Source organism: Rhamphochromis longiceps, linkage group LG1 (assembly GCF_057381845.1).
Source record: "Rhamphochromis longiceps isolate RC_006_pf linkage group LG1, R_longiceps_female_GT1.1, whole genome shotgun sequence".
NCBI lineage: Eukaryota > Metazoa > Chordata > Actinopteri > Cichliformes > Cichlidae > Rhamphochromis > Rhamphochromis longiceps.
In genome coordinates, this window is record NC_140557.1 from 24,473,304 (window position 1) to 24,585,932 (window position 112,629).

The 112,629-nt window shown below is 39.7% G+C and overlaps 7 protein-coding genes across 13 annotated transcripts; 4 read left to right on the plus strand and 3 right to left on the minus strand.

Annotated features, from left to right (window-relative positions):
- Positions 1-1,060: 1,060 nt before the first annotated feature.
- On the plus strand, positions 1,061-3,078 carry LOC146678770 (chemokine-like factor). Of its 4 annotated transcripts, none has more exons than XM_085402879.1 (5): positions 1,061-1,400; positions 1,553-1,683; positions 2,141-2,296; positions 2,407-2,502; positions 2,774-3,078. In XM_085402879.1, exons 2-5 carry the CDS (start codon positions 1,603-1,605, stop codon positions 2,873-2,875), a joined length of 435 nt encoding a protein of 144 aa, XP_085259005.1. In that variant the 5' UTR covers positions 1,061-1,400; positions 1,553-1,602; the 3' UTR covers positions 2,876-3,078. The 4 variants fall into 4 exon arrangements, with proteins under 4 accessions (XP_085259005.1, XP_085259013.1, XP_085258990.1 ...); XM_085402887.1 differs by having other exon boundaries at positions 1,587-1,683; XM_085402864.1 differs by having other exon boundaries at positions 1,536-1,683; positions 2,774-3,077.
- A 145-nt stretch (positions 3,079-3,223) lies between these two features.
- Positions 3,224-11,621, plus strand: LOC146678771 (CKLF-like MARVEL transmembrane domain-containing protein 3). The gene is made up of 5 exons (XM_085402851.1): positions 3,224-3,500; positions 7,086-7,241; positions 7,371-7,466; positions 7,550-7,667; positions 9,279-11,621. The coding sequence occupies exons 1-5, from the start codon at positions 3,384-3,386 to the stop codon at positions 9,305-9,307; spliced, it is 516 nt and encodes a 171-aa protein (XP_085258977.1). The 5' UTR covers positions 3,224-3,383; the 3' UTR covers positions 9,308-11,621.
- An 892-nt stretch (positions 11,622-12,513) lies between these two features.
- On the minus strand, positions 12,514-32,369 carry cmtm4 (CKLF-like MARVEL transmembrane domain containing 4). Its single transcript, XM_085402839.1, has 4 exons — positions 31,587-32,369; positions 23,113-23,289; positions 15,280-15,378; positions 12,514-14,942 (listed from the first exon to the last, which is right to left on the minus strand). The coding sequence occupies exons 1-4, from the start codon at positions 31,770-31,772 to the stop codon at positions 14,778-14,780; spliced, it is 627 nt and encodes a 208-aa protein (XP_085258965.1). The 5' UTR covers positions 31,773-32,369; the 3' UTR covers positions 12,514-14,777.
- A 2,470-nt stretch (positions 32,370-34,839) lies between these two features.
- On the minus strand, positions 34,840-46,732 carry dync1li2 (dynein, cytoplasmic 1, light intermediate chain 2). Of its 3 annotated transcripts, none has more exons than XM_085402907.1 (13): positions 46,576-46,732; positions 45,744-45,817; positions 45,196-45,312; positions 44,833-45,063; positions 41,156-41,319; positions 39,809-39,902; positions 39,521-39,656; positions 39,277-39,388; positions 39,095-39,154; positions 38,498-38,542; positions 38,254-38,371; positions 37,514-37,642; positions 34,840-36,723 (listed from the first exon to the last, which is right to left on the minus strand). In XM_085402907.1, exons 1-13 carry the CDS (start codon positions 46,659-46,661, stop codon positions 36,707-36,709), a joined length of 1,383 nt encoding a protein of 460 aa, XP_085259033.1. In that variant the 5' UTR covers positions 46,662-46,732; the 3' UTR covers positions 34,840-36,706. The 3 variants fall into 3 exon arrangements, with proteins under 3 accessions (XP_085259033.1, XP_085259026.1, XP_085259042.1); XM_085402900.1 differs by having other exon boundaries at positions 34,840-36,728; XM_085402916.1 differs by having other exon boundaries at positions 34,840-37,428.
- An 11,231-nt stretch (positions 46,733-57,963) lies between these two features.
- LOC146678774 (uncharacterized) lies at positions 57,964-62,665 on the plus strand. The gene is made up of 2 exons (XM_085402932.1): positions 57,964-58,167; positions 60,437-62,665. The coding sequence occupies exon 2, from the start codon at positions 60,445-60,447 to the stop codon at positions 62,101-62,103; it is 1,659 nt and encodes a 552-aa protein (XP_085259058.1). The 5' UTR covers positions 57,964-58,167; positions 60,437-60,444; the 3' UTR covers positions 62,104-62,665.
- Positions 62,666-85,641: 22,976 nt separating this feature from the next.
- On the minus strand, positions 85,642-93,508 carry nae1 (nedd8 activating enzyme E1 subunit 1). The gene is made up of 20 exons (XM_085402944.1): positions 93,391-93,508; positions 92,859-92,962; positions 92,714-92,774; positions 92,601-92,631; positions 92,414-92,485; positions 91,827-91,906; positions 90,691-90,800; positions 90,366-90,475; positions 90,211-90,273; positions 90,031-90,094; positions 89,859-89,950; positions 89,670-89,729; positions 89,441-89,574; positions 89,230-89,305; positions 88,546-88,585; positions 87,907-87,993; positions 87,702-87,794; positions 86,453-86,567; positions 86,312-86,361; positions 85,642-86,216 (listed from the first exon to the last, which is right to left on the minus strand). Exons 1-20 carry the CDS (start codon positions 93,438-93,440, stop codon positions 86,107-86,109), a joined length of 1,602 nt encoding a protein of 533 aa, XP_085259070.1. The 5' UTR covers positions 93,441-93,508; the 3' UTR covers positions 85,642-86,106.
- Positions 93,509-94,926: 1,418 nt separating this feature from the next.
- ca7 (carbonic anhydrase VII) lies at positions 94,927-104,145 on the plus strand. 2 transcript variants are annotated; one of them, XM_085402966.1, is made up of 7 exons: positions 94,927-95,156; positions 95,669-95,866; positions 99,235-99,353; positions 99,629-99,724; positions 99,865-99,927; positions 100,039-100,194; positions 100,834-101,816. In XM_085402966.1, exons 1-7 carry the CDS (start codon positions 95,120-95,122, stop codon positions 100,846-100,848), a joined length of 684 nt encoding a protein of 227 aa, XP_085259092.1. In that variant the 5' UTR covers positions 94,927-95,119; the 3' UTR covers positions 100,849-101,816. The 2 variants fall into 2 exon arrangements, with proteins under 2 accessions (XP_085259092.1, XP_085259084.1); XM_085402958.1 differs by lacking the exon at positions 100,834-101,816 and adding an exon at positions 102,398-104,145 and having other exon boundaries at positions 94,928-95,156.
- Positions 104,146-112,629: the final 8,484 nt, after the last annotated feature.

The following is a 112,629-nucleotide window of genomic DNA, read 5'->3' on the forward strand; positions in this document are numbered from 1 at the left end:
GGATTAGAGTCTCTGCCGGGGTGATTCTGGCCCCCGGGCCTTGTGTTTGACACCTTTGCTGTAGATGGTGGGTCATTGTCATTATTGTATACTACTCAAACACAGGAATCCAAATTGAACACAGCGTCATCTTGCTGGGTGACCTTTTTGTTCAGGTATAATACATACCGCGCCCTGATGGTCTCCCTAATCGGTCCAGCCACATACATGCAGTGGGATCCACCAGAGCAAGCCTATTGCACTTCACAGCATGCAGAATCCAAAGGTAGTGTCACAGCCCAGTCCAGAGTCTGTGTCCCAGTAGGGCAGAACTGTTTTGGTGGCATAAGGGGAAAGGGCTTCATACACTATGTGCTCATAAAGGATTTGTTCCTGTAGCCAAAAATATCTGATGGTAATTTCAAGAGTCAAGATTAGCTGTATTTCTCACATACATAATTATACAAGTAAAATCTGCAGTGAAATGCTTATGCACCAATTCTAAGGAGCTTGGAAAGAAAAGCGTCTGGACTTCTTTAAGTTTCCTTGAAGACGTTTCACCTCTCATCCCCTCTACCTAATCCCACGAGCCAAGGTGTAGGTCACAGTCAGCCGAGGTTTCGGGTGAACCCACTGTGAAGCCCAGCTTCACCCTATCATGTGATTTACTGACTTCAAATTGCCCAGGATGTGATTGGGCGTTAAGGCATCTGGGAAGGGATCTCAAAAATGGATTATAGATGACAGACAGTTGGTGTTGTAAGCCACCACCTCTGTTCAAAGACGGTTGTTCACAGTGGACATAGATGTCTTCTTTCACTCCTCTTTCAAACCATCTGTCTTCTCTGTCCAAAATGTGAACATTAGCATCCTTGGAAGAGTGACCTTTGTCCTTTAGATGCAGATGGACAGCCAAGTCTTGTCCCGTCAAGGTGGCTCTTCTATGTTGTGCCATATGTTTATGAAGTGCCTGTACAGCCACTTCATAAACATATGGCAGCTTGCGGACAGCTTGGGGACACTCCCATAAGACCTAGAATCCGGGATTCTCCACCAGTTGCTCTTAGAACTGAAAAAGCTTCTCAGATGAGAGGTGAAACATCTTTAGACTAGGATGACCTGGATGACTGAGAAGCTTCACAGACACTTATGTACCAGTCTGGCTGAGAATAAATAAGAGGAAGACATAGCTTTTTAAAATGGATTAGCCAACTGGTAGCACAACCATAGTCCAAGTATGAGTATCAGAGTAGTCAGGGTGTAGGCTTATTAGGTCATGGTTTGACTCTGCATTTAACTGCTGAAACAGAAATCTTCAGTTATTTCCTGTTGATGTTCAACATTTACTGAAGTTGATGAAGATGTTAATTATAATCTTATCCATCCTAAAAGCAAATATGATGTGTTACCCACAGTGTAAGGTAAGTGTAAGGTTTCTGTTGGAGCCAGAGCTCATTTTTACTTGTGTTTTTTCCCCCTGAGCAGTTATAAGTAGCAGTAAGTGTGAAAATACAGTGTCTATTCTTGTGATCAGTCATTTTCTATTTCTATCAAAGGAAATTGCATGTTTCAGGAAACAGACTGAGCGAGTTCTCTGTTGAAATCAGATCATCATGCTGTAGAATGACAACAAAACAGACAGCAATGGAAGTGGACACTGCTTTTCTCAAATCCAGGAGGGGGATTGTGAAGGTGACAGAGATGGTGAGATATTTGCTTATATCCTAACTTTGGACATTTGGCGTAATGTGGTGTAAAACAGCTGATACATGCCGTTTCGCTGCCTTGTGCCTGTTAAAAAGGGGGAACAGAAACAGAACATGGCGCAATAGCTTCACAATGCTATATGCTTTAGCTGGTAAATGTTAGTATGTGATTTAAAGGCTGTTGCTGAAGTGGATCATGACCTGTTTAATCTTTTTAAATGTCATGAGGAAAGCTTCTCAAAATGACAGTTCCTGTTTTTCTCTCTAAACTGAGAGGTGCAACACGTTGCAAAAAAAAAAAAATTGCGAAGCAACCAGTGGACGAGAAGGAAGGAGACCTCACAGTACACAATGCAGTTTTAAAATAAGCTGTTATCAAACATCACAGTGTTTTTTTCTTGGCTCTGTTATCTCAGTGACAGTTTCTCTTTGCAATCTCCCCCTCTCTGCTGTAGGTGACTCTGTTTGTGGCTTTTGTGTGTTTTGCTGTAGCCTCGACACCCAAGTACATCGCAGCCACAGCGTTGGAGTTTTTCATCACCTCGCTTCTGCTGGTGCTCTACCTGCTCAAACTCAACAAGAGGCTGACCTTCTTCTTTTGGCCTCTAGTTGTAAGTGATGTGTTACAGCTTTGGACATAGTGAGAGAGAGTGAAAAAAAAGTGTGACTGCCTGTTGCATGTTCAAGCTCTTGTTCTTTTCTTTTTGTTCTCCTTCTTCAGGATGTATTGAATTCAGTCTTTGCAAGCGTTTACTTCATCACCTTGAGCTTGATGGCTATGACTTCTTACATTAACACAGGCATGCTGATTGGAGGGGTGAGATGTATTTAAGTGTATATACAGTATGCTCAGTAACATTAAACCTTCATGCATTGGCATAGATTCACTTCTGGAGCACTACTCTAAGTTTAAACAAGCCTTTACCCCTGAATGACTTGTTTTCTTGTTTCTCAAAGAGAGGCGAGTCCTTAAAGTTTGACTGTGTAAAAAACGTAAAAACACTCCCAATATGAGTAGCCTACATACACACGAACACACACATGTGGAATGCAATGGATGTATGCTGAGATGTACCCTCTTTTTGCAGATCATGTGTTTCCTCTTAGCTGTGCTGCTGTGCGCTGAGAGCTACATTCTGTTCAGTATCATCACATTCAACAGGCCGAGGACTGAAACGCAGAATACATAAAACAGACGAACTGCAGCAAACTAACGACAACGTGTGCGCATGAATGACCCCAACCCGCTAACTGCTTTTGCATTCTGTGCGTAGTTTAAAGGTTTAGCTGTAGAAGTGTTTGTTAGTTTATTCACAGGCATATTTGATTCTGTAACTAAGCATGGTGTGGCTGTTTAAGATTTCTAAATTGTAAAGGGAAAGAGAAAAAAAAATATCAATAAAGATTTTTTTCTTTGTGACATCATGAGTTGTATATTTCCGCCGTTGTGTGCAGCTGGGGGCATCGCATTTCACATCTGGAGAAAGCAGATGTTGCACTTCTTTTTTTCTGGCGCTCGCGCTGCATTTCCGAGCTTGTCATTGTTTCCGCTTCCACCTCAGAGAAGCCTCACGCCTCCTCATATCTCATTTGAGTGTGTGTGTGTGTGTGTGTGTGTGTTTATTTTGCACTAAAATCGCTGCAGTACTTGTAGTTTGAGCAGCCCGGAGCTCGAGGAGAGTTTTTCTTTTCATAACAATGGGGGACATCGAGGCTCCCAGCTCGAACCGGCCGCCCCAGGCTGTCCTGAAGTCCATTCTTCCCAGCAAAGAGTTCGTCACATCCAGGAAAGGAATGCTGCTTATTGCTGAAGTGGTAAGAAATGACCCGATGAGCCAGGCCAGCAAATCTGAGCGCCAGTGGACCGTTGTTTCACCAAAGGCGCAGAGTTGTGGGTAGTTTCTGGCAGTTTTTGCAGACACTGCACTGTGTTGATTTCAGCGCACATTCAGAAATAACTTTAAAAGCTTGGTTAACTGTCATTTTAGGTTCACTCGGTTTCCGTTAGGTCTCCTTTAGAAACGGAAAGAACAGTAAGTTTAAAGCAGCCGTGAGACAAGCTTAGGAAACTCTGACTGACTTTATACTGGATCGTACTGGTTTGGATGGACACGCGGTGAAAAGCCTGAGGTAACCACTGTTGTCCACGCTGTCAATGATCCAAGTAAACCACGGTGTAATTCCAGGCTCTCTTTTGTGCACAATTCATTTCAAGTTCAAATATATTGAGAAGAACTTGGGTTTTTATTGTCGATTTCAACAAACCAAATACTGAAAAAAAACTTGCGCCATGGTGTTAGTGTGAGATTACCAGCATCGCGAGTTATTTGTGGGAAGGGTCTTCTCGCTGCAAACCCTCAAACTGTGTCATGTGACATTCGGCTCATGCTGGGCTGTGAGTGAGCAGTTATCTTCCCCGCAGTCACATCCTTTTCTGTATGTCGCCTGGAGCACAGCTCTACACTCCCACACAAAGCGCAGTCTCTTTACTGCTGCTTCACAGCGTGGAATGGCCTGTAACCCACGTTAAACAAGACCCAGATAGTAGTGTGCAAAAGTCTTTAGCCAACCCTAATATCTTTATATTTCCTATATTCTTGAAGGAGCCAGAATTTGTTGTGACCAGTAGTGCCAGGCTTGTTAAAAGTTTTTCTTTGGAAAGCCCCAGTAGTTAAACATTTTCAGATTTATTTTACTTAAACCACATAATACTCAGCCAAGAAACAGTTGTATCTTTAGCCTCTTTGTTATTAGCAGCCTGTCGCAAAAATACATTGTTTCGATTTCTGTGGTCGAATCTTTAATAATGCCAACGATAAGACAGCTTGATAGAGATAAAATTAAATTTTTGCACAAACAAGGTGATTCTCACAGAACTATTGGCTGAAAGCTTGGCATATCTCAGCATGATGTGCAGTGTGTCCTTAAAAAAAATCTCAGAAAACTGGACAAGTGGTGGACAAATGAAAAGAGTGAGGTATGCCAAATCATGCAAGAGGTGGACTGAAAATCAGTGGCAACAGGCCTGATGTAGTGTTAATACCAAACTTGATATTTTTGGTTGTTTAAATGGAAGTGGGGAGGAGAGAGGTACAACAGTGAGTGTCTGTGAAACAAAGTGGAGGCTCTGTCATGGTTTGGGGCTGATGTTGGAGAACCTGACCAAATTGGTGGAATTATGAAGAGAGAAAAGTACCATTAGATTTTGATCCACCATCTGCAAAGCATGTGACTGGCAACACCTTCATTGTTCAGCATGACGATCACCCCAAAACACAGTGCAGTAAAATCATACCTGGATAGAAAAACAGACAATGAGACACTATCAGTCCTGGATTGGCCTCGCAGAGCCTTGATCTCGACATTTTTGAAGCCGTGTGGGATCATCTTGACAGAGAACAGAAAAAAAGCCAGCCAACATCCAAAGACTTAAAGAAATGACAAGAAAGCTTGCCTAAGAGAGTTCAGCCTGTTCTTAGAGTAAAGGTGGCCATATCAAATATTAACCTTCAGGCTTGTTCGAACTGCACAAACTGTTTTTGCCTTACATACTGTATTTCCATCTAAATCACATTTTGCTAGCAAAATATAAAGAAATCAAGGGCAACACAAGACTTTTGTCAACAGTAGAAGTCAGAAGTGTGTCCTACTTGGACTGTAGGTGAGATACCACGCCTGGTTTAGGCTTATTTTAGGAGATTTGTGATATACTATGCAGCACTTCTGTTCAGTGAGTCCATTCCTAAACTTTTCACAAGTGAAGCATGTCAGTGCATCTCGCTGTATGTGAGTGGTATGCTTTGCAGGATTTTCAAGATTTTAAAATCTGTTTCTTATACTTTCCAACTCTTTGCTTATTTGATTTTTGAAGCAACTGTTTAAATGCCAAACAGTTAAAAATGTTTTCTCCTTCACCTCAGCACCACAAACAATAATCCACCGGTATAAAAATGAGGGCCAAGTCTGAATGAAGGGTGGCCTTTTCAAATGTTACGTTTTTATCTCAGTGGTAAAGGTATGATACGAGGTATGAAGCTAAATTCATTTGCTTTAAGTTGCTGTGTAAGCTAAACGTCCTTGCAGTAGTTGGGAAACCTTTGAATGAACTCACACATCTGTGTGCGATTGTCTTTCTGATTAAAAAGATTTCAAATAATACGACACAAGTCCACAGTCGCTGAACTCAAATGTTACACACGAGGCTTCTAAAGAAAATAGATCATACCATAATACCACTGTTGCGCTGCTTGGACATATCAGGCAGGCTCATATATGCATCTGCTGAGCATGCAATACTGTACATAGTGTGTCAGACCACTGTGTCTTTCTGTGTAACCACAGGGTCTACATTTAATGTGCAGTAAAAGACAGGACTGTGTAGTGTTTGACATGTTTCCAAAATGCAAACAAGCTGTTAATAAGAGGCACATGTTGAGGCAAAGCGTGCCACCTAAAGATTGTGAGGCTTCTCAGCTCGGTACGTAATGCATGATGGATGTTTTTGAGAGGTTACAGATTCACACTCACAGGAAATAAATGTCTTCCATAAATATCTCATGGCATATTTGAATAATTTTTCTTCTTGGATGTTGTCAGTGTTTAGAATGAAACTGGCCAGTATAGGTTGGAAAAGATTTGTTAATTGATAATCTATTAATCAGTGTCTTTTTCCCAGTGATTCTTTTTAATTTAACTGTAACGTTTCTTTTTAATTAGTTTTACATAATTATAATCGAAACAATAATTTTTTTCTTTTTTACTGACACGAGTCCAGCCACACTGTAACAGAATATATTCAAAACTTTACTGTTAAGTGTTGCCTTACAGGAAAGTTTTACATCGCTCGGTAGCAGCATTTTTATAGCTGCAGGAGTTTGGGTTTAGAGTTCCTACGATCAGGCTAGTGTGGGAAAACTGACTGAGACAAAGACAAGATGGCCGTGGCTGTTTGAGATTACAGCGTCTGGGCTCGCCTTCATTTGTGCTGATGTGGTGTGTCCAGCTCTTCCTGTGGGGAGCTTCAAAGACAAGGCGGGCTCGGCCGTCTCGTCTTTATGATTAATAAAAACCAATAAAACATTTTCCTTTATTTTAGCTGCGTTTGTTTTGTGGATGTTTGCACAAGCATACATGTGGGAGGCATACAGAGAAGGGTGACGGAGTAGAAGCCTGTGTGAATAGCTTTTAACAGCTGTATCTCCTTACAGGAAGTGGGCCTGAAGCTGTAATTCACACAGACTAACAGCTTCGGGGCACTGCTACAGTTCATTATTTAGATCTGACTTGGAGAATCCTACTTGGAAATAACTCCACACCATCTGGCGTCTTAAACTTTTTATTTCAAATGCCAAAGAGTTGTCTTATTTTCTATTTCTCTTTGTTTTGTCTTGCTCTTTTTAGGGTCTGTCCTTTATATCATTCGTGTGCTTCGCTGGATCCTCGGCAGCAGCATTTGTGACCGTCCCCCTGCTGGCATTCCTGGCTTCTCTCTTCTTGCTGTTTGGTTACTCCACCAAATTCAACGAGAGGTTTAAAGGTTTCTGCTGGCCTCTAACGGTGAGAGCAGCTGTTTCAGAAAGAACCTTGAAACTTTGCCCCGCATGATCTTGCGGCGCTAAATGAAGAAATTAGTCGTGTAGTGTTTGATTGTGTCTCTGAATCAGCTCCGGTGTTTTTCTCTCAAAGGATTTCATTAGATGCGTGACTGCCTCCATTATCTTTTTCATCATCTCAATAATGGCAGTGTCCAGATACTCAGACGGTTCCTCAAAGGCTGCTGGGGTAACGCTGTCATCATCATCAGCATAGTCCATAACTGAATACATTTGGCATTGTATTCACAATGTATTTGCCTCTTTTTGCAGATATTTGGGTTCATCGCCACCATTGTTTTTGCCGTAGATTTTTATTTCATTTTTAATGAGCTGGCCAGTTTCTTGAAGCAAGGAGGGGAGTCCAACGAGGAACCGTCAAGACAGCAAGGTAACAAAGTCACCTCATGTACATATAAGTACATGTTTAATGTAGTTTCATAATAGGAGAGAAAAAGGTAAAAATAAAATTAGTTTTTATGCAGGCTCTGAGTACAGGTCCATTCACTGGTCACTTTATTAGTTACACCTTGGTAGTTGTGTTTTGGACCCTCTTCTTTCTTCTTTGTGGCAAATGCTTGAAGCATCCATCAGATGATGGACACTGTAGTTATAAAGGGATGGAAATGATCAGCAATAATACTTGATAATATTTGTAATTCCAAGCAGAGTTATTATAGTTACATTTTCTAGTTAGTCTTTATTTCATTTCATTTTGACTTTTTGCTTGTCTCAATCCAGTCTCAATCCAGTTACTTTCCAGAGTTGAACTTCTTGTTTCAGTTTAGCTTTTATTGTTATAAAATAATGAAAACACTTAACGGTTTGAAAGCAGTTGACTCACAGTCTTGTAGACAACCTGAATCTCAGTGAACATATCCATCATCGCCTCATCAGCCAAGTCGTTATGAAGTTTTTAACTAAACTAAACTAAACTAAACTAAACTAAACTAAACTAAACTAAACTAAACTAAGCTAAAACAAAAACTTTGATTTTTCATTTTTTCACATCTAGTTTTAGTTTTTAGTTTAGTTTTAGTAAACTATAATGAACTTGCTGCTAATTGTGCCAAGAAAATATCTCCCTCACCATTACAGATCCAGCACCAGCCTAAATCGTTGATTCCAGGCAGGATGAGTCCATGCTTTCATGTTGTGTAGAGACTTATCAGACCAGCCAGCATTTCTCTAATCTTATATTGTACAATTTTGGTGGTCTGGTGTCAACTGTAGCATCAGTTTCCAGTTCTTAGCTGACAGGAGTGATACCCAGTGTGGTCGCCTGACCTTTGGCATCAACAAGGCATTTTCAGCCAAAGGATATTTTCTCTTTTTTTGAACAATTTTCTGTGAAACCTAGGGATGATCTAAATAAATACCAACAACCATAGCACATTCAGAGTCACTTAAATCAACTTCCACCTCACTGTGAAGGTTAGCAGGTCACCTTGACAGCGGGCTGCCCCCATGTGATTGAACAGGTGTACCTAATAAAGTGGCCAGTGAGAGTATGTGCCTTGGAGTGATTATTATTGCGATTTGCCACTAAATAAATAAAACTGAATTGAATTGAATGACACACCTGGACCTGTAAACTGTTCAGGTAAACATGTTTTTAATTGCATGCTTTCAGTGCCATAACTGAAGTATTTTGTTTCCACACTGAGGTGGCAGCACACATTCAGAGATGGATCATTTATAAACTTCACTTTGATGTCTGATCCCACTGTGCAAAGCATTTTGTGCAAAGCATGAACCAACCCTTTCAACAAAAAAGTTTCATTTCATTCCTTAAAGCGTGCACTCTGTTAATGAAAACAAAACTGGCACCCTTAGACAGTTCTCTATGTTCAAAAGATAAAAAATGCCTTTCTCCAAGTGCACCACGTTTTGTGCGCTTGTTATTTTCTTCCTTATTGATGTAGCTCGTCCACAGAAAGTGCACCCAGAGAAGTGATACTCCGTCTGACGCAGAGTTTTCTTCTCTTTTTTTGTTTTGTAGATGAATTTTCAGACTCTGACTCAGACTGAAACTGTGGGGATCTTTGGCAGAAGATGTGTGATCATGCAGTCTCAACCTTTGTAGTAAAAATCAACACTGCCGAGCAGATATTTGCAAACACCTGCCTGGTTTTGTGCAATAGAGTTACAGAAGGACACTGTGTATCAAGGTCAGACTCATTGTTGGTCAGTTTCAGGTCGCCGAACACGAACAAAGAAGGTTTTAGTGCAATTCACACATTAGAAAAAATACTTTTTAAACTGATGCATCAAACACGCCAGCCTTCTGTTTTATTGGTTGTTACACAAAGTTTATAAAACATGTTCTTTTCTTTTTTCATGTTCAAGTTTACTTCCAGTGTCTTAGATCATTTGCCACAAATGTAAGAGCTACTATCACTCCAACACTTTCCTGAAGCTGTGAAACTGTTTCTGCTCATGTTATGGAGAAGCAGTTATTAACATCAAAATGTGCATGCATTATGTCTAAATCAGGGGAAAATGCTCTAGCCCTGTTTACATGTTTGCACACTAGAACACTGCAAAATGCCTTATTGAATAAATGTTTACCAATGTACTAATAATGTAATGATGCTGTAACAGGAATTCAGACCAGGAGGCCTGCTTAATTATCCTTTATTAAATTGACAGCATGTTTATAACCCTGTTTCCTATAAAGTTTGCACACTGTGTAAAATGCAAAGATATACAAATCATTTAAACCCTATATTTAATTTTAAGCATCAGATGCTGCTTTCAGAATTCTTCTTATTTACTTGAAAGCAGTAGGCTCATTTAGAGATTGATTACAGCAAAGCTTTTCCTAAAAAAACTGTAAAGGGGGCGTGTTTACAACTCAGCTGCGTTGCATCTGCTCTGTAGTCTGTTAAAAGGGACCTAAGGAGTCAACTTGCTATGCTTTTGGAGATAAATTGCTTTCCCTTTGTTACTTTCAGAAGCTTAACAACTCCTTTGTTGTATTTTTGTTTTCTAGTGCTCCAAATGTTTTTAATAGATGTCAGATCTGGTTTACAAGCAGGCCAGTTCACCAACCAAAGTCTTTTAATAATGGATTGCATTTATATAGCGCTTTTCAAGGCACCCAAAGCGCTTTACAATTCCACTATTCATTCACTCTCACACTGGTGGAGGCAGCTACAGTTGTAGACTGACAGAGGCCCGGGGAACGAACCGGCGACCTTCCGGTTACAGATGTGCTTCCCAACCCCCTGAGCCATTAGGTTGCCCCTAATTTAATATGTATGTACAGAATGTGTTTTAGCCTAGTCTCGCTTAGTAATGCACGGCAATACCTGACACAGCTGGATGTAAGAATGTGTTACTCCAAAACCTGATTTATCGTTCAGCATAAATGATGCCTTCACAGATGTGCAACTATACCACTAGGGGAGCCCATAGGCCTGCCCCAGGCTCCCTTTTGACTTTATTTTTCCGATTGACTTGAGTCTATATTAAATGAACTATGCTTATAGAATGCAGAAACATTTTTTGCCGCTTGTTTGAATGTTTTTTTCTTGCTTTGTGTGCTAAATTTTTGATTATTAGTGTCTACCCAAAGCCCATGCATCGATTTCCATTATAGAACTAAGGATCACAAACATTCGGTACAGGTTTCCAGAGATGCTCCTAATGTGTTGAGCACCAAATTTCTTTCTGGATTGCACAAATTTACAACATTTTGCCGTCTATTGTTGCCCCTGTAATGACAGCTTTGTAACATTTTACTGGCATCAAACTCAAAATGAGCTCATGTAAAAAAAACAAAAGTTGTTTTTAAATTAAAAATCTAAATTAAATAAAGCTAATTTTGGCTCGTGCCTTATTTAAGAGTGGTTACCAGAGCACGTAGCAACGCATGCTTGATTTGGTAGGTCTCTTTTTGTTTTTTTCTTGTTGTAACCCCAAAAGGTTTGTGTCTCCTCCTTTTCAGAGTTTGAATGAGTTACAATCAGTTTCATTCTAATTTGATTCACATTTTTCACAGTGTTTTGACATTTTAGGAAACAAAGTTATAAAAAATTTTGTAGCCTATATTACAAGAAGAGAATGGTTGGCTGGTTACAACCTCTGTCCAACTGTGGTAGATTTATAAAAGCCTATTTTACAATCTGAGGATAACCTTTGTTTATCTTATGTTTATTTCCTCATATGAGTTTCTGTGATGTGCTTGAAGACATTAGAAATCATGCTACTTTGACACACTTACTAAGGTAACACACTTTGTCGACTTCCTGCTCTTTTGTTGTTTGTGTGCTATTTCTTCATATGTGCATATGTGTGTGCAGTTTATTAAAACCATTTAATGCAGTATTACTTTGAGAAATTCTAAATATCTGCTATATAAATCATTGTATGTGTTTTTTTTATTTGCATGTGTGATGTATGATTTCTCTCCATCCACTGCCACTACTGACAAATTAGATGCACTAGAACGCCACAGTGACTGTTAATGAAATCTACACGAGTGCTACAGCAGCACTGAATTAAAAACAAATGACTGGGAATTGGCCACCATGGCATTTCCCGCATTTTTCAGTGCGGTAAATTTTATGGATCTGTTACAGCTGTAGCTTCATGTTTTAAAGTTGAGTGGAAATAAATGAACAAAATGAGAAAAAGACCTTGCAGGTCTATGCAAAATAAGAGCTAAGATTTCCATGAACCCGTCTGCAATGATGTTATAGATCGTTTATACCCTGTGAAAAGCAAGAATGTCAAACTCATTTTATATTGTGGGCCACATAGAGTTCACTTTGATCTTATGTGGGTTGGATCGGTGAAATTCCAGTTTCTCTGTGTAAAAAGTGTAACTGTGGATTCACTCATTGAAATATCAACACAAACATAAACAATTTAAAAATTATGTCTCAGTTTTTCTACATGGTAAAGAAATGCTGTTGTATTAAATAAAATAAGTCGTTCAGCACGACTCTTCAAGCTTAGATTGTAAGAAATAATGTGTAAAATTACAGAAATCTGTAATTTAATTACTTTGGTGTAATGTGACTGGCCATGGGTAGGAAAAACTGTAAACTGTGTTCTTCTTCACATTTTCCAAAGTCATCCAGCGGGCCTGATTGGGGTCTTTGCTGGGCAAATTCCAGCCACCAGACCTTATGTTTGACACCCTTGTCCTAAACCTTAACTTTAAACAGGCTTAAAAAGGTAACACGGGTACAGACATTGTGAAAGTGCACATTTCAAACATTCCCAAATGGTTTTAAATGATTTATTCTTTCCAAGAAGTAGGAGAACCTTCAGTTTATTTGAAACATTCGAACAACATCCCCACACAGTACCATTTTATAAACGGGTACCTTTGTAAAACCAGTGTAGATGTATGTTGCCTGCTTGTTTAGTTTTTGTTTGGTTTTGGATTTTTTTTTGCAAAAAAAAGTTTGAATAAAAACCTGTCTTCATTTCAATAATGTCATTATAAACCAGTGTGAAGTCTCCACACTTCTTCGTGATCGGATCATTGTTTGCCGTTTATGTCACGACCTGCAAACCAGCAGAAAGCCTTTTCTTTCTCATAAATACAAATTTCGTAACATATTGCAGCACAGTCGTACACAGAGAGAGCTGCAGCTTGATAAGCGTTTGACAAATATGGTCGGTTTATATGACCAAATAGCATAATGCAATAGCGTGATTTTGTTGCTGTACAAATTCTTAAGTGAACATGGTAATAGTATTACTCAAAAACAAATCCATCAAAGTAAGTTACACACACATAAATACGAACAAGATTGTCTTCTCATACGTCTATGTCAATCACCAAACCAAGAGAAACAGCATTAAAACATAAGTTATTTAAAATCTAAGAAATGCCTGGTTAATCAAGCATCTTCAGGGCATTTATTAGTCTTAATTTAAAAAAAAATCCACAGTCAAATACATTTCTGGTCCTTCACTTATAAACACACTAATGTAAAATCATCTGACTATACACCCGATCCACTGACGCAACAAAAAGATACATTTCATATAAAGACCAGAAGAGGGGGCCATAGTCAACTTGCCCGAATAAGGTTCAGGTCTTAACTGTAGTGTACATTAAAAGAAGATCAGATGCTAAATAAGTAGACAAAGGTTTAACTTCCTGTTTACTTCAGGTGCACTGACCAACTGAAAAATATTAAAGAGAAATCAGTATTGGATGGATGGGCTTTGCAGAGGCTGCTATAAGGGTAATGAAGGATAGGGATATCATAATACATGAAATGTGGGATAATATCATTGTAGATACATATACAAACATTTCAATCAACCACAGATTTGCTAAATGTACCATGTTTCCACCCCACAGACTCATCAAGTCTAATATTTAGAAAGGCATTAGGAAACACAGTGTTTAGGTCGAGGCACCCTGTGATTTTTTTTTGTAATATAGGAGGGTCAGTACCTGAGAAGCAGTGTCTAGGCTAATGACATTGGTCTCAACCACGCCATCTACTGATGTTTGCTTTAAAATTAATCTCACTGATGTACTTTTAAGATTTGTGTTACCTGAAGTGTTGGACGTGTGCAAAATTAAGATACGGATTACCTTATCATTGCTTGATATAACCTCCTCCAGGCTCACAGTGTAGACCTAACACACATCTATAAGGAAAACTTTTTAAGCTCTGCTGAAAATTATGTCCCTGTTATTGTGTCAAACCAACTGGACTGGACTGGTTATTTTTTCCCCATTTTAAGTGTTGTGGACTAATGTAGTGAATGTAATCTGCACTTACTCCATAAATGCTGACAGCAAATGCAGCATGGCAATAGTGGCTAAAAGTCATCTGTAAAAGTAAGATGTGTAAGATTAGCCAAGACAAGGACAAGGAGACTTTCATGAGCGCATGTATAATTAAAAAATTAAATGTCAGGCTTGCTCAAAGGTAGAAGGTAAAAGCTGTGAGAAAGAACAATGAAGTCATGGTTGGACTGCAGGTTAGGGTTTGTTGCTGGTCCGCTGGTTTCTTCATTTCATGATCACATTTATTACCACAGACTTCAGCGGCATGACATAAGCAGACTGTACAAAAGCTGACCTTGTTTTACTGGACTTCATTCACAGTGAAAGACAAAGCGTGCTCAAAAGTCAACACATATACTGGAGCCAGAGTAGGTGCACAGCTGGGGAGAAGTCAGGCTTTCTTTTTGTAGCCTTTCAGGGGAAGTTGTCCTTCAAAATGCTTTAGAAAAACATGTAGATGAAGGGTTTTACAAAGCACACCGTCAAATGTGACCAGGGTTTTCTACTTAAGTGTTTATGTATCAGCAGGAGCAGCGAGGACGGCTGCTGAACAAAGCCACGGAGCCTCATTCACAGCTGAAGTGTTGTGATGAGAAGTCAAAAGCGTGCGGTGAGCCGAAGGTGGCTGTCTCACTGGAGTGGAAATACTGTTCTGAAGGCAGAGCTGTTTCCATTAGAGTCAGCTGCTGGTAGCATGGCTTTCTCTTAGTCTTCCTGATTGTCTGCCAGCACTCATGCAAGCTCAGGTCGTGGCTCCACCTCGCCACGCGATGCCGTGCGTGCCCGAATGTAATCGCTGGCCTGAGTCACCCCCTGACACCCAGTGCCACGGCGCCACTTCCGCACTGCCAGGAAGGTGTTTATTCCGTACACGACAGTCACCAGGAAGCCAAAAATCTGCACACAGGTGGAAACGGGAAGCAGAACCATTTACGTGTCAACAAATGTCAAAACTACGTGATTACAGCTCAATAAGCTGATGAGGTTGTCTGATATATCAAAACTTCTACAAGTGCATAAATTAGTGTAATTAAACACATATACAGAACTGTGCAGTGGTAGGAAATTTAGCAGCCTGGTCAGTAAGAAACAAAATCTATGGACATCATCAGTCAGTGATGCTGCAGTAAAGTAAGGCACAAAAATAGCATCCATATCTACACACGTTTATGCTTCCTTTGTTATAGATCTAGGCAGGATGCTACTGGATGAAGTTCAAAGAGTCAGTACTCACCACTGCTGCTATTTCAGCTCCAGTGTTGTGATTGATGCAAGCAAGCACAAGAGATGACAAGAAGAAAAACAGGGTGCTGGCACCTGTGTTAACGAGGTCCTACAGGAAGACAAAAACAAAGATCACAGCTCTGAATTAGTGATGTTATATAAGACTGGGATCACCTGTGATTTAAATCAACAACAATGAAATGTTGAACACAGGATGTTTTCAGTACCTGGCAGTTTTGGGCAATACTAAAATAACATATGAAGTAAATGTATATTTTGATAAAGTACATTTTAACATGGTATGTTCCCCATTGTTTGAATTTATTTGAATGCATTCACGTGTGGTCTACGGCTCCACAGGTCCTCTTTGGTTTTCTCTGTTACGAACTTTGAATTCTTGTTGTTTTTTAGCGTTCTGTTGGTTCTCAGGTTTTCATTGCTGTTTATTTTTGAGTACTAGTTCCTTGTTTCAGTTTATAAGTATTTTCATGAGTATTCTGCATTAGTCTAAGGAGCTTGGAAAGAAAAGCGTCGGGACTTCTTTAAGTTTCCTTGAAGACGTTTCACCTCTTATCCGAGAAGCTTCTTCAGTTCTAAGAGCAACTGGTGGAGAGTCCCAGATTTTAAGTCCCCAAGAGGGACAACGGACCCCTTGATGATCCTCTACCTAATCACATGAGCCAAGGTGTGAAAACGGGTGTAGTGCACAATCAGCCAGGGTTTCGGGTGAACCCATTGTGAAGCCTAGCTCCACCCTATCATGTGATTTCCTGAGGTCAGATGGCCCAGGATGTGAGTGGGCGTTAAGGCATCTGGGAAGGGATCTCAAAACTGGATTATAGATGACAGACAGTTGGTGTCATAAACCCCCGCCTCTGTTCAAAGATGGTCGCTCACAGTGGACATAAATGGCTTCTTTCACTCCTCTTTCAAACCATCTGTCTTCTCTGTCCAAAATGTGAACATTAGCATCCTCAAAAGAGTGACCTTTGTCCTTAAGATGCAGATGGACCGCCGAGTCTTGTCCCTTCAAGGTGGCTCTTCTATGTTGTGCCATATGTTTATGAAGTGGCTGTTTGGTCTCTCCACTCTTCACTGAATTTCCCGGAGGAACCCACCCGAGGGATTAATAAAGTTTCATCTAATCTATCTAATCTAATTTAAGTCTGAGCATTTCCCGCTACACTGTACATCATACACTAAGTTGCTAAGTTTGTGTTTAGGAGTTTTATCTTTGAGATGAACCAGGTTTTGTCTGAGTGTGTGGCTGGGCCTAAAGTACACTGGGATGTCATGTTTGGAGAACTCGCCCGAGTTTCAAGCTCCTTAGACTACGATGACCTGGATGACTGAGAACCTTCACAGACATATTCTGCATTAGTTTTTTGTTCTGTTAATCCTTCCCTTGTGGCCCTTTATGTCAAGTCGGTCATCTCTGTGTAGTTACTTCCCGGTTTTTTTTGGTAGTCTTTTGTAACCTGTGCTTTTACATTGAGTTCTACTTCCCTTGTCTCATCATCCTGATTTGTTCCTCCTGTGTTTCCCATCTATTTTCCCCTCACTGACAGATGACAGGCTCAGTTCTACAAATTTGACACAGAGAGGCACAAGGGCAAGACTAATAAAAGAATAGACTATACAAAATAAACCTGAAACAGAATAATCATGAAAATAACCAGAAACTAAAAGAAAAGAATTAGGACTCAAGATATTTAGAAACATGGAAAACAAGAATAAACAACAATGAACAACCTGCGAACCAACAGAACGTTAAATAATAACAAGAATTCAAAGTTCGTGACAGAAAACCATTGATCCAAAACTCCCTTGTTTTTCCAAGAGTAGTTGATGATTCATTTGGAGTTATTCTTTGGTGCTCCTTGTCTTCTTGTTTGTTTTTTAACCTCCTGTTGGGAAGAATTGTACGGTCGTGGTAAAAAGAAAGTACACCCCCTATCAGTTCTAAGGTTTTACATATCAGGACATATTTCTTTCTTTCCATGTCTTGAATACAACCTGAGCTGAATGACAGCACATGACACACTACATCATCATGTCATTACTTATTTAGCAGAAACCAAGCCATGATTCAGTAGCTTGTAGAACCAGTTTTAGCAGCAATAACTTGAAGTAATCATTTTCTGCATGACTTCATCAGTCTCTCACATCGTTGTGGAAGAATTCTGGCCTGCTCTCCTTTGCTTCATTTCATTGAGGTTTGTGGGCATTTGTTTATGCGACGGCTCTCTTATGGTCCAGCCACAGCATTTGAGTCTTGACTTTTTTTTTGCAATTTCTCTGAGAATGGCACAGTCTGACTTTGGGATGAATTTGCCTGGATGTCCACTTCTGGGAAGACCATCGGCTGTCTTACCTGTTACCACTTGTGAATAATCTTTGTCATTGTGAATGATGGACTTTAAATTTGTTGGATTATTTGGCCTTTCCAGATTGCTGGGCAGCTTCTCTGAGATCATTGCTGATCTCTTTCCCCCTGAACGCTCCAGGCCAGCAAACTGCCAAAACCACTGCTTTTATAGACCCTCTTAATCCCCATGGAAAGGGTGTGCCTAGTTTTGTTTTGTTTTGTTTTGTTTTAGTTTGTTTACATGCTGCTTCTGCATTTGGCTCAGTTTTTTTGTTTAATAAATAATGACTCAGTGTAATCTTGATAGATAAAACCTTAGAATTAAAATAGTGTGTTCTTTCTTTCACCATAATTGTACCTGCTATTTATTTCTACACAACATCATTAGGATACTTGTTATTTTGGCTATTTCTAGACTTGGTAATAAGAAGGCAGAATTCCTGAACTTCCCTCTTGACATCCTTCCTCTTAGACCAACCTTGGGTTATAATAACAAATAAAAAATATCCACTCCTGGTGTTTTAACATAAAACTTCAATTTAATCTACTTAAAGCACTCACGGCAACAAATATCCTACAGCTGCCTCTTGCTTTTACATTTAAATAACTTTTAAAACAACAAAAATACATTTTAAATCACAGCACAACATGTTTGTTACCCCAAAGCACACCACTGAAATAACAAACTAATGTAATGTGAGCTCAAGATAAAACTGAGCTGTCTGAAAGCTGCTGCCAGTGATGTGCATTAGTTAAACCCCACAAGACTAATTAAAAAAAAACTGGCACAATGTAGCCTCCTATTAGTCTAAGGACTGAGCACATTGTGGCTGATGTTGTATACTGAACAAACAGAGCTTGTTTGCACTCTTCTAACCAGCCAGACTGCATCCTGGTGCTCCATATCCAAAAACCACAGGAGAGCAAAGAAGCCAACAGCACATATTTTTTTAAAAGCCACCTAGCACCTCATTCATTCAATTCAAACAAACACTCAGTCCACACATGTAACTAACTCCATCCCCCACGTTTTTACACATAGGAAGTAATGTGAAAGAGACAGTTGCTTTTCAAGTACCGCTCTCCTGTTCTTGGCACGCCAAACTGTGGGGAGGGGGTTAATATTGAAGGGCTCAGCGTGGCTGGGGCACGGCCCTCGTGATCAGAGGCGTGATTATAATCATTGCAGACATGGTCTCTCATATGACACGCATGGACCATACAATAGCAAAGTCAAAAAGGCTAGCTGGTCGCAGACTTACACATATGTGCATGCACATACCTCAGCAGGGCATAAAAAGTGAGATAATGTGCCACTGATCTCGTGGTTTAATCAGTAACATAAATACAGAACCATATCTCTACATGTTAACTGGGAAAGTCAATGAACACCACAGTTATGATCTTAACCTTCGACCGTAATCTTAAACCCACTTCAAAGGTGCACACTCAGCGTACTGCAAACACTGCTCGCATTACTCATGCACTCCCATCCAGCTTGTCAAACTGGTTAAACGAGACACAGCCAACCAGATATTCCTGTTCCATTGTGCTCTTTCATGTGCACAAACGATTTTGCGCGTTTTCATGATGCCACTTCAATCCCACAGTCAGTTCAGTTGTTTCTCAACCTCTCTGCTTTACCTTCGCCCAAAAGTCACAGATCACACATGTGATTATATTCTTTCCTGAATTTTACCATATAGGTCCAATAGAAAAATGTGCATGTAAACAACTAGCATGGAATTTCACAGCCTATGAAAAATTTAAAGTCTCCATCTCGAAAGTTGCGCTCTATCTGACCAGCAATAATGGTAATTGCCTGAATGCAAACATTTTACCATGAAAGGAAAAGAATAAAGTGGGATTCTAAGTGACTGTTGTCTCTACAGTGCTGTTTGGAAATGCTGTTTAACAGCTTACTGTAGTGGAACAACTCAGCATCCAGTTGTGGGCTTCCACCCTGAACTACTTACTTCATTCATGTATTAACTGTGATGAGATACTCTCTGTTCTCAGAACAAAACAACCAGAAAATACTGGCAGGGCAATCGAACGGCCACTCTCCCTCCAACGAGAGAATAACAACACTATTATCTGTCTCTCCCTTTGTGTCTTTAGTTTTGCCTCATTTCTGTCCCAGAATCCCCCTAGCATGACCCACAGCTATTTGGCTGTGAATGAGGAAAACAATGGACCGAATTATCTGCCTTCAAAAACTAAATCCTCGAGTTTAATTTAATCACCTAAAGTTACAGAGTAGCTTTACAAAAGAGTCCTAGGACTGCATTCATTTCCATTTGGAAGAAGGGGAATAGGGTCAAGGCCTGTGTTTCCCCCTCTGTGCTGCCAAAGTCATCACAGAGGGGGAAGTGGAGGAGATGGGATCGTATAGCACGTAATTGTTAGATTAAGAACCCTTCTACTGAGAGTTTGTAGTTGGGAAACAGAAAAGTCAGCATAAGGTTTAACAGTTGGTTAATACTGTGAAATGCTCACTCGTGGTAAAATTCCCAGGGGACCAATGTGACCGGAGCAGCTTTGACTACGATAGACATAAACAGCGTGTGGCTGAGCCCACACCGTGGAGTGCGCCCAAGGAACGTGGGCTCGTCAGCTAAGCAGTTTGGAGTGAGAGCAAACACTGTTAAATCTGCAAAGTAACACGTTCGGTAAACCTTTGTTTGCAACATTTTGCTAACCAAAAAAGTCCTTCATATTTGACAAATTCACCTTTATTCTTTTGCATAACAGCATAAAGTCCAGCAACACCAGTGTGCCAAACCACAGGCCATCAAACTCCAACCTCTTTGTGTGAACCCAATGCCAACTCCTGAGCTCAGGCTTAAGCACACAAACACACAGTGTACATGCTAATTAAACATTTCATTATTTAACCATTAATCTCCTAAATGGAAAAATAATAACCAGGCAGAAGTGACAGGAGAAACGCCAGCGGGCTTAAGACGAAAAAGAACAGGCAGTCTTGAAAAGAGCAAACAGAAGGATTTTGGATTATATGGACAGTAATGGTTACAGGTATCTGGTAAAAGTTCCTAAATCAGCACTCTTAAATTAGCCCTGGCCTCTATGGGACTGTAAAACGCTTTCATTCGGTGTTACTCTGCCAAAAGCAGACGCCAAAGGCACACCCTCTCTTCATGTTTGAGGTGGAATACTGTACTAAGGATACCGTAGAGCAATCTGATAGCTGTGGTTAGATCTGAACATCTGGCTTAGCATCCACATCTTTACTACAGTATGTACTGTAAGCTGGAAGTATGGTCAAAGAAGTTTCTTCTACACGTGTCTGTAAAAGACACTTGGCTGCAGATCAGAACTCACCACCAACTGCTTGTCAGGCAAACAGTGAGAGGCAGCCAGTATCTCCTGGAGAATACCCACCAGCTCATTTTCTTACAGCTGACAGTGCACATCCTGGTAGCAACATGGAAACTGTAATGACTTTGTGCTAGATTTTATTCTAGTGCTAAATACAGAACAATATTCAACAAACAGAAGTTCAAGTAAAGCTTGTTTCAATTTCTTACTTTAGAAAGAAACTAAGTTTAAATGCTTTGTTTAAATAATAAGCTTAAATCTCCTTGCATAAATGCTAAAACAGAACAATCATCAAGAAGATAAAAAAAAAAAGTAAATCCGTTGGGCATCTTTCTTTGGCTTTAGACAACAATTCTGATGGCAAAAGAACTAAACGGGACAGGCAAAAAAAAGAAGAAGAAGAAGATAAAAAAAAGACAAAAAGGAAAATCACTGCCTGGCTAATATTAGCTAACCTGGCTAATATTAGCTAACCTGGCTGATATTAGCTAACCTTCCTGATATCAGCTATTGGTAGAGCCTGACTGATGTAAGGTTTTTTAAACTGATATTGATGGCAGACAGCCACCATGCGTTTGTGTATTTTTATTATTATGCATGTTTATTTTCAGTCAAGCAAAAAAATGTGATTTATCAGCTGATATTTTTTTCTCTTAGGAAACAAAACAGAAACAGATTTCACTAATATTTGCTATGTGTATCTATTTGTGAGTCCTTACTAAGATTACACAAGAATCCTGTTTAAAAACGAATCTTGTTTTAATAGTATGATTTGCTCTGTATAGTTTTTATTATCATTTATTGGTTGAGCAGGCTGAGTAAATCAGCTGATACCCACTATTTACCAATATACTGGAATGTGCATTTCTAAATAACATTTCTAATTAAAAAAGTAGAGATGGGAGAAACACCCTCCAACAATGGTGTGAGTGTTACTGTTGTTGTAGTTTGTCCACCAGAGGGAACTCAGCAAGTCATGTTTGGATTACCAGAAGCACAACAACCGTCTGATCCTAGCATCTAAACCAGTAATCCACGACTTGTCGTTATAATAAAACAGGATCATTTTTAACCCACACTGCCATATCATTGTAGTAAAGACTGCACTTAACAACTTTTAAGAAATGTTTGTGTTCTGTGTCTGAAAGAAAGAAATATCAGCTGCTATATCAGACTTTTAAAAACAAATATCAGTATCGGTGAATCATATATCTGTCAGGTTCTAGTGAAAGTAAACATAATAACAAGAGACACATCAAGCCATGCCAGCCTCGCTGTATTTTACTGCTGCTTAACAGCTAAACTGAGTTAAATGCTAACAAGCCTCTTAAAATGATAACAGCTCCTTAAATAGAGCTAAAAAAAAAAAAAAAACGTACAGGGAGTCTTTACTGCTGCTAATGTAGATAAAATTAATAACTGTACTGGTCACTGGTCTCAAGAAGAGTAAAAACCCAAAGCTTATAAATTTAATGCCATGTAAACCTTTACCTGGACCACTGCATTATTATCATAAGGTGAGCATATCGATAGATTTACACATGCAGCTAAGCATTAAATTATAAGCCAGACTGTCGCTAAATATGACGAGAATAATGCAAAATTACTGCTGTGTAAACCAGTAAGGTTTCAGAGGGCAAATTTAAACCCTACTCTTCTAAAATGTCATGTTGCCTGATTTTAAATTGATTTTTTTCAGGATTAACTTCTATATTTGGGAAGGCCTGAAAATGCACAAGCCTCAGGGGAGTCTTCAGGAGTACGATGACCTCTGATGCTGAGGAGTGTTTTGACTCTGCTATCAGCCACAAGGACATGACAACCGATTGTAGATAGTGAACAGACATAACATCTTTCCATATCTGGAGAGTAAGGGGGTTCATGTGTGAGATTAGAACTTTAAAACCGGATGCCGATGCCGGCTGTAATGCGTGCATGAAGATGAAATTTCATAGTGAATTTATCTAAATGCTGTACTATTCATCTGTATCTCCTGAGGAATTATCTCTCCTCAACGGCAATCCAAGTATCATCATAAACTGCATTAACATTAGTCATCCTGTTCTTTATTTAGAGGTTCAGCAGTACATTAGTGTACATGAGCTATGTTAACACTCTGTAGTGTGGACGTACCGTGAGGCTCCAGTTTACGTGGGGCACCTTGGTGTGGATGTTGAGGCAGAAGATCAGGAGGAGGACTCCTGTCACCACAAGAGCACTGCAGCTGACAAACTCAAAGAAGTAGACCCCTCCACAGGGGGAACACATCATGATAGTTTCTATGCAGATGAAGCCGATGAGTGAAAGGACCTGAAGTGAGAGGGAAGACGACAGGAGAGACAAGAGTTAAAATAAGATACAAATAAGATACACTTTGTTTATTCCACAGGTTGGGAACAGCTTATCTCAATAAAATAAATACAATATCACAAAATCAAATAGCCTGGAAAGATAACGAATGGAAAAACTTAACAGAAAACTGAAAAAGTGCAGTGTTCAAATGAGCTTAATAAGAGACATCTAACAGAGAAATGCAGGTATCGTGGTGTGAGATGGTAAAGATTTTCTGTATATGTCCTTGTGGCAGCAAAGCTGAACCAGATGTTAGAGGAGGTCTTTAGCTGGTGCAGAGGGTGGTCAGGATCTATCAACATCCGTTCACCACAGCCACAGTCATGCTGATGACCTCTGCATTGTTAACTGGGGAATCCAAATACTGTATTGATTCAAACTGGATCCAAACAAGAACTGTAACGATGGGAGAAAATTCCCCCGACAAGCGATATGGACACAATCCCAAAGCTAGAAGTTCAGTATTCAGGCCATAGACAAACTCCTTTACAGTACTGCACAGGACTACGCCGTCTTTACTTATAACTGGTACACTGATTGCACATTTTATCTTATTATGTGCAGCAAGGAGGTGCTTTGGTTAGCATTGTCACCTTATTGCAAGAAAGCTTCTAATTCAAAGCACAGCTGGGGTTTATGTGTAATTTGCAAGTTCTTTACCAAAATACCAGCATTTATATGTTAAGACTTCACTTTATAATCCATCGTTTCTGCACGCCAAAGACAACTGCTGGTTCTAAATTTGGCTATGGATGACAGGTAGATAAAGTGCTCATATATGATAAAGCACTGCACAAATTTATGTTTAAATGTAGTCTCAAGCACTTTGAGTGCTACTATATCACATTTACCACTCTGAAAAAAATCCTGCAGCCAGGTACAGTCACACTGTCCAGGAAGCATGAGTGTGGTGCTAATAGTGCAGGGATATATTGAGTATATTATGCCAACAACAGGTTAGATAATTCACTGGCTGATTAGTGAATCATCTCTAAAAACTAAAAACTAGGTCAGCATGAGCAGTCTGCATTCATTATCCTAGAATGGAGTTCATTATTCAGTCTCTTTTCTGAATAACTGTGGGATCCGTCAGACCTTTGACAAAATATGTCTGACCTTCATTTCTGAAGCTTGGACAAATCTGACAGTGAGTCTTACCAGCGACGCCAGTTAACAAATGATACGCCAGCACATTAAATACAAAGTATATAAAAACTTAAAATATATACATGCCTAGTCAGTATATTGAATATAAGCATAAAGAATACTGTAAGTTATTTCTGTAAGATTATGGGATTGAAATGTCAAACTTTCCAGTTCATAAAGCGATTGTCCTATGAATAGACCAGAGTCTGTGATCCCATGAGTTCTGCTCCTGGCAGTTTGTGAAGATGCCCGCTTCCAGCCAACAGCCATCAACAAACCACAGTATGGGAAGAATTCTGCTACTTAGGTGTTCTTCTGCCATCTAGACCCCGACAAAACCACACACAGATTGCCAACTGCCTAGGAGCAGTCCAAAACCAAGAGGCATAGCAAAACCATGAAAATGCAACATAATACCGACCTGAAGTAGCTAAGAATCAGTTTTCTAATTTTATGCAAACTGCAAAGGCCAGTTTTGCATGAGCAGACGTGAAGGATGTGATAAGAGACTCCAGTTTTCCTTTCTCTTTCATTTACAAATGTTACCCCTGAAAGTCTACGCAATGTTAGTGAAACTTCACTCAAGGTCATTTAATGCAAAACAACAGCAATCACATATCAGACATATGCAATTTACAGATCGAACACAATCTGTTTGACTAATAATTCACACACAGTCATCTCATCCACACTCAACAAAATGCACTCAAAAAAAAACAAAACTTTGCCAAGGAACAGCTTCCCACTCCTCAGTGTTACTTGGAAGATATCCTTTGAGCTGATAAAACATCAGCTTGCAAGCATCAACCCAGCAGCAAAGCGCAGCGGCATAGCTGAGTATCGTTAGTTGGTGCTGCTTTACTGCCTCTTGGCCTGGATGGTTTTCCATCATTGAAGCAAAAATGAATTTTGATGTATTGAGATATAATAAGAGCCATCGCCTACTGTTTGCATCTGTGTTTTAGCAAACAAGACCTATTCAAAAAAAGATCTAAGAAGCACAATGGCTTGCAGGATCTGTGCTTCATTTACTGTATGCGGGTTGGTTGTGAATCACAAAGCCCATATTTGAACATGGAAAAATAAATACTAACTTTCGTGCTAAACAGTTTCTGTTAAGATGATTTCGGATTATTGTAATATTCCATGCAGGAATGGCTTTTTGTCCAAGTTGTTAAAACATTAAACAAGGAGCTGCGCTCAAGTAGCAAAGCTTGAAAGGTAAGATCATTTTTTGCTTTTCAAAGAAAGTTACTGAAGAAACTGGGTCAAGTTTGAGGCAGGTATTTTTTTTATTTCACTACTTGTCATTACTAACAAATCTAAGCAGTTTAAGCGCAAACAGCATCCCCTTTTCTTTGGCTCTGGCTTATTTTAGCTACTCAACTGTCTCTGTGTCTTCTGTTGCAAAAGAAAAATGATCACTTTAACAGCAGATATTTGTCCTTTAACTACATTTTACATTAAAACAAAACATTTATCAAAATAACATCATGTACAGTAGTTTATACGAGTATTGAGCTAACTCGTATTTATTTTTCTTCCAAGGAGCCAGGCACTTGGGATTTCCATTTTTGGAGGAATTTTGTTGTTGTTGTTTGTTTGTTTACCTACTCCAGCTGATGAACCAGTGCTGTGTCTGCACATAACAGACCACTTAGCAAAGAACCTATTTTAAATTGTATTTTTAGCCACTTTTGTGATAGCCTGTCAATTTGGTATCTCTCAGCATCTCAGTATGATGTGGAGTGTATCAGTATCCGTATTAGTATCTGAACGTTACATCCTTAGGAAACACACAACAGAAAAAATCCAACAGAGACCTGACACGCGACCTGAGAGACGCCCCTGTCCCGGTCTGGGAAAGGATGAGTGTCAAAAAGCCATTCTTAAAGAAGGAACGCAGGTAGGAAAGGCTGAGGAAAGCCAAATCAAACAGGATCTGACCTGAACATCCGGTCTTATAAAGTGACGAGTGCGAGTGCACGGGTCAGAAAAGGGGTACAACAGTGAGTGTCTACAGCCATCTGTAAGACACGGTGGAGGCTCTATCGTGGTTTGGGGTTGGATTTTAGATCTTTAAAAAGATCTAAAAGATCTTTAAAAACTTTTAAAAGATCTTTAAAAACTGATGGACGAATGAACGCAGAAAAGCACCATCAGATTTTCATTCACCATGCAATATCATCTTGAAAATGTCTAATTGGGAATGGCCTAATTTTCCAGCTTGACAGTGAACAAACACACTCATCTAATGCAGTAAAAATATATCAGGATACAATAAAGGTGGTCATACCAAATATTGACTTTCAAGCTCATTAGAATTGCACCAACTCTTTTTCTCCTTATATACCTGTACTTCCACGTATGTTTTCACGTGCTTCTAGAAATCACTGCATCTATTTCCCATTTTGCTGGCAAAATATAAAAGAAGGAGGGATTGCTCAAGACTTTTGCAAAGTACTGTAATCTCTGAGTCACAATTGCAGCTTCACAGTGTTGTGCGGGTCACATGAATAGCTTATTAAATCCCACAACATTTAATAAATTTACCCACATTGTGCTTGTGCTGGCACACCCAGTCAGTTCAGGCACATTAATTTAAACAGCCATCCATTTTATTTTAACTGCTTATCCATCGCAGGGTCACAGGGAGTCTACTCCAGTATCCTGCTAATGCAAAGACCATTTAAACTTTAGAACCGTCATCTAACCTGACATGCACGGCGCTTGTAGCACAAAGCTAGAGCTTAGCTAACTTGTGGGACTAATTAAGTAAGGTCCATGGTAAATATGTGCATGTAGGATACTGAGCATTCAAAGAACTTCATTCATTTAGACAGCATTTTATTCTCGACTATCCCACACCAAGTGCAATATGGGGTCAATTCGGATTCAGTATCTTCCCCCATGTGGGCTGGAGGAGCAGAGGGTCAAACTACCGAACACGCGATTAGCGGACAATCTACCCTCCCTTCTGACACAGCCAGTTTCTTGGACTCTCGATTGTAGATAAGTGTTGGTTAATCAGTGAGATGAAGCTGAAATAAAAGAACTATCTCTACCACTACACTCCTACACCTTGTTGGCCACCCATCCATCCATCCATCCATCCATCCATCCATCCATCCTCTTAACTGCTTATCTAATTCAGTGTCACGGGCCGGCCTGGTGGGTGGGTGTTATGTTACAAAGAAGCAAAGAATAAACTTCTAAATGCTCAAACATGTATGTTTCTACACTAGCATAACTAACAAAGAGCAAGTCTAGCAGATTTTATCTCAGAAAACGATCATTTATTCAACCCTGTTTATCCTGTTCAGTGAGCAGAGCTGTTGGATGACTGGCACTGGTAAAGCATAAGGGGAAAACCCTCCACAGTTTGTCAAACTCCAGTCTGATCATTTAAATCTCTGTCTGTGACATTACCTCACAGGAAACCGAAAGGAAGAGAAAATAAGTCGACTGGGCAGACTATCGTTAGGACAACAGTTGAATTGTGTGCAGTTGCCGAAGCCTCATTAGAGTGTGTAGCTGGATAGCAGCCTGTCTTTGACTGAAATACAACTGAAAGGGTCACACCCAAACAGGAATGAAGTGCACTGCACTGGGAGATGATGTAATGTCTCTCAAAGAAAGCATATTACTTCCTCCATGCCCCTGTGTAGCAGGTGTCAGGCAGTCACAGGGGAGGAGGCGGAGAATTGCAAGCACCACACTGGATAATTTTGTAAGTATTGATTATACGTCAACCTTCTCTCTTGTTCAGTCTATTCATCACGCATCGTATGTGCAGGAACAAATGTGTCAGCTTTCTTTCCCTTCTTTCTCCTACATGCAAACAAGTCCTTATCTCAGGGATTTAGCACATTATTAGTTGCCTTAAGGACATCTTGGATGCCGATCCCCTTCTTATACGCCATCTGTTGTGAACAGATAATTAAAGGAGGAGAATGGGAGGCTTTATTGTTGAAACTTTGCAACACTATGTGCAGGACTTCCACACTGTACTACTTCATGCAAAAAAAACACCTTAAAAACGACCCAAAAGATTGAATGTGCTTTAGCAGGAGCTCACAGTCGGGTATGAGATGGAAAATTTACCCTGAATGCTGGTTAAATTTCACCCCAGAGGAAAAGTGTGTTGCTGCACATATGCAACAGCATACATGTCTCCCCTCGTGCCTGCACAACATTCCTGTTGTCTTTATGCCATCCTGCAAGATCCAAATAAGTCGTGTTTCAACCACACGAGAGTAAAGCACATGGCGTCTCTCTCGGTTAAGCGTGTGCTGACATTTGGGAGCATATGGTAACTTCATTACACAAGATTTGGAGAAAGAACACCTCTCCTTAATATTTAACCTCCACTTGTTAGAATATTACTTTAAAAAAAGGGCAGGATACACACCATAACAGAAAAGCTGTTATTTATCATGAAGGCATGAGCCTTGCTGGGAAACAGTGTGATTGATAGGTGTACTATAAGGCCCAACAAGGTATCAAATTCCTGTCACTATGTCGACGTGCATGATGTGAATATCAGCTGGACTTTGTTGACCCGGTCACAAAGAGACAAAGACAAACCTGCTGTCAGGATGGGCGCACCTCGATCAGGTTACCTGCCACTGAGAGTTTGTACTGCTCAGTGCAGGGCCAACAGCAGCAGCATCACATGTATCAATTCACCCAAGATATGACAGGTGACTGGCCCCCTTAAAGCTTTGGCAAATGCATATTTGTGAAAAAAAGGACGTATGAAAAAAGGAAGGTTTGAGGGGATTAAACCCAACTACTTTAGTGTCTTTCAGCCATTTATTCAACTGTTTAACACAGAATTCAGTCAAACAAATTTATAAAACAGGATTCCACTTATAAAGCCCTTTAGGTTGATTGGACATAACAGATAAAGGCTGCCGTCAGCAAATCTATTCTTACTTGCCAATAAACAGATGGCAGATAACGAATAAATACCTAGTCGATACAGACGTCCCAACCATAAACTGGAGCATCGAGTGTACTGCTGACAGTAGACTGCTGCCATTTGCTACATGATGCCCTTTTGCAGTGCATCTCCTCCACATTGTTTTGCTTGTTTTTCCAGCTCTGAAAGATCATCACTGCTCCTTGGCTGGCACAGAGTGAAACAATTAGAGGAGAGAGCAGTAAAAATGAAAGCCGATGAAGCCATTAATGCTTGGCAGGATGCCTTTAAAGGCCTCTTCTCTCAAGGCCTCCTCTAAGGCACTGAATATAAACTTGGATGACTTTGACTGGTCCTCTCCTTGTTCACAGAGGAGAAATGTGGCTATCTGAAACTGCAAAAGTACTCCCACGCTTCTGAAGTCTAAAGTACAAACTGAAGATTATTAATAGATATGAGATGACGCTTGTTCTCTTGTACCCACAATGCCTGTAATACAGATTCTACTTCAAATACCTCAACTGATTTTTTTAATGAGTTATTTATGCGCTATTCATGACTTGGCCTATTTTGGGGTATCACAACTAAGTACTTTTTCTGGAATAGAGCAAAATGAGACTTTGAAGTATCACAGATATTTTTGTAAACAAATCTAGAATTATTTTTAGGGCAAAGTCTTTGCACAGATGCTTGTGTTTAGACAAAACTTAAGACATAAGGAGTTTGGCTTAAATTGTTAAATGAGAAAGAAACTGCTATTCAGGTAATCTACAGGCACACCTCCCAAAAAACATACATAGCATTTTTCACTTTGCAGGAGCAGAATCATATATATATATATATATACATATATGCAATTACATTAAAACCACAAAACCAAGCACCTGGATGTTTGCACAGGTGGAGAATGTAATTTTATGGTGTCTTATGTCTGGGCAGAGGATGTGGCTCTGTGGCTAAAAGTAAAAAAACCAAAAGAAATTAATTAACCAGCAAAGTCTAAGGCAATACTCAAACATTTCCGGTTTGCTATGAAATGCGTGAAGATTATAAATCTAATACTTTTAAGTTACCGCCTGCTCCAAACTTCTCCCACGCTGATGACAGAAGGATTCCTAGCCTTCCTTCCCACATACAGGTAAACATCACAGGTGTGCAACAGACTGTGAACTTCTCTCAGACCACTGGGACACTCAGCCACCCACAAGCTAAAAAAAAAAACAACCTTAAAACTTTTTCTGCATAAGTTTTTAAAGTATTGCAGAGAAACTGCCTCCCACATACATTGTTCTCCTCCGTGTTGTTGGGGATACACTCCAACATGTGTATGAGTGTAGCCCCGTAGTGAATTTTTCTTGGCAGAGGAAGAAGAGAAATGGTCCCAGTTTGATAGATGTTTCCTCCTCTGGTGAGTTATCAGATCTTTGGGACCCTTTCATTGTGCTTTGTTGTTGCCTCTTATACCAGTTCAGACATCTGGTTTGGGTGAACTGATTCAAAAATTCCATCAGAAATGTGTTTTCCACTGACTACAGCGTGAAAAGAAATGGTGATAACACTTTTTTATCCTCAACAGCAACTGAATGGGTAACACATACAGGTTTTCCCAGGTGCCTCACCGAGTACAGCCGTATTTGCACACGTGTTTAAGTGGTCTGGAGCAGCAAACAGCCACACAGTGAAAAAATGGAACTACTTGCAAATATGCAAGTGGTAACTAAAAGTTATCAAGACGTTCAAGGAGTGCAAGTGGCAAATGGCAGACATTATTAAACACTATAAATCCCTCTGGAATAGTACCCTATTATGTAGGAGCCATTATCCATTCAAAAACAAGCTCGCCTCTATACATTCACTAGTCATGGGGTGGGCATACTGTTGAAGTGACCTCTAGTAGGGATGCAGTGAAGGTTAAGCCAGGACCGGTGTGGCTAACTTTAGAATGAAACCTCGGGGTTATTATTGCACATAAATAATAAGTAAGGTATTAATGCTTAGCATACAGCGAGTTTAACTATAGCTGCACTTTATCGTGTTTTGCCCCCTGGAAGTTGAGTTTTCCTCCACATGTTAGTTGCTGATCAGTAGAAGTTATGCACCAACGGTGCGTCACAGCTTGGCCACTTACAGGAAGGCTGGACATCTCTGAGTATTACTGCAACGATGTCGCCATGCTTTGACTTACCACTTCAACCACCTTTAAAATCCCCAAGTATGACTTGAGGTACTCCATGTCGCACACTATCCCCCCAAAAACGTTCCGCGAATGGACGGGCTCGGTGGTGGGCTGGTAGGGACTGCTGGCCCCGGAGATCATGGAAGTGTTGGAGGCCTCGCCGTCAAAGCCCTCCGTCTCCTCGGTGGTCCTCATGATTTCTGGAGAAGCTGAACTCTTTTTTTTTTTTAAGAGAGAGAGAGACAAATGGAAACCGACGCTGCCAGTCCTCCTGGATCTACCTCACTGCGCGGCTTATGTGACAGAGAGCACACTTTGTTCCACGCAAGCTGGGAGCAGATGGGGAAAACAAACCGGACAGTCCACTTCTCGTAGCCACCCCGAGGTGAAACCGCAACGGTAGTTGCTCTTTAACATCGCGTGCAGGACTGGTATAGGATCAGTGCAGCCACCCCCTCCACCTCCAGGCGGTTCCTCCCGGTTCCAGTGTTGCGCCTCTCTAAAACAGCCGCACTTAGAACTATGTTAGGTGGGTCACTTGTTCGAGTCCTTGTGCCACTCACTTTACCACGGACGACTCCGGTTAGTTCGGCAGATCGGGGGGAAATGCCTGCCGTGCTGTGAGACCGAAAAACATTCACCCATTGTGGCCCAGAAGAAGCGAGAGAGATCCGCGCTGTCTCCTGTTGTAAACTTAATTATGCAGCCTCCACAGCAGCAGCAGCAGCAGCAGCGCGCAGTACGGCTGCGTACGGACGCCGCTGTCCCTCGCTGTGGATGGAAAGCAGGCTTGTCTCCGCCCTCCTGAAAACTGCACATTCTTCAGAGTAGGCTCTGCGCCCGGTTTAAGTGCTCCCAAACAGCCTGCAAAACGAATCCAGCCGGAACCACGCCGACAGTACCGAGCCCTTCTCACACACTCACATTCGTCGGTGTGACCGTGCAGCATTTGAACACCAGCCAGGCCTGGTGACACGATTTCTATTTTCCCAAGGGGATTACAGTGTATGACTGCTTGTCTTTATATGGAGTTTAAAACCCACTGAATATCACCATCATGATCCACATAGCTTTTTTTTCCTCTTACGTTTTATATGTGAACATGTCTGATACAAAATACAGACATATTTCAAATTACATGTTGCCAATTCTCTGCGTATAAAGCAGGTTGGTTTCACCGAGTTATTAAAGAAGTCAATGCAGGTTAGAAATCGTACCATATATGTAAAGTTAGTCTAACTTCAACAAATGAAAGGATAGGCCTAATTTTTTTTCAGGGGCATAAGCTGTGCTGTAGAGCCCCCCCCCCCCCGTACTTTACTGCTCTCTCGTGGCGCTAAGCAGCATTAAAGGTTGCCTAGGTAATTGCAGAAGTCCAAAGATGCTGGAAATAACATTTGGAATAAAACATAAAAAACCCCGACACTATGCATGTGACTGGTGTAATACATTGAATTACAACTACAGTATAAATGTGTTGTAACCCTGAACATGGTGAGAAGTTATCACAATGTTTTAGAGATAAATGAAGCACTTCAAAAAAAAAAAGAGCGAAATAAAATCTGAAATATTGATTTATTTTTGTCCCCTTATTGTCGAGGATCAAGAAAGAAAAATTTCCAATGCCAAAAAAATAAATAAAAAAAAAAAAACATTCTTATAATATAGGGTTAGGATTAGGGGTATGTAGATCTCACAGGTTGATGTGTGTGACTTAAAGTTGTAACCGTTGCTTTCTCATCACACACAACTCTAATCAAATGTTGTACAAACACACACACACACACACACACACACACACACACGGAAGCCAACAAAAGTTTGGATTCTTGGTTTTATTGAAGCCAGGGGTCTGATAAACATTTTCCTTATCTTTGTCGGCATAATAAGCTAGAATCCGCATGGCAGCTTGAAGGCTACAGAATTTGTGTTACAGACATACAATCAAGCTTCTGAATTATCCCAGGGCACCAAAGTGCAGCCAGCCATGTGCTTACAATGTTTTGATATCCTGAATACAAAAGGACTGGAAGCAGAAGCTCATAGTCTCGTATAGATGTAGACTGTCGATAGTGGTCGAAGGCAATTCAGTTAGGATGAGAAGAGGAAGTTGCTTTCCACTGAATTTGTGTACCAGAAGAAAACAAAAATCCATCTTGGGAGCAAAAAGTAATCCAAGTCCAACTTTCAAGCACAAGCAGCAAGAGAGCACTTCATTCCACTCAGCTAAATGCCAAATTTAACAAGTGTGGCCATATTGTTGACAAATTACAGTTCAAACTTCTTTTAAACATAAGTGTGATATGACGAATCTCTGTATTCTGAAACAAAATGAAAAATCCTGACCAAAAATGCCAAATGTGCAAACAAATGGGGGTTTATCCGTAGTTTAGCTACAGTGAAAGCTGTACTGGCAGCAATTGTTAGAGGATTTGTATTAGTTACAATATTGCCAGCAGAAATGTGTTATTCCATAGTTAACCACAAGGGGCCCATTTAACAACCTCAGCAGCAAAATGGCAATTTCTCTGTTAACATCTTGTTTCATTCTGAAATGAGGCAAGGCAAAAAGAAAAAGATGCACTCTGCATCTGCAGCTGTAGCAACAGTGTCCAAAGAAAAGTGCTTATTCCAAAATGCGGCCATGCTGCTCCTGGCTGTTCCGAAATTGTGCTTCATCCACGTCGGCAACGGGCCCTCGAGTGCACGTTTCCCCCCAACCAGTCACAAAAACAAAGCAAAGTAAAAACAATAAGAGCTTCATTTTGTTCAAAGTAAACCCAGAACTGCTGTGCTGAATCACTGTGACAATGCACGAAGCAGACGGTACACTGCTATTCCCTTACAGAGCGAATGTTTGAACAAAAAACCTGCTGACTGTTCAAAGACCAGTTTCAACAGCCAAAACACAATTATGGTACGCCCCCTTCTGTCTGCTGAAACTCCAGACACGGCTTAATAGAGAAAGACATTTCTACCATTTTACAGGGTGTTACTTAAAAAAATGTTATAGGCCAGTCTGAGGTTTGGAATGCAAGGGCTCTATGCAAGAGTTGGACAAAAGAAACAAACAAAAAAAAGGCCGCTGGTTAATCTTATGGATGACTACAAATGCAGATAATATGCATCTTTGGTTCTGTTCCAATTCACTCCAGTTTTCATTTTTCTTTTTTGGCTATTTGTAGCAAATAGCTGCTCTCCTATCACTTGCCATTCATTCTGCAAAAGTTACTGAAATACACCATCCATGGGATTAAGTAGGGCCTTGTATAGAGATTTAAGAATGAAAATGTACATTTCATTTTGATTATGGTATCATGAAACCATAAATATTATACAGACAATTTGATATGGTACAGTATAATTTTTGATAAAAAAAAAAAAAAAAAAGCATAGAAATGACACAAGACATTTAAGCAACCCCTTAAGGACACACAAATTAATTAGGAGCTTTCCCGTGAAGGCAGGGTGCCTGTTGTGATAAACTGTTAGCTGTACATTGAAGGCAAAGGTTGTCATCTTAAATGGGCACTAAAAAGGGCCGGAAAAAACAAAAGACCTGATCTGAAAAACAAAACAAAAACCCCGAACCAAAACAACAACAGGTTTTCTACAGGGATGAGCTTCTACAGCTACTTCACGTAGAAACTGGGAATGTTTAAACTGACATGCAAAACACAGCGAGAGCAAAACATGTGAGACCAGAGGACGACAGTGGTGTCTAACACTGAATGTTAGAAAATCTCATTTTGTTCAAACCACAGCAGGTAATTTTGTGTGTGTGCCTGTGTGCTTTGGCTGCAAATGAGTGGTTTCAACCACAGTAAGTCTGGGGGACCCAAAGGTTCCATCGTGTGGTTCCTTCTCAGTATCAGCAGCCTTACAGTTTTTATGAAGGCATTCAATCTCTAAACATTATGAACTAGGCCACAGAAATCGTATTTCTGAAGAATAGAAGCGACCACAGGCTTGTTGTACATTTAAAAAAAAAAAAAAAAAAAAAAGTAAAACGAAATAAATTATTTGGATGACGAGAAATTGATAAAAAAAACCTTTGAACCGATGGTGCTACAAGTGCGTTTCCTCCTGTACAGACAAGCACCTCTACTATGACACAAACAGCTAACTGTGCGAGGCACTTAGGAGTTATAGTAGGAAAGATGCTGCCCCATCCCCTCCCCCAAATATACCCACCTGTAGCTAAAGAAGCAATTCTGCTGCGACCTCTAACTTCTTGTCAAACCATTTTATTCAAAGAAGCTATCTTAAGAATTTGGACAAAAAAAGCGCTTTATACAAAATCAAGTTAACCTGAATAATTTTTTTTGTATTCGTATTTACAGAATCCTTCGAGATGACTAGGGCGACTGATATGCTATCCGCTAACTGAACATGTCATATTAGTGTCATGGTGTCAGTGGCATTTTTACATGTTACGATGAGCCTTTTCTTTAAACCGATAAATGGTGCACAACATGAAATAAAAAAGGAGGAGGTTTGTATAAATACATCAGTATCATATCCAACATTGTTTTGTAAATATTACATATGCTTGCAAGTATTTGAATTTATTAATGAATATATTTAAATACTTTTCCAAATGCAACCAAATTCCTTCAGTATGACAAGCGAAACCAGAGGAACCAGTATATTGCCACTCTTAAACCTATGAGTAGAGTGTATGAGCCCAGAATCTGGGGGGCCTTCAGCCCAGCAGGTCAGGCTGACTGCCAGGGAGTGTGCACACATTTCCCTAAACTTACAAAATAACATTTACAGTGGAAGAGAGGATAGAAAAAGCCAAGCCTTCAGCACTTATTTCATTAATACCTCCATTTATGTTCTCTTTCTCTTCTCATCTCCACTCCCTCTCCAACCTTCTGATAGCCTTTGAATCTCATTCAGTGAAACCACTGTGTGCTGACTGATACAGGCGTTAGGAATTTGGTCAATTTTTTTTTGTTTTGTTTTTTTATGCTCACATGTACATATATTTTTCCAGAGTATTAACTGGACGATGCAGCTGTTTTTGTTGCCTTCACGCTTCGTTCTCTGTCTGCGGTGGTATATTGTTAGCTGAAACCATGGAGTCTTGCTTGCGAGTCATCCGGTCCAACTCAGCCTGGACATCAGTCAAACCCGGCTTCTGCCCTTGGAAAAAAAGACAGGAGACAAAGCCCAAAAGTAATCTCCTGTAGCTTCTGCGCCTACTCATAAAAACAGCTTTCTATGGCAAGCAGATGGATGGATGGATGCGGTTTGAATGGTGATGCGTTCCCATGCTGGAGGTTGGTGGCTTGCTGCCACAGTTAACATGCACACATGCAAAACTAATCATCAGACAAAAGGAACATGCATTATCCTGTTGCAGAGATGTTAACACTGCTCAGCGCTGGAACAAAGAGTACATGTTAGTGTTCTCAGGCAGAGATGAGTTATGCAATCATTTCTCTCATGTTTCACGGGGTACAATCAAGCTATCGCACAGCCAATATTTGACTTTGTTACATTTAATATAACAAAGAAAAAAATGTTACCCAAGTTAAAAAAAAAAGATTAATTAATAGAGCTCAAAAGCGGCAGGACAAGGCATGGTGTGAGTGAGATGCAGTTATGATGGGTGGGATGATCAATACAGGCCTGCCACAAGTTTCCTCAGCTGTCAGAAGTTCAGTCTAAGGACAACTTTTTTCTCCTGCTTTAACCTTCTCACTCAGGCTGTAGAGATAAATCTCCAGACAGCAAAATGGTCCACAGTCTCTAACAAGTGTTTGTAATTTAGAGTGCACGCACTCTGTAACACACAGCATCCTATAATCCTTACTGCTTTGGTAAGAGATCAACTGCTAACCTATGAGAGAGAAGGGGTTAAATAATCGGCAACTTCTGTTTTTCACTGAGATCAGAGGTGAAAGCACTGGAATTAGAGGTTGTACCTGTTTTCTTGGCAGAGCCTTGCACTCCAGCTCCCACTGCTCCAGCTCCTGGGCTCCCAGGGGCTCCAGTCTTTTTACTCAACAGACTGTTGAAGAAGTTAGCCAGCACTCCCTCATTGGCAGCTCCCGCTGTAGGAGAAATGAAATGGTGGTGGTGGTGGTAAGGGAACTTGTTTATAAATATACACATATAATCCACTTTGTTTTTCCCCCCAAAATAAGTCTTTCTTGTGTAATTGAAGACAAAAGCTCCTCACTGCCCATCACTGAGTGGTGTTTGGCACCAATATGGGAACTATTTATCTTTCTTTTCAAACAAAATATTCTACAATATTTTATTTTGAAAGAGTTATGTTCCTACAAACCAAGAAAAAAAAAAACTATTCAATATAGTTAATAGACTGACATTAAAAAATTAGAATACACTAAACCCTGACTGTATATATAATAATGGGAAATGTGTGACCTGAACAGTTCCACCATTGTGGGAATTCTTGTAGTGTTACCTCTAGAGGGCAGTACTTCACAACTTGCTCAATGTTCATACAGCAAAAACATAAGTGAAAATCTGTTCTTTTTCTTTGATTTCAAATAATATGGATGACAAAAGAGAATCTTTAATACCCTTTCTATCTCAAAAGTGAGTCTACATAACAAAACATCAGAAATTAGGGTGTACTGGAATGTAAAGTGTGATTCTCATTAATTGACATTTGAAATTGTATTCCTTTCAAACATACGTTTCATGTTAGGGTCAGGCTTCTTGACAGAGGTCATTGGTGAGCCACTGGCTACGGCTGTCTGTCCGGCACGGCCTGCAGGCCGTGGAGACCCTGAGGCTGTCCGTCCTGGAGACTCCTAAAACACAGGCACCAGAATAAAAGCGTGGCCACAAAAAAAAAGCAGCTCACGTTTTTCTATCCAGAGAAAAAAAGAAAAAAAAAAGAATTAAATTTCACATTTGAGGAACCTTAAGACACTTACCGTTGCTCCTCTTGTTGGTGTGGCTGGCTGCTTTGCTAATAAAGACTAAAAAAGAAAAGAAAAGCTTGAGTTAGATGCAATTTCTGTTATATTACTAGTATATCAACAGGTTTTCCCTATCCTTTATTTTCAGGTAACATATTTTGATACAACTTCTTTCATTCTGAAAATATCAAAGACAAATGTATGCAAGAAAACTGTGACAAATTAATAAATAAAGGGGGCATTTAGTGCAGTAGAAGGAACTTAAAGCACTGGGCAATACTAACCTGCAACTTCAGTTACGTTTTTTTAAAATTGTCTTCCTGGTTTATTTTTTTCTCACAAAATAGGAAGTGAGGGTAATGTTTCATATCATGTGACAGTTTCATATCAACACGGCTGCAGTATAAAACACTGTTTAACAGTGAAAGCAGCAGATCACTGCAAATATGTTAGAAAGGACTGATCCTTTTTTTTTTTTACCAGTGAAAGATATCTGACCTGATTTTGAGATCCTGCTTAGATCAAAATCAGAAACTAACAACAAACAAACGCATATCAAGCTCACTGGCTGGTGACAGAAATCATGATAAATGGGGAGAAGGCCACATCTACCTGCTGCTTCATCAGGAAAACCTGCTCATCCTCTGCATTTATCTCTTTGTCATGAACCAGCTGTTAAGAAGAGCAAAGGAAACAAGAATGCCATTAAAAAGGAGAAGAACAGAGCAAAAAGCTCTGGAATACTTCTGCATTTTTGTAACTTTTACGTTTGGTCAATATTTGCATTTTTATACCTTTCGTACTGGAGGCTTTGTGATAAAATCTTCAAATGGATCTTCTGGTCTGACTGTTGTGAAGTTTTCATGCAAAATACCAATTTTCTTCTCGTTATCCCATCCGGATGGACTAAAAGAGAAGGAAAAGATTTTTAAATTGTTGTTCAAAAAGATCTGAAGACAGATGCCAGCACAAACTGTTTGCTAAAAATATGACAAACAGGTTTTAATATTTGGGACAAGGTTGACTAGTTTTACTTACATGAACACTGCATCCTTCTCCACCACTAAGGCTGGTGTGACGAACTGAAAGTCATACAGTTTATGTACTATATATTTGTAAAGCAGATCCAGGTTCTTCTCCTCTTTGACTGAGGTATAGATCAGACCTGCTCCATCTGTTCGGTTAAGTTAAGGCAGCAGTTGTTGGGTTAGTGTCATATATTAATTGATATTAAGCCACATACAGAAATTCAAGGTATGGCAGAGCTCAAGAGTAAAAAAAAAAAAATTAAATAAAAAAAAAGACATGCATTAAAAACAAGGATACAATGTAAGCAAAATCGCCTGATGTGGGATTGGATGAAGTCGAAATGCTCGTCTCTGTAGTCGTGCTCCTTCTCTAGTACGCTGACTGCATCACACTTAAGAATTGAAGCAAAAATTATTGATATAAAGAAAGAAATAGAAGATTTTAGTGGCAGACAATTAAAACCAAATAACACACTGGTTTTTAAAGTTAGTCAACCATTTGGCCAGCCGTCTAATCTGCGATAACAGATATCTGAGGGACAGATAACTGAGCAGAGTAGAGTGGTACACTCCTGTGAGTGTAGGCGAACTTCTTGTTTCATAACCTTTTCTCTGAGAGTTGGAGATGTTGTGGGTTGGAGAAGAAAAGACATTTTGAGTCTTTTGAAATATCTTTGAGATATCGAACAGACATTTTATCCAGATTTAGTAGTTTTTCCTCTGACAAGAGCTATTCAGAGGCCCCAATGATAAAAAAAATTAATTAATATAAAATAAAAAAAAAGGCACATTCCCCATGTTCCAGCCACAGCTAGCATGTGAAGCTCTGCTGATGGCTACCTTGTGCTTTTCAGCACCCGTCTTTGCCTAGAGGATTAACAGGCAAGTATAATGGTAACTTTTTATTAGTAAATACTGCCTCACAAAGCACAGCATAAAAGTAAGAACACAGATAAATGCATCAGTGGGGATGGTCTCCACATGGGATTTTAGGCCAAATATGCTCACTAGTGTGGGAATTCAATCACATAGAACAGCTAGAAGAACAGATTATCAGGGTGTTAAAGAAGGTTTCCTTTGCCTGTTTATGGCAGACGACTCAGTCCTAAATAGAAGGAGCTATTGATCTCCTGGCTGTGATACAAAAAGCCAGTTTAGAAAATCTATAGATCACGAACACAGGTGGCTACAAACAAAAATCATGGCAGCAGCCAAGGACAGGATGCTTCTGGCATTATCTAGAGATTGTCCAAAATAGCTTAACCTAAAACAGGTATCCTTAGACTTTTCTGAGGACACAGTTAAATTATCAGCATGTTAAGAAGCTCCTGAATGAAATGCATCCATGCCCTCAACAGAAATCAAAGCCTCGCTGGGGAAATAGATTGTACGGTAAGTTTAACTCCCAAAACTGAAACTGTAGAGGCACAGACGCAACAAGTAGCTTTTTAGATGACCAGCAGCTGTTCCTTCTTGTGTAGTAAAAGAAACAATGTTGTAATACATTACCAAGATTAATTATCATTAAGATTCCAAGTTTTGGCTCTGTTACATCTCAGAAACAAGTACTTCTAAAAAGCTTTTTATAGCAACATTTGTAAACGGCTTCAAATGTGACATTCTGGTTGGTTTAAGCGGTTTATACCTTTGTGCAAACTATTAGCACTGGAATGCCCAGGTTGTGCGTGAGTGTGTTTTCCCCTAGTGGTAACACAACGTCCTCATCCTCTCCTGCTGTTGGGGCTCGTCTCTGTGGGGAGGATGGGGTGGCATCCTCTGGTTCTGTGTACTCTTGGAAGGCTTTTATCACTAGAAGACAAAATAAAGGGGAAAAAAGGGTAAATTGTGTGTATTAGTGAACGCAAAGCTCCAGATCTATAGAAATAAAGAAAATTAGTTCAGTATTCAGTGTCTCGACCCACTGTTTTTATTTTTTCCTTTCCATTCTCCTCGCCTGGCATCTAGCACTTCAGCACTGACAAAAAAAGCCCTAAAATATAAACAACACTAAGGTGACAAATGTGGTCTGACCTCAGGGACTCTGTAGCACTGACAGCATTTTATAGGTGCACATTATCTTTGCTTGTAACTTTGGAAAGAGCAATGAGCCACTTGCAGCTTCTTCAGCACTATAAACTTTGTTTTATAGCAGTTTTAATTGCTGTGCAAGGCCTCAAACTGTGTTCCTCAGATTAGATCATAGAGTCAACACAAATAAAGCTTAGTGGTATATCAGGATAAGACTATGTCTGCCTAGTGACAGTCTAAATTTAAATGTTCACACAAGTAGTCACTGCTGTGTATACATTGTGTAGCATCACAGAAAGAAAATTACAATGTTACATTTCCAGTTAAATAACATGCCTTGTTCAAAAACAGAAAAAGACATCCTTTATTTTCCTCTTGTGCTGATCCCAGCTGTCCAGACATTTACAAAGCTGCAGTGTGAAGGGTGGGGGTTTACGCAGGAAGCCATGGCCTATTTCCTCAAAAGCTAAAGCCAGATTGACTTGGTGTTTAGAGTCAAGCCCTTTACTTTCAGGCAAAGAATTTTATACAGGGGATGAGAACTGGTCTGAAAAGCTACGAGAACCCTTCTTAAGATGCACAGCTGCACAAATCCAGTACGTATGCACAAAAAGTTCATAGGCCAAATGGGACTACCAAAGGATCCAAACATTCCAAAATGTAGTAAATTTATTGAAAAAGACCTGATCACACACTTGGTCAAAGCAATGATGAATGCTGTTCACATTATGCTTGGCCTATACTGGAAGACTTTGAAAAGATAGATTCAAGCCTCAAACCCCTAATGCTTTCATATATAAAGACAATGTTTTTTTTAAGTCTGAGTTTTAAAGGCATAGATAAGATAAGACAAGACAAAATAAAAGACAGCAATACTAAACATTTTGATTTTATCAGAACACAGGAAAGACAAAAAAAAGCCTGAATTAAGGCAGCTTCAAGTTTTATGACAACCATGCATGCAACACCCGAGATAATGTGAGCCGCGTCTCAACTTTCCTTTGTTTGCAACACACACACACAAAAAACCCCTTAAAAGTTATTTGGTACAACTGATTAAGGCTGAGAATATTGTAAGTAAATGGAAAGAAAAAATATATTACTTTGGGCAGCATGTACAGAAACATGACATTTTGCAGTGATTTCAAAACAGCAACATTTAATGCTGAAAGGAGAGATGATTGGTGGACTGTCACTTTAAAATAAAAACATTAAAGAGACAGACTTTGCCCCACTAAGACCTACTTATCTGTTCCACAAACAAGGGTGAGGTCAAAATGCATCAGCGGTCTTCATTAAGGACTTTTCAAATACTTTGTGTGTACTACATTTTAAGTACTGCAAAAGCACCAATCAGTATATATTCTTTCTAAATTCGAAGGTATACACTTGATGTCAGTAAAAGTTCAACTTCAGCTAAAAATAAAGTAGTCTTATGGCCAGACTAATTTCACCTAATAACATTTGGTCTTGGATGCTATTGTTAAGTCAAACTGAACTTCTACAATGCTCTTCAACTGTTTATTATATACAAAAACTGCCTCAAAACATAATTACTGCAACTGCAGATAAACAAGCCTATTACTAACAGAAGTCATGGACGCAAATAGTTTTCCATTCAACGAGCGGTAGAGAAGCAGTAGGTTTATCCTGTTATTTAGTTTGAGATGATTCCAGCAGCCAGCCTACTTTATTTACAGCAGAACAGAGCACGAGTCAGAACGTCCAGCCCACTGAATTTTGAGTTACGTCCCTTCCTGTCCCTGACGCTGCTGTAAGAGGGGAGGAAACCATGATGCAAGATGACTGCAAGACTCCCTGGACAAAAGCCACTCACACACTTCCAGTCTGTCGGTCTGACTCTCACTCAAACACTCGTGGTCACACGTTTAAAATCTGACTAGTCCTCACCATCTGCTATTTACATTATCGTTTACATGCCAGAAGATCCTTTATTTCGTTGAGAGGCCTTGGCTAAATTGGACAGGGATCATCAAAAATGAAATGTTAAGAGAAGTCTGACAAACAAGTCAGTCACCCAAAACGGACCAAATAGTAAACACAACACCACCACCACCACCACCAACAACAGTAGTCACAAAACAGCAATCCACACAGGGTATGAGGTCTACATTCCAGGTAGGAAAGCTTTCTGCTACATTATATCAGCCAATTGTAATTTTATTCCAATACAACTACTCAAAGCGAAAGCAAACTTGTGGGCTAACTGAAAGTCATTAAACCAATTATTAGTGGACAAAATGACAGAAAGCAATTCAGTGCGCTTTAGTCATCAGTTATTGAGCAGCTTCTCTTTTCTTTTTCACACGTTTTTCTGCAGACAAGGCTACTTGTGTTGGCATGTTACACAGTGACAATCTCTCTGAACCTGTGCTGTCAAACTCATCTAGCATATAACCAGTTTTACTTCTCTGTCCAATCTCTTTTGGCACTTTTAAGAGCAAAAGCAGCAGGCAATGTTTGGGAGCTGACAAGAACATTGAGCAAACCCTGGAGGCTGAAATAAACTTATCTGAATACCAACAATCTTTCAAAATACAAAAGAAGCGTTCATAAGCATGAGATGCCCCAATTCTAAAATTAACAGGAGAACAACATCTGAGTGCATCACAGTCATTGATCTGCAGAACTTGCCTCCAGCAAGAGCACACAGCTGAGGATCATGGGCCTCTCTGATGATGACCTGGAATCCACCTCAGCAAAGTGTAATAACATACAGTCCTTGCCTTCGATGCTATACAGCAACCAATCAGCAAGGAGTCCAGCGGTTATTATGTAACACTACCATTGCATCCACCATGGGATGCTTTAGGCACATTTGTTTTTTTCCTTTACGTTTTCGCCTTAAAGAGTCAGTTCAAGTCAGATTTTTGCACTTTGATATATGAAGGAAAATGACCAGATTATAACAAATCGCCATTTCAATAAGTGGATCTGCTTCAACAAAACAGATCTATTTGGAGATATGCTAGTTATTGATATTTTAACAATCTGAATGTGTCTTTTGAAATGCTCAACCATGACCGATGCCAGCTACTTGACCAAAATGTACACATTTCTAATGCTGAGGTTTCAGGGGATGTTAGTTTTTCACTCTATAAGCTACGTGCATGAATGCAGGTATGAATGTAAAGCTAGATCAACAAGAGTGTATGTGTGTGTGTGTGTGTGTGTGTGTGGGGGGGGGGGGGGGGGGGGGGGGGTGTTCTAAATACAAGCCTTGCGTTTATTATTACTGTATATGCATTTATTATTGGTGTATATGTAACTTACTCTTCTGCTCCATTTCTCTCATGTTCTCAGGTGGAATCTTGAGCTTGTCCACATGGTCGCGCAGGACACTGGCCCACTTCTGCAGCGACTCCATAGTGGTCCAAGGTCGTGACATATCCACAACAAACACAGCTAGACAGTCAGGTAGCGACTGAGCAGTAACAGCAAACTTAAGAAGGCCTTTGTGGTATAGGTCCCCATCCAGGATCCACACATTACAGCGTGTAAGGTCTGCAAGAAGAAAGTAAAATGCTAGTTAAACACAAGCACTAATAATAATCAGTTTTAAGGTGGAATTATTTTATAAAGGTTCCTGCAGATTAATGACAGAGACCACATTCAAGGTTCATCAGTGAATCTCACCATCCCTGTCCTCATCGTGGACACTTAAGTACAGATACTCCAGTCCCCTCCCCTTCTTGTTGTGCTCAGCTCCTTGAAGTTTGGCCATGAGTGTCGTCTTTCCTGAACCATCCTCACCTGCAAAATATTTTATTCATAATACAGATAAATAGATTATATTCGTGTTATTTTTAAACAACAAATTATATGACATAAAAAAATGCACAAATGCATTTCCGTTCCTTTCAAGGAGGATGTCTAGGCTTTCCACAATGTACACTCTCTCACACAAACCTGCCTGATGAGAAGCAGCATTTCTCACATTTTCAGAGGGCCTGTTCGAATAAATATGACCCCACCCAAGAAGAATACCCTATATTCTTCTGTTTATTATGTCTGTCTTTAGTTCAAACCTCAGCCCGGGGTGGGGGTTAAGCAGCTCAAAGTGCAATTCAGAAACGTGCAATCATTAGATTTTGCAGCTGCTTTGCCCTCTTCTACCTCTCAGGGTTGACCAGCACAAATAAACTGCAGAAACTTCAATTTTCACACATGTAACCAATACTCACCAAATATCAGGATATTTTTTCCTGAAGGCAATTTTGAACTCGATCTAGTTGAAACTTCACTCAGTATTGAGGACCTACAGATAAGAAAAAGACAGGTAGATTTTTATATACAAGTCACACTGACTGTGATCAGACTGACAGCAGCTCCTCATCTCAGAGCAGTCAAACGTGGTGTCAAAACTGTTAACCGGTAACTAGTTGGACACACCTTAACTTCATTGATTACGATCACTTTTTGACTCTTTGAGCCGGTCCAATGATGACTCCAAGACAGCACAGAAGCAGGAAATGATAATTCGTTTCCATTGACCGGTACGACAGAATTAAGTAGCTCAATCCTGGATCCATGAATTTACCGAGGAGCAACTATTATCTAAAGACGCTATCATGTTTTTTTTTTTTGTTTTTTTTTTGCGTTTCTCTTTAAGTTAACGGGTTTCTAAGGTTTACGTTACTATTAGCTTACTGTATCCTGCATCAAGACGCTAACTAGTATTTAGCTCTTATCTTGACATAAACTATCAAGGTACTAGTTATTTGAATGGCGCCCTGGAAAGTGTCTAACGTTCACTGTATTAGTAAAACTCTGCTAGGTAACTACAAGGCAGTGTTAGCTTAACATCAGGAGGAGCAGCAGCAAACCTGCTAGCCGATGTTAGCTGATCTGCTAACAGACTGACCGCTCATCTTCAGTTAGTGCTAACGTTGGTACTAGCCGGGCCGGTGTTTGATAGGGAAAAACCGGCAGTGACAAAGCAGAACCATGGCGGCTGTGCTGTTCTGAGAAGGCCCTGCGGAAGCATGAAGTCGTTAAAAGAGTAGCAGGACTTGCCAGAGAGTTTGCCCTTCTTCCTCTTCGTTGTTGTTGTCTCCTGTCCCAGCTGCGCCCGGGAGCTGTTTCTCCAAAACGGGAGCCATCTTCTCTTTCTACAACCACAAAGGCAAGGCCCTGCTGCTTGGCCACCAGTAGCACCGCCTTCATCCGAGTGGCCAAGGGTGCGTTACATTCTTCGTCTGCCGCGGCCCGCCGGAACCCCGTGTTTCTCCTCTGCTATTTCACTTATTGTAATGTGCTTTTATTCATTTGTTTAATATTTATTATTGATGAGGACCGCCTTTATTGAATAAACTAAAACTTTTATTGATATATATGAGTGTAAAAAAGTTTGCACAGATCAGACTGTTTTATGGCACTGACATGGGGTCAAAATATCTAGTTGTCCTTCTGGCCACGTTCCAGTAAGTGACGTAATGGCAGTTTTTTCTTTCTTTAAACAGCTGATGGAGAACATTGTGATATCAATAATTGACTCGGGGCAAACATTTTACTGGTTTCTGTCATTTACACTTACTATTCGGTGTTAATTTAACCTATAATTCCTCGTTTTTAGCAACAAATGCATAATGAGTGTATATTTTAAAAATATAAGTATTACTGATTTTACCGAAGTTTTAAAGTGAAAAGTGAAAATATAAGTTATACTATTTGATTGATCAGGGTTTTATTATCATTATTATCATTATTGTAAATACATTTGTGTCCAACAATAGTGGTATTTAGCAGGTCTCCAGTAGATGATGCTATTGCTCAGAAATCCGTCTTCACCACGAGGTTATTACGGTTAACCAAAATGTAAAAATAAAACTAGATGTGGAAAACGGGCATTCCAGTTAACTAAAATAAAATAAACGCTAGAATTTCAGAAAAATTAACAGATAAAATTAACTGAAACGGTTTTGCGATGTGATAAATTAACAAAATGAAATAACAACATTTAGTAATGGGATTTGTTAATTTAGTAAAATATGTTAGAAAAAAGGGCTTTGATGGACATGTTTACTGAGTTTTTAAAGGTCTCCAAGGCTGTGAGTTAACTGCTTTCAAAAATATTTTAGATTTTAACACCGATACCGATTTTCCAGTATCAGTAGGTATTACAATAACACTGAACTAATAAAAACGAAACTAAAACTAAACATTTTCAAACAGTTAAGCTACACTGAAACATGGAAACTCACTATGGGAACTAACTTAAACTAAAATGAATTGAAACAACAAACAAAAACTAAATGAAATAAGATCTCTGTCTCCACTAACGCTTTGGAAATTCTAATAGTGAAAAAACAAACTTGCTACCATTTCTGTTTGATTTATATGGTTACAATTGGGTCTAAAGGCCACAGCCACAGCACAAGGAGTGATCCAACAAAGGCTTAGATTGGGAAGGTTTTGTTGATCATTATTTATCGATCTGACATCCCAAAACTTAAATCAGTGGGTGGGAGAAGATGCCGTGTACTGTGCAATGTGTACTCTCATCCAAACTCCTGCAACTCTGAGGCACATCTTTACAAAAACCAGCCTGTCCCGAGGCTGCTACACCTGTACACACAATCAGGTCTTGCAACAACTGGTGATTATCCTAGAAGGAAAGTGAATAACCACAAGTGTCTTCGCTCCCCCATTCCCTGGACCATCAAGCATCTGGTCATGGTCGTCTTCTCAGAAGATGTTATAGTTCCTGTAAGATATAGTTGGAGAGGCAGATAAACTTAAACTATGCTGAAACAATTAGCTTACCAAGGCATCCTTGTGGATGTTGGGTGACATCACCCTTCAAGAGGTGTTGTTGGAAATAAATCAACAAAACACTCAGGATTGGACCATCACCTACCTGACAACCCCAATGAAGTTGTTACCACTCTTCCACTAAAAATACCAGGCAATAAACAGAGCTGATGTTGTGGTCTGTAAAGACTATTAATGACCGTGGTGTTAAAAATCTTGAAATGTTGAAAGGCCCAAAGGGCTGCTCGGGCTTCCCTTTCAGTTGTATTATACTCACACCAAGCAGGAGGAAACTGGGTGACCAGTGCCGAAGGAATCTTCCTGTAACAAAACAGCAGTAACTCCAACTCCACTAGAGTCAACAGACAGCTTGAATGGTGTGCAAAAGTCTGGAGCTGACAGAACGGGGGTGCTACAGAGGAGAGCTTTATGGTTTGACAGGCCTCAAGCCACACTACAAGATACTGGTTTGGGCAAAGGCAAAGGCTGAACACAAAGAAGGACATGACACAGGTTTAGATTCCGATTAATACCATTTATTAATAAAATGTTGAACAACAAGGCTTTCTTTGTGAAAGACTAGAGAAAGGGAGTTTAGGAAGAAGCCACATAAATCAGCTCAGCCCGCATACTTCACAGGTCACTTGTTATCAAGGGAGATAACTGGATCTATGCCTTTAAGATCTATTACCTTTAAGGCATAGAGCTCACATGTACATATGATTTAGAAAATAAAAATGCCAGAGTAACATAATAACAGTATTTATCTAGAGTTCTTACATATGAGCAATTCAGGATTGCCAAATAAGAATGTTTCAGTATCAGAATAGATGATTGTTCATAAAGCGCAGTAGTAGCCTGTTTGAATTTGTCATATGAGGAATAAAGCACCCCTTTGTATTCATCTGAATGGCTGAGGCATAACACTAAAACTCACTTACTCATAACTGACCCCATTTGTTGTCACGGTCCTGGGTCTCTGGCCCAGCGTTTTCAGTTTACGTTTTGAGTTCTTAAGTTATTCCTTTATTATGTTGAGTAATTGGATTATCTTTTGGTTGCCTTTAGTTTATTTATGTTTCACTTAGGTCTTCTGTGATAGTCTGTCATGTTTCTTGTCTTCTTGGCCATGTTCAATGTCAATTCAATGTCCTGGATCCTGTGGACTTTCCTCCTCTGACGGCTAGCCCTCGCCATCCCGCTGTGTCGCTGAGGTCTGCGCCATCTCCACCACTACGCCCCCGGAGCCGCGGCGGGCAACCCGACGCTGTGGTGCAAACTCACCGCGGAGAGCTGTGCTTTACCCCGGCTCCTCGGAGAAGAGGACCCACGGCGCGGCTACCTGGGAGTCACTCACGCAGTCCGGCTGGCGCATCTCCATCTGAACACCCCCGGTGTCGCGGCGCGGGCGTCTCAGATGGCCAACAGCCCTCGGTGGCACCTCCTCTCTCCACGCTGGTCCTCGGGGATTCCATCATCAGGAACGTGCGGATGAGGGGGGCGCTCACGCTGTCGTTCCCGGGAGCCACTGTTGTTGACATAGTGGACAGAATTCCCAACATTCTGGCATCCCACCCACAGGTTAACCGGCTCATCATCCACATCGGCACCAATGACATCCCCAAACAGCAATCTGAGCTGCTGAAGTTGGACTTCCTCGAACTCTTCAGCCTCCTTGGTCAGTTGCAGGTGAGTGCTTTTATCCCTGGGCCCACCCCCACCTGTGGCAGAGGGATAGGCCGTTTCAGCCGGCTGCTCAGTCTTAACACCTGGCTTTCCTCTGCCTGTATCTCCCACGGCGTGGGTTTTATTAACAACTTTGATGCCTTCTGGGAGAGGAGGCATCTTTTTGGGGCAGACGGGCTCCACCTCAACGCCTGGGGACGCCGTTTGCTGTCAGCCAATTTGGCATTTGGCGTACAGCACTCCCGCACATCGCCACTGTCTGCCACTGACTGATGTTCCCCTGGTCCCAGCTCCTATATTTGTTCCACTTTTAACAGTAATACACAAAACTCTGGACTAGGACCTTTCTCTCCCACAGTCAACACAATACCCGTCATAATCACAAACAGAGAGCAACAGAATTATCATAAATCCAGTAACTCCAAAAACATTAATAACCTCCGGCCTCTTCAAAAATATCAACATCCATCCAACTCTATTGTCAAAAATCCACCAGTCTCAATCAGTATGGCACTTTTAAATGTACGCTCTCTATCGAACAAGTCTTTTATTATCAATGATTTAATTTTAGATAATAAACTTGACTGTTTATTTTTAACTGAAACATGGCTGGGCTCGGATGCACCAGTTGTTCTCACTGAGGCCTCCCCACCAAATTTTAATTTCTCTTTTTCTATTAGAAGTGGTAAGAGAGGTGGTGGGACTGCATCTTTAGCCAACAACACACTCACCACCAAACAAATTTTATTTGATCATTTTACCACTTTTGAATTCCATGCTATTGTTTTCAGCAGCCCTCCAGTTTTATCTGTCACAATTTATAGACCACCTAAAGACAGCGCTGCTTTTATCAAGGAATTCTCAGAATTTTTAACAAACATACATTCAAAATATAATATGATAATTTTAACCGGTGATTTTAACCTGCACATAGATAATCCTTCTGACCCTGCAACAAAAGAATTCTTAAACATTCTTCACTGTTTGGATTTTATCCAGCACGTCACGCAGCCGACTCACAACAGAGGACACACTCTGGACCTGGTCATCACCCATGGGCTGTCCACCAGCGTGTCCTCTGTTGTTGACTTGGCTGTCTCTGACCACTACTGTGTGTTTTTTAACATCACCGGTTTTATTCAGCGGAAGACCTCGGTGCGAACTGTGAGGAGGCGCTATCTAACCTCTGAAGTGGCTGCAAATTTTACCAGGGTTTTAGTCAAATGCCCCCCTGTAATTTTACCTGCACCCTGCGATTTGATTTTTAGTTATTTTAACAGCAAACTGAAGAAAAGCCTTGACTCCGTTGCTCCACTCACCACCAAAAAGATTAACGTAAAACATACATCACCCTGGAGAAACGAAGAAGTCAAAAAACTCAAAAGAAATTGCAGGGCAGCAGAAAGGAGATGGAGGAAAAATAAAAATAATATCAACCATCAAATATTTTCCGAGCAACTTAAAATGTACAATAATACATTAAGGAAGTCAAGAAATTCATACTTCGCCAAAATAATCAGTATTAACAAAAATAATCCCAAGGTCCTCTTTTCCACCATAGATCATTTATTTAACCCTGATTTTAAAAGCTCCAAAAGAACCCCCACAGACTCGCTCTGTGAGCAGTTTGCAGACCACTTCAGGGGAAAGATCAGCGCCATCAGATCTGATATTTTATCTAATCGCGATATGATTGTAAACACATCTGAGGGCTCGATTGTACCTGAGGAGACACTGGACAGCTTTGTCCTGGTTAATGCTGAGAACTTTCAGAAGGTTTTCTCCACAGTGAGACCCACCACATGTCTTTTAGATCCAATTCCTTCTTCACTCTTTAAAACACTTTATGGATTTTTTGAGGCTGAGCTTTTATACATGATGAATTGCTCTCTTCAGTTGGGTGTCTTCCCTGCTGCCTTTAAAACGGCGGTGGTGAGGCCCCTTCTGAAGAAGAGCAATTTGGATTGTAATGATTTTAATAACTACAGACCTGTATCCAACTTACCATTTTTAAGTAAAGTCTTAGAAAAACTTGTTTTTACTCAGATTACTGATTTTCTCAATGATAGACAGATCCTGGAGATATTCCAGTCTGGATTTAGGGTGAACCACAGCACAGAGACTGCTCTCCTAAAGGTTTTAAATGATCTTAGATGTAACTGGGACGCCCAAAAGCTCTCAGTCCTGGTGCTACTGGATCTAAGCGCAGCCTTTGATACAGTAGACCACGCTATTATTTTAAACAGACTGAAACACATGGTAGGCCTCTCTGGTGCTGTACACAACTGGTTCACTTCCTATCTCTCTGACAGATCTTTTATGGTGAGTATGGATACATGCTCCTCTAAGATCCATAAAATGACATGTGGCGTGCCTCAAGGGTCGGTTCTAGGCCCTGTACTTTTTAATTTGTATATGTTGCCTCTCGGCAGTGTCATCAGGAGGCATGGAGTGAACTTCCACAGTTACGCTGATGACACGCAGCTGTACATCTCCGTGTCTCCTGATGACACCAGACCAATGGATGCCCTTTTTAACTGTATCTTGGATATAAGATCTTGGATGGCAGAACACTTTTTACAGCTTAACCAGGACAAAACTGAAGTTTTAATTGTCGGTCCTGAGGCTCAGAGAGAGAAACTCTTGTCTAAATTAGAGGCATTTTCACTATGTCCTTCGCTACAAGTGAAAAACCTGGGTGTTATTTTTGACTCTGAGCTTGGTTTTATCCCACATGTTAAACATGTAACCAAAATTGGATTTTATCATCTAAAAAATATAGCCAGAGTCCGCCCTATTCTCTCTCGGGCCAACACGGAGATGCTGATGCATGCTTTTATTACCAGTCGCATTGATTACTGTAATGCCCTGCTCTCTGGTCTTCCTAAGAAGAATATTTCAACTTTACAACTCTTGCAAAACTCGGCAGCTCGTGTGCTGACGAAGACCAGAGGGCGGGCCCACATTACACCGGTTTTAGAATCGCTGCACTGGCTCCCCGTGTGTTTCAGGATCGATTTTAAAGTTCTTTTATTGGTTTTTAAATGTCTTAATGGTCTTGGGCCTTCTTATCTCTCAGATCTGCTTTTACCATACGAACCCTCGCGGACCCTGAGGTCCTCTGGTACTGGCCTTTTGATTGTCCCTAAAGTCAGGACACATACTCACGGAGAGGCAGCGTTTCAGTGGTATGGTCCTCGTCTGTGGAACAGCCTGCCGGAGGAGCTCAGGGCCGCAGAGAACGTACATGTTTTTAAGAACAGGCTCAAGACCCACCTTTTTAATTTAGCTTTTACTTAGCGTTTATTTATTTTTTATGCTTATTTATTCTATCCTGTTATTCTATTATTAATTTAGGATTTACCTAATATTTCTTGATTTTATTCTTATTCATTTTTTAATCTTCTTACTCTATTTATATTTATATTGTATCCTGTTCTTATTTATTTTATCATTTTACCCTGTATACATCGTATTGCGTCATATCTCCAGTGTTTCCTCGGATGGCGCTCTCTGCACCGGGGCTGTTATTGACCGTGGCTGCTGGGTCTCTGGGGTCCTCTCAGCCTGGTTGGGGGGCTCCTTTGCCTCCCTCCTGCTGTGTGCCCAGCCCGGAGGCTGCGGTCTGTGACCGGCTCCCGGTGCAGACGGCTCTCTGTTATAATGTTTCCTCACTTGGCTCATGCGAACCCAGCCCAATTTTTACTCTTTAAGTGTGCGCGTGTGTGTATGTGTGTGTGGGTGGGGGTGGGGGGATATATGTGTATTGAGAGTGTGGGGAGTGAGTTGGAGGGTGGGGTGGGCTGCTTTTAACTATGTAAAGCACTTTGTGCTACATTTTTTCTGTATGAAAAGTGCTTTATAAATAAAGATTGATTGATTGATTGATGTTGTGAAATTGTATTGTCATGTGTGCTTTCCATTCTGTTTCCTGTTTTATTTTGATAGTCTCTGTCCTATGTCAGTGTAGTCAGCTTTGCTTCCTTTGCTTCCTTTGTCTCGTTATGTTTCATGTTTTTCATGTTGTTTGTTTACTTCACCCACTTTAGGTTAATGTTAGTTTTGCTTCAGTTTGCCTTGCCCTTTGTTTGTACCCTTTTTACCAGCCTCATTAAACGGCTTGCTTTTTGTTAATACCCAAGTTTTGGTTCCACGTTCCTTTTGTGTCTGCATTTTGGGTCCTCTTTACAAATTCCTATAGTGTGCCGCCGCATACTGTGACATTTGTGTTACTGTATCACTCAAACTATACCCTTTACTTACAGGAAGAAAATTACCTGGGACAACGTTTAACCAGTAACAACAACACTGATGACATTTTCACTTGGCAGAGCACAACAACACACCTTTGAAAGAAAAAAGCACAGTGTGAACATGTGCAGCACAGGTGTCACCTCACTTTGGTAAAAGAATCTAGTTCCTTATTGGCGAGACACTATAGGGTGTCATTATGTCTGTGTGCCACACCCTCTGCTCGATAGCTCTCATTACAAGGTGAACTTTCTCTCAGGTATGTTTGGAGAGTTTCAGGTTTTGAGAGTTGAAGTGCTCAACATACAAGGACACCTGACTATTCTGAAATGAACAAATATGTTTTTGTTTGTTTTACAGGTCAGAGTATTGACTGTTAATTTATGCATAGGAATGAAAATCTAATATAATGAAAACATGTCCAGAGTTTTCCCTCTCTTACTGAACTGTGGCTTTTTGCACTCTTGAGTGGAGAGCTATTGACCCGTATCATGTTGTAGCTTCCAAACACCTGTTTCTTTATTTCTCTGTGTTTCTTTCATTTTTTCAGTCTAGCTCAGCTGAAGCAGGAGTTGCAGACAGATGAGCTCTGGACATTAACACAGAAAGTCTGGGGGATTTTCCCATATGTCTTTGAGTCCTGGCTATGTGGAGTAGAGTGGTTGGCTGGGATGGTGGTTATTCTCCAGGGAGTGCATTCCAGAGCTTTTGCATCATGTGAAAGTCAGCCTTTGCTGCCCCTTTGTCACTGTTTAGCTTTGCTGCCAGGAGGAAAAACAAACAAGATTGATTTTATTTTTGTAAAGCTTGAAAGCACAACTTCGTCCTATTTGGAACAAGTATGGGACAGAAGCTATTTTCAACTGCTCCTGTATTCATAAGGGGTCACCACAGATAGCTCTGCGTGTTTTATTTGCCAGATTTTCTTTTTCTTTTTACAGCTGATGCCCTTCCTGACCAAACCCCAAAGAGATTTGTGTCTCCTCCCGGGATCAGTGGCAGGATATATTTTACAAATTGTTCTGTCATCTCTTTGAACAACTTGTAAAATACTCAAATGTCTGAGAAGATTGAGTACAGAAGATAGATTTGCTAGGTATATTTCTGACAGTCGCATATGTTTAATTTAATTTTATAAATCTGTTGAACGTCTATTGAATTTGTTATAAATTCTATTAAAATCTCATAAATGAGCAAATAGCTTTATAAATATCTGCATTAAATATTATTTTCATGCGCAACAATGTGTCTGTGGCTGCAGAGATGCTGCCTTGTGCTATCAGCTTTTATGCCAGGAGAGGGCGCTGTCTCCTCAATAATGTGGTCTGTCCTTTGAAAATCTACGTAAATCTATTTATTTAGAAAGCCGTTTCTGTATTGAATTAAAGGATTAAAATTGATTGATTGATTGATTGATTGATTGATTGAATCTTTATTTTGAACATGTTGAAAAAGTATAAAAAAAATAGAATTAAAAGAGACAAATGAACAAAGCAAACAAAAGGAAAACGAGCAACCACAACTCCAAATAACGTCCATGTTCAAAAAGGAGCAGGAAGAAGCATAAGCTTATTTAATCCCACCCCTTTTCCACTATCTAGTATCAATAGACTACAGAAATACCTCCTTGTAATTACATTATATGTTATGTGTAATTTTTTTTTTTTTTTTAATATATACACATATATGTTTCTATCTATCCATACCTACGTATATACACACATACGCACCTATACACATTTTCAATAACCCCATTAACACCTGAAGGATACACAACCTACAATTTTATATATATTTAATATATATATATACATATATATATATATACACACATACATACACACACATACACATACATATATATATATATATATATATATATATATATATATATATATATATATATATATATATATATATATATATATATATATATGTATGTGTATGTGTGTGTATGTATGTGTGTATATATATATATATATATATATATATATATATATATACACACATATACATATACACACATATATATATACATACATACATACATATATACCCATACCAACAAACCCGTGCATGCGCACACACATGATAATATTAGACAAGAACACCCTATCAAATCTCTACCTTTTCCCTGTACCCTGTAAAAACCATATCCTTAAACCGCTTTTTAAACTGCGCCATGCTTGGACATTGCTTCATATCTTTACTTAGTCTGTTCCACAGCTTCACTCCACACACAGAGATGCAAAAACTTTTTAATGTTGTACGGATACGAGGATGTTTTAAATTTAATTCCCCCCTCAAATTGTATCCCCGTTCCCTTTTAGAAAACATTTTTAGAATATTGTCAGGAAGCAGGTTATTTATTGCTTTATATATAATTTGTGCTGTGAGAATAAAATAAGAGTAAAAGGGCAGAAAAACATATCTGGGATACATCACATGCATCACTGAATAAATGCTGACGGATTTTTGGATGTTGTGGCAATAGAAAAAGCCCATTGATACATGGGTTGATGCCACGTGCATGAATTAGTTTAAATGAAGGGAAATTCAGCCTCGGTATAGCCTAAACAGGACCTACTAACCCGCCTGGCTGCTTTTCAGATGATTTGTGATTAAATAGCAGTTTGGGGACTTTTGGATGATACAATCAACATGGCAGCCGCATTTCGCATATGAGTGGTAATCCCTTTCTTTCAGTTTCAGGGAAAGAAAAAGTAAAGATAAACGTGTTTGTCATAAAAAGAACAAATCAAGTTTTTCTACATGTAATTCCTACAGCACCAAAAGATGAGACTGTTTGGCCAAGCATGCTTAAGCAGTTTAATTAGATACAGTACTTTTTAAAACTGCTAATAGTGATTCAGTCCACAGCTTTTGATTGATGTTGTTTTAGAAAAATTAAATTTCATTCTTAAGCCCCAATTTCACCTGACACCTGCGTCAGCATACCAGCGTGTCAGTGGCTGACAACATGTTTATCTGAACGGGTCATTTGATGAATTTGTTAAAGTCAGTCACACCAGGCTTGTCCCATTAACACTTAGAAGAAAGATAGCTAACAGACTCAGTGCTTCAGTGTATATTACAAAGTGTGGAGTGGATTCTCGTACTCTCTATGTCCCCACTTTATGGATGGATGGATTGGTGGATGGATTTAGCCCACAGTGACATACGTGAATAATCATGTATCAACATTGCAGCGCAACTCAAAAACACAGAGTTTTATAGATTCCTGACCGTGTAGCCCTAAAAGTTGTGCTTATTTCTGTGATGTGCAGTATAATTTGCTGACAAACTGGCAAAAGAAGAGCAGGGAGGATTCTTGCTGACAAAAAGACGGGGAAAAACATGAAAGAGTCCTTTTCCATGAAGTGTGTGTGAGTGTGTGTGTGTGTGTGTTGCGCTTAAGTGGTTTTACTGACACAAAGCTTTCTCATGCATAATTTATATTACACCCATACTTCTGTGAGGGGAGGTGGGCACTAACTTGATTTTTTAGAATTACTTTTTTGGCTGAGGAAAAGCAGAGGACACACGCACACTCACACAGATGCAGTTTCTTAAAGTGTAATAAGCGATGGTCCGTTAATAATCATTCTTAACTTCCCAGATGGCTTTCTACAACAAATTCGCCAGAGTGGGTGTGCGAGGGAGGAGGGGTTAAAGACTGGGAGGGTGTAGATTGCAGACAGAGCGGTAGTGGGGTTGGCTGGATTGTGATATCGACAGATGTCTAGAAAATTGTGTGAGGGGCACTCGTCGGATAGTCTACAACACACGGACCCCAGGCTGCACCTCGGAGAGCAGGGGCGGAATCTGCAGCTGTCACTCCAAAAAGCCTTACCTCCATTACCACATCCAGCCACAGATTGCAAAAGAAGCCGAGCTGGTTACGCACTAGAAATACAGGTAAGTGTCGTCACAATGATTTTTTTAAAAAATGATTTCATTTTTTAAAATGTTTTATATTGAATTTCGAGCAGTGCGATGTTGTAAAAAAGAAAGAAAGAAAGGTCTTCCTACCTGTGATGAATCTAGTTTATCTGCTTTTATCATTCCCGCTGTGCTGCTTTTTTCTTTATTTTTATAGACTGCAGCTGAAAATGTGTTTAATAAAGGGAAGACTTTTTTTGTTCTCAGTTGTTGAATCAGCGTCTTCCAGGCAAGAAGCGCTTTTTAAAAAGTAGGCCAGGCGCTTGAAATCCTTCTGCCATTATAACGAAACCGCAGAACAAAGTTGTTAGTGTGGACGCAGTCAACACATTGTTGTAGAGAATTTCGTATTTTTTTGCACGCTTATGTGCGCGAGAGGCATTTTCAAAGCAGCTGGACACACAAAAAAAGAAGAAGGGCAGAGCAGCTGAGGGAAGCGGTGGGTGGGTGGGTGGCTTTGAAAAGGGGGGATGGATACCCCTCTATAGCTTTTATCCTTCAAATCTTCCAGCATAACGTTAAATCCACCTGGTTATAGCGACTAATTGAAGTCCGCACTAAAGTAGGTCCCGAGCCTGGGGTCGTCTTTTTTTCCCCTGTCAACTTTGTCCAAACCGTTACTTTTATCGGGATGTAACGCCTAGCGAGGAATCACAGTCCTTTGTTACCGGCCGGCACATGCTGCCGGTTACATGCACGCCTCCTTTATCTTCCCGGTGTTTTAGCGTGAAGAATTTTATCTACTTTTTGACCAACTGGAAAATCGGCTTTACACAGTAATAAACTGTTACATTGGATTATTTCAGTGGTCTGAAATATGAAGTCTTCCCACATTATAAAATTTTGCTTTGTCTGACTGGGAGGCCCCGTGACACTGGGAACATGAATGGGCGAATTAAAAATAAATAAATAAATAAATATCCTCACGAACACGATCAGGCACATAATACAAGTAAGATAGAAGCGAGTGGAATAGAATAGAATTAAAAAAAAATAAATGCACTTTTTATTTTTTATTGTTTTAATTGGAAGGTTTATAGAATCCAAATTGCTATATTGGGTTGGCTCTCCGGTATGTGTCGCATCCTGTCATTAATGCCCTCCTGCAGCACTATGGACAGTTCCACTATGGTTGTTCGTACCTGTGCCAACATGCTTCACTGCAGGTGAAAACTCCAGCATGTGGCAGTTTTGCAGGAAAAAAAAATCAATCAATCAAACAAACAAACAAGAACGCTGAACAGTATTTCTGCCTTATTAAATGAAAATGTTCCATGTAAAAAAAAAATCTGTCTGTATCTTTAGTGGGAATCAGGGTGTTTAAGTACTCCACTCTTATGAATAATTTAGGCCTGTATTCAGAAAGTCTGCAAGGTTCGCTGAAAACCAATTGCAGGGATGAAACTGAGCTCCCGGTTTTGCTTTAAGGAACTTATGTGGCAATCATTACACTTCACTTCCTCCACAGTCAAAGCATGATCACACGGAAGTACGTGTCTGTAACATATTTTCTGTACTGGCAGAATGACAGTTGTGGTTTGTGCTGAAAATCCACATTTTTCAGCTAGTTTAGATGAATGGATATAACTACAAACTCTGGGTGATCGCTGCCTGCATTCTGGGAAACTTATGACGCTACTGAGGGAGAAATAGTTGTGCATCTACATCATAGATGTTCAACTCAGACTTGTGGGTTCACTTGGCGCTGATCCTCACCACGCATTCCTTAAAGGGTAGTGGGTCTGCTTGGTTGCCTGATCTCACTGAGGTTCCCATGCGCTGACATTGGTTTTCCAGACAAATTGCAAATGGCAGACATCATTTCCTAATTGAACTTCTGGTTTACTTTAACATAAGACACTTCTTTACTGAAATGAAAGCACTTCTTCATTTAGTTCTCCTTATATTCCCTCTAGTCATTTAAATGTAATTTCATTAAATTTAGAACATTATAGAACATTATATGCTTCTATTAGATCTAAGAAAAGCTTCAAAACTATGGCATTTCTGCTTTCCGTGTATTTAGTCTAGACATACTAGATTATTTTCATCCATTTAGTGGAATGTTTTAGTTTGTATGGTTTCCTTGTGTGTGCAAGGACTTTTGATCCACAACCCAGGGATGGGGTCACATCTGGGGTACTGGGAACATGAACATATATTAGACTCCCCCTGAACATGAACTTAACATTTACGACTAAATAAAAAGGCCAAAAACCAATCAATTTCTTATTTTTTCCTCTAGGAAACATCATGGGAGGCAAGCTGAGCAAAAAAAGAAAAGGATATGATGTGAGCGATCCAAAAGACAAGAAGGATGAATCCCCTGCAACAGTTGCAAGTGCAGACAACTCTGCTAAAGGGGAAGGTGGAGCCCCGCCTACAGGAGAAGAGACAACAGCAGAGGCAGGCAACGTAGAAGACGAAAAGGCTGTGACAGCAGAGGCAGCGGTACCTCAAGAGTCCGAAGCACCTGAAACATCTGAGAAGGAACCAGCAGCACAATCAGATCCCCCAGCTGTGGAAGAACCAGTAGCATCCACTGTTAAGGAACCAGTTGCAGCAGCAGCGCCAGAGGATGTAGCTCCAGTTGTAGAGGAACCAGTCGTGGCAGCAGATGAAGCCGCTACAGTAGCAAAAGAACCAGTTGCGGGAGCGGATAAAGCAGCTCCAGTTGTAGAAGAACCAGTTGTGGCAGTGGAGGAAGTAGCTCCAGTGAAAGAAGAACCAAGTGCAGAATCAAAGGGGCCAGCTCCAGAAAAAGAAGAAGCAACTGTAGTATTGGAACAAAGTGCAGCAGTACAAGAGCAAGCTCCAGAAGACCTTGCAGTGGCTGCTGTAGCAGAGAAACCTTCTGCCCCAACATCAGAAGAATCTGTGCCAGTCGAAGCTGAACCCAAGTCTGAAGAGGTCCATGAAGAAGAACCTGTTGCAGTCGCTGAATCTGTGTCAGAGGCCACCAAAGAGCCAGAGCCCATCCCAGAGACTGAGCCTGAAGCTACTGTGGAGGAGACCGTGGTCTCTGCAGCTGTCCCTGAGCCTGAACTGGTGGCTGAGCCAGCAGCTGAACCAGTGCTGGAGTCAGCCACAGAACCAGAGGAAGAGCCCAAGCAAGAGCCAGAGCAAGCAGCAGAGCCAGAGGCGGAGCCAGAGAAAGAAGAAGAGCCTGAGCAAGTACTGGAGCCAGAACTAAAACAGGAACCAGAGCCAGAGATTGTGGAGACAACAGAACCTGAGCCTGAAACAGAACAAGCCCCAGAGGCAGAGCTGGAACAAACATCACAGCCAGGACCTGAGCAAGAGGCTGAGGCTTTGAAAGCTGCAACAGAGGATCAAATGGAAGAAACTGAAGCTGAGCCGGCTGTAGCCACTTCTGACGTGAGTGAAGTGGCGACTGTGGGAGGAGACTCTTCTGATGTCACGGAGGCTACTGCAGAGGATACCCTCACTGATCAAGCTGCAAAAGAGGAATCTTTTACACCAGAAGCTCCCAGCACTGAGGTGCCAGATGAGCTCAAGGAAGCAGAACTTGTATCTGAGGTTGTCATCGCCTCTGCGTGCGAAGCTGCTGTCGAATCTGAAAAGGCAGCTGAGCCCTCCGTGGAAGCAGTGCCTCAAGCAGAGCCGGAGGTGGAAAAGAAGTTGGAAAATGGAGATTTAAAGAGCCCCTCTGTTACCGAGGATGCAATTCCATCTGTGAATGGGGAGTGTAGAGATCCTGACACTGCCATGGCCACACAGGTAGAGGAATGTGTTAATGGGGGTGAAATGCCAGAGGAGATCCCTATCAAGGAGCCGAGTGACCTTGAACTGAAAAAGGACTTGAACCTGAGTGGGGATGGTCCAGAATTTCCTGATGCAGTCTCAGACATGGTGGATGGCCTGAGCACTGAGGTCACTCAAGAAGCTTAAAAGCAGGAAGCATCATTCAAATCAAGTATAATCCCCCCCGTGGTGCAAGAAAGCCGTCGAGGTATCACAAACACAGCTATGCTTTCTGAAATGCTGTAATCACTGCAATCTCTTTAGTGGCAACTCAGGCAAAAAGGATGCTTTCTCTTGAGTAACCAAAAACGAAGCCCAACCACTTGAGGATAGAGGGACACAGGGAGATATTTATAGTGAGATGGAAGTGCCGTGAAGAGACTGAAGTTTGGAATTCGAGTACTGAAAGGCAGTGAAGCTGGACAGCTTGGCAAAAAAAAAAAAAATACTGGACAGCAAAAACGACATTGTTCAGTAAAATAAAGGAATGTGTCTGTGTGTGTGAGGCCGATGAATATTACAAAGTGGCTTAATGGAAAATCTGTCATTATTAGTATATTATTTGATTTTAGAAACTCAAATATCCTTTCTATTACTATATGCAAAGACGTGATGTGTTTTGGCCTTTTATAGTAATGGTACCTGTAAGGATTGTTTAATTAAAACCAATTGTTCAGAATAGAGAATAAAAAGAGACTGTTTTAGTCTACAGTGATCTTCTTTTTCTTTCAAACGTTCTCTCAGCATCAAACGCATCTGAGGCCTTGGGTTACTAATATTAATAGTACTTTAAGCTGTGACTCAGATCATCCGTCATTCTTCTTTCTTTTACTTTAAAAAAAAGAGAGTTAGATAACAAATATTACGCTTGTGGATACGAGCCCATTTGGTTTGTGTGTCACAAAATCTACTTCGAATTCAATTCAAAGACTTTTTATGAATCATTTGCCTCAAATGGAAATGTTCTAGACATCCATTACATAATTTCATGCATTTTTTTTTAAAAAACATTCACTCTGGCCTGGTGGAAATGTTGTAATTTGCAGCTGATTTCTAAATTTCTTTTAGGGTTGAGCAAGGCACTGACCCAACCAGCTCTATAAAAATCTATATTTGAATTGTAGTTTTGCTGCATTTGCAAGAGCGGCAGAGCATCAATATTTACACAACATCAAAAGGGTCCGTTTATTTAGGCTCCGCCTCTACAGGTCAGTGGGTTAGAGCTCAGTCGATTATTTATGTCCACACAGGACAATGTCCTTTAGGTCACTAGCTGGTGGAATATTTTCAGTTATTGTATGCAACCGGCACGTCACAACTGAGCAAATAAAATGATATCACCGCACACGGTCTATCTTCTGAGTTAACTGTTGCCTCTATCTCTCTGATGTCACCATGGCTTTTGCTGAGGCCATACCAGCACACCCGGCTAACATTTCACAGATCCATACCGGCAAAAGGGGAACTAAAGAAGGGGGGATGGGCAGGGATACTTGCAGGAGGCAGAGAAAGGGAAGAGGGGGAAGGGGAAGAGTGTTGTGGGATGAAAGCCATTGCTATCATGAAGGGAAAAAAATGGCATTCTCTGCTTTTTCAGTTTGTAGTTCACATATTAAAATGACCAAAACAATAAATTCAGGGCAGGGATAAACGTGCTTTGACACTTATCGGAGGCCTTCTTGTAGAAAGCTGCCCTCTCCTGCTGCTCACACTGTCACACCAGACAGTTGTTGCCGTGCAGGTGTTAACGCACATACATTAACATGAGGCAGCAAAATGAAATTAGCGTTTCTGTGCATCTGTCAGTACATGCATGTAAAGTGAGGAGGAGGGCGAGTATGTGTTCTGTGCGTGCGGAGGGGAGCATTAGTGGAGTATAGTGATCCAACCTTGGAATAACTAATGGACTGTGGGTCAGAGCATGAGAAGAGATCTGATAACAGAAGCTTCCCATAAAAGCAGCTCCTTCAAGTGTCCATCCCAGATGTCTCTAGACTGTTAGAAAACAAATCCAGTATACTCCAAGGCAGCAAATTTATGATAGGAATGCTGTGGAGTGGGTTTGGGGGTATAAATTGGAATTTGCTGGCAGGTTTTTTGTCTTCCTTGTGGAAAAATCAGGTCAAAATACCATTTATAATATTTATGACTTTTAAAGTAATTAGTAAAACTCATGATGTATTTCCTAAAAAGACAGTTTGGCAGGACCATGACTGACCCCTGCTAACCTCCATGGATAAAGGTTTGGGGGAGGCTGACAAAGAGAATGGTAACAGCAAAATTTAGACTTCTATTACTGCATATTAATTAGTATGACTAAGGATTTACCAGATTTCATGTTTGAAACATTATCCCAAAGCCTCATCACTTCCACATTTCCCTGCAGTTCACTTTCCTTTTCTCGTGTGTGTGTTTGTGTTGAAGAACAGGGTACTTGTCCTTTGCATGTTGATTTAAACACTGCCTTAAAGTTGCATAGCCGTGAAAGGCCAGCTGCACTGCCTAGTTACCCAAACACTATGGTCTCTATACGCAAGGTCCTGCACAAAGCTCGGACTGTGTCTCAGCTTCTTTTTTCCTGGTGTGAAGACTAGCCTCCAGGCTTTATCTATCCCCAGCTGAGATGCAAAAGGAAGAAGGAAACAAACTAACTAAAAAGGCCTAGTCCAAAGGCTATATTATAAGGATTTCCATGAAGCACCAAACTACCAGGTTTAAGTGTTGTTGCATGCACCCATATACTTTATTTTAATGGATGTTTTGTTGTTACATCAAATTGATGGAGGAAGGCCAGCATTAACTATACAACAATTAGCATAACTTCCTCATGACTTTATTGTGGCTGTGACCCTTCAGATAAAGCGGCGTCCAGATTTTTGTTTCAAACTTGGCTACTTAGTGTTATCAGCAGGAGTTCATTAGAAGAAGACTGAAATAAATGAAGATGGCATTATTATTATATCATAAAAAACTCAAAGATGTAAAAGACCTTGAAAACTATACTCTTTCCCCCCATGATCCAAAAATGGCAAAAAGAATAAATACATGAAAAGACGTGTTGATTTTGACTGTTTAACCCTCGTTGATATCCATGCTATACGCTAAGCTTCAGAGACAAGAAGCAAGAACCAAGTCACCACTTTATCTGAAAGGCCGCAAACATGAAACCACAAGGAAGTTATGTTTAGTTCATCGTGGTAGCAACATTTGGTATTATAGGCCATTACTGCCATTACTGCTGAGTTTTTTTTAAAGCTGGTTCCATGAACTAATGATGAATGATGAGCTCATACTTATAATACTTATAATCACAAAAGTATTTTACTGAAGGCTAAGCACTTACGCACTGGTTTAAACAGTACATGGCAATGTGTGATCTTCTCATTTGTTTGTGTGTAACCAAAGCTACAGTGTGGTACAGTATCTCTCAAATGTAGTAAAACAGAATGAATCCTGTGAAATAATACAAAACTATACATAAGTATAGTTGAGGAAATATAATGCCAGATATAAGTATCTATCTAAATGTATGTTAACCTATAAATCTATGTAGCTTATATCACCTCAAACCCTGGTAATATATGGCTGTGATTAATATATTTCAGAGCCTTTACTTTGCATACAAACATGTCTGACTCTTCACAGACTGTCACTCACGACAAATTTGCCTGAGGCAATATTTAACAGTTTCCACTCCTGTTCCTATCTAGAGGGCAGATATATTTAATGACTCCACTGTGTGCACTGTGTGCTGTTCTGTGTGCTTCTGAGACACAATCTGTCTTTTAATTACCAGAAAGAGGATGTGAGAGTGTGACGGAAGACAACTCAGACTTCTGAAATACTTTGTGTCTGAGAGATATTCTTTTCCTCATTCCATTCACTCAGCTGGCTCAGAGATAACATGAGTCAGGTGGCCAAATTACAGCGACAGCTGATCACTATTTATTATTCAAACACCAGGGCATCAGAGCAGAAGTACAGACGGGAAAACATACACAAGACAAACAGTTCACTCTTCCCTTTTCACTATCTCTCATCCCATGTGTGTGTGTGTGTGTGTGTGTGTGTGTGTGTGTGTGTGTGTGTGTGTGTTTGGAATGTTTTTTCTGACTTTTGGACAGAAATATCAGTATGAGTATTGTAATTGCTTTTTGGTGGTGATCTTCCTAGCTTATACTAGAAAGCAGGGAGCAGCTGGAATTTCACATTATTCAGTTCATTGCTCATCTCAAAGCTTTATGGAAATTATATTTTTTAATCAAAATAGGAAGAGATAAGATTTGTTTACACACAATTACACATTTTTTCTTTTCCAAACAGTTTTTCAAAAAATACAATTCATGGAAAAACTAACACAATACACAATAACAGGAACACACACACACACACACACACACACACACACACACACACACACACACACACACACACACACACACACACACACACACACACACAAATGCACACAAATACTGTTGTCTACTGCTTTTACAATTATGGCTGTACAGAGACTTCCTCACTTTCCCTTTATGTTCTCTAAAAACAGTCAGTCAGGAAAACATGCACTAACTGAAAATGCAGCTTGCTTCAGACTCTGCTGACATAAGCGAGCTATGATACAGTATGTCCATTTTTCTGCTGCTCTCTTGTTCTCTCTTTTACTCTCACTGTATGTCTTGTGCAAATAATCGGCATTACTGTCTCCTCTCCTTTCTCCTCTGGACCTGCAAATCCTTTTAGCCTTCTCATCACACACTCTCTCTCTCTTGTTCTGTCTCTGGTTCATCCTCCTACCCCCAAATCCATCCATCTGGACATGTGCCCTAATGCTGTCATTGTATCAGGGCGGCCAGAAGCCTATTAGACAGAGCTTGGTGGTAGTAAGGATCAATATTGATCCATGAGGTTAGTCTAATGGGCACTGAGAGCACCAGTGATTCCCCTCTGTCTGCTCAGAGATCCCATCACCCCTAACTCCTCACACATGCACACTTTCTCTTCCTCTCTCTCAACCATGCACACAGACAAAAACGCTGCTTTCTATTCTACTCTGCTGATGCAGCTGCTGCGCTGAATGAGCACTTTACAGCTGCCCATTTCTGCCTGTGAGTGTGTGTGCATGTTTGAGGAGTAAAACTGACCATAAAGATTTATGTAAACCCTAGCTACATAAACATATAAGGGCATGTGGTTTTTCAGCTGTATCTAAATTTATTTCCTTTTAACAAACATTTCAGACCTTTGAGACAATAACAACCGGAAGATTTAGAGCCCCATGTGGAAAAGCTGCTCTAGTACCACGCATAGTTTGACAAGAACTAAAACCAGCACAAAAACAGAAACCTATTTAGGCTATGACATCACAAAATAAAGCAGGCATCAGCATCAATGCCATCTCAATTTTCATTTTGGCTCAACCTCTGCTGAAGTTTTTACTGCTCAGGCTGTTGAATCAGCAACTACTCAGGGCTGCCGTGCTTGCTGGACAGCACCAAAATTAAAATTTGGGTGGTATCACTCGTTCCGGTGGTAAAGTGGGTTGTCCACCAGTTGAAGGTTGGTGGATTGATCCTCGGATAATCCAGTCCGCATGTTGAGGTATTCTTTGGCAAAATACTGAACCACGAGTTGCACCTGATGCAACCATTGGAGTGTGAATGTTAGATAAAAGCCCTTAAGCATAGATAGAAGATAAAAGTGCTTCATGAATGTGTGTGTGAGTGAATGAGACTTGTAGAAGGAAGTTCTGAGTGCAAAAGTAGAAAGGTACTGTATAAGCACATATCCATTTAGCATTTAAACACCACACCCACCCAAGTGTTTTTGCAGACCATGTAAGAATCTTTATTACGACAGTGCCTTGCAACAGAAGATACCAGATATCAGAAGATGGTGAAGAAGATCTGAGCTTTGTGACACCTTGCCACAAAGCTCAGATCATGTCACCAAGAGCCCTGAGCTGACTGTTACTTTGATTTAGAGCTATATAAATAAAATTGAATTGAACTGAATCTCAGACTGGTTTCTTCAACATGACAATGAGCTCACTGTACTCAAATGGCCTCCACAGTCACCAGATCTCAGTTCAACAGATCAGCTTTGAGATGTGCTGGAAAGGGAGATTTGCATCATGACTGTGCAGCCAGCATCGGTAGCATCGTGTGTTGCTATCATGGCAGTATGGATCTCTATATTTAGGTGATAACACAAATTTTAAGATCTGCATTTATAACTCAGTTTGAATTCAGCTGCTGTAGAAGAAGCACTTCAGCATGAGGTGATCTTAATTATGTTTTAAGTTTTGTGCTGTAAAACAAATCTCAATATCAACTTGCTTTTAAATAACAAAGTCATAACTTTGACGTAAGTCATGAAAATACAAATAAAAAGATAAATATGTGTTCTTATGAAAACAACAACAACAACAACAACTGTAAGCTTATTTATTTTCCATCCATTTTCTTCTGCTTTTTTAATTCAGGGTCATTGGTGGGTCGCCGAACTGTCGTAGCGGCAACACACAGATGCAGAAGCATTCACACCACAGGTTAACAAGATGCATGTCTTTGGACTGTGGAAGAAAGCTGAGTTAAAGGAGAAAACATGCAAACCTCAGAAACACCCCAGAATAGATTTGAACCCAGAACCTGAAACAACAGTTCTAACTATCACACTATCACATCCCTGTGCCACCCATTTAGTTTCCAGTAAGATGAAAATTAACCACCACCCAATGTAATATATATATATAACATTTCTGATCTTTGATACCAGTTGTTGGTAAAAAAAAAAAAAAAAAAAAGCGTTTTATGTGGTCTGTTATATTTCCCTAATTGCCTTTTAACCCTTTAAAGCCAGTTGGAGCAGCACGCTCTGTTTTGCATAACTATTTTTAAATCCCAGTAGAAGCAGAACCACGCAAGCTAGGGCAATCATTTTTTTTTTCATATGAAACCAGAGGAGTTGTACTTACATCTTATGCCATCAGCTTGTCCTCGGTCACGGTTTCCTTCCACATATAGCTTTGCAAAAATTGCATAAAAAGCGCTTGCAGGAACAGAAACATAATATTCCAGAAACAGGCTTTGCTGATTCCGATCAGCTGTTCATAACACTTCCTACATTGAAATAGACTTCAGTGTGAACTATCGCATGTCTGCCATTACCTACCCAAAACCGGAAGTGATGTCATTTTCGCGGAAAATGTAGTTTTTTTACTTATAGGCCTTATAAGCCTATACGGGTGTTTTTAAAAGTCATGTTTGACTTTATGCTTTTTTGAATAGTTGCTGGAATGCTGAGAACTCAAATTGCTCTGCTTTAAATAGTTTATTTTGATGCACATGCTGTTTTCTTTGTAAATTTGCATCATCGGATCGTTTTTTGTTTTTTCTGCAGTATATAAAATTGGTGTATCTGAAAAATAAAACTATGAAGACAAAACTATGTATTTAAAGTTTTGAGGGATAAGCCTCTTAAATTTCTCTAAGTAGAAATATATGTTAAAAAAACAAAAACAATTTTCAATTTTTTGGTAGTTTATTGCACTTTTTTGCAATTTATGTAATTACTATGGACATAATGCATACATATTATTAAAATTTGGGCTATAACAGTTGTATTGATGTATAGCAACTTGAAATGCTCCCAAAAATGGCTCCACAGCATGTAAAAATATAATATAAGCTCTGGCGGACTTGGTTCTATGGTAGGTCTTAAAGGGTTAAATACATACATGCTTTACATAAGAGTCACATGTGTGACTTCTCCTGAAATCCTTGTCAAAACACAGGAACAGAGCTTTAAACTGACCACTCTTCCACCACTTATCTCTCTTAGTCATCGAAAGAGAGTTTGCATACAAGGAGTGTACACAGTGTGTGTTTTAGATTAGAGATGGAAACTTCTTCTGTGTGCATTCACCTTGATGCCTCTAGGCCCTGCAAGTTCCAAGGAAACACAAAGTGAAGAGTTCATTCATTGTTTTTGCTTCTCTAACCTTCCCCTGGTGTAAGGTACACTTTACCCTGTTGGAAATTCTCCTCTTTACTTAAATGCTCACATTAGTGTTCATCGTTAAATTTTGACAAGCGTATAAAAATATCGAGGTGGCAGGAAGCTTTTGCAGTTCTATTTTTATAGAAAAGTCAAGTACTAACACAGTGTTTGTGCCCTTGTAATAACATTTCAATCGTAAATTGTTTCAGAAACAGCCGCCATGGCTGCAGAGGAGTGTCCGCTGGGAAGACATGACCTTCACTGTTCTTTTGGTGAAAACCAAAGCAAAATCAAAGCAGCTGTTTAACACAGAGAAAGTGCACTGGCTCTATGGCCAGTGTACGATTGTTTATATAAATACAGCAAGGATAAATCAGAGGAGAAAAGTGCAGGGGCAGGCAGAGAGAGTGAAGTGCAGGGACAAAGATGGGTTTTGCTGTATGTTCATATATATATATATATATATATATATATACACATATATATGCTAAAAAAAAAAAAGGAGAAAGAAAATAGAGAAATAAAGTGAATGCTCAGCCCTTAGGAGAAGCAAGTAAGAGTTAATGGTTAATGGAGTTATTTTCAAACCTGCTGGAGGTTTGCTTGTGCAGGCTGTGTATGTTTATAGGCTTGTGGATATACAACTTTGAAATAAAACTTTTGCACCTGTTTTTAGAATGGCAGCATTATCCCCAGTTTTGTTTTGTTCTTTACATGAATATTTGAAGGTTAAAAGTTAGTTTTGTTTTAGATAAGTTGTAACAGTAAGAGATGAGTCCAGCAAATGTGATAGCTGAGAGTACAGAGAACTATAGTCTGTATGCCGTATATGTAAGTATACAAGTGTGTGTCTGACTGGTAAAATCTAACGTACTTACACGTAGTATAGTCAACTTTAATAACATCCATCTGAGTGCTTGTCAAGCAGACATGACACACACCAGCACACTCTCCTGCAGATTCCATTAGTAAAAATTAAATTATTTAGAAGTGATTAAGACTAAATGCAAGAAATGAGTCAACGGCAGTGCTGAAAGTTCAGGCTTCTCAGTAAAATTGAGCTGACAGCTCAGATCCATGGGTACGATTGCCTTTGGCTCCAGATGCCTGTGTTTTTCTCTCATACTATTAATCAGTATTGACACTTATCATTTCCTCCTGAACATGATATTCCCCTCACAGTAACCTTGTGGTTTCAGACTTTGGACACGTGGTATTCATAACCATTTTAAAAATAACTGGGTGATGCAGATCACGAACACCCTAAATGTTGTTTAATAAATCTTATACACCTCCTCTTCGTCCTCTCATTTGCTTTTATATTGTTGTAGGGCTGGAAAAGCAAAGAGATCCAGCCGGAACTGAATATGGTTTGCTCTTTTTTTAACCCGAATATCTCGGTTTCACATGTACCTGCGGTACATTTCACAATGAATTAGGACAAATTTCCATCTTTGCAAAAATACAGATTACTTTAATTTACCAACGCTGTCAAAAGAAGTTATATTGATATTGTTCATTTAGGTATTTAAACATTTAATCAAAGGTCATTAGTTTGAATCACGGCACCATTTTCTCATGGCATTAATTTGATATTTGTGTTTTTATGGCTCCATTACTTTTTAAATAAAGCCTGAGGTCATTTTATAGAATCCTGATGGCGTACACTTATCTAAATCTGACACGTTACCTCTGTTTTGTAAGTAATCTTGTTGTTTTGCCATTTTAGTCATTGTTTCACATGTAAGTGGTTTTTCAGGTCAGATAAAGGTGAAGAACACAAAAGGCACAGAACGTAACAGGAAGGAAACATGACAAGGGGATGTAGGGCAACATTTTTACATGGTGACTATAAGGAGACTGATTGGCACGTAGGGCAACATGACAGGCAGCATTCTTCTCCAAAACATACTTATAACTCACATGTACACACAAATTTAAAAGGTCTCAAAAATAAGGTAACATTAATTCATTTCATTTTTTAGAAATAACCCATTTCTACTTATTTCTCTCCAATGAGCCAAAATTTCTTGTGATCTTTAGTGGTTGTTAGCAGTAGATCTATTTTGTCATTCATTTTCAGTCCAGTCCTTGTGCCTGTCCTTGTGTTAACTATTATCCAAAAACTTGGCAGATCTTAGCATGATGTGCAGTGTGACCTTCACAAGTAATCTGGACATGTGGAGGACAAAACAAGAAATGTCAGGTATACAATCTCTACACCAAACAAAAGTCACGTCTTAAAGAAATAGGAATAAAATCCAGTACCTGAGAGATTCATCTTGTACAATTACACAAGAAGTGGACTAGAAATCAGATCTTGTGGAGGGATGAATGCAAGAAATATCTATCTGTACCAAACTGATGCTCTGTGATGCTTTGGGGCTTCATTTCAGCCAATGGTGGCATCTTTTCAAAACTGATAGAAGTATGTTACATGTAACAATAGTGATCCAGCATGCAATACCATATGAAAAGTGCTTGACTGGCATTGGCTTTAATTTTCTGCATGGCGATGATCCCAAAACACAATTATCACAAAGAAGACCTCTGAATGTCCTTCAAGAAGCCTGGAGAAATATTCCTGAAGACTATTTGAAAACATTACAAGAAAGCTTACCTGCGAGCGTTCATCCTGTGTTGAAGAATAAAGGAGGTCATACCAAATATTGACTTAGTGGCTTGTTAGAATTGCACAAACTCTGTTTTTGCTTTTAATAATGTAGTTCACTGTTCGCAAGTTTCAGTAAATCACTGCACCTATTTTCCTTTCAAAATATAGACAAACTAAGGAAGGCTCAAGACTTTTACACAGAACTGTATATCAACTTTACTTTATTTCTCAACGTGAAAAAGTATAAAAGAAAACATTTCCAGTGTTTTTTTGATATATACCAGCCTCAGTGTACTACAGCCTATGTTCTTCTCCAGTAGGTTAGTATATCGGGTACTGGGGATTGTTTTGTGGCAGGTAGCTGTTAAAGCAGTCAGCTGGAAATACCAGCTTAAAGCATCTATCACCTACAGCCAGTTTTCACAGTCCTAAAGGAACATGACAAAAGGTGCTAATTAAAATGGTTTGTTTTTCTTTTATTTGCAAGCTTTTTTTTTTTTTTACAGTTCTGGCACAATTAGCAGTGGCACATTAAAACTGACTCCACTCAGTTGCACAATGGTGTTTCACCACAGTGGTTGAGAAGAGTTTGCACTATAGAGAAAGGCTCCAGAATGGCTCCATAAATGCATTCCTGAAAAGTTACAATTGAATTAGCGAAAGGCATGCATGACTCAGTATCTTGTACACCAAATACTTGCACATCCTAAATAAGCTGAATATTGTTTTACATCAGCCATAAAGTGTTCTTTGTATTCCCTTTTGTTTTGGCCTGTCATCATGGGTTTAAGTGTGGAGAAGTCTAAAATGACATGGCAGATTATCAGCCCATCTTTTCTCATCCAGCTCTGTCAACAAAGAGGCAAAGGAAGAATGAGACAGAGAGAAGAAAGATTCATTTCTATTCAAATAACGGAAAAGTGAGAATTTCAAACCCAGTTCCATCAGTGTTTGAGCACGAAGGCTAACAGAAACAGGAATACTACAGAGAAATGTATTTCCTAAAAAATCAAAAATAATTTCCAAAACCAATTATTACTCCAGCTCAGTAATACTCCGTGGTGTAATATAAAAATTATACTCCATTACAACAATTTCCTAGTATTCGTTTAGTTTTTCATTTGCTGAGAATGGGTTTTCAGTCTATTCTCATTGTGTATACACAACTAAATTCCAGCTCATCTATTTTTTCAGAGTGAGACGGATAGACTCAATAAAAAGGAATCCATCCAGCCTGGATACATGTATAAACACTTACTCCAATGTAGACAGTAAATCTGAGGTCAGAGTCTTTCAGTTCAGCCTCCCAGTGCTCACCGTTGTTATTACTCAACATTTTAAATTGTCAATTGCATGTGTACTTGCTTAAATAGGTATTTTTTCTGCCTGCAATGGAGGAAAAAAAGGATCTAAGATGCACAGAGTAGATAGGGTGGGGTTTTATTGTATTAGAGAAACAACAGCTTCGCACTGGCGCCTCCTTAACAGAGGCTCACTGAGCAAGTGTTGGGACCTCCTTTTATCACTGACCCCGTGCATGCCTCATTAAACCTCTAAACTCTGTCATAGATCCATCCCAACACACACTCACTCACACACACACACACGCTACAAAAATGCCCCGTGCCTCCACCCCCCTCATAATGCCCCAGGCCCATGTAGTTGCCATATGTCCATCGACCAGGCACTGGCAGCTTTGCACTACTTTGTACTCAGCACACACATTTAAATCTAAGACCCTGCACAATGACTGCAAGGCATCCACAACACCTCAGGCTTTTGATCCCACTGTTGAGACAGTTGGTTTGGTTTTGACATAACCTAGAGCCATCTGATGTAACAGTGTTGCCCACTAAGAATCGAAAGTGTCATGGTGGGTTTGAGAACATGAGTTTATGGATCAACTATTTCATTCTGGGGTTTCTACACATGTTTTCCAAGCAGTGTCTGTTTCCTTTAAACATTTTAGACAACACAAACAAATTGCATTGAAAACCAAGAGTCACCCTAACATTTTATTTGACAGCGCAAAGTATTCATGCCCATCTAAGATTTCTTAAAGATTAATATATAACTTTTCATGCCTCTTGCTGTAGTTGTGTGTAAAGGAAATGACAAAACTGGATTTGTATGAGGACTGCAAATTTGATCCTAACCTTTTACCCCTCCCTGATCCAGTTAAATCTTACATGTCACAGTTGGATTCACACTGCATCCTGTGAGGCTGACATATTTCATACACATTTCTTTTTTTTTACCAAATAAGTGAAAAATAAACTCCCCAAAGGCCTTCCATGGTTTCCAAACGCAGTGGAAAGACAGGTAATCATTTGACGGAGCTGATTTTCTATCATGCAGGTCATAGTCAACCATTGACAGGCATTCAGTGACGTATGTTGTCATCAGCAACCTTGTCTCAGGGTCAGCTGAGGATTGATTGTTAATAGTTAGATAGTTGCACACCATGACAGCTTCGTAACTAACTGTAACACCTTTACTTGCAGAACAATTTGTGTTGCATGGCTTTTAAGAGTGACATTTATTGTTGATTAGTAAAATTTGTCAAACTAAGTGTGGAAAAGAAATATTTCATGTTGTACATTGGAGCTTTGATTTTTTTTCAGATTTGGTAAAATGGTCACATTTTAACTAGATATTGATAGACAAAAAAAAAGTTCTGAACGCCTTGAATCAGACTGACTACATTAACCTAATTAATTATTTAAAGTACTGACATATTGCAGCAGAGAACAGGTTATGAAACAGTTGGACAACTATCAGCTTTGGTTTCTCATTAAGAAGATTTGAACTGAGAAGCTGTGAGTATTTTGACAGATGAGCTGAAATGGTCAAGTCAAATAAAGAGACAGGCTTCAGCCATTAATCTGGTTCGATATTTGACCACTCTTCTTGGCAGAATTGGCAGAGTTAATTTAAATTGGTGTGTTGGAAGGTTTGGTTGCTACCCAGCTTTTAAGCATATCACAGAAATTTTCAACAGCCCTCGAGGTTGGGACTTTGAGAAGGTTATTCCAGAAGCTTAACGTTTGCCTTTTTTATCCACTGCAAACCCAGCTGATATATATATTTGGGATAACTGGCCTGTTGGAAAACCCAGCTGTGTTCTAGTTTCAACCACATAGTTATGCATTTAAGGTGAAGTTGAAGACTTTGGAACTATTTCTTCTTCTTCGTTATTCCATCCAATTTGTGCAATGTATCAGTACCACTGGCAGAAAAACAACCATAGAGCATGATGCTACCACCACCATGGCTCACAGTGTTGGTACAGTGTTCTTAGGTTTGAAAGCCTCACCTCTACTCCTCCAAAACACCTCATTTTGCTTTTTAACACAGGCAGCTGCAAATTTCAGTTGAGTTTAAAGGTGTCACTTTTGAAACAGGGGCTTCCAGTTTCCAGTTCATGGCAGGCTGGAGCCTTGGTGGTTCCTGGGTTGTACATGAACATTCAAAATAATTTCCTCTCATTCGAGGTTGACAGCTTGGACCTTGGCAGACTTTGGTATAGTGGTGCCAAATTTTGTTATTCTGCTGTTTGAACTGATGACCCTGGAATCTGCATTTGTTTAGGAAAGGATAGAAGAGACTTGCCCAACTTGTGAATCTACAGTCCTCGTTCTTAGAGCTTCATTGGTTCCTTTTGATTTTTCCCATTGTTCTGAGTATTGGTTAATCCAGTGTTGTCAAATCCTTTTTATACTGCCAAAGAAAATGGACTAGTTGTTGTCAGTCATGAGAACTAATGAGTTAATAGGTCTTGGGCTTGTCAAGATAAAGGACAAGGTAAAGTAGAACCTTCGGCACAACTTATTAAAAGATGTCAGGATATGTATATATTTGTGCCCGTACAAATAATTTTAAATGTAAATTAGAGAAAATCCAAGATAAATTAAGGCGTGTGCACCCAATGCTTGTTTTTTAATGTCATTAAAGATGTATGCTGTGTAATCATTCAACGTTGAAAAAAAATCATTAAAATCCCCAAATTACCATAACATAACATAACATAACATAACATAACCATGGTTAGTGCATTACTTCTGACCACAACTGTAGGTGGAAAGTCCGGATTAAATAAACAATGAAGATGGATTTATCTCCCCTTCACGGGGGCGCTCTGTCTTCTGACAAAGCCTGACCAGTCGTTGATAGCACAGTGACTCAGCATTGGGCAATGGGACGTGACCCAGATCCAAAACTGCTGTGTGTTTCTGATCGAGAAGTGTCAGGCAGTGCAAGTCAGGATCTGCCATCACTCCAAAGTATTACTGCCACTCAGAGTAAAGGAAGGAACAGCTCCCCTGGCATTATTTAACAAGAAAGCAAACTCAGCTAATGCTCAAAGGAAAGCAGAGAGGGAGTGGGGTCGAAGGAAAGCTGCGCTGCATGTGTTCAGTTCATGTAACTCTGAAGAGGTAACCTCCCACAAAAAACCCAATAACCTTCTTTCCAAAAAATAACAATGGTTTAACTTTCATATAGCAGCCGTATGGCTCCAAATGCAAGCAAATGACTTTTGTTTGACCCCGATGCTGTGCTAATTGAGCATGCAGGCTTAGAGAGAACGATAACATTAGACAGATGCATCTGCAATAATAGATCAAATTACGAGATTACAGCTAATTTACTTTGTTAACTGTTCATAACATCTTAATGTAGACAACTAAAAAAACTGCTCAAAGCAGCTTCTCCAGAAAATGGAATGTAAAACTCTCCTTTGAGATGAGACTCTGTTTTTCTTCAAAGCGTTCCTGGCGGTGGATGGGAGGGGGAGGCTTGTAGTGTGACGTTAAGGGGAGACAGAGACTACAGAGTGAGCAGCGGCGGACAGAGCACCCTGGAACTGATACTTGGTGATTTGCTGTGCTGGAAACTCACAAAACAACAGAAGTCTCCCCTTTGGAGACTTTAAACTAAATTCAATCTCTTCAAATAAATAGCTCTAGTTTCAGAAATGTTCTTTTTCACGTTCTTGCCACAACTTATTTCAAAATTTCACCCCTTCAAAATGAAAATCTAAAAACCAACTGCTTGGAAAAAAAAAATCCCACACAGCAGAGGAAGTAGAACAAGTACAGCAAGCAAGAGCTGAGGCAGCAAAATGTCTGTAGACGATTGTGGATGTTTGCAGTGTGAAACAAGTGTTGTTTTTCAGCCTCGAGATGGAAGGAGAAAGTCATATACACAGGGGGAGAAGCTTTTAAAAAAATACCAGTAGATCAGCATCCACAGCTCTCTGCCTGAGTAGTTCTGTTTTTAACTTTGAATTTTAATCAGAATTTGGTGATTAAACGTGAATTTGCGTGCACGAGTATGTCTGCTCCTGTGATTAGATAATATTCTTACAGCTGCAGACATCTTCCCCAGTGTTCTGCCAGGCCACAGACTCCCGACAAGGCTCTCCCCACTCCCTGCTTGAATCTGATTGCACCACGCACCCCCTGCTGTCTAATGAGAGGATTAGACTCTACATATTTGCTGCAATCCCCTGTTGAGGTTACCCCTTCCTCTCCCTCTTTCTGTCTCCTCCTCCTCCACCCCGCCAGGGCACACTGCTGCATTTATGGGTCTCTGTAGTTTCTCTGCGGCTGGAGTGTATCCTGGACTGCTGACACATGAAAGGCGCAAGCATTCACGTACATAAAACGCCCCCCAAACCCCCCTACAGTCTCTAAACACCAACAAACACCCGTACACGTGGGCACAGAAGTTAATGTGTACACATACACAAGGCTGAGAGGTTTTTTTTTAAATTTTACAAGCTGATTATTCTCTATTGTATCTTTTGATTCTGTATATGATTGCATGTGTGTGTGTATGCGATGGAGTTTTTTTTAGGAGGATTTTAGGATGATCTAAACCATACCCCCATTTTATATAAAGCTGAATCAGGCCTGCCAGTATAATTACAGAGAGGAATCTGAGTAATGCTGTGATCTGAACTGTGGATGACACCATGTACAGGCTCCCATGCAGCGTACTTACTCACTTAAAGAGCATGTCTATGTGTGTGTGTGTGTGTGCATCTTGGGGTATTGTACTGCGGGGATTTTTACTTTGGTGCTACTGCTACCACCTTTTGCATTCTCCTAAGCATCCTCCAACAGCAGAAGGCTACTTATTATAAAGCTGATCTTGCAATAAAGGACTTGTATGTAATCCATGCATATGGTTAGCGGTGTATACTAACCATATGCACCGCTACATGTATGCAAGAAGCTATGTCACGTATCTGAGAAATTCATCCTGAACATGTCCTCTTCATAAACACTACCCTGTGGCAGACGCTACTCCTTCTCGGTCTCTTGCTTTCACACACACACATCACTCTGAATTCACATGGTGTGCTACCAGTTTACTTTAGAAGTAAATGAAACCAAAATCTATGCAAGAGGCTGTGGAACAGAAACAATACCCATCATCCAAGTCATGCATGCCACCTGAGACTTCCTCACTGTAAAAACTCCTCTTCTAGCCAAGATGACCATATATCTAGCCGCGGAGCCTTGTTGATCTTGCTTTGAGTTTAATATTCTACACAACGGTGCACCGTGTAAGAAAATTGTGTTTAATTTCTCTTGCTTACTTGATAAAGTTAAACGTTTAAACACGTCAACATGAATAACTGTGAGAGAAAGATTTTAAGCCCCTGTGAGTTACTCCCTTAAAACTGCTCTGGTTATTATTAATATTCTTTCATCTTTTTCCTGGAAATCACATTGAAAATGCATGAAATCATTTTTATTGAAATATAACACATAAAAATCCCAGGACAAATCCAAATAAAAGCTCCAGCTGTGTCCTAAATGAACAAAACATGAAGTGTAGTTTTATTTTTTTTCTCTACTTGCAGTATTTTAGAAGTAGATGCTGGAATAGATCTTTGTTTTTCTGTTGTTAATGTTACCAGACCTACTTTATTTATTGAAACCGACTTAAAAAGCATGAGTCACAACAAAGAATGACTTAATGTCTTTCTTTACATACCAACTCATGAGAAAGGAATAATATCTGTCGAAATTCCTTACAAAGCAGCGCTAATCTCTTTGCCCACCAAGCCACATCTCATCTCACCCCTTTGTCGGTATTCCCAGAAACCGATAAGGGTCTGTTGAGGTAAGACATTTTTTGTCTTTACCTCACTATGACAGATCCCCTTCTGATAAAACATAAAACACACATAGATATGACTGCATAGAGTAACACTGTTTTTATACCAGCGTGGAATTCAGGCTGCCTCGTTTCCGTCTGATCTCAGCGATGAGGAGAATGTCAGAGTACGACGACAGAGATAAGAATGGCTCTTGGAGAATGCACTCTGGAGCACGTTTCATGTACCTCTGAAGTAAACTGTCTGCAAACGCTGTCGTACGTTCAAGAATCTAAGATATTTACACGCAAGCATGTCAGTAACTGTTAGGAGGACAAATGCAAAGACATCTGTGCACTTGATCAATTTAAAACAGGATGATTAACCATCCATCGTGTATAACAGTTATCAAGCTGGCTGTGTGTGTGTGTGTATGTGTGTGTGCCTCCCCATTTGTTTATGCATTTTAGAAGTGTAAGGTGACACCCAGGTCTTACATAGGGGGTGGGGGCTGAATCTCTGACTCCATCTGGATATGCCTATTTCCAGACTCCCTGAAGTCCTACCCAGTAATGGAACATAAATCCAGATGAATAGATGGTAGAAGAGGACAGACAATAAACAAACATACCCACCCTCCTATTAATCTTTACCAAAGGTAGTTGTGATAATTGTTAACCATGCAGTGGGCTGTCAAACTCTCCAGGCTGTATCCCAGCTCTCGGCAAGTGACAGCTGGGAAAGGCTCCAGCTGCCCAATGACCCTGAATTGGACTACCAGAAGAAAGTGGATGTATGGATGGATGGTAACTGTGACAAGTGTTTATATGTCCATCTGTTTCTCTGTGGTTATACTCACAGCCTATGTCAACAAATGTGCACAGTATTCAAACGTCTTTACAGATGTATAGTTGTTGCTTTTCCCCACTGGTCAGTGCCTTTTGCATTTGTAACTCCCTGTATGAATTATCATTATCACAGTTATTAGGATGAGTGTGGTCTCAGAACTCATCTGCTGATGTGGTCACAAGATAGTTTCTATTATTACCATCTCCACCAAGAAGTTTATGTAATAGGTTTAGTTCTTCTGTTTCATAATTTGCCTGTTTGCTAGAAGGATAACCCAAATTTTACTAGAAGGTGCTCGGAAGAGAAGTGATTAACTTTCAAAGTAGTGGATCCACATCCTGGATTTGATCAGTTAGTTAGTTAAATATCAAAGACTATTCTATTATCCAGATATCCTTCAGAATTCAGGGGCTCAATTTAGGTATTGCGTGGAGGTCATTTTCAGTCTTGCTAGACCTGTGATTTTCTTACTATGACAAGTCAAGTTGAGTTAAAATCACTGGTAATCTGACAGTGTTACAAATCTCAGATCGCTAGTGACAACTGGGGCTTCTGACCTGTACCAAGTTTATCAAGATTGTACAGCCACAACAGTCAGCTGCATATCAGATGTGTTGTAAGGTTCAGTTTGGCATATTGTAATGTTGCCCTTCTTTAACACACAGATGAACATCTTAGAAACATCAATGACCGCATGTTTAAGTTATGTGGAAGTCTCGTCAGGATGTTTGTTATGATTTCATTCCAGTGTACTAAATCATAACAGACACATCCGATGATACCGTTGATCTGTATTATACTTGAGGATGCACACTGGGAGTTTTCTCAGCTTAGCTCCTCTTAATTGATAATGTCCACCAGTCTTTAAATAATAAAAATCAAATCTAAATCAGGACATGCTGATAGCAATATTTAGATCATAATAAATATAAAAACCTCCCTTAATTAGAGTTTACCGTTTTAGATTGCAAAGCTGGGAAAGTAATACAAACACGCTGCTTGGTCTTTTTAATGTAAATAGTCAGAGCCAATTACATGACAGCAACTCATAGGCATGCAGACATGGCCGAGATGACCCGTAAAGTTCAAATCGAATATCAGAATGAGGAATAAAGGTGATTCAAGTGTGTTTGAATGTAGCATGGTTGTTGGGGCCAAACAGACACGTCTGAGGGCTTCAGACCAGAAACTGCTGATCTACTGGGATTTTCCCACACAAGCATCTCTAGAGTTTACAGAGAATGGTTCGAAAAAGAAATTATCCGGTGAGCTCTACTCTTATCGCACATTTTTTCAGATTAATGCGTTTGTAACTCCCAATGTCAGATATCCTTATCTTAACATATAATATTTAATACTAGTGTTTGCTTGCACCTGTGAATTTGTGTAGCCTGTGTTTGTGTATCTTCATGGTAAAATATTGTTCTGCAAACTCCTACAACACAAAGACTAACACACAAGATTGAATGTTTATACGTCTGCCTGTCTGTGGACTCATTTTGTGATCACAACAGTGTCACTACCGTCTGAAATAAAGACAGAAAGCGTTCCTACTGCGGTTGAGAGCAAACTAAAGGCAAAGTTTGGAAAATCTGTGTAACTCACTGGCATACCAGCTGGTGTGATCACTCACCACATGCTCTCTTAGGTTTGCATTTTAAGTTCAAAAAGTGGTCAGCAAAATCAAATTGCAGAGCTTTGGATTTCCTAGTAGGTTTTGTAGATGGCAAATGTATTCTCTAAAGATGCATTTGTGAATCTTGAAACTGTTTTGAACCCCATTCATCCACTTTCTTAACCACTTATCCAACTCAATGTTCTGGGTAGGATGAGGCCTATTAGAAGTGTCATAGGTAAGAAATGGGTACTTTGGACAGATGGTCCATCCATTACAGAGTGAACACAGGACAACCACACACACCCATACATGCTTGTCACCTTTTATTCTGATCCTGATATAATCACCAGTTGACATAACAAACGTGTTTTTGGGCTGTGGGAGGAACCAGAGTGCTCAAAGAGAACCTAAAGAGGTTCTTCAAAAAGAAAGGCCACGGCTGACCATGATGTTTGAACCAGGAACATTTCTGCCATTGGGAAACTGTGCTAAACATCCTGATCACACGTCATGCAAGGAGACTTCTTCCGAGTCCTCCACTTTACTTTGTGAGGCAGCTTATTTCGTGCAACATCACAATAAAATAGTCTACCTCGTGAGGGACCAATCTGTGTCCTCTCAGGAACTACTGACCAATAAGGTCACAGCTACAGTGACAATAAAGTAGACATGTTTCCTGTACTGATGCCAACTTTCTATCTTTCAAACCTCCCATTTCTCTTTCCCATTTTTCACTTTCTGTGGTTCCTTAAGTTAGCTAGTACACACAGATAGACTAATGGTTGCCCTTTTCCTAAAACCTTTGAAGGAACACACTGCAGGTGGTTCTGTGTAACAAACCAGCTGGCTGTTTCCAGGAACACAATTGCAAGCTTGCTTTACTCAAATGAACAGGCTTTACAGCTCCTTCGTCAAAAAGGAGCCGTTTACACCAGTCAAATCAACACAATACTGAAATATAAGTTAGGTACATTCTTAAGAAAGCAAAGGTGTTAAATCCAAGCATGCAGCTCCTTCTGTTTAGAGGAAGAATGGAGAGAACCCTTGGCAGACCTCTAGGAGGTTTAAAGCATGCCGGCCTCCTGCAGTCCTCCTGCAAACACATTCAACACTCCGCTCTGCACTGTTTTTAATTCAGCCCAGGTCTCACGAGGAGGTGAACAAGTTGGATATCTGCCAGGTAAATCATTCAAAGTAACAGCCCTGAACCATCAGAGAACATTATTCTCGAGTGCTGCAGGTTTTTTCTTTCACCGCCTTCACTCTTCACTCTGACTTTGTTAGTGACGTGTGTGCTAAATGCAACCTTTTATCCAGTGACATATTATGTGACAAAGGGGACACTGGTCCCTCGTCCGTGTGGGGGATGTGCCCGTAAATCTGCCATCTTTACTGTGCAGTTTTCTTCATTTCCTTACGCTGACTCATACAGTTCCCTCCGCCCTTGCTCTCCATTTGTTGCTAGAAGCTTTCAGCCAGAATCCTCATTGGCAGTGCGGCCATTCTGCAGACTTTGCCACTCATTTACAGATTGGTTTTAGCGTTAACGACCACCTCCTTTGACCCACGGCCCCTAACACACTCACGTCTCCAGTGTGGGGCCTCTGCTGTAGCTTCAAGATAAAGCACTTGCAAGCTGAGGTCCAGTAATCAGTATGTGCAACAGATGTGATTAACTTCTGATCTTGTGATCACATATTTGTTTGCTACAGTGTGAGGGGTCGCTCTACCCCTGGGTTTATGTTGTGCTTAATATGTGTTTCAAGACTAATGTGCGTTTGCACTTGTTTCACTCAACCATATTTAAATAATGCAGTTTCGGTTCTTTTCAAAGCCGTCAATTTACCAAACAAATCACTGGCAACTGAAAAGCAAACATGTTAGTTTGCCTACAACCACTGCAGAAGGAGGGCTGCTTGCTGTGTGTGTGTCAGTGGTAAACAATGACACAATTACAATCTGCACCACTGTTAACAAAACTGTATAATCAACATTTTTTAGGGATCTCGTGATGAAGCAAAGGTGATATTTCTTACAGGACAAAGTACTACTTTGACTGAAGTTGACTTTTTGTCATTTTGTTTCTAATATTTATTTAGGTAGAAGTATTTAGTTGGATTTTAAAGCGGCTTTACATGATACCCTTCCCTTTATCATAGCATAATGTCCTGCAATTTTTACTTGAATACTTGATTTTTTTTATACTCTGAGTCCTTCAATAGAGAAAAAAATAGGTTTAAAAAAGACAAACGGCTGGTCTGTTGCGTCAGATAAAAAGCTCTTCTTTGCTTATTCGTTTCTGTAATCTCTTATCAGTCGACATCCTTACATGAGTGGGGGCCTTGGGTTACAAGAAGACACATGAGTTACTGTTGTCACTCCGACAGTATGTAGCAGAAACGAAGACATCCTAGTATAACCAGCGCTGAACATGTTCGGATGGATACCTGTGAATAAACTGAATTTATTTGTATATATTTTGCATATCTTATATTTCTATTGTCTTTTATTGTACTTAGTGTAGTTTATAGCTGTTTCTATTGTTTTGAAATTATCATTTACTCTACTTATGTATTCTGCGTGGCATCTGTGGACAGCAAAGAAAGAATTTCACTGTACAGGGGACTGTTACAGCGTGGTACTCTTAGAGGCAGCGGATGGATGGAGCTGTGATAATCTCTAAGAGGCAACGGACAAATTCTTGATTTAGAAAATGGCCAGAGTAGTTCTTGGCAACCTGCTCTATCCTTCTCAGACAGACGGTGACGGGGGGTATGAGAGTGAGAGTCTCTGACAGATATCTACATGGGGAGATTTGGAGAGGAGAAGAGGTCTGCTAAGGTTAAATTTCCATCCAGCTCAAGTCTGGAAAAAGAAAAAAAGCAAACCTTACCCTGTGCACCAGTTATATCACATAACCACCTCTCAAGGCTGTGCTACATATTAGATCGCTCTCAAAAGAAAGACCAGTGTGCTCCACACTGCACAGTAGGTAAAAAGAGCTGGTGAGAAACAACACACTGGTTAATCATTAACACTAAAGGTTTTTTGTTAACATCCTACCTCTGATTAAGTCAAACTCAGTCTGTATCCAAAGGTCAGCATCCAGGTACTGGTCACTGTGTAGGAATGTTAAATAAACTTGCAACTACATGATGACCAACAAATGGTTAAAAAAAAAAAAAAAAAAAAAAAAAAAAAAGAGGAGTGCCATCTAGTGTTGAGTAAAGATAATGTTAACAAACCCTCATAAATATACCACGGCGGTTTCATGTGGATCTTTCCAGGGGTCACATTACAGGCCTCAAGAAGCTCACATGTTAGTCATCAAACATTTATTCAGGATGAAGAACTGAAATCATTGCAAAACAAATCAAAAAGTCACTTTAAGTGTTTTCCAGAAGTGAACCCATATGTGACTTAGGTTTACTGATAATAAAAAAAAAAAAAAAAAAAAAAAAAAAAAAAAAAAAACACACAAAAACCCCCAAAACACATCAAATAAAATGTTTAATGTTTTATCGCAATACAAGACAGTTCAACGCTAAAGTTTTACATAGCTTGTTCCAAATACAATAAGACAGTTGTGACTAATGTATACAAAGTGCCACTACACTGTAATACATCATCCATAAATGTTGAATTTCAAATGAAAATACTACATTGAGGTTTGGAATCTGACAGTTTTATTTCTGGCTTAAAGGTCCGCTTAACAGAAAGTGTGTGATGGGTGATCTCTTGATTTCCCGAACTTTGAGAAGAAGCTGAAACACTATGAACTGACAGTTCAGTCTAAAATGCTTCTTCTCAGTGAGAAGCACTTCTAGGTTTAAGTATATGCATGTTTGTAAAAATCAAATCCCAATGTCCAGTTTTACAGTTTGATCTCTTACACTCCTGTTTATCCTTGTGCCATTTTTCTCTCATTTTTTCCGTAAGCAGCTTCAGTAATCGTACTCACAAACGCAACGTGGCTGACGTCTGTGACATTGCATTGTAAAGGAAAGTGTTGTTAAATGGCACAAACTGGTGGCTGATAATCTTTATGGCCTCTTGAGCAGCTGATCCTAAAATAAAACGTAATGAAAGATTTGAACAGATATATCTTACTCATCAGCACTGTTTCACAAAGAAATGCTGTAGGAATCAATCAAAACTTTACCTCCCAAAAATGCAGAAACTGTGTGTGGCTCTGCCGCTCCATATCGACAGCTGCAGATGTATAAACAGAAAGCAAATATTTACTTATGTATTTTTGAAACAATTACTCAAAACAGCACATCCAGCTTTGGCCTCGACTTACAACTCATGGATATAGTCGTCTTTGATGTTGACATTGAGGCTGTACTCCTGCAGTAGGCTGTTCACACAGACCTTCAGTTTGCTAATGTCTTCCTCCACCTGGTAGTTATAAACGCCTAAAGAGAGTAAACACAGGGGGAAAAAGACATGAGAATAAAGAAATCAGTTCTGTTTCTGTATTCTGGCATCAGCAGGAAGTAAAATCAGACTGTAGCATGTACTTACTGCCCACTTTGTTAGGTACAGCTGTTCAACTGCTCATTAATACAAATATCTAACCAACCAGTCACATGGCAGCAATTCAGTGCATTCAAGCATATAGATATGGTCAAAGTGAATTGCTGAAGTCCAAACTGAGCATCAGAATGGGGAAAAACAAAGGGGCTTTAACTTTAAAAGGGTGTGTCAGCTGCTGATTTACTTGGATTTTCCTGCACAATCATCATAGAGGGTTACAAATAATGGTTTTAAAAAAAGAAATATTCAGTGGGCAGTAGGCTGCTGATGTGAGAAGTCTGAGGAGAATGGCCAGACGGCTTAAAGCTAATAGAAAGGCAATGGTAACTCAAATAACCATTAGTTGCAACCGAGGTATGCAGAGAAGCATTTCTGAATACACAAAACTTCAATGCTTGCAGCAGATTGGCTACAGCAGCAGAAACCACAGCAGGTGCCACTCCTGTCAGCTTCACACGGGCTCTCCAACCAGGGACAACTGAAGTGGTTCTAACATGTTTCCTGGTCTGATGAATCTTGACTTCTCTTGCACCATTTGATCGCACCAAATTTTGAATCTAGCAAACAACATGCTAGCATGAATCCATTCTGCCCCGTTTCAACAGTTCAGACTAGTGGTGGTAGTGTAAGGATGTGGGGGATATTTTCTTTGGCACACTCTGGGCCATCATGTCAATATGATCAAAAATATCTGAGGAATGTTTCCAGCACCATTTTGAATCTGTGCCATGAAGAATGAAGACATTTCTGAAGGCAAAAGAATTGTCCAACCTGGTGAAAGCATGGTTTAACAAAAGACGAGAAGTATTCTCGATAAACCCTGCAAGCCTCCCCCCCCCCTCTTTTTAAGACTATAGCTTAGATGCTGACTGTATACAAACTGGATGAGATTCTTAATGTTGCAGCAGCTATTCTTTTCTTAATGGTCAGTGGCCACATTAGTATGTATTTACATATCCAAAGCTTGATCAATATACCTTTCCTCGTTGAGGAAAGCTTAAAGCACTTCATACCTGGGTAGCGAGAGTGCTGCTGATAGAAACGATCAACAGCTCGAAGCATGAGGTAGAAGACCATCTCACTATCCGGACTGTCCATGCAGGAGGCTGTGGGGAGACAGCTGATGTTAATACAAAAGTAGGCTTTGTTGCAACAAGAACATGACGTGACTCCAACATAAAAGAGTTTACTCTAAGAGAAAATGAATCCCCAACTTACTGATTTCATCTTTGTTTACTGTATCCACACTATATTCTTCAGCCAGAGACCTGCAGCGCACCACCCGCAGAAAGGATGCATTCTTACCTAAACACAAATATCTACAGTTAGGAAATGATTAGCCTCACATGAAGCAGGTGTCACAAAGAGATCATATCACGGTTCACTTCCAATGAGTCCTTAGAGAGGAAAAAGTAACAGAATAACGTGCTGAAAATGGCCAGGCTCAGAGGAAATAGAGACTCTGATATATAGAAAATATATATCAGAGAAAATATCAGTAAAGCAACACATGACAGACTTTCATTTTTACAAATGAATGTATGGCACTGTGCAGCTTTGTTTCACATATGTTAATGTCATATGATGTTAATAAAGCTCACTGGAGGGCATTAGTAAAATCAATAATAATTAAATTACCATTAATAGTCATATCTGAAAGCCATGTTATTTGAAGTTCATCAATTATAACCAACTTCCAGGTTTTACACAACACAATTAAACGGGGCCCAGCTGAACAGCAATAAAAACTGGGCCCCCTCAAAAACACACAGTATTTATCCCTCTTGACACGCACGCACGCGCACACGCACGCACACACAGAGTGAATGGTCGTTGATAAAAGAACATAGTGCTTACAGAACAGTTTGATGTCCTTCTCAGGAATGCTTTCTGCTGGCTAGTGGAAAAAACGTAAGCAGAATTAAGTACTGTAGGAATCCAGTTTTTAGTCAAATTAAATGATGAAACTGCCATACTGAGCATGTGAGGGCAAACTCTATAGAATTCTATAGCTCAATCATATCATGACTCCCTGCCCGACTAAAGAGAAAAGACACATGATGGAGATATTAGGTTCTAGTAGAAAAAGCATTAACTTCATCACTCTTGGCTTTGCTGATGAATTAAACTTATTTGGATGGAGATGAAGGATCTACAAATGTACCTGTGATAAACACGTGCTGTGATATGACTTTTTAAAAAACTGTACCATATACTTCTCCAGACTAGCACACTAGTCTGATTGCTGCACTGTTTTCAGCACACTAGATGTTAATTTCATTATTAAATTACATTTTTATTTATATAGCACCTTTCAAGACAGAATCACAAAGTGCTGCACGTAAGATTACAAGTCATAAAAAGGGTTAAAAAAGAGAAAATAAAACAGGCAAAAACTTAACCAAAAGCAGTTTTAAAAAGGTGAGTTTTGAGTCGTTTTTTTTTTTTTTTTTTAAAACAGCTACTGAGTCCACAGTTCTTAATTATGCATTAAATTTAGAAATATAAGCTTTATACTGACTCCACAGCTTTGCGCCATACCTTTCCAACAGACTGTAACAGAGATTCTACATGTTTAGAAACAGCTGCTGCATCCTGCATGGCCTTTTCCCTGTAACTGTAACAAAACACAAATAAGAAGTCAAACCACCCACAAATGGCAAGTATGTATCAATAAATGCAGAACTGTTGAGTTGACCTCTGTTGCTCTTGTTTAATTAAACAGTGAGCACCCACATATTTCCCCACTTACACATTTTGAAGGTTGATAAACTTCTGAGAATCTGCAATCATGTCAGGTATGGTTCCTCGTACGGGTAGGCTTCCATTTCCCTCGTTGTGAACAAATTCTTTGACAGCTCGCAGCATCACCCAGAAGGATGGACTCTAAACAAACACATTCAAGAAATACTTCACAGATTAAAAGCAAACAACTTAAAATATGTATTTTTTTTATAGGAAAGATTGGCAAAAATTACAACCTGTGCTGTGATGTTTTTACACTGCTCACTATTGAAGATGTCTTCAACAGCGCTAGGAATCTGCAGAAGCAAGAGATTTCACAAGTCTTAATAGACTAAACTATGGAGGGTTGGGGGTTAAAAGTGAGATATGCTGTGTGGGACACAAGATAGCTCTTAAGGAAGCCAAGAGCTTTTAAATTTTGTCACCTTGGTAGGATTTAAAGCAGTATTGACATTCTTAATAGCTTCCTCAAAGTTTTCCTCATCCTCTGGGACACCATTCTCATTCTTCCTGATCCCTGAAAAAAAAGAAAAAAGAAATAGCATACATAAAATGAAGAGAAAAAGTCCACAATTATCTTCACAGGTCCACAAGTACCTTCCCGAATGAGCTGTCTGAAGGCCTCCTTCTCCTTGTAGTTTTTTGGTGGCTGACCATTATGCTACAATGACAAACAGCAAAAGCAGAATTATATTCTTCTGCACAGCAACAGAAATGCTAAAGAAGCTGTCAGACATTTTGGCACTAGAGAAGCAAAAGAAAAATGTAATACTGCACCTCACTGAGCCATTTCTCCAGGTATTTAGCAACAATGATTATCCACGGTGTGTGACTGTGATCCTACGGATTAAATAAAGAACAGAAAGGAAGATGATTGGATGTGTAACCCTGGCATCATTTGAATAATGTGCATGCACAAATGAAACGCATACCTTCTTCTCCATGCTGTCAAGATCATATGACTTAATGTGGTTCTGAAATTCAGCATAGGGTTGGTCCAACCTTAGATCCTCCAAGGCATTGTCTGGGTGAGATTCAATCACTGAAGAGAGATGCAGAAAAATTCAATATTAGTGTCATGTCAGTACTCTTAAATATACTGTGTAACTTGTGAAATATTATTACATAAATAGGCTATGTTCCTACCAAGTTCACTGTTCACGAAAAGTGAACTTATTGGGTTAGACATACCAACTGTAGAATGCCAAGACTATAAAAAGGATTTAAAGAAGAAAACTGCTGCTAAGAGCAACTTACCTGTATGCTCCTGCACCACCAGTCTCATGTAGCCAATGAGGCCGTAGGTCTTACAGACTAGGAAAGGTACAGAGGCACTGCAAAGAACTGAGCCAAGCCTCAAACACGTGCTGTTGGATTGAAAAGATATTTGGACAGAAAATAAAACCAGCAAGAAAATTAAGTCAGTCCTGAAACTTTCTGCAAAAAGACTTAACATTTTACATAAAAGGAAAAAGCATATGTTAAAAGCAGCCCGACAATGATGTTTAATTTGATTGGAAAATCTTGCAATAGATATGTATGAACGTTCTCTAAGAATAAATGACTTATGGCCTGCCGTAGTTTTCTTCATCAGCTCTTTTTTACAGTATTACAGTACAGTGGAAAAGGCTTGAATCATTCTTCTTCCAAGGAATCAGACTTTCTTGTATCTTTCTTAAACAATTTCCAAATCATTGTAGTTGGACCTATGAAATGCCAAAGAGTACACAGTTTGACCAACATAAAAAAATGTTTTTGAACCACCAAAGTGACTTCAAAAGTGCCTAAGAGTCCTTGAAAAGTGCCGAATATGTCCAGGTGGAAGAAGGCAAGAAGTGACTGTGACAGCAGATAAACAGTATCTGAAAGTCATATCCTTAGGAAATAGGGAAAATTAGCATCAGCTTCCGTTCCTCATATTTCAGTGTGACAATGATCCCAAACACACTGAACTGTAGTAAAAGCAAAACACACAATGAAACACTATCAGTTGGGGACTGGCTTACCCCGAGCCCCGACCTCATTATTGAAGCAGTGTGGGATCATCTTCATCATTCAAAGCTCTTCATCACCATGAAATTTTTTAAATGTGCTTCAAGAAGCCTGGAGAACTATTCCTCAACTACTTAAAGAAATGACAAGAAAGCTTACTTAAGAAAGTTCAGGCTGTGTTAAAGAATAAAGGTGGTCATACCAAATGTTGAGTTTCAAGCTTGTTAGAATTGCACAAACTGTTTTTTCCTTATACATTGCATTTCTGTGTATGTTTGTACATTGTCTCAAAACACTGCACCAATTTTCTATTTTCCCAGCACAGTATAAAGAAATGACAGGTGGGTCAAGATTTTAGCACAGCACTGTAAATGAATGCAAGGATTAAGATGATCTCATACCTTTCTGGTAGCTGGACACCAATGACTATGGTAAACCTGTGGAAAAATTCTGAATCGTTGTCCAAAAGCTTATCTGGACCCTGCAGGTGTGACAGAAATTACAAGAGGCTTCAGAGTGGCAAAAGTCATAAATTCACAAACCATATGTTTCATTCATCTGAATCAGAGTTAGGTTTATTGTCAAGTTTGTGGAATTTGTCTTGGTGTAATGGTGGAGAAAGATCTTCATTTCAACATCACAAACACTGCGGATGCTTAAAATTTCTACTGAAACATTATTAAGGTTTTGAAAACAGCTGGAAAAGTTAATGTGGCATGTTGTCAAATAATTTCACCATACACTTAACTATTGCTCAGACATTGACCAAGTTGGTAAATCTTGTTATGATCTCATGATCTTTAGCTGAAAACAAAATAGCTGTGCAACACATTTAAATAAAAATAGCTGGATACAGCCATAGTGATAAGTTACATGAAATTCATTTTGGTAGTTTTTTTTGTGTGTGTAATCATGCTGCCATGTGATTACAGACAGTACACGTGATTACAGACAGCCAAGACTGCCTTGGAAGGGAAGCAACACCAACCTCCTCGACAAAGTTTCCAGAGACATCACTGTTCAGCTCTTGCAGCAGTTCGGTGGCAGCCTGTGCTCTGTTCTGCAGCACAAAAAGTACGATAAGAACTCAAACAAATATGGAAATACACTGCTTACTTCAACAAAAGAACAAAAGAGAAGGTTGGGAGAAAATGGAAACTGCCAGCAACACATACCTTTCCTATGCTGTCTTTGCTGAGGAAAAAGCTGCAAAAGGAGAGGTCAGCTGCAAGCAGGCAAGTAAAACTGATAGAATAAAAATACTTTTAAGCTAAACATGACCACTTACTTGTTTCCAACATCTTCACCTGTGACTGTGTGCCCATCTACTATAGTGAATGCTCCAATACCTGACACACAGAACAATTCATTCAGTCAGATGTTTTCACCATCACCTGCAGCAAGGTCACTAACACTGAGGAAAATCTGTTCACCTGGAAGTACGAGGTTCTTCAGTATCTCCGTTCCCGTCGCCGTGGCGTTGATGAGACACACGTGTGCATTTTCCAGTGTTTCCTGGCCGTGGTCACCCCACAGCCTGAAAGCACACAGCACAACACGGACATTTGTTGCCATTTATCATCACTTGCTATACAAACACAGTGAGCTACTTTTCCCAGAATGACTCGGCTGCTGGTAAGAAAGATTCACCCTCATCGACAGCCCTGTATTATTACACCTGTTAAACCATCAAGAGCTGTTCATAAATACGTTCAAACAGGGTGACACCTGAGCCCTCACAGAAACAAAGAGCATAACATCACATCAGTCACATCACTCTTACGGCTTACTAATGCATTAGCTCGCCGGTGCTTATTTCAACTGCAACTCTCATAGCAAGCTAACGCTAGCTAGCTTCAGCACTTTTGCCCCAACAGCGTTGCTGCTGTGACCTCTCATGTTTTCACACACTTAGCGAGAGGGATATTATTTCTTTGTGAAAACTACGCTGCTGTTTAAACTAACCTGAGCTGCCGGTCGTATTTTTGCTCTTTCGAGGCTTTGGTGGATGCCATGATAGCTATGTGTTGAGTGACGTTAACGAACGTAAATTGACTTCCTCAGCGCCAGATTCGACACAAAAGTGCCCGCTCTTGCACTTTCGACACAGATCAACAGCGTTATAATTAATATTGTGTTAGAAATAACACATTTAATGATTCCAAATCTGAATTTTATTCACTTTTATATTTGTATATTTATATTGTGCATATTCAGCAGACCGCCTTTTATCTTTTTATCTTTCTTCTCACTATTTTCTGTTTTGTTTTTTCCCCTTTGATTTCGGTTAGCTATCAGGGATTTTAATGAATTTGTCTGTTTAAATGTAGTAGTTACAGATGACACATTACACCTCTGAAGCCCTTTTTGTTTACTATGGTGATGAGCAGGTTGACAGATGAGGTCAGGCAGGAGTCTCTGTGGACTATGCTGTTTTCAGATGACATTGTGATCTGTGGTGAGAGCAGGGAGATGGTGGATGAGAGCCTGGAGAGGTAGAGGTGTGGAGAGAAGAGGAATTAAACTCAGTAGAAGCAAGACCGAATACATGTGTGTGTGTGTGAATGAGAGGGAGACTTTGCATATGTAAAGAGTAGTGAAGTTACATGAGTTTAAATACCCAGAGTTTAAATACCCGGGGTCAACCAAGGTACCAAACAAGTGCACAAGAGAGGTGAAGCGCAGGCTGGGTGGAGTGGCTGGAGACGAGTGTTGGGGTGATTTATGACAGAAGGATAGCAGAAAGAGTGAAAATGAAGGATTACAAGATGGCAGTGAGACTTGCTGTGATGAATGGTTTAGAGATGATGTTACTCACAAAAAACAGTTAGTTTTATTACCTGAAAAGTAATGCTACAGAGGAGTTTAAACATAATTATTTGCACAGTTAAATAGTCTTTTAGTCTTTTAACTTAAGTAAACTTATTATTAGTGCAACCTGTGTAAAAATCAAAATATATTTTCAATACCTAATACCTCACTCATATAAAATGGCTTCTGTAAGAATCATACAGATTATATCACTGCAGGTGTTTATGATTGTAATTGCTTGGGTCTTCCTGGGATCTATAACAATTAAAAAAAAAGTAACTAAAGCTTTAAAATAAGTGGTATGGAGTATAAAGTATTCTTCTATATAATAGATTATTACAAAATATAGTATATAGCTTAGAGTATAAAGCTGAAGCAGAAAGAAATACCTAAAGAAAAAAGGGGGATTACAGTACATCTGTATGTTAGTAAAATACTCAAATGTGACATTAAACTTCTACGGGGCCAAGGTTTCGGATGAATAATAATACATCTAATTAAGAATTTGACAATTTTTTTTTTAAATTTAATAAAGATCCCAAACCTACAAGCAGCAGCAATTAACAAAAAAAATATTGCACAAACTAAATAATATTGATTTGGCATGTCTACATCATGGAAGCAGTGCGAGGAAGATTTCTCAAAGGGAACCTTTTAGTAGATCACATTCTTGATTTCGCTTATTTTTCTTTTTTTCAACGAGGTGTCTATTTTAGCGTTCAATGGTCGTGCGCGCGCCCACACGTGTGGGCGTGGCAAAAAGAGGTACCTTCCCCATTGCCAGTAAACTTGTTGAACAGCTGTACCCGCTGATGTCCCTACCTGTCCTTCACGTGCGCAACGAAGTGCCGCTTGGTCCGACTGGAACCTGCAGACAGGGACAATGACGGGACATCACTGGGGATACGGGAAGGAGGACGGTGAGATGTTCCAACCTGCAAGCTCCAGGCACTGTTTTCCTGCGTGGAGGCAATTAGCAATTTAACTGGAATAAACGGCCTGTTTGCGGTGCTTCGTGTTTTACTCAGACGTTAAAGACAGCCTTTAAATCCCGATTAGCCCTACGCTTAATGGGATAAACGGTTTCACCTCAACCTGACAGTCCAGTCGAATTTGCCCTGAGTTACAGAGAGTGTAATATTTTTAATTTTGCTCTGTCTAATGTTCTTAAGCAGACTTATTCTGTGCTGTGCTACATTGCCTTAATGTTATTGAGAAAGTCTATCTGAATTCCCCGATACCTGTTTAGGACCAAAGTTTTAGATTATGCCACCAGCCTTTAGTTGTGGCCTGGAGGGAGAAAGCTTCATTAGTTTAGTTGCAGGTTTATTGTTAGGTGACACACTAACAGATCTGGTGCAGATCATTGTAGTTGCAGAATTGTGTGTGTTGTAAATGTGTTTGTTTTTGATTATATTTGTTTCTCCCATAGGTCCCTCTTCATGGTATAAAAACTACCCTGTTGCGGAGGGGAACCGGCAATCACCAATTGATATCGTCCCCAATGAGGCCTCACATGACCGCGATCTAGGCCCTATAATGACAAATTATGACCACTGCACCTCCATTAACATCTCCAACAATGGACACTCCGTAGTTGTGGAGTTCAATGACTCAGATGATCGTTCAGGTGAGAAAATAGTGCTTTTGTTTTGTTTGTTTGTTTGTTTTAAATTCACTTCAATGATATTCTCGTTCCACTTTACCTGTTGTAGTTATATTATATGTGTTATATATGTATTATATGTGTTACAAACATGCCCATATCTGTTTTAGAAGTTTATATAACTGCCGTGCAACTATAATAGCAGCCGAAGACAAACTTGATCTTCAGTCTGACATCTGCTGCCAGTTACATGAGGGGGAAATCTGTGCTAAAAGTTTACTTCCAGTAATCCTTCCCTTGATTTCTCGAAAGCAAAACCACGTGTAAAGCTGATTATTATCACAGTTTGCAAATAAGCCTCTTATTATGCTGCAGGAAAGCGTAAGCAGCACTTATCTGCATGACTGTCTGTCTGCTGGACAAGAAATATAATGATGTTGGATGATCTCAGTGGTTATGATGACAATATTTGTCTTTATCACTGGGTGGATCTGTGTTAACCAGCCAGACATTAGCATGAATGATAAGCTCGGAAAAGTAGGCTGTTTTGCTCTGACGGTTATCACAAAACAGCCAAATGGCTGTTTGCTGAAATATCGATAATAACGATGAAATAAAACACCCTCAAAAAAACTGCCATCAACTACAACCTTAGCACGATTTCTCTGTATTTCAAATGTTCTGCACAAATCCTCTAAACCCGTTGTTTGTTTGCCATTACACGTCTTCCTCAGAACTCACTTGGATGAGTGACAAAACTTTTGTCGCACTGAAAACGCCACATCCAGGTGAACAGAATCAACATTTTGGGAATGCCAAAAACAGTTATACTGAGACAGGTGCACACTGTTAAAGTTGTTATAATAAAACAGAATTATAATAGCTAACATGATTCATAAGTGCAGGTGGTTTATGCTCTTCTTTCCTCAGACAGATATTAACAGTAGCGTTACGAAGGTCAGGATTTACAACATTGCTACCTGACTCTGCACATTATTCATTTATACATATTTATCACTACAATGTAGATGGTGTAAAATGATATCTACATATTATTAACATTAATATCATATTGTTGATCATTGTTTCACATTTTGTGCCACTCCTACACAGCTAATGTGACCTTGAATCATCTGATCCTTTTTGTCACAACGATGTCAGCAGCATCACAATGAATAACAATCATCATAACAGTGGAAAAAGTCCACATCCAGCAATGCATACCACAGCCACAAAGCAGTCTGCAGGGTCTCCTGTTCTCATCGTGGCATAGATTAAAGTTACTATTTACCCTTGTTAAAACTGAAAAACAAGTTCAAAATATCCTAATCTTGATTTTGCATGAGACTGGCAATTTGCATCTGAAGCTTAAGCTGGTGCCCACAGAGGTCTGTGAAACGTGACATTGGAGACTTTGCTTCTATATCAGCTTTGACTGCAAAATTCGATGATTTGAAACCTCCTGGGTAGGGATGGGTACCGGTATCCGGTGCCATGATGGAGACCGAAAAGCAGCGCACATCTCGGTGCTTTATTTTGGTGCTTTTTTTTTCCTGAGATGTCATACGCTTTGGATTCCAGCCAATCATTTAACCTTTGCAAGCGTAGTAGGCGGGCCCAGGTGCGTACGTTCTTTTAGAGTAGAGCTACAGATGGAAACGCCCAAGGTGAAGCGGTCAAAAGTATGGCTGTACTTCACAGCAAAAGATGCAAACTCAGCAGCCTGCAACAAGTGCTTTAAGGTGATGCTGTGCAAAGGAGGTAACACCTCGAATCTGATGAAACACCTGGCGACACATAGTGTTTTTTTAAAAGCAGAGAAATGCACCGTATTTGATAGCTTGCTGCGAGACCTCACACCTCACACATCTACTGCCTGTTATCGGTCCTGGAGTTTGCAACATCCCCCAAGAACCCGAAGAGGAGAGTCCTGGCCCCTAGCCCTGCCAGTGTAGCAGAAATGATGACGGATGATGATGGCAGCAGCAGCCGTTCTTCTCTGCGTGAGTAGCTTAATGTTGTTCGTGTGTAATTTACATTGAGTAGGCTAACCACGTTATTAAATGAATGCACGTAAGGTGAACTAGCAAACATCATCATAGCTACATGCGGCTGTCTTCTTGTTTGATGGCAGATACTCCCTTCACCCTGGCCAAAAAGGCTAAAATGACCAAAGAAAAAGTGGGAAACAGTTAAACATGAGAGGTTTTTGGACAAAGTTGGTGGTTTTTTCCCCCATTGATTAAGCACTGCTTCCAGTCAACAGTGATACCATAAATCCCCTATAGCTGCAGAAAAGGCTGACATTGTTGCCTTTTTACAAAAAAACAGCTAAACATGAGAGGTTTTTGGACAAAGTTTGTGTTCTTCATTCTTTAAGCACCGGTTCGAGCACCGTTTAAGCACCGGCACCGTTTCAAAAGTACCGGTTTGGTACTGGTATCGGTTAAAACCTAAACGATACCCATCCCTACTCCTGGGTGTTGACTAATGATGTCAGACGTTCGTGTGATGCTACACAAAGGATAGTTTGTGATGTGTTCTCATGAAATGACATTTTCTAATGCCTTCGCAGATATTCAAATTCACTTTTATTTTTATTTATGCATGCAACAAGTCATTTTAGGGCACTATGGAGTGACATAGAGAAGGTTAGATGGAGCTGAACTAAGTCTTCATGGTTCTAGAGAAAGCATAGAACATGTATGAGGACAACAAGGCAGCGGTGAGGCGTCTGCTAGGAGTCACAGATGGATTCAAGGTAGATGTGAGATCACATCATGGATTGTCTCCAAACCCCTTCTTGTTTTCTACACTGATGACAGGTTGACAGATGAGGTCAGACAGGAGTCTCTGTGAACTGTGATATTTGCACAGTTCACAGATTACATTGTGATCTTTGGTGACAAAAAACAGGACTCAGAGCTGGAGGTGGAAGTATGGAAGATGTTAAGATTTTCACTGAGATTATACCATATGAGAATCAGAAATGAGTACATCAGAAGGAAAGCTCAGGTTGAGCATTTTGGAGACCAAGTTAAAGGAAGACTGAGATGGTTTGGGCATGTTAAGAGGAGGGATAGTGGTTCTATTGGACCAAAGATGTTGAATATGGGACTGCCAGGCAGGAGGAAGAGACCTTAGAGGTGGTTCATGAATGTCGTAAAAGAGGAGACAAGATGTAAGTAGAGCAGAGAGAAGCAGAGCCTCTGCTGTAGCGACTCCTGAAAAGAGCATGCAAAGAAGAACATTTTAGGGCTCTAAATTTTGTGAGGCAGAGACCTGCGAAGAGAAATCAAACAACAAAAGGTATGGGGAAGTGCTTGCACGGAAACACCAACACTTTTTTTTTTTGTTTACCTCTACAGTACATCTCTCTGTATCTCCCACAGTGATCAAGGGAGGCCCACTCGATAACCCCTACAGACTGAAACAATTTCATTTCCACTGGGGTGGAAAAGGACATGGAGGCTCTGAACACACTGTTTCAGGAGAAGGCTTTGCATCTGAGGTAGGTTTCTGTTGAGTTTAAATCCTTTATCTCAGTATCTGATGGCCAAATGCAGGTTAAGAAAACTTATATAATTATAATAGGGTGTGTGTACTGGTAAAAATGTATATGGTAACAGGTGGTGGTGCAGACTTTGCTATAAAAAGATATTTATACTCATAAAAAGATACTGATATTCTCTTATTTCATAGCACACAGAAAGGGCTGCAATGTGGTATGCATGACTTCATTTATTTACCTTATTTTTCTTATTCTTTTTGTTTCCTCGCTTGTAGCTTCATTTAGTTCACTGGAATGCTGTCAAGTACAAAACGTATGGAGAGGCATCAACTGCGCCCGATGGTCTTGCCGTTCTTGGTATCTTTTTAGAAGTAAGACATTTCTCTCAATCCCATCTTCTGTCCTCATGCCCGATAATGATAGTATGAAACCATCTTAGTGGAAGTTAATAATATGTGAGAAACGTGGCGCATGCATGTGTGTGTAAAAATATATCTATCTGTTATGTAAGACAGGTGATGACCACAGATGGCTCCACATGATAACGGATGTTCTGTACATGGTGAAGTATAAAGTGAGTAGCCTAGCTGTGATTGTTGACTTATTTTATTGCATATATAAAAAAAAGAATGGTCTGTGAGTTGCATTTTTGCAGTGTTGCAGCTATATTGTCTTTATGTTTCAGGGCAGTATCACAGATTTCAAAGGTTTCAACCCCAACTGCCTGCTTCCCAGCAGTCTTCACTACTGGACCTACCTCGGCTCTCTAACCACACCTCCGCTACACGAGAGTGTTATCTGGATCATCCTGAAGGAGCCAATCGAAGTGTCTGAAAAGCAGGTGAGTGCTGCAATTGTGACCACTTTACACACCCAGTTTCTAACTTAGGCAGTGCTTTTGTTTTGCATTAGAAACGTTTTCTGTTCTACAAAATGGAGACGGAGAAGTGTGGCTATATTGTCATGACGTGATTGTGTTGGGGACGAATCATTAACAGTAAATGAGTCTATACTCCACCAATAATCTTATCTGTAATAGATAATGATTATTCCACGTTCTGTTATACAGCCACTCAGAGACATCATTAAGTAGTACTCAGCAGTGGGTAATGACTCTGGCAAAAGCTCTGTTTTACTAAAGTAGAAGATCTACAATCGTTGCTTCAGAAGAAGAATATCAGGTGTGATCGTTTTTTCATAGCGTTTAGTTAAAAAATGAACGTATTAAACAGAACCGTGAAACTGTCAGAAATTGTGACCTACATTCATCTGTAAGCCAGTATAGCTTGAGGCATTGAAGCGCCAGTTGATCACTCAGTTGTGACAGCCACGAGTCTTCGTCTGTATTATGGTTGGCTATGCTCCACTGGTCTTCAGGGAGTGTATAGAAAGAAAAAAATAGCCTTTAGGGGGAGGGGTGGTCTAGCACATAAGCACAGAGCCTTATCAGAGTCTTTGTTTTGCGGTCCTGGCGGTGTAGGGTCTGACCTGGTAACTCCAATGAGGCAGTGGATGTTTGGATGAAGCCAGGACTTACAGTCAGCAGACAACACCTCCGGACAAAGTGGTTGTAGTAAATCTGGCATTGGTAATGAAGAGGATGGAAGGGGTGATTTGTGTTGTTTTCGCAGCTGGAGCGATAGCAAGCGCTCCATCCCTACTTTTCTCTTGCGTTTCCTCTCCCTGTGCCGTCTGCATTGCTTGCTGTTCCCGACAGTAAACCACAGAGGACACAGTGGTCTTGCAATCTCAGGTGGGATACTGTTGGTCCAATCCGAAGTAAAGTCCAGGTTCAAAGCTGAGACAGATGTCTGTTAGTTCCTGAAGAATGAAAGTGATCAGTAGATTGCAGGAAGACTCAACGAAAAGGTGTAAAAACATAAAAGGTGCACAATAGTTGGGAGCGCTGTGCCGCTGCATACGTCCATATGTGCTGCCATCTTTGCACCAGTCAAGGTTTCCTTTGTTTTCAAACCACAGTTCATAAAGATCTTTTTTTTTTTTTTTTTATCCACGCCTCTTAGCACAGAATTTAATCAGAAAGTTAAGGTCTGATAACTGCAGGATGTCAAAATTAACTAACTGGATGCCTGCACACGCCTTCCAGGTCCCCCTGTGAGTCTCTTGTAGCCACTGCTGGCCAGTCTCAGGATTATTCTATTAATTTGTTGATTTTTTTTTCCCTTTATTTTCTCTAGTTGCCTGTTTTGCAAATCTATAATTGTACATGAGGAACCAGAGGTTTTATTGGTGGAGGCACTGTGGGTGTTGGTCATGAACTATCTATAAACCCATATCTGTAGCATTGCTTGGGGTGAATGTAAGACAGGCAACTGGCCCCACAGACTATAACTCCATTCCTCAAGCCTTTGATCCCCTCCAGCTGATTATCCTGATGGGTGACTGGATGGGTACAGGGATTTAATTGAAAACTGCTTACATGGAGACCCAGCAGGGAAAAGCCTTTATATAATAAGGAATTACTCCTGTAGGAATTACTGTTTTTCATTTCCCTACATAATGGTAGACACAGAGTTAGAGAGGAAGTGCCAAACTCTAACTTGGTTTTGTGGGTACTTGTAAGTTTAGGAAGCTGTTTTATCTGTGCCATGGAGCTGTATTAAAACTCATCAGTGAGCCACAGCTTTGCAGTGAGAAACACTAGAAGGTCATTAGAAAGTTCTAAATTGATCTAAGCTGATCCTACGTGTGTTCTGCTGTCAGTGCAGCATCAAACTGCCTCTAAAAAATTTGCTAAACCTGCTGCTGTTTGAGTAATTATTGCAGAAAACTGCCCAAATGCTGTAGGCAATTGTTTACAGAAATCTGTTTTTGAATTATGACTACAGTATAAGTGTGCTTGGAGATGGGAAGCCAGGTTTGCTTTAGAGATGAGCATATGTTGTTGATTATTGGACCTTTCATGGGATTTGTTAAGTTATACTCTGCATATTTGTCTTATTATAGCATCTAATATGGAGGAAGGGTTGTGCAGGAAATGAATGTCTTTTCCAAAGTTCATGTTTCTGTCCCTCTGAATGCAGCTGGGGATGTTCAGAATGCTTCTGTTCACCGAAGAGGACGACGATCAGAAGATGTGGATGGAAAACAACTTCAGGCCTCCCCAGCCTATCAAAGGGAGGAGAGTGCGTTCCTCCAATTAATATGACCTCTGGAGGTCTGAAGTCATAAATAACCAACGCTGTTTTTAGACAACAGTAACTGCAATAACACGAGAATACTTTCACCTCACGATAGCTTATCTTGAAGGGTTTGTGATTGTAGGTAAAACAGAAGTAAAACGTTGCAATAATTGTCATCCCTGGTGGTGTACCCCCCACCCATGTGAAACTTTAATGGCAGTAGAGGGAATTATTTTAGGGGCCAAAAAAAGGATTTTGTTAAGTTTACTAGGAAGTAGAATAAAACCAGCATTTACAGTCATTATTATCATTATCACAATCACAAACTGTAAGTTTAATAGGTTGCACCAATACTTGAACCAACGATTAAGGAAAACAAGAGGGCACAACAACAAGCACAAAACCTTTTCACTCCTTTTATCATATATACCTGCTAATCCCATATCGTTGTAGTCTGTAGCTGTTTCCAGACTAATGCCATATCCCTTTGCTGTCTGCAGATCTAAACCCCCCGTACTGATTGCCATTGATTCCTTGTTAATCCAGCCTGGATTCCCAGTCCTTGTGGCTATAGATTCCTTCCAGTAGGGCCAGTGATGCTTTTATCTCAACTGCTCCGTGGACCATAATTGAGTGCATGAAAGTCAGGCTGTTTACAGTCCACAAATGCTATTAATCCCAAAACATGGTAAATGTTAAGGTCTTATTAAACTTCAGGAGTCCAAACAAGGCCCTATTTAAAATCTTTGAAGCGTTCTGTGATGATCAGATCATTATTAATTCTGTCGGCAGCATCACACGATGGTTATTATTGTGCAGGATGTATTATTATTATTATTATTATTATTATTATTATTATTATTATTATTATTACATCTATGAACCAGCAACAGGGGGAAAAAAGTTATAGAGTTTTCACCTAAAATCTGTGTTCGTGTTCACCATTTGAGTTGCTGTAACAGTTGCGTGACTGTAACCTTTTACCTGTTATCCAGAATTAGGTGGAGTAATTAAAGCAAATGTTTAAACTCTATCATTGATTAGAAGAGGCAAGAGTTCAAGGTAATTAGTAGCTAGGTTGAAGAGCAGTGGGAAATCTGGGCTGTGATTGGTTAAATATTTACCACCTGTGTTGAAGATGTCTAAGAATACACTGCTTTGAACAACTAAAAATACAAAATGTTAAATACTATAATGTTAAAATGTTAAGAATCAATGTATTAGCAAATATTTTGTAAGGAGAAGGACTTAATGTCAGAAAACTGTAATATATGTTTCAGTATGTATTACTACCAGACTGAAAATATAGTACAGCAATACATAAACGTGATAACCACCATACTTGGAGAAGTCCAGTAACATTTTAGAATACAGAGCCGATTTGTTTTGCTGTCGTATATTTATCGACATATATCTATGGTCCCTAGAGTTTAGCTACAATATTTGTCCAGCAGATGGCAGGTTTGGCTGTTTTATTAAAGTTCTAGACTGAATTCTTATTTTTCTGCTATTCATCAAAAATATTTTCATAAAATGAAATTTATATTTACATGTCTGTTTAAACATTTAAATGGTTATTTAAAATATGTAGCTGTTCAAATACTGCTTTATTTAATTTAATGTATCATTAAATAAATGCTTTTTTTTCTCTCCTGCACCTTGTTTCTACATTCTTAAATTGTTATTTTCTTTGTCAGATTTATTTTATTCTCATTCAGATTTTAGTTACCTATTTATTTGATCTCTAGCATATTCAGCTTGTGTTTATCGTCCTGCAGGTGGCAGTGTCTGCTCTCATTTGTATCAAATCCAGTAGCTACTGATTTGTTTTACACTGAACGTGATAAAAAAATTCACAGAAAATAAATAATTTACAACAGTGCATAGAAACCAATGGTTAAGTAAATTAAGTGATGCATTACTGGTAGGAAAAATACAACATTGTCATCAATGGCATATTTTATCTTACATCGGAGAAAATAACTTCGATAACACTTGACCTTGTCATTGCTGTCCTTTGTCACTGTGTAGGTGTTCAAGAGGTTGCATTACCTCACCTGGTTTCATTTCCACCTGATGTCTATGGAAAAATTCTGCCTCCTGGCTAATGAATAAAAAATGAGAGTAGGCGTATGAAGTATATCTGACACATATTCTCAAGTAATCCCTCAAAAATAGCATCAGTGAGCTTTATTGGGACTGAGAATACCTGAGCGGGCACATCATCTTCAGCCACGATCGATATGCCATGTAATAAAATACTACAGTCAGACCTCAGAAATAGTCGATCACATGTATTTTTAGCACCAGGATATCTACTTGCTTGTCATAGTGATTATTTTGCCAGACAGAGCAACATCTTTGCAACACTGTGAAATACAAACCCGCGGGATAAAAAGTTGTTGTTCAGGCAAAAGAAGAAAGTTGTCTGGAGAGTGTCGTGACAGTCCATGTATTTGTGGAGTACAGAGAAATGTGCGGTGCTGGGGCCAATCATCAATATTGTTTTATCAGTGCCAAAAGTATGTTGACACATACTGCTTTGTTAAAAAGTGGTACTAGTAATAAAATGTACACAAAAACTAAAGGTAAATGTGGTAAAAGTGGCCTTGTCGGTGTGCTTGTACTTAAGTGTATTGAATAAAGTGCTTCATGAACATATGGTTAAATGTGTTATATGTGCTATATACATGGAAGTACATTATGTATCTGGTTTAGTGTTTTGGCTGCGGTAACACAGGAATTTCCAGAGTCCTCAGGTAAATAAAGTATTTCTCATCTAATCTTACATCATGATTTATTATGCAACTGTTTTCAAACATGCATGAGAAACATTTTATATACACTTAAAATCTTTAACAATACACTATTTTCAAAAGCTCATAAGAGTATCTGTAAAACACTATGTTGCTTGTCCAAAAAGTGTAAAGCATAAAAACAGATGGAGTATTTTCTATTAAGTGAAGCATTAAAATGTAAAGACTCAAGAACAAATGAATGCATGAATGTGTACATAATGAATGTGTATGTTTCACCAAAACTTAAGGGTCGCACAGCAGTTTGAGAGAAGCAGAAAGAGAGTAAGGGATAAACAGAGGATGTTATCATTTTGGACAATGGTGAGTGAAGCATCCAGTGTTTTTGGAGCCTGGCTGATATTAGAGGGTAAAGGCTTCTGCTGCTCTAGCTTGTTTTTTATACAGACTTTCTTTTTAATTTATTAACCTCTTTCTAATTCTAAATTGCTATATTGCTATAAATTGCTATATAGCCCTTTTTAAAATGAACCAGTCTTGTTGCACTGTTACACAGCTGTGTTATGATATAAATTAATTCAGTCTGTAGCAAACCTAATATGTACCCCATCCAAACCAAACTACTACAGTAGATCTAACCTTCTAAGCATTTTCTCTAACCTTTTTCTTATGATGCACACCGAGTCACTTTTTCTGAGCAGTAAAACTAAACCTGAGATGCTCCACTCCTAAATCACTTTAAGGACAGTGTCTCTATCTGGCAATCAGGGGACACAGTCACAGTGCAGTTTCCATGGATACAAACAGCACATGTAGCACAACACAAACGCTTGGCCAGCTTATATCTCCCCTACTTGTGTATGAGCCAGTGATCCATCGCCATCACCCTGTCAGAAAATAAAACCGTACTACAAAAATATCTAACGCTTCTTTCCCCTTATGACACCCCCCCCTCCCTCCACCACCACCACCACCTCACTCCTGGTGACACGTGTGTGTTTCTGTATTTAGCTTTATTTAGCTGCGTGTTATCTGGGATTATTTTGTGTGGATTGTTAGTGGTTCCCCGCTTATTCCAGCCACACACAGCACCTGTCTTTCCCAGATACTAATATCTGGCCTACACCTATTCTGGTTCACGGTCACGGTCATAGCAACTTGCCAAACAACATACACATTTAATGGGTTGTAGATACACACCAAAAACATTAAGGTTGTCGGGCAGTGGCCTTGGTTTGCTGAGCGTGTTATAAATCATAGCAGGAGAAGAGATGAAGTTCCCTCTCTGGGTCAGACTGTTGGTGGTCTGTTATGATATTTAAAGAAAACAGAGTGTTGCTGTCACGGGGAGAGGTCACGTAATGTAATTCAATACTTGGCTGTCAGCTTCTACACCACTTTCAGAAAACAGCATTATGTCTCTTCATAACTTGGTTAATCAGTATGCCTAAGTTGACTTATAAACAAATTTTTATTATGTGAGCTGGGGTGACTGAGTGGCAGTCATGCTCTGACCCTAGTCTGACATCTGATCTTGACAGTGTGGGGCTGCTCAGGAGGGGGTCATGACAAATTCTCAGTGGGTGACAGACACCTAAATGCTCTTCAGGGAAATTACTTTACTCAGTAGCTCTTAGTAAAGCCCCTTTTGTCAATGTAAGACCCAGTGTTTGTCAAGAGTTTCTATAGCAACACAGAGTCACAGCTAATTCAGAGCTCAGTCAACCCTTATTCATTTCCTGCACTCCTGTTTAAAATCAGTGTCACAGACATTTGGCTGGCCGGGTAGATATGTAAAACCAGTACACTTCAGCATCAGAGCTTTACATCCGGAGATATTTTAGTCAAAGAGTTATTATAAGTTGCCACAAAATTTATTAAATATTAATAAAAAATTATCTAGAGAGGCTTTTGGTTCATGAGATGGAAATATTAATGGGCCGAGCCGTTTTCCAGGTTGGATTGTAGAGAGTGGTTAATACAGTACCTAAGAAGTGAAAATTCCCTGGCTCTGTTTCAGGAGGAGACACAAATCCCTTTGGGGGCAGCTGGAAGGGCATCCAGTGTAAAAATCTGCCACAACAAACATGCAGAGCTACCAGCTGTGGAAATCCTGTAATGAACAGACAGCAGCTGAAAGCTGTTTTTATTGTAAAGAGTTTTTTTTATGTATTTCCTTGTTGCTAGTTGCAGGTACTAAAATAACAAATATGGTAAGAGAAGCTTCTCATTTAAAAATGGCCCCAGATTTATTGTCAGACATCATGTTTTCATAATATATGCTGGGTGGTTGTGGATGATAGAGCTGGTGGAGTGGGTCGTCCACTATTAACAGGACTGGTTGTTGGTTTCATCTGCAAAGTCTCTACAGCTTCAAATATCCGTGGAGGGTGAATTTAAGATTGCTACTCATGGCAGGTGAGATACAAGGTAAAAATGTTTGGGTTAAGATAACTCTTTCTGACACACTAACATTCAATGTACATTTTCCTGTCACCTGTCAATCCACTGGACACACTAGGAATCTATGTAACGCCATCCTTTTGGCCTGGACGTGCGTTTATCTCAATATAACTGCACATAGATTAAAGATAAATCTGGTAAGATTGCTTATGAATTGAATTAACTGATATTTGAATACCCCTGCTCTATTATTACCTTTAAAGCTCATGGAAATACGAAGATGGTGGGTCCATTAGCACTGTAAATTGATGTTACTGCGATTTGGTTTGATCCATCGATCCACAGAACTTCTTTTGCGCATCAGTTAAGTTTTGTGACTCAGTGCTACTATCTTCACTGATAACTTTGAGTATTAGTAAGGCAATCAGTATTTTTTTTAATATATCTGTGAGGCTGTACTGAATGTAATGCTTTAATAGCTATGCAAATAGTTTATGATTGATCAAAATATGGAGAAAACTATCACTTTAAACCACACGAACACAGTTTTACTCAAGTTGTCTAAAATCTGTAGTAAATCTATGGAAACTGCTAAATACAGCAAGGAAGTTATTTGGTGCTGGGAGATAGAAGAATCCAGTACTGTATTTGCAAAAAAGTATTTGCCCCCTTCCCAATTCCTTATTATTTTGCATTGTGAGGTAGTCTGACTGGAGCGTCAGTGAAGGTGGTAGGTAGGGAGACTCATCAGACATTTGTGTTCCCAGAGATGAGTAATTTATTTAGAGTGACCTCCATGTGAAACTTTAGAGAACTCCCCCAAATTAACTTAATTAACAAAACTCAAAAGCACATGGATTTGGTAACACAACTCTACTCTCTTCCCTCATCTGAATCAAGCAAAGGTTGACTATCAATTTCCCTTCAATCAGTCTAGCGTACCACTAGCTCAAGCTGAGGAATTTTAAACTTAACACAAATGACTGAGAATTACATAAAGCTCCCCACTCTTCTGATTAACACATTTACACAACTAAATGGCTCTACATATGAAAACATATTCAACAAATCCCTTTGTATCCCGAAACAAACAAGAAGTAAAAGAAACCCCTTCTCTTGGTTTCACCTGCTGATGTCAGACATGACATCAGCAGTACTTTAAAATCAGGAAATGCTGGGCGGGCCTTTCTCCACACCTGACCTACATGAAGACTGAAAACAAAAAACAGTGTAAGTATGCACAAATGACTTAATTTTCAACATAGTAAAATATAAAGCTACAAGAACTTGAGTATTTTCTTTGATTTGCTAAATGTTTGTTTTGCCAGCATCAGTACGCTTACACAAACAAACCCGGGATAGTATGTGCGGCAATGTTACTTTGACAATAGCAAATCATAGCAAATAAATATAGAAAGAGAATAATGTGCAAAAAGTCAATAATTCTGGGACAAGTGGAGAGTCTTGCTCATCCACATGCATATTTAGTCACAGTTGTATGTTTCAGATCATCAAACAAATGTTCATAATTAACAAAGATAACCTGAGTAAATACAAAATGCAGCTTTTAAATAATGATTTCTTTTATTAAGAAAAAATGTATCTAAACCTACAAGGCCCTGTATTTAAAAAAAAAATCAAATTGAAAAAGTAAAACTCACAAAGCATTTTATAAAATATCATCATACCAACAGGTGGCAGTTTGATGGTCAGCTTTGCTGCTTCAGGACCTGGATGAGTCACCATAACTGATTAAACTAGAATGCCTATAAAAAATATTCATAATTCTTCAATGGTTCACCCTTTTATTGCTTTAATAAAGGAAAACATGGTCAATATAATTAGTCTGTTTTTTGACAAAAAATGTGCTAAAAAGGCCTATTGCATGTCAAAGTGAAAACAGAGGTTTTCAAACTAATATAAATTATTTAAAGATATACGTAGTTGAGTGGAAAAATCTTGTTGGACATGCAACTGGCTGAGGCTGTGAAAGCTGTATGGGAGTGCAACAAAGAGAAAGGCACTGCTGAAAAAAGCTTCTATTAAATCTCACCTGGAATTCTCCCAAAGGTTTGTGTGAGACTCCAACATTGATTGGAAAAAGGTTCTTTGGTCTGATGAGACAAAAACTAAACAGTATGTTTGGCAGAAACATACATGCATACATTCATTTATATTTATATATTTCCCAGGTCTGACAGGGATAGGCCGATGTGATCATCCCTCTGTCATTTTCTCTGGATTGTCTCCAAAAACATCACAGGCCCTGTGCCAGTTTCATCCCTGCCGCATCTGCTATCTGCTGCGACTCCCACAAACAACAACCACTAAAACGTTCAAGTCAGAGGGGTCAGTCATGCACCCAGGATCATCACAAGTTTCCAAGATTCCAACCTCCCCATGTCCACTGAGTCAAAAATAGGCTCAGTTAGCCTTTTATAAATCTGAGTGTGTCTATAAAAAGCATTTGGCTGACCAGAAACCTCGGCTGAAGCGACATAACCCTATCTTTAGCTTTATTTATGTCCTGGTGTTGACAGCGCCACTTGCAAAGCTTTCCAGTCACTGTTCAATAGGTCACATGTGTGCTGGGACCCAGGTCTGATGTTGGAAAGCACCGCCGAGGGTAATCAGAAAGCCCACGGCACTGGGCAGCCTGCATCCCTTACAGAAACAAGCCGCCTAACAGCTGCTGAGTTAACGGCTTGATGATTCTTGGCCTCAGATTCTTTCCATCTACTTAGTGTTTATGGAGCTCTCTTCTGATGACAGATAAGCATGTCCACTATTGTGAATTGAGGATTGGCACGTTTACAACGGTCACACGACAAGAACAATTGTAAAAATAGAAAGCCCCATTAACCGTGGCTTTATTATACTGCAGTAAGTCAATTATATTTTGCTGAATGCCTTTTGGTTATACCCGGATCTTGGCGTTTTGAAAGTCATCTGATACAGAGCCTCAAAAAGCACCCGGGATCATTACAAACATATTTATAAAAATAATGAAAAGATATAACACAGATCAAAACAGACTGCAAATTGCCAACAGGTTAGATGAGCCACTCAATGTATTTCACCATCTGTGTGTGTGTGTGTGTGTGTGTGTGTGTGTGTGTGTGTGTGTGTGTGTGCGCGTGCGCCTGTAGGAGGTATCTGTAGGAAATATGATTATGAGTGCTTTTAGAAGTCCTTGGTCAATTCATCAAATAGTAAAAGCTATAAGAATATGGAACTCTGGGTTAAAGAAGTTAATATTTCAACTAACTTCCTGGGATAAAAACATGTCATTAAGACACATCTATATGTATGGAAATGAATAAAGTAACAGGTCAAACATCAGTGCAACACAGTATTTAAATGTAAAGGAATAAAATTGTGATCTAGCAATCTTAGCTGTGACAGTACAGTTTAGACTACATCTGCTAAAAGTCAGACTCTTTCAGGACATCGGTCAGTCCTGTGCACTTCACATTAAAAGAGAGGAACAAAGTGTCTTCAAGATTTCCAGTGGAAAAAACAGAGCATCTTACTACTCCACTCCAGTCTTTTCTCTTCTTTCTCTCCTTCTAACTCATCTCTCGTGTTTTATCAAGAATAGTTCAGAGCAAGTTTGCCCACACAAAGACAGTAGGTCTCATCCCACTCAAGCTTCAGTTCATGACTGATGGCCACATTCGCTGTGAACAAAGATGGTGTAGGTGGACAGTGTGTATGTGTGTCTGCATCCATGTCTGCATCTCCGAGATTGTGCCACTGTTATGCCAGCGTCTTAGACCTTTCAAATGTTAGGGCAGCAATGTGAGTGTCTTTTGCTCTTCTTGTGTCTCTTATTAAATAATTATTTCAACCGTGGAGCAAATAAGCTGACATTATTTCTATATATAAAATGCCTTATTGCCTTGCATCTATCTATGTTGAGTCTGAGGAGAGCAATCATGTAAATGTCTGTGCCAAGAAGGAGATGTGTCAGTGCTTGTAGATGATATGTGTGGGATGAGTGAGTCTGAGAGGAATGAATGATTGGAACATTTTCATGAAATTATTTTTGCTGCTGTTTTTGGCTGCTGTCACTTATTGAGAGTAAATTTCAATAAGTGAATAAGTAAATCTGTGGATGTTACTGTTCAGATATAAAACACACAAAATTATGTGTAATTCTTTTTTATGTCAGGATCACTCCCTCATTAGAGTTAACTGGAAATCTCAAATTTTACCTCAAGTTGATCTGTTTTTTTTTTTTTTTTTGTATGGCAGGAATATCCAGGAGAGTAAATAAATTGTATCGCTGATAAATAGTAGCAATATTTTGATGACTATTTCAATCATTTAATTGATTATAAATAATATGTAATAATACTCTATTGTATATATTAAATCTATAGTATACATTAAATTTTTTACTAAAGTACATCACATTTAGGAATACAAGTCAAGGGGGCTATTGAAGCAGTAATATAGTATAATTTATATTATATATTGAGTATTGCACTACAATATCTGTGTTATGCAGAATAGTGCCAGTAACTATCTATTATTGACAAAGCAAGTTGTAATATAATTAAATTACATACACTGATGCGTATGTATAAATGATAAAATGCAAATAAAAGTACACATATATATTTTAGATTGAGAACTTTAACTTCGTGAGTGAACATTAGGCATAAAGTTTGCAGAAACATACATGTCGGAACATTGGAAAAACCAAACAACAGGCAGGACAGCACAGTGCTGCAGTGGTTAGCACTGTTACCTCACAAGAAGAAGCTCCACTGGCCAGCCGGCACCTTTCTGTGTGCACTTAGTTATTAGTCTGTGAGCATGTTCTCACTGTGCCTCTGTAGGATCTTTTTGAGTATTCTGGCTTCCTCCCCAAAGATATGTGTGTCAGTTTAATTTGTCATTTTAAGTTGTAGGTATGGGTGCGCTGTCTGTGTCCGGCAACTACCGGCAAACCTGTGCAGAGCATAC

Coding starts and splice junctions, on each gene's coding strand:
- LOC146678770 (XM_085402879.1), top strand. CDS start 1,603: ATGACAACAAAACAGACAGCAATGGAAGTGGACACTGCTTTTCTCAAA. Junction 2,297..2,406: donor TCTTCTTTTGGCCTCTAGTT/GTAAGTGATGTG, acceptor CTCCTTCTTCAG/GATGTATTGAATTCAGTCTT. Junction 2,503..2,773: donor CAGGCATGCTGATTGGAGGG/GTGAGATGTATT, acceptor CTCTTTTTGCAG/ATCATGTGTTTCCTCTTAGC.
- LOC146678771 (XM_085402851.1), top strand. CDS start 3,384: ATGGGGGACATCGAGGCTCCCAGCTCGAACCGGCCGCCCCAGGCTGTC. Junction 3,501..7,085: donor TGCTGCTTATTGCTGAAGTG/GTAAGAAATGAC, acceptor TGCTCTTTTTAG/GGTCTGTCCTTTATATCATT. Junction 7,467..7,549: donor GTTCCTCAAAGGCTGCTGGG/GTAACGCTGTCA, acceptor CTCTTTTTGCAG/ATATTTGGGTTCATCGCCAC.
- cmtm4 (XM_085402839.1), bottom strand. CDS start 31,772: ATGAGGACCACCGAGGAGACGGAGGGCTTTGACGGCGAGGCCTCCAAC. Junction 23,290..31,586: donor TTTTAAAGGTGGTTGAAGTG/GTAAGTCAAAGC, acceptor CTCTCACTTCAG/GTCCTTTCACTCATCGGCTT. Junction 15,379..23,112: donor ACGTAAACTGGAGCCTCACG/GTACGTCCACAC, acceptor GTCTTCCTGTAG/GACCTCGTTAACACAGGTGC.
- dync1li2 (XM_085402900.1), bottom strand. CDS start 46,661: ATGGCTCCCGTTTTGGAGAAACAGCTCCCGGGCGCAGCTGGGACAGGA. Junction 38,372..38,497: donor CACCAACAAGAGGAGCAACG/GTAAGTGTCTTA, acceptor CCTGTGTTTTAG/GAGTCTCCAGGACGGACAGC. Junction 36,729..37,513: donor AGGCTCTGCCAAGAAAACAG/GTACAACCTCTA, acceptor TTTTTTTCCAAG/GGCAGAAGCCGGGTTTGACT.
- LOC146678774 (XM_085402932.1), top strand. CDS start 60,445: ATGGGAGGCAAGCTGAGCAAAAAAAGAAAAGGATATGATGTGAGCGAT.
- nae1 (XM_085402944.1), bottom strand. CDS start 93,440: ATGGCATCCACCAAAGCCTCGAAAGAGCAAAAATACGACCGGCAGCTC. Junction 92,486..92,600: donor GCAAAGACAGCATAGGAAAG/GTATGTGTTGCT, acceptor TTTGTGCTGCAG/AACAGAGCACAGGCTGCCAC. Junction 91,907..92,413: donor CTGGAAACTTTGTCGAGGAG/GTTGGTGTTGCT, acceptor TCACACCTGCAG/GGTCCAGATAAGCTTTTGGA.
- ca7 (XM_085402958.1), top strand. CDS start 95,120: ATGACGGGACATCACTGGGGATACGGGAAGGAGGACG. Junction 99,928..100,038: donor TGTACATGGTGAAGTATAAA/GTGAGTAGCCTA, acceptor TTTATGTTTCAG/GGCAGTATCACAGATTTCAA. Junction 100,195..102,397: donor TCGAAGTGTCTGAAAAGCAG/GTGAGTGCTGCA, acceptor CTCTGAATGCAG/CTGGGGATGTTCAGAATGCT.